Source organism: Archocentrus centrarchus, chromosome 19, assembly GCF_007364275.1.
Source record: "Archocentrus centrarchus isolate MPI-CPG fArcCen1 chromosome 19, fArcCen1, whole genome shotgun sequence".
Lineage (NCBI taxonomy): Eukaryota > Metazoa > Chordata > Actinopteri > Cichliformes > Cichlidae > Archocentrus > Archocentrus centrarchus.
Window position 1 is genome coordinate 12,935,599 of NC_044364.1, and position 124,477 is coordinate 13,060,075.

The 124,477-nt window shown below is 40.1% G+C and overlaps 5 protein-coding genes, 1 long non-coding RNA gene and 4 other non-coding genes across 11 annotated transcripts in view; 3 read left to right on the forward strand and 7 right to left on the reverse strand.

Annotated features, from left to right (window-relative positions):
* LOC115798411 (ras-related protein Rab-5C-like) overlaps nt 1–1,141 on the reverse strand; it is a 20,895-nt gene extending 19,754 nt beyond the window's left edge. Inside the window, exon 1 of the mRNA XM_030755258.1 lies at nt 1,094–1,141. Within this exon, the coding sequence (XP_030611118.1) occupies nt 1,094–1,141 (48 nt within the window). The remainder of the gene's footprint in view (nt 1–1,093) is intronic.
* Nucleotides 1,142–25,432: 24,291 nt separating this feature from the next.
* Nucleotides 25,433–28,560, reverse strand: LOC115798210 (uncharacterized). The gene is made up of 3 exons (XR_004021480.1): nt 28,477–28,560; nt 25,736–25,843; nt 25,433–25,625 (listed from the first exon to the last, which is right to left on the reverse strand). It is a non-coding gene; the product is annotated as an uncharacterized LOC115798210 (long non-coding RNA).
* A 5,849-nt stretch (nt 28,561–34,409) lies between these two features.
* On the reverse strand, nt 34,410–77,721 carry LOC115798205 (potassium voltage-gated channel subfamily H member 4-like). The gene is made up of 16 exons (XM_030754961.1): nt 77,646–77,721; nt 66,794–67,027; nt 63,721–63,852; nt 63,001–63,128; nt 51,633–51,873; nt 49,157–49,314; nt 48,801–49,002; nt 47,944–48,138; nt 46,566–46,765; nt 46,034–46,283; nt 45,719–45,933; nt 41,783–41,821; nt 40,288–40,670; nt 39,500–39,594; nt 36,610–36,686; nt 34,410–35,705 (listed from the first exon to the last, which is right to left on the reverse strand). The coding sequence occupies exons 1-16, from the start codon at nt 77,719–77,721 to the stop codon at nt 34,680–34,682; spliced, it is 3,651 nt and encodes a 1,216-aa protein (XP_030610821.1). The 3' UTR covers nt 34,410–34,679.
* Nucleotides 77,722–82,143: 4,422 nt separating this feature from the next.
* Nucleotides 82,144–87,575, reverse strand: LOC115798207 (GH3 domain-containing protein-like). Its single transcript, XM_030754964.1, has 11 exons — nt 87,359–87,575; nt 86,861–87,139; nt 86,055–86,251; nt 85,776–85,970; nt 85,572–85,691; nt 84,861–85,158; nt 84,421–84,610; nt 83,387–83,458; nt 83,155–83,288; nt 82,949–83,037; nt 82,144–82,848 (listed from the first exon to the last, which is right to left on the reverse strand). Exons 1-11 carry the CDS (start codon nt 87,450–87,452, stop codon nt 82,627–82,629), a joined length of 1,890 nt encoding a protein of 629 aa, XP_030610824.1. The 5' UTR covers nt 87,453–87,575; the 3' UTR covers nt 82,144–82,626.
* A 12,420-nt stretch (nt 87,576–99,995) lies between these two features.
* Nucleotides 99,996–100,067, forward strand: trnaq-uug (transfer RNA glutamine (anticodon UUG)). The gene has a single exon. It is a non-coding gene; the product is annotated as a tRNA-Gln (tRNA).
* A 4,556-nt stretch (nt 100,068–104,623) lies between these two features.
* On the forward strand, nt 104,624–106,493 carry LOC115798412 (butyrophilin-like protein 1). The gene is made up of 5 exons (XM_030755259.1): nt 104,624–104,972; nt 105,226–105,261; nt 105,471–105,755; nt 105,913–106,040; nt 106,452–106,493. The coding sequence occupies exons 1-5, from the start codon at nt 104,624–104,626 to the stop codon at nt 106,491–106,493; spliced, it is 840 nt and encodes a 279-aa protein (XP_030611119.1).
* Nucleotides 106,494–111,061: 4,568 nt separating this feature from the next.
* Nucleotides 111,062–111,133, forward strand: trnaq-uug (transfer RNA glutamine (anticodon UUG)). Its single transcript has one exon. It is a non-coding gene; the product is annotated as a tRNA-Gln (tRNA).
* Nucleotides 111,134–112,946: 1,813 nt separating this feature from the next.
* On the reverse strand, nt 112,947–113,018 carry trnaq-uug (transfer RNA glutamine (anticodon UUG)). The gene has a single exon. It is a non-coding gene; the product is annotated as a tRNA-Gln (tRNA).
* A 2,326-nt stretch (nt 113,019–115,344) lies between these two features.
* trnaq-uug (transfer RNA glutamine (anticodon UUG)) lies at nt 115,345–115,416 on the reverse strand. Its single transcript has one exon. It is a non-coding gene; the product is annotated as a tRNA-Gln (tRNA).
* A 3,185-nt stretch (nt 115,417–118,601) lies between these two features.
* On the reverse strand, nt 118,602–124,454 carry LOC115798209 (uncharacterized). 2 transcript variants are annotated; one of them, XM_030754966.1, is made up of 5 exons: nt 123,778–124,454; nt 122,686–123,669; nt 121,853–122,005; nt 120,971–121,063; nt 118,602–119,687 (listed from the first exon to the last, which is right to left on the reverse strand). In XM_030754966.1, the coding sequence occupies exons 2-5, from the start codon at nt 123,667–123,669 to the stop codon at nt 119,367–119,369; spliced, it is 1,551 nt and encodes a 516-aa protein (XP_030610826.1). In that variant the 5' UTR covers nt 123,778–124,454; the 3' UTR covers nt 118,602–119,366. The 2 variants fall into 2 exon arrangements, with proteins under 2 accessions (XP_030610826.1, XP_030610827.1); XM_030754967.1 differs by having other exon boundaries at nt 122,686–124,454.
* Between the last annotated feature and the right edge of the window lie 23 nt (nt 124,455–124,477).

Genomic DNA, 124,477 nt, shown 5'->3' on the forward strand with positions numbered 1-124,477 from the left:
AGGAAATTGTGAAATCAGAGCTAAGGGTAAAATGAGGAACTCGAAACTGTTGCTGAGAGACGAACAAGAGCAAAGTTAAAAACATGTAGAGACATGTCCTAAAATGGTAAAGAGCCTGAAAGACCCATATGTTAAATAGAAATGGAGTGATGATTAAGTGTGACACCCCAGTTGGATAAAGGCGATGGGGTGATGGTCTGTCATGGTGATGTATGGAAGCTAGGATGTGTCTTAGATGTAGACTATAAAAGATGATGTGCAGAAGCATCAAATGAGAATTGCAGGAGTTTCTTCCCCGGACAAGAACTGCGCTTTAGAGAGGACCGAGCCAAACCCTCTGTGGATTCTAATTTGACTTAGGACAGATCTGCCGGTATTCTCCCTGCTTCTCAGTTGAAGTTGGATGTGACCTTGCTGTTGGATTTCTATCTTTTGGACTTTATACTGAGTCAGAGAAGATTTCTGGATTGCAGCGTGAGGATTATAAAAAGGACAGTTGACAGAAGGACAGAAACGTCTTCCTTTTGGACTTCTCCTTTTTCCCCACTTCACGGAGGCAGCTTTCAACAGACTGGATTTGGGTGTGGTCACTTCGGCCGAGCGGCTCACTCGAAGCCTTTCCTTTCCTAAAAGGATTATTGAACAAAATTGGACATTTCCATCCCCCTTTCTTCAGCAACACAGCTCATAAGTAATTCTTTTCTGATTGAAATTTAATTGTTTTAAGATTAACCATGATTGGTTTAAATTGATTTTGAATTATGAATTTTGAGTTAATTACTGGATTTTAAGGATTAAGAATTGATTTTGATTTATTGCTAATTGCTTGAGCTGAACCTGCATAGTAAAATTTGACTCTAAAAAGTCAGAAGAGCTCTTTTGATAGTTATTTCTCTCCTTACTGGTACACTCAGAGCTAGATGTTAAAGCTAACTTACCTAGAGTTTTACTATCATGAGACTATTTGATCACACTAGTCTACAAATCCACTTAAAACTAATATATGTCCTTAGGGCTTTCTGCCTAGCCTTTAAATTTTAACCCGGCACATAACAAGTGCACGGATCCATAGGGGTAAGCCACCACATCTGACGGGACTGAACTTCGGGTCCAGCTGCAGGACGCCTCCTTGACTGGTCATTCCGAAGAATCAGAGGGAGCAGGGCAGATGTCAGGATTAACGGTGGTAAGAAGCCAGGCGAGTTACCCCGCCACAGCTTTAAGTAGTGCTACATTGAATCATTTGGGGTAATACTCCACTGAAAGTGTAGCCAGGACCCTGTTAAATGGAGAAACTGTCACAACTGAACCTGTGGGATCTAACACTTGGTAATGGTTTTTAGTATTCATTTTGGGGATATGCATAAACTATTCATACATTTTTGTAAAGTTTTCAGTTTGTAAGTACTGATAAGCTTTTTGTTTCATGGGTTTTTACACTGAACAGTTCATTAGGTTATGTGATGTGCAAGTGTTCATGTTCTACAATAATTAGTTGAGTGTACAGTTTGTTACAGTTTGTCTAATGTGCTTATGAAATGTGTTTAAAAGGTAAAATTTTTATATACTGTAGTGTGATTAGTAAATCAAAAGGGTGGAACTGTGATGGAAAATTTTACTTTACCCTCTGTGTTAATGGGGTCACATTCTTTAATTTTATTGTCCTTTTGATTAGTCTTTCTGTCATGATCTGCTGTGGCTGGCAGGAGTGAGGACCTCAAAGCAGACACCAAAGACACGGGAATAAACTCAAAAACACAGCTTTAATGCTGGAGACAGGGATGCGGACACACAAGGAAGCAAACTAAAACTGACTGAAGACCGCAGGACAAGCACAAAAGACAAACACTGACGATAATGACGCGACAGGGACTGCCTGAAACACAGACCATATAAACACACTAGGTAACGAGGGGATAAGGAACACCTGGGAGGGAGACACAGGAAGGAAAGCTAAACACACTACACTAGAAATCAGACAGTACCAAAATAAGACAGGAACTACATGAATGAACAAAACCCAATACAAACTGGAAAACATAACAAGGACTCAATAAAAACAGAAACCAAAAGAACTAAACACAAAATACTGGGCACACAGCCCAGGATTCAATTCAGTTCAATTCAATTTTATTTATATAGCGCCAAATCACAACAAACAGTTGCCTCAAGGCGCTTTGTATTGCGGGTAAAGACCCTACAATAATACAGAGAAAACCCAACAGTCAAAAACCACCCCCTATGAGCAAGCACTTGGCAACAGTGGGAAGGAAAAACTCCCTTTTAACAGGAAGAAACCTCCAGCAGAAGCAGGCTCAGGGAGGGGCAGTCATCTGCCGCGACCGGTTGGGCTGAGGGGAGAGAAAAGACATGCTGTGGAAGAGAGCCAGAGATTAATAACAATTAATGATTAAATGCAGAGTGGAGTATAAACAAAGTAAATAAGGTGAATGAAAAGAAACAGTGCATTATGGGAACCCCCCCAGCAGACTAGGCCTATAGCAGCATAACTAAGGGGTGGTTCAGGGTCACCTGATCCAGCCCTAACTATAAGCTTGATCAAAAAGGAAAGTTTTAAGCCTAATCTTAAAAATAGAGAGGGTGTCTGTCTCCCGAATCCAAGCTGGGAGCTGGTTCCACAGAAGAGGGGCCTGAAAGCGGAAGGCTCTGCCTCCCATTCTACTCTTAAGTATCCTAGGAACCACAAGTAAGCCAGCAGTCTGAGAGCGAAGTGCTCTGTTGGGGTGATATGGTACTATGAGGTCTTTGAGATAAGATGGGGCTTGATTATTCAAGACCTTGTATGTGAGGAGAAGGATTTTAAATTCTATTCTAGATTTAACAGGAAGCCAATGAAGAGAAGCCAATATGGGAGAAATATGCTCTCTCTTTCTAGTCCCTGTCAGTACTCTAGCTGCAGCATTTTGGATCAGCTCAAGGCTTTTCAGGGAGCGTTTAGGACAGCCTGATAATAACGAATTACAATAGTCCACCCTAGAAGTAATAAATGCATGGATTAGCTTTTCAGCATCACTGAGAAAGGATGTTTCTAATTTTAGAAATATTGCGCAAATGCAAAAAAGCGGTCCTACATATTTGTTTAATATGTGCATTGAAGGACATATCCTGGTCAAAAATGACTCCAAGATTTCTCACAGTGTTACTGGAGGCCAAAGTAATGCCATCCAGAGTAAGTATCTGGTTAGACACCATGTTTCTAAGATTTGGGGGGCCGAGAACAAGAATTTCAGTTTTATCTGCATTTAGAAGCAGGAAATTAGAGGTCATCCAGGCCTTAATGTCTTTAAGACATTCTTGCAGTTTAATTAATTGATGTGCGTCATCTGGCTTCATTGATAGGTAAAGCTGAGTATCATCTGCATAACAATGAAAATTGATGCAATGCTTTCTAATAATACTGCCTAAGGGAAGCATGTATAATGTAAATAAAATTGGTCCTAGCACAGAACCCTGTGGAACTCCATAATTAACCTTAGTGTGTGAAGAAGACTCCCCATTTACACAAACAAATTGGAATCTATTAGATACATATGATTCAAACCACTGCAGTGCAGTACCTTTAATACCTATAGTATGCTCTAATCTCTGTAATAAAATGTTATGGTCAACAGTATCAAAAGCTGCACTGAGGTCCAACAGGACAAGCACAGAGATGAGTCCACTGTCAGAGGCTCTAAGAAGATCATTTGTAACCTTCACTAATGCTGTTTCTGTACTGTGATGAATTCTGAAACCTGACTGAAACTCTTCAGATAAACCGTTCCTCTGCAGATGATCAGTTAGCTGTTTTACAACTACTCTTTCAAGAATCTTTGAGAGAAAAGGAAGGTTGGAGATTGGCCTATAATTAGCTAAGACAGCTGGGTCAAGTGATGGCTTTTTAAGTAGAGGTTTAATTACAGCCACCTTGAAGGCCTGTGGTACATAGCCAACTAATAAAGACAGATTGATATTTTTTAAGATTGAAGCATCAATAATTGGAAAGGTTTCTTTGAACAGTCTAGTAGGAATGGGATCTAATAAACATGTTGCTGGTTTGGAGGAAGTAACTATTGAAGTTAACTCCGAAAGATCAACTGGAGCGAAAGAGTCTAAACAAATACCAGCAGTGCTGAAAGCAGCCGAACATGAAGATAAATCTTTGAGATGTTTATGAATAATTTTTTCTCTAATGTCTAAAATTTTATTTGTAAAGAAATCCATGAAGTCACTACTAGTCAAAGTGAAAGGAATACTTGGCTCTACGGAGCTCTGACTCTTTGTCAGCCTGGCTACAGTGCTGAAAAGAAACCTGGGGTTGTTCTTATTTTCTTCAATTAAGGATGAGTAGTAAGATGTCCTAGCTCTACGGAGGGCTTTTTTATAGAGCAACAAACTTTTTCCAGGCTAAATGAGCATCTTCTAATTTAGAGAGATGCCATTCCCTCTCCAGCTTTCGGGTTATCTGCTTTAAGCTGTGCGTTTGCGAATTATACCACGGAGTCAGGCACTTCTGATTTGAGGCTTTCCTTTTCAGAGGAGCCACAGTATCCAAAGTCGTATGCAGTGAGGATGTAAAACTATTGACGAGATAATCAACCTCACTGGGAGCAGAGTTTAGGTAGCTGCTCTGCACTGTGTTGGCACATGGCACTGAAGAGCATAACAATGAAGGAATTAGATCCTTAAACTTAGTTACAGCACTTTCAGAAAGACTTCTACTGTAATAAAACTTAGTCCCTACTGCTGTGTAATTCATTAAAGTAAATGTAAATGTTACTAAGAAATGATCAGACAGGAGGGGCTTTCAGGGAATACTGTTAAGTCTTCAGTTTCTATGCCATATGTCAGGACAAGATCCAGAGTATGATTAAAGTGGTGGGTGGGCTCCTTTATATTTTGAGAGAAGCCAATTGAATCTAACAATAGGTTAAATGCAGTGTTGAGGCTGTCATTTTCAGCATCTGCATGGATGTTAAAATCACCCACTATAATGATTTTATCTGAACTGAGCACTAAATCAGATAAAAAGTCTGAGAAATCAGACAGAAACTCTGAGTAGGGACCAGGTGGACAATAGATAATAACAAATAAAACAGGTTTTTGAGTTTCCCAATTAGGATGGACAAGACTAAGAGTCAGGCTTTCAAAAGAATTAAAACTTTGTCTGGGTCTTTGATTAATTAGTAAACTGGAATTGAAGATTGCGGCTAATCCTCCTCCTCGACCTGTGCTTAGAGCATTCTGACAGTTACTGTGACTCGGAGGTGCTGATTCATTTAAACTAACATATTCATCCTGCTGTAACCAGGTTTCTGTAAGGCAGAATAAATCAATATGTTGATCAATTATTAAATCATTTACTAAAAGGGACTTGGAAGAGAGAGACCTAATATTTAATAATCCACATTTAATTGTTTTATTCTTTGGTGCAGTTGATGAAGCTGTATTATTTATTGTTTTTGAATTTTTATGCTTAAATAGCTTTTTGCTGATTTTTAGCTTTGTTTTTTGGTGGTCTGGGAGCAGGCACCGACTCTGTGGGGATGGGGTTTTGGCAGGAGGAGAGAAGCTGCAGAGAGGCGTGTAAGACTGCAACTCTGCTTCCTGGTCTCAACCCTGGGTAGTCAGGTTTTAGGGTTCATAAATTTGGCCAGATTTCTAGAAATGAGAGCTGCTCCATCCAAAGTGGGATGGATGCCGTCTCTCCTAACAAGACCAGGTTTTCCCCAGAAACTTTGCCAATTATCTGTGAAGCCCACGTCGTTTTTTGGACACCACTCAGACAGCCAGCGATTCAAGGAGAACATGCGGCTAAACATGTCGCTCCTGGTCTGATTGGGGAGGGGCCCAGAGAAAACTACAGAGTCCGACATTGTTTTTGCAAAGTTACACACCGAGTCAATATTAATTTTAGTGACCTCCGATTGGCGTAACCGGGTGTCATTACTGCCAACGAGAATAACGATCTTACCAAATCTACGATTAGCCTTAGCCAGCAGTTTCAAATTTCCATGAATGTCGCCTGCTCTGGCCCCTGGAAGACATTTGACTATGGTCGCCGGTGTCTCTAGCTTCACGTTTCTCAAAACAGAGTCACCAATAACCAGAGTTTGTTCCTCGGCGGGTGTGTCGCAGAGTGGAGAAAAACGGTTAGAGACATGAGAAGTTTGGTAGTGTACCCGGGGCTTCTGCTTAGGACTACGCTTCCTCCTCACAGTCACCCAGCCGGCCTGTTTTCCCTGCTGCTCGGGATCTGCTGGGGGGGAGCTAATGGCGGCTAAGCTACCATGGTCCGCACCCACTACAGGGGCCTGGCTAGATACAGGATTGTCCAGGGTGCGGAGCCGAGTCTCCAATTCAGAAAGCCTGGCCTCCAGAGCTACAAACAGACTACATTTATTACAAGTACCGTTACTGCTAAAGGAGGCTGAGGAGTAACTAAACATGTGACACCCAGAGCAGGAAAGTGCAGGAGAGACAGGAGAAGAAGCCATGCTGCTAGTGAGTCGGCTAAGAGCTAAGCTACTAGCTGCGCTAAGCTAGCGAATTTCTAAAAACAAATAAAGTCAATAATGTGAACACAGATGATTCAGTAAAGAGTGTGCTCTAGATAAAGTAGGTGAAGATTACACTAAAATATATTGTTATCCAGATAGATCGAGCTATACAGATTTAACAGCTAACAAACAGCAAAACACGACTGTGCTCCGGAACAGGAACAGGAAGTGATACAATACCGCAGTGAGAGCCAACACCAAGTGGCAGTGATCATGACACTCTCTTTATGCAGGAACATGTAACTGGGGGAGGATCTCCTCTTCTCTATGGTTGGGTTAAGGAGGGAGAGAAAAGGGGGGGTGTAAAAGAGTATAAGTACATTGTGTTTCTGTGTAAGATTCAGAACTCACTTATTTCTTAGTGTTTGGGTGACTTCTCCTCGTACGAGTAATAAACCATGTAAAGGAATCTTATCTCTCTCATTTGATAAATAAATTTCCATAACAACAGCCATTTAAATACAGATAATCACTTTCTGTCAAATACGGATCACTTTTTGGCACAACACTGGTAGCACCCCCTGCCGCCTCAACATAAAAATGACAACCAGGAAACGAGGGCGATTCAATCGTGTTTAAGGGCAGCGTTTCCTCTACTACATACTGTCCAACCAACTTCCTAAGCTCTCCCCCACTTACTGGTTTTGTACAGAAGTCCAGCTTTTGCTGTTTGGGTGCTGGGGGGCTCCTGGATTAGCCACAGTTCTCTGCTGCAACAAAATTGTAATTGTAATGAGTATGTAGCTATTAAGTTTTGAACACAAAAAAATTAGACAATTTTTGCCTCTCCTAGATTTTTCTTGTCTGTTTTTTATGTAATTATACACTGAGTGTAGAAGATATGGACTGGAAAATATAATGATGCTGTAGAATGAAGTCTTGTCTACGTGTATTTCAAATTTTATCAAGATGGCACAAAAACCTACTGTTTTGTAAAGGTTTTTGTGTGTTGATCTCCAGGCGTAGTCTCACATGTGCCACTTGGAGGTACCAAATGGCACGTGAGCCAGCCTTTGATATACAAACTTCAAATGGCTGTAATTCGTCAATGCTTCAACAGTACAGTCATCAATGAGGGCTCTAATCAAAGATAGAACCCTGAGGAATCCTCTGCTATACACAAATTTATTGATAGTGTGAATTAATTATAATTATAGACATATAAATCAGAGGTTGCCCTAATTTGTAAAAGAAGGAAAATGTTAGGCCTTCATTCACAAAAAAACCCAGTCTATGTTCAGTGATTCCTTCACACACCCAAAATAAATAATTTGTATATTCATCAAAAGTTACAGTAAATGTAAACACTACATATTCACGTAAAATAAAAAAATCACAATCCTCCCAATAGTCCTTCTCTGATACACAACTTTCAACCCCCTCCCAAACAAATACCCCCACCCCCACAAACAAAACAACTTACACAAAGCATAAAGCTTTTTGTAAAACTTTAGACACTTACTGGTCAAAAAAAGCACTGAGCCATTGTCCTCATCCTGTCGTAATAAAACCCCATGAAAGCCTTATTGAGACCTATAACAACCTTCCCTCCCCCAACACTGCTCTTGTAAATTTCCATATGTAAAGCACACACACACACACAATATAAGTGGCGTAACAATAGCATATGGTGATATTTTCTGTGTAATGGTGCATGTCAAGCTCACCATTACATACATATTTACATCTAAACTGCATATAATATGAGGATGAGCTGAGAATAAAAAGTTACACGTTATCATGAATCGCCTTCAGAGTAACAGCTGTTCGTTTGTGGGATTCTGCAATAAAACCGGTCAAATCAGCAACGAAATCCTCTAATAAATAATCCACTCTTGTGAGTCATTTAGTCACTTTGTTGAAGAAATGTAGCCTGTTTTTGATGCATTCTGACAATCCGTTGGTCAGAAAAAGTATTGTAAACACTGTTTATGCATGACGGCGCACACACTCTTACTTCCTGCTCAGTTTCACGCACGGAGGACGCACTGACTACGCACTGACTACGCAGGAAGTTTATGTTCATTTGAAAACACACCCCATAGTGCCATATACCAACGTGTCAGGAATTTTATTGGCTATACATCTGTGGTTTTGGATTTTGGGTCAGAGTTGACTAATCAGAATGACTGGAGAACCTTTGGGGCAGGTCCAGAGAAGTCACATGATGCTGTCTGCTTATTATTGGCTCTGGAAAATCCATTTCATAACGTGATTGGCCAAATGAGGTGTCAATCCAATTCTGAGGGTCTAGTCTGTCATATAAAAGCATCGTATAAGCGGACTGCAGCGTTACTGTGACGCTATGAGGCTTCAAATTTGGAAAGCACTGCAAAAGGCCCACAGGCGGGCTGCTGCCAGTTAACAGGTTAATCAGCCTCTGTTCATCCAGTGTGTTTTGGCCTGTAGGAGACTGCACAGGGAATGCAGTTTAGGTGTTTTGAAAAAGCTTATTGGACTGTTTCTTTCAGCTGGTGCAACAGAGTAGATTCCTTCACTGCCAGATGACGCACATCAATTAGTTAAACTGCAGGAATGTCTTAAAGACATAAAAGCCTGGATGAGCTCTAATTTCCTGCTTCTAAATGCAGATAAAACTGAAACTCGGCCCCACAAATCTTAGAAACATGGTGTCAAACCAGATACTTACTCTGGATGGCATAACTTTGGCCTCCAGTAACACTGTGAGAAATCTTGTAGTCATTTTTGACCAGGATATGTCCTTCAATGCACATATTAAACAAATATGTAGGACCGCTTTTTTGTATTTGCGCAATATTTCTAAAATTAGAAACATCCTTTCTCAGAGTGATGCTGAAAAGCTAATTCATGCATTTATTACTTCTAGGGTGAACTATTTTAATTCATTATTATCAGGCTGTCCTAAAAGCTCCCTGAAAAGTCTTCAGCTGATCCAAAATGCTGCAGCTAGAGTACTGACAGGGACTAGAAAGAGAGAGCATATTTCTCCTGTATTGGCTTCTCTTCATTGGCTCCCTGTTAAATCTAGAATAGAATTTAAAATCCTTCTCCTCACCTACAAGGTCTTGAATAATCAGGCCCATCTTATCTCAAAGACCTTATAGTCCTATATCACTCCAATAGAGCACTTCGCTCTCAGACTGCTGGCTTACTTGTGGTTGCTAGGATACTTAAGAGTAGAATGGGAGGCAGAGCCTTCAGCTTTCAGGCCCCTCTTCTGTGGAACCAGCTTCCAGCTTGGATTCGGGAGACAGACACCCTCTCTATTTTTAAGATTAGGCTTAAAACTTTCCTTTTTGATCAAGCTTATAGTTAGGGCTGGATCAGGTGACCCTGAACCACCCCTTAGTTATGCTGCTATAGGCCTAGTCTGCTGGGGGGGTTCCCATAATGCACTGTTTCTTCTCATTCACCTTATTTACTTTGTTTATACTCCACTCTGCATTTAATCATTAATTGTTATTTATCTCTGGCTCTCTTCCACAGCATGTCTTTTCTCTCCCCTCAGCCCAACCGGTCGCGGCAGATGACTGCCCCTCCCTGAACCTGGTTCTGCTGGAGGTTTCTTCCTGTTAAAAGGGAGTTTTTCTTTCCCCACCATTGCCAAGTGCTTGCTCATAGGGGGTCGTTTTGACTGTTGGGTTTTCTCTGTATTATTGTAGGGTCTTTACCCACAATACAAAGCGCCTTGATGCGACTGTTTGTTGTGATTTGGCGCTATATAAATAAAATTGAATTGAATTGAATTGAAACACATCTTCTCAGACACACCAGGGGGCTGCAAACAGGACTCGAGTGCAAAACCACGATTAGACGATTCATCTGCTGGCTCTGGATCATCTCCCATCTGCTCATGTGATTGTTCACCATCACACCTATCAATTTCCATTAAATCAGCCTCATCAAAATCCTCCTCATCCATGCTGTCATGCTCATCCTCTTCATTGTCATCAGGAAGTGTAGGATCATACTGTAGATGTAAGGAATATTGTCAATTTTGTGTGATAACTTTGGCTGCGTTTTCAATAACACTTGACAAAAAGTCTTTCCCCAATTGCTTGGTCCACTAACAACCATAGAACACGGATGCTGTAAGCCACTATCAAAGCACAAATCTAGTTTAATATCCATACGGTAATGTGGTGTAACCACTGAACATGTTTTATTGTACGCCACTTGCACTCTTTTCACATTAGTATCGTTCTTCACATGAAACCTCTTTATCGCGTGTAATGGTCTCAGAGATGCACACGTGCTGCTCTGCCATCAGCGTAATGACACTGTACCATAGCGACATCGTCAGAGATGAAACAAAACTGACTTACTGCAAAATAAACATGATCTGTGTGGAAAGTGTAGGGTCTGTGATTAACTCACAAGTTGACATGTTGGACCTCAGGCTGAAGCAACCCCAGAGGGAGTTCAATAGAAGTTTGTTGCAACTCCTGATTTTGCAGGGTCTAATCTTATCCCGTCTTATCCCATAATACTGCTGAATGTACATCTGTTTCACATTCTTGGGTTAGTCTGAAGCCTCCTGGTTACACTTCATTCATTTTTTAGGCCCGAGCCTCACGAAGTGATCGGCGAGGAGCCTATTGTATTCGCTCGCGCGAAAAACGAAAAAGGGTCAAAGTCGAGCACGAAGCGCTCGACTTTGACAACGGACCCTCAAACAGGGTAGGTCAGGTCGAACGCTTCTCGAAAACGTACATATGGGGGTGAATGGAGCAGCCCATAATTGAAATCGTTAGCATCATGAGCTAGCTTGCGCGATGAAATTGGGTCAATGACGAGCGCGTTGCGCTCGTCATTGACCATGGACCTCACGACAACGTGGGTCGTGTTGAGACGTTTCCGAAAACGTATATATGAAGGTGACTGGATTGGCGCATTATTGGAATCGTTGGCGACGTTCATTATTCTTATTAGGCCCGAGCCTCCCGAAGGGATCGGCGAGGAGCCTATTGTATTCGCTCGCGCGAAAAAAGAAAAAGGGTCAAAGTCGAGCGCGAAGCGCTCGACTATGACAACGGACCCTCAAACAAGGTAGACCAGGTCGAACGCTTCTCGAAAACGTATATATGGGGGTGAATGGAGCAGCCCATAATTGAAATCGTTAGCATCATCAGCTAGCTTGCGCGACAAAATTGGGTCAATGACGAGCGCGTTGCTCCCTGAACATAAAACCTACAGGTGAAAAAGATGTAATATGTAAGACGTTGCCATGGCAAAGTCCGGAAAATGGCATCTTTTTCGTTGAGTTAGCCAATTCATCCATTTCCAAATTTCACATGTAGCAGCCAAAAAAACGGCTAAAACTGGCACGGCCGGAAAAGCACGGTTCAAATCGGCACCAGCGCTTGGGCGGCGGCCGGCGAGGGCCTATTATCGCCGCTTGCGGCTTTAATTAGGCCCGAGCCGACGAAGTCTCGGCGAGGAGCCTATTGGATTCACTATGCCACATACCCCAAAATGCGTTAAAATCCCCACGGTCGCATGGGACGCGGTCGCCAGTGACCCCCGACCTCATAGGGACTTGGGTCAGGTCGAGACGTTTCCGAAAAGGTATGCGTCGGGGTGACTGGGAAAACGCCTAATTGTTTTTGCTCGAATTCTCCATTATTCTTTATTATTAGGCCCGAGCCGACGAAGTCTCGGCGAGGAGCCTATTGGATTCACTATGCCACATAGCACAAAATGCGTTCAAATCCCCACGGTCGCATGGGACGCGGTCGCCAGTGACCCCTGACCTCATAGGGACGTGGGTCAGGTCGAGACGTTTCCGAAAAGGTATGCGTCGGGGTGACTGGGAAAACGCCTAATTGTTTTTGCTCGAATTCTCCATTATTCTTTATTATTATTAGGCCCGAGCCTCACGAAGTGATCGGCGAGGAGCCTATTGTATTCGCTTGCGCGAAAAACGAAAAAGGCTCAAAGTCGAGCGCGAAGCGCTCGACTTTGACAATGGACCCTCAAACAAGGTAGGTCAGGTCGAACGCTTCTCGAAAACGTATATATGGGGGTGAATGGAACAGGCCATAATTGAAATCGTTAGCATCATCAGCTAGCTTGCGCGACGAAAGTGGGTCAATGACGAGCGCAACGCGCTCGTCATTGACCATGGACCTCACGACAACGTTGGTCGTGTCGAGACGTTTCCGAAAACGTATATATGAAGGTGACTGGAATGGCGCATTATTGGAATCGTTGGCGTTCTCCATTATTAGGCCCGAGCCTCACGAAGTGATCGGCGAGGAGCCTATTGTATTCGCTCGCGCGAAAAACGAAAAAGGGTCAAAGTCGAGCGCGAAGCGCGCGACTTTGACAATGGACCCTCAAACAAGGTAGGTCAGGTCGAACGCTTCTCGAAAACGTATATATGGGGGTGAATGGAACAGGCCATAATTGAAATCGTTAGCATCATGAGCTAGCTTGCGCGATGAAATTGGTCAATGACGAGCGCAACGCGCTCGTCATTGACCATGGACCTCACGACAACGTTGGTCGTGTCGAGACGTTTCCGAAAACGTATATATGAAGGTGACTGGAATGGCGCATTATTGGAATCGTTGGCGTTCTCCATTATTAGGCCCGAGCCTCACGAAGTGATCGGCGAGGAGCCTATTGTATTCGCTCGCGCGAAAAACGAAAAAGGCTCAAAGTCGAGCGCGAAGCGCTCGACTTTGACAATGGACCCTCAAACAAGGTAGGTCAGGTCGAACGCTTCTCGAAAACGTATATATGGGGGTGAATGGAACAGGCCATAATTGAAATCGTTAGCATCATCAGCTAGCTTGCGCGACGAAAGTGGGTCAATGACGAGCGCGTTGCGCTCGTCATTGACCATGGACCTCACGACAACGTTGGTCGTGTCGAGACGTTTCCGAAAACGTATATATGAAGGTGACTGGAATGGCGCATTATTGGAATCGTTGGCGTTCTCCATTATTATTAGGGCCCGAGCACGAACTGTGCGAAGGCCCTATTGTAATTGCTTCGTTTATTATTATTAGGGCCCGAGCACGAACTGTGCGAAGGCCCTATTGTAATTGCTTCGTTTATTATTTTTTTTTTATTATTATTATTCAGGCAAATGAATTGGCTTTTTGGGGGCTTTATCATATTCAAAAACTCATGAAACTTTGCACATGCGTCACACCTGGTGAAAATTTAAGTATTTTAATGGGCTCGGGCAAGGGCGCGCCCAAATGGCTCGCTAGCGCCCCCTAAACTGGAGCCCCACCGCTGTGTTTCATGTACATGAATGAAACTTCATACACATGTATATCATGTCCAGGCGCACAAAAAATCCTCTTGGAGCCATGCCCTAAACCCAACAGGAAGTCCGCCATTTTGAATTAATTATGCAAATTTGGCGATTTGCAGCCCTCACACTTTTTCGAATAACTCAGAGGTTTTAGACCTTATCATCTTCATATTTGGTTTGTCTAACCTACACCCCCAGGGGAATCTAAATCTCGAAAATGGTGAGTTTTTGCCAACGGGGAGGGGTCCTTATGCCCCTTTGAACTTTGATCATTCGCCATGAAATTTTGATTGCCTCTCATTCATACCTACATGATCCAATGTGCATCAAACTTCTCCAGTAGGATGAGGGTGCCCCCCTGAACACATACATATGACAATATTTAATATCAGTCGCAGCGCCACCTAGTGGGAACAGGAAATGTCATATTTTACACTTGGAGGTCCAGCTCCAAGGTGGTTTAGCAGAACCATCTCAAATTTCACCTGGAAAGCCTTAAGAAGTTGGACTTACTGTGTTTTCAAAACTGTGACTTTTTGACAAAAGGGCGTGACCCTTATGGGACGGCAAAGTTCGATGATTCGCCATGAACACAAAAATGGCTGTAACTCAAAGCCAACTTGCCCATTCTGGCTCAAACTTCAGTGGTGTGATAAGCATGCTGCCCTGAACACACTCATATGCATAAAGTCCATAAACGGTAGAGCGCCGCCTAGTGGCAGCTCGGAATATCTTAAAATAGCAAGTTTTTTGAGTAGCCCCGGAGCTACGTTTTATCTACATGTATGAAAATGTACAGGCTCATGTAGCATACTAACACGTACAAAAAAGTCTCTTGGACCCATACCCCAAACCCTACAGGAAGTCGGCCATCTTCAATTGAAAGTGTCAATTTTTGCGATTTCCACGCCTGCTATTTGAACGAACTTGTCCTAGGGCATTTCACCCACTGACACCAAATTGGCTCCAGATCATCTAAACAAGTAGCCCATCAAAAGTTATTCATGGTTTTGTAGAATATTGAACGGTGTTTCCATGGCAACCCTCTGAATTTGGACTTTTTTCAAATTCAAATTCACAGAGATTCTAAACATCAGCCCCTGGGCTGTGCTTTCTCTGTGTATCTGAAAATGTGCCTGCTGATGTAAGATGCTAACATCTACAAAAAAGTCTCTTGGACCGATAGCCGAAACCCAACAGGAAGTCAGCCACGTTCACTTTAAAGTGTCATTTTTGCAGCATTTTTCGCCTTTTTCAGGCCTTTTTGCCTCAACTCCTCCTAGGGCATTTGACCCAGTGAGACCAAAATGGCTCCAGATCATCCACACAAGTAGCCCATCAAAAGATATTCATGGTTTTGTAGAATATTGAACGGTGTTGCCGTAGCAACCCTCTGAATTTGGACTTTTTTTCCATTTCAGGCCCAGATAGGTTCTAAACATCAGCCCCAGGGCAGTGCTTGGTCTGTGTACCTGAAATCGTGCATGCTGAAGTAACATCCTAAGACGTACAAAAAAGTCTCTTGGACCGATAGCCGAAATCCAACAGGAAGCCTGACATGTTCTAATTAAGGTGTCATTTTTGCAGCATTTTTCACATTTTTCAGGCCTGCTATTTGAATCATCTTCTACTACAGCTTTTCATCCAGTCACACCAAAATGGCTCCAGATCATCTACACAAGTAGCCCATCAAAAGATATTCATGGTTTTGTAGAATATTGAACGGTGTTGCCGTAGCAACCCTCTAAATGTGGGATTTTACTCATATACCACAGTGCACCAAATTGTTACATCTCTGACATACATTGTCCGATCTGCCTCAAACTTCACAGGCTTAATGGGAGGGTAAGGGAGACTGGACACACCCCTCTATCAGCTTTGTTTCACACTCATAACGCCACCTAGTGGCAACAGGAAATCAGTAGGACACTGATACTCATCATCCTATGGTCATTACAGTTTCATTGATGGCTGCAGGCATTACATAGAGCATTGTGACATATTAATTAGTGGGCACTCACCGACGCCACCTAGTGGAAGCGGGAGACGATCGACGCGAAGTACGGCTAGCCTGCTGAGCCGTCAGCAGCCGGGTGAGCCCACTACTCTCTCGTCTGCGAGAAACTCAGAGCGCGGCTCGGCTGGAGCGTGCCACGGGTCGACGCGCGGCTTGGCTGGAGCGCGCCACGGGTCGACGCGCGCCGGGTGCGAGGGCCCGCTCATCGCCGCTTGCGGCTTTAATTATTTTTATTATTCAGGCAAATGAATTGGCTTTTTGGGGGCTTTATCATATTCAAAAACTCATGAAACTTTGCACATGCGTCACACCTGGTGAAAATTTAAGTATTTTAACGGGCTCGGGCAAGGGCGCGCCCAAATGGCTCGCTAGCGCCCCCTAAACTGGAGCCCCACCGCTGTGTTTCACATACATGAATGAAACTTCATACACATGTATATCATGTCCAGGCGCACAAAAAATCCTCTTGGAGCCATGCCCTAAACCCAACAGGAAGTCCGCCATTTTGAATTAATTATGCAAATTTGGCGATTTGCAGCCCTCACACTTTTTCTAATAACTCAGAGGTTTTAGACGTTATCATCTTCATATTTGGTTTGTCTAACCTACACCCCCAGGGGAATCTAAATCTCGAAAATGGTGAGTTTTTGCCAAGGGGGAGGGGTCCTTATGCCCCTTTGAACTTTGATCATTCGCCATGAAATTTTGATTGCCTCTCATTCATACCTACATGATCCAATATGCATCAAACTTCTCCAGTAGGATGAGGGTGCCCCCCTGAACACATACATATGACAATATTTAATATCAGTCGCAGCGCCACCTAGTGGGAACAGGAAATGTCATATTTTACACTTGGAGGTCCAGCTCCAAGGTGGTTTAGCAGAACCATGTCAAATTTCACCTGGAAAGCCTTAAGAAGTTGGACTTACTGTGTTTTCAAAACTGTGAGTTTTTGACAAAAGGGCGTGACCCTTATGGGACGGCAAAGTTCGATGATTCGCCATGAACACAAAAATGGCTGTAACTCAAAGCCAACTTGCCCAATCTGGCTCAAACTTCAGTGGTGTGATAAGCATGCTGCCCTGAATACACTGATATGCATAACGTCCATAAACGTTAGAGCGCCGCCTACTGGCAGCTCGGAATATCTTAAAATAGCAAGTTTTTTGAGTAGCCCCGGAGCTACGTTTTATCTACATGTATGAAAATGTACAGGCTCATGTAACATCCTAAGACGTACAAAAAAGTCTCTTGGACCCATACCCCAAACCCTACAGGAAGTCGGCCATCTTCAATTGAAGGTGTCAATTTTTGCCATTTCCACGCCTGCTATTTGAACGAACTTGTCCTAGGGCATTTGACCCAGTGAGACCAAATTTGCTCCACATCATCTAGACAAGGAGCCCATCAAATATTGTGGAAATCTTGACAAAATATTAAACGGTGTTGTCACACCAGGCCATTGAAGTTGGCTTTCATTTTTCTCAATGGCGACCAAAATTGTTTGGGCACGTGTTCGTACATGCTTTGCCCGATCTGCCTGAAAATGTAATCACTCATGTACACAGCCACTCTGAACCCATAACTATGGATTCAAGGCTATACGTAGCTGCAAGAGCGCCCCCTACAGAAGCAAATGAAATTTTGTATAGCATCCACAAACTTAGTTTCTCGGAAATGTATGAAAATGTGTTTCAACATTCTTGACATCATCCTGATCAAAACAGTCTATCAGACCCATGCCCTATTTTGCATGCTGGAGCCGTGACCCCACCCCCAAATATTCCATTGCGTCTATGCCGAGAGCAAAAGATATCTTTTCCTATAAAAGAATTCAACTTTCTACAGACCTTCTGTACACCATCACGATCACAAGACCTCCGAGTGCGGCACGGGTCGACGAGCGCCACGGGTCGACGCGCAGGGAGTGCGAGGGCCCGATATCACCGCTTGCGGTTTTAATTATTATTATTATTTTTCTTTTCCGCAAATGATCGCAAATTTGACCCCCTGAACATTTACGAAAACGCACCAATTTTTGCACAAAATTCAGGACCGGTGAAAAATTTTGTTTTTTAATATCGCCATTAAAAAACTCAAAAAACCAGTGCAACTGCGCCCCCTGTCAAAATCAAAATACATTGCGCCTATGGGAGGCCTTGCCATGTAAAGTTAGCCCAAGAGTCATGAAATTCGGATCAAACGGAGATCTTGTGAAACCCAACAAAAAAATATATTACACCAACTCCGGACAACAAACAGGAAGTCGGCCATCTTGAATTGAAGTTTGTGAAGCGCAGAGTCAGCATTTTTGCACACCTCGTACTTGAATTAACTTGTCCTAGGGCATTAAACCGACTGGCACCAAAATCGCTCAGGAACATCTTCACAAGTTGGGCATCAAAAGATGTGCGAGGTTTTATAGAATATTCAACGGTGTTGGCATGGCAACCGCGTGAATTTGGTCTTCGTTTTTGTCTCTCGCCCCAATTTTGTTTGTGCATTCGTTCGCACAATCTTTGGCCGATCAGCCTCAAAATTTAATAACTTGTTTACTGACCCGGCCTGAACCCACAATTAGGGAATCAAGTTTCTAGGTGCAATAGCGCCCCCTACAGAAGCAAACAAAAGTTTGTATGGAGGTCCACAATTTTAGTTTCACTGAAATGCATGAAAATTTGTGTCAACATTCTTGACGTCATCCTCATCAAAAAAGCCAATCACACCCATGCTCTATTTTGTAACACGTTGCCATGGCGGAGCCCGAAATGCCCCATTTTATTCTAATGGGAAAAAGCCAAAAATCCCCCATATTAAAGTTTCTGCTTACTTTGCCCGAAATACATGAAATTTGGTATACAGATTGCTGATGTCAGCCTGATCAAAAAAGTCAATCACACCTATGTCATATTTTGGACGCTGTTCCCATGACGATGCCAAAACTGCCCCATTTTATCCCTATGGGAAAAAATGTGAAATTTCTGCGATGGAAAAATGACCCTTGCTTTCTCAAAAATGCATACACATGCCTGAAATTTGGTACACGCATTGTCCACATCTCCCTGAACATAAAACCTACAGGTGAAAATACTGTAATGTGTAAGGTGTTGCCATGGCGATGCCCAGAATATGGCATCTTTTTCTTTGAGAAAGTCAATACATCCATTGCACTTTTTCATATGTGGCAGCAAAAAAAAACCCCGCTAAAATAGGCACGGCTGGAAAAGCTGGGTTCAAATCGGCACCAGCACCTGGGCGGCGGCCGGCGAGGGCCTATTATCGCCGCTTGCGGCTTTAATTATTATTATTATTATTTTTCTTTTCCGCAAATGATCGCAAATTTGACCCCCTGAACATTTACGAAAACGCACCAATTTTTGCACAAAATTCAGGACCGGTGAAAAATTTTGTTTTTTAATATCGCCATTAAAAAACTCAAAAAACCAGTGCAACTGCGCCCCCTGTCAAAATCAAAATACATTGCGCCTATGGGAGGCCTTGCCATGTAAAGTTAGCCCAAGAGTCATGAAATTCGGATCAAACGGAGATCTTGTGAAACCCAACAAAAAAATATATTACACCAACTCCGGACAACAAACAGGAAGTCGGCCATCTTGAATTGAAGTTTGTGAAGCGCAGAGTCAGCATTTTTGCACACCTCGTACTTGAATTAACTTGTCCTAGGGCATTAAACCGACTGGCACCAAAATCGCTCAGGAACATCTTCACAAGTTGGGCATCAAAAGATGTGCGAGGTTTTATAGAATATTCAACGGTGTTGGCATGGCAACCGCGTGAATTTGGTCTTCGTTTTTGTCTCTCGCCGCAATTTTGTTTGTGCATTCGTTCGCACAATCTTTGGCCGATCAGCCTCAAAATTTAATAACTTGTTTACTGACCCGGCCTGAACCCACAATTAGGGAATCAAGTTTCTAGGTGCAATAGCGCCCCCTACAGAAGCAAACAAATGTTTGTATAGAGGTCCACAATTTTAGTTTCACTGAAATGCATGAAAATTTGTGTCAACATTCTTGACGTCATCCTCATCAAAAAAGCCAATCACACCCATGCTCTATTTTGTAACACGTTGCCATGGCGGAGCCCGAAATGCCCCATTTTATTCTAATGGGAAAAAGCGAAAAATCCCCCATATTAAAGTTTCTGCTTACTTTGCCCGAAATACATGAAATTTGGTACACAGATTGCTGATGTCAGCCTGATCAAAAAAGTCCATCACACCTATGTCATATTTTGGACGCTGTTCCCATGACGATGCCAAAACTGCCCCATTTTATCCCTATGGGAAAAAATGTGAAATTTCTGCGATGGAAAAATGACCCTTGCTTTCTCAAAAATGCATACAAATGCCTGAAATTTGGTACACGCATTGTCCACATCTCCCTGAACATAAAACCTACAGGTGAAAATACTGTAATGTGTAAGGCGTTGCCATGGCGATGCCCAGAATATGGCATCTTTTTCGTTGAGTTAGACAATTCATGCATTTCAAAATTTCACACGTAGCAGCCAAAAAAACGGCTAAAACTGGCACGGCCGGAAAAGCACGGTTCAAATCGGCACTGGCGCTTGGGCGGCGGCCGGCGAGGGCCTATTATCGCCGCTTGCGGCTTTAATTATTATTATTATTTTTCTTTTCCGCAAATGATCGCAAATTTGACCCCCTGAACATTTACGAAAACGCACCAATTTTTGCACAAAATTCAGGACCGGTGAAAAATTTCGTTTTTTAATATCGCCATTAAAAAACTCAAAAAACCAGTGCAACTGCGCCCCCTGTCAAAATCAAAATACATTGCGCCTATTGGAGGCCTTGCCATGTAAAGTTAGCCCAAGAGTCATGAAATTCGGATCAAACGGAGATCTTGTGAAACCCAACAAAAAAATATATTACACCAACTCCGGACAACAAACAGGAAGTCGGCCATCTTGAATTGAAGTTTGTGAAGCGCAGAGTCAGCATTTTTGCACACCTCGTACTTGAATTAACTTGTCCTAGGGCATTAAACCGACTGGCACCAAAATCGCTCAGGAACATCTTCACAAGTTGGGCATCAAAAGATGTGCGAGGTTTTATAGAATATTCAACGGTGTTGGCATGGCAACCGCGTGAATTTGGTCTTCGTTTTTGTCTCTCGCCGCAATTTTGTTTGTGCATTCGTTCGCACAATCTTTGGCCGATCAGACTCAAAATTTAATAACTTGTTTACTGACCGGGCCTGAACCCACAATTAGGGAATCAAGTTTCTAGGTGCAATAGCGCCCCCTAGAGAAGCAAACAAATGTTTGTATAGAGGTCCACAATTTTAGTTTCACTGAAATGCATGAAAATTTGTGTCAACATTCTTGACGTCATCCTCATCAAAAAAGCCAATCACACCCATGCTCTATTTTGTAACACGTTGCCATGGCGGAGCCCGAAATGCCCCATTTTATTCTAATGGGAAAAAGCCAAAAATCCCCCATATTAAAGTTTCTGCTTACTTTGCCCAAAATACATGAAATTTGGTATACAGATTGCTGATGTCAGCCTGATCAAAAAAGTCAATCACACCTATGTCATATTTTGGACGCTGTTCCCATGACGATGCCAAAACTGCCCCATTTTATCCCTATGGGAAAAAATGTGAAATTTCTGCGATGGAAAAATGACCCTTGCTTTCTCAAAAATGCATACACATGCCTGAAATTTAGTACACGCATTGTCCACATCTCCCTGAACATAAAACCTACAGGTGAAAATACTGTAATGTGTAAGGTGTTGCCATGGCGATGCCCAGAATATGGCATCTTTTTCTTTGAGAAAGTCAATACATCCATTGCAGTTTTTCATATGTGGCAGCAAAAAAACCCCCGCTAAAATAGGCACGGCTGGAAAAGCTGGGTTCAAATCGGCACCAGCACCTGGGCGGCGGCCGGCGAGGGCCTATTATCGCCGCTTGCGGCTTTAATTATTATTATTTTTCTTTTCCGCAAATGATCGCAAATTTGACCCCCTGAACATTTACGAAAACGCACCAATTTTTGCACAAAATTCAGGACCGGTGAAAAATTTTGTTTTTTAATATCGCCATTAAAAAACTCAAAAAACCAGTGCAACTGCGCCCCCTGTCAAAATCAAAATACATTGCGCCTATGGGAGGCCTTGCCATGTAAAGTTAGCCCAAGAGTCATGAAATTCGGATCAAACGGAGATCTTGTGAAACCCAACAAAAAAATATATTACACCAACTCCGGACAACAAACAGGAAGTCGGCCATCTTGAATTGAAGTTTGTGAAGCGCAGAGTCAGCATTTTTGCACACCTCGTACTTGAATTAACTTGTCCTAGGGCATTAAACCGACTGGCACCAAAATCGCTCAGGAACATCTTCACAAGTTGGGCATCAAAAGATGTGCGAGGTTTTATAGAATATTCAACGGTGTTGGCATGGCAACCGCGTGAATTTGGTCTTCGTTTTTGTCTCTCGCCGCAATTTTGTTTGTGCATTCGTTCGCACAATCTTTGGCCGATCAGACTCAAAATTTAATAACTTGTTTACTGACCCGGCCTGAACCCACAATTAGGGAATCAAGTTTCTAGGTGCAATAGCGCCCCCTACAGAAGCAAACAAAAGTTTGTATGGAGGTCCACAATTTTAGTTTCACTGAAATGCATGAAAATTTGTGTCAACATTCTTGACGTCATCCTCATCAAAAAAGCCAATCACACCCATGCTCTATTTTGTAACACGTTGCCATGGCGGAGCCCGAAATGCCCCATTTTATTCTAATGGGAAAAAGCCAAAAATCCCCCATATTAAAGTTTCTGCTTACTTTGCCCGAAATACATGAAATTTGGTATACAGATTGCTGATGTCAGCCTGATCAAAAAAGTCAATCACACCTATGTCATATTTTGGACGCTGTTCCCATGACGATGCCAAAACTGCCCCATTTTATCCCTATGGGAAAAAATGTGAAATTTCTGCGATGGAAAAATGACCCTTGCTTTCTCAAAAATGCATACACATGCCTGAAATTTGGTACACGCATTGTCCACATCTCCCTGAACATAAAACCTACAGGTGAAAATACTGTAATGTGTAAGGCGTTGCCATGGCGATGCCCAGAATATGGCATCTTTTTCTTTGAGAAAGTCAATACATCCATTGCAGTTTTTCATATGTGACAGCAAAAAAAACCCCGCTAAAATAGGCACGGCTGGAAAAGCTGGGTTCAAATCGGCACCAGCACCTGGGCGGCGGCCGGCGAGGGCCTATTATCGCCGCTTGCGGCTTTAATTATTATTATTATTATTTTTCTTTTCCGCAAATGATCGCAAATTTGACCCCCTGAACATTTACGAAAACGCACCAATTTTTGCACAAAATTCAGGACCGGTGAAAAATTTTGTTTTTTAATATCGCCATTAAAAAACTCAAAAAACCAGTGCAACTGCGCCCCCTGTCAAAATCAAAATACATTGCGCCTATGGGAGGCCTTGCCATGTAAAGTTAGCCCAAGAGTCATGAAATTCGGATCAAACGGAGATCTTGTGAAACCCAACAAAAAAATATATTACACCAACTCCGGACAACAAACAGGAAGTCGGTCATCTTGAATTGAAGTTTGTGAAGCGCAGAGTCAGCATTTTTGCACACCTCGTACTTGAATTAACTTGTCCTAGGGCATTAAACCGACTGGCACCAAAATCGCTCAGGAACATCTTCACAAGTTGGGCATCAAAAGATGTGCGAGGTTTTATAGAATATTCAACGGTGTTGGCATGGCAACCGCGTGAATTTGGTCTTCGTTTTTGTCTCTCGCCGCAATTTTGTTTGTGCATTCGTTCGCACAATCTTTGGCCGATCAGCCTCAAAATTTAATAACTTGTTTACTGAACCGGCCTGAACCCACAATTAGGGAATCAAGTTTCTAGGTGCAATAGCGCCCCCTACAGAAGCAAACAAACGTTTGTATGGAGGTCCAGAATTTTAGTTTCATGACATGCATGAAAATTTGTGTCAACATTCTTGACGTCATCCTGATCAAAAAAGCCAATCACACCCATGCTCTATTTTGTAACACGTTGCCATGGCGGAGCCCGAAATGCCCCATTTTATTCTAATGGGAAAAAGCGAAAAATCCCCCATACTAAAGTTTCTGCTTAGTTTGCCCGAAATACATGAAATTTGGTACACAGATTGCTGATGTCAGCCTGATCAAAAAAGTCAATCACACCTATGTCATATTTTGGACGCTGTTCCCATGACGATGCCAAAACTGCCCCATTTTATCCCTATGGGAAAAAATGTGAAATTTCTGCGATGGAAAAATGACCCTTGCTTTCTCAAAAATGCATACAAATGCCTGAAATTTGGTACACGCATTGTCCACATCTCCCTGAACATAAAACCTACAGGTGAAAATACTGTAATGTGTAAAGCATTGCCATGGCGATGCCCAGAATATGGCATCTTTTTCGTTGAGTTAGACAATTCATGCATTTCAAAATTTCACACGTAGCAGCCAAAAAAACGGCTAAAACTGGCACGGCCGGAAAAGCACGGTTCAAATCGGCACCGGCGCTTGGGCGGCGGCCGGCGAGGGCCTATTATCGCCGCTTGCGGCTTTAATTATTATTATTATTATTATTATTATTATTATTATTATTATTATTATTATTATTATCAACACTAGGCTGTTTATTAAGGTATTATTAAGGATTTTTCCTGCAACAGCAAATTATTTTGACAACTTATTTGTGTAGCCCGTGATCATGTAAATTCTACCTATATTTTCAGAGATATTCACATGAAACGTGATTGAAAAAAAAACTTGTCAAACGTGTTACAGTGTAGTGAAAAAGCACTTGCCCCTTCCTTGTTTGTTTCTTTTCTTTTCTTTTCTTTTCTTTTGCACATTTGTCACACTTACATGCTTGAGATCAACAAACTAATTTAAATGTAGACAGTGATAACCCGAGCAAATAAAATATGCAGCTTTTAAATTATGATCTCATTAATTAAAGAAAAAAAATCTATACAAACCTACTTGCCCCTGTGTGGAAAAAGAAAATTCCCCATGAACCTGACAACTGATTGTACCACCCTTGGCAGCAAGAACTGTAATAACGTGTTTGGGATAACTGGCAATGAGTCATTCAGATCGCTGTGGAAGAATTTTTTGGCCCACTCTTCTTTTCAGAATTGTTTTAATTTAGCCACACTGGAAGGTTTTCAAGCATGAACAACCTATTTAAGGTCATGCTTTAGCATTTCAGTGAGATTTAAATCCAGACTTTGACCGGGCCACTCCAAAACAGACTTGTCATCTCCATGCAGAAACAACAATTGGTAAAATGCCACACGGTGGTGCAATCTGAAAGTAAATGAGATTTTGAGAGATTTGGAACACCCTCAAAGATATCACAGTGTTTTTTACAGAAAAATGTAAGTTTATGTCTGGCAGAATTAAAGCTGTATCTACAATAAAGTGTAGTAATGTATTCTACATAATGCCAGACTAACAAAAAATTTGTGCAGATTTTTGATAGTCATCTCAAAAAAAGTGATCATAAAAAAGTGCAAATGTATAACTAGTTGATTTTTATTGTGAAAATGATATTACACAATACATGACAGTAAATTATTTATGCATTGGAAAATGTTGTGCATGATAGCAATTTATCTGTTGCACAGATCAGTCGCGCAGCAAGTGGCAGATGATATACCAGGATGATTCATTATCCTGCAGTCGGGTGAATTCATGCAACCCTGGAAGTATTTGGGAGCTGTGGAAACAAGGAAAAGAAGGTTTTATGATATTATCTGCTTTAACTTATTAAAAAATTCCCTTTTATTTTTTGTCTGTACAGTAAACCAAACGAGTACCTTTACTTACTTCCTGGATAGATGATGACACTGGCGCAGACATTGTTAGATCCAACGCAGGTCTCCACAGAGGTTTGACAGTAGCGCGAACCTCCACAGTTACACTTCAGAGCTTCACCTGGAAGAAGAAATAAATCAGCTTTAATCACTGTAGGCAAGCATTTCCACAGTCACAAATTTAAATAAACTCAATAAACCACAATGACAAAAAAAATATATATATATGTGTGTGTGTGTGTGTGTGTGTAAATTTGCCCTGAACAGTTGGAGAGGCTCCCGAACGCTGCTTGTTTTGTGGACAGACACCCAATATAGAAAATAGTGTGTATATATAAAACTGGCTGCAGGTTTGTCACCCATGATTACCTCACCCAGCGACAGGTGAAGGGAGGGTATGTATTCACCACTGTTTGTTTGACTGTCTGGCTAACTGTTAGTAATATACCTCATAATATTTTTCAACCAAAATTGATTAAACTTTGTGACAATATTCCCTTGGGACCCAAGAACATGTGATTTAATTTTCAAGGTCAAAGGTCACCAAAAAATGTCAAGATTTTAAAAAATTCCCTATTTTTCATGTATTGGAATGAAATTTGGGACTCAGGTGTAAACATTTACGGCTGATAATTCAATGTCTTTTTAAATTTTAAATGAAAATACTCATAATAACGCAAAGTGAACTACAAACTACACAAAAATCACATACACACATAAACAATTCATATCTCTGCAAATGTTTGTTTTTCTTTTTTTCATTTGAGATTTTTGGAGGATGCTATTTGGGTATATAAAATAAATAAAATATATCCAGACTGCATATGCCATAATAGTTCATATGGATCTCATTTCTTAAGAAAAATATATAATCGTATTTTGCAGTTTTTAAAAAACAATAAAAACAATTCTTGTCTTTATGAATTTATGATGGAGTGTGACAACATTGGGTGGTGTCTATTGCAGTGTAGTATTAGCACATAGAACATTTAGGGTAGACAAGGAATTCATTCTGCTGAGTACCATCCTAGTTTCTATATGCATTTATATGAAATATATGTGAAATATATAAATAACCATAGATACAAATAAACATGGATATGAAAACAGTCTCTTTGTCATTGATTTATTTTTGTTTTATTATTTTCTTCATTTAGTCTTTTCAGTATTTCAGAGGGCTGTGGATTAGTTCACCCAGTGCTCTTACATACATCTACTGTCTTCTTTCTTATGTAACAACACTTTGATGCATTTTCCCAATAAATGAATAACAAAAGGATAATAATAACAGTTTAACTATAACACCCTGCTCATGGCTAAAGAGCAACCTTCAACTGACTGAAGAGTTGAATTCACACTGTCATGTCCGAATGCTGTTTGTATGATTTATGAGATGTTTTTGTTGACAAATCACTGACAAACCACTTTTCTTGATGTGCACTTGCATTATGCTAGTGGTAAACCTTTTTTTCTCAGTAGAGTGCATACCACCCTCACCCCAAATTTTCTATGACAATACACAGCACACTTGTAAGAGTCATAGTTTCCAAGTTATGAGGCTTTTCGACAATTTTTAAACAATTCATTGAGTTAACCTGGAAAACCTTGGAGGTTGTGAACCAAATTTTAATGGATTGTTAACTCTTCACCCCTACAAAGTTTTATCAGAATGAATACAAAACTTCTTGAGTTGTCATGTTTACAGACAGAATGAAACGCACACAAACACTACCAAAAACTTAACCAATTTTGGTGGAAATAATAATTAATCAGCAATTTTTAAAAAGTGGATTCAATGGGAATTTTTGTGAAATCTATCAGCATGACAGCATCATCAAAGCATTTTAAAAATTTTCCCTACATAAATCCTGTCCAATCAACCTGATATGACCATCCTCCCAGCAGTGGCTCCATCAGTAGCGTCTTTCTTAGTTTGAGAATTTGAAATAAACTCCTCCTTATGCACTGTGTTGGCCATCTGTGTATGAACCCAGTTAGCTTTCCTGGAACCATTTAACTAACAGCTCAACTTTCCAGAAACTGTCAAGCAGTTATGAAGGAATGTTTTCATTTAAGAAGAAGAAACCAACTCTTTCTCTAGGGAAGAGAAAAGTGATGGGGAAAAAAATAATAATAAGGGATATTAAAGCAAAAGTTGATATACACTGCTCTTTATTATGAAGATACATGACAGCAGACATGTTTATAAGCATTTATCAGTTGCACAGATCAGTCGCGCAGCAAATAGCAGATGATATACCAGGACGATTCATTAATCTGCAGTCAGTTGACTTCACACAACCCTTGAAGTATCTGGGAGCTGTGGAAACAAGGAAAAGAAGGTTGTATGACATCATCTACTCTAACTAATTAAAAATTTCCCCTTTTTTTGTCTATACAGTAAACCAAAGGAGGACCTTTACTTACTAGATCCTGCATAGAAGATGACACTGGCACAGACATTGTTAGATCCAACACAGGTCTCCACGGAGGTTGGACAGTAGCGCAGACCTCCACAGTTACACTTCAGAGCTTCACCTGGAAGAAGAAATAAATCAGCTTTACTTATTGTAGGAAAGCATTTCCACAGCCACAAATTTAAATAAACTCAATAAACCACAATGAAAAATAAAACTAAATTTGCCCTGAACAGGTGGAGAGGCTCCCAAATGCTTCTTACTTTGTGGACAGAAACCCAATATAGAAAATAATGTGTACATATAAAACTGGCTGCAGGTTTGCAGCTTAACTCACTCTGACTGACAACCAGCAAAAGCAAAACAGCAACAATCACAGTCTTCATGTCATCACAATCTCTCGTCTCACTGCACCAATCTGTGTATGAAAAAAGGGAATAAAAATGAGAAGATCAAACTCCATAATCCACATATTGAAGAACAAACATTGCAAACGATCAATGATTAAATGTGTGTCAGTCAGGTTTCCAGCCTCTTTTTATTTGGTCTCATTGGACACTTGACCCAAATCCAGTGTATCCTTAACTAAAAAACATCATCTGGGTTTTAGACACGCAGAGTGACATATGAAGATCAGACAGTGATGCCAGGAAAACACACTGTGACACCACTGAGTCATCAGGAGAATGTGCAAATATTTTTAATTGTGTTGTTTGTAAAACCAACATATGCTGTGCCACTGTGGACATCAACAGGTCTGAGTAATTCAGATGTTTTTTTTTTCCCAATATGAAGACATCTGGAAAGAACAATCTGCCAATTTGAACCAACATTTTAAATAATTTAAAAAACCTAAAGAAACAGGTTAGTAAATTATATGCAACTGTAAAAAAATGATTAAAATCTCTTCAAATATGAAGAGTTTTCTTAGCTTGAAGATTCATTATTGATCTTGTAAACACCAGACTGCAGTCATACAGGACATTTTTGTATCACCGTGTTCCTGAATATTTCCAGTAAGTAAACCTTTAGAGAAGCTGTTTTACAACATAAACAGATGAAGAAAAAAACATTTGTGAAACAAAGTGGAAAATTAACAAAGAAAGTTTAAAAAAAATGTAGAAAAAGCAGTAATGTGGAATTGGGACATTTAAATAAAAAAATTAGGAAACTCACAGTTGTCTCTGGAGCTTTGAAAAAGGACGACTGGACTTCTTTTTGTTTCTTGAAGACGTTTCCCCTCTCAACCGAAAGGCTTCTTCAGTTCTCAAACGGGTTTTAAATACCTGGGTGGAGAGACCCAGGTATTTAAACCCCATTGGGCGTAGTCCCCTGGGGGTGGTTATGACTGTCTATTGTTCATGTGCACAATCACATGCGCCAAGGTGTGAAAGGAGGCGTGGGTCATTACAATCGGTGGTTTCAGATTAAACCTATTTGGGACTTCACTCCATTTTTTCATGTGATCTGTTGAGGTCACTCGAACAAAGTTGTGAATGTGGGTTGAGATGTCTCAGAAGGAAGCTCAGGATCGCTTCTTTTACTCCTCTTTCAATTCATCTAATGGTTTGAAAGAGGAGTAAAAGGAAAGAGGAGTAAAAGAAGCCACCTACGTCCAATGTGAACAACCATCATTGATAAGAGGAGGTGGATTACATTACCAACTTTCCCCCCCGTTTACAGTCCGATCCTGAGCTCCCTTCCCAGACGTCTCAACCCACATTCACACCTTTGTTCGTGCTGGAAAGGAGGGTGCGTCCGTTAGTCGAACCTCGGATTCAGGAGGAACAATGCGGTTTTCGTCCTGGTCGTGGAACGCTGGACCAGCTCTTTATCCTCTCAAGGATATTCGAGTGTGCGTGGGAGTTTGCCCAACCAGTCTACATGTGCTTTGTGGACTTGGAGAAGGCATTCGACCGTGTTCCTCGGGGTGTTCTTTGGGAGGTTCTGCGGGAGTATGGGGTGTCTGGCCCATTGTTGCGGGCCATTCAGTCCTTGTACAACCACAGTGAGAGCTTGGTCCGTATAGCCGGTAATAAGTCGGATTTGTTTCCTGTGGGTGTTGGACTCCGTCAGGGCTGCCCTTTGTCACCGATTCTGTTCATAATTTTTATGGACAGAATTTCTAGGCGTAGCCAGGTGGCGGAAGGCTTCTTCCTTGGTGGCCTCAGAGTCTCATCTCTGCTTTTTGCAGATGATGCGGTTCTGTTGGCTTCATCAGGGGGGGGCCTCCAGCTCGCAGTGGAACGGTTCGCAGCCGAGTGTGAAGCGGCTGGCATGAGAATCAGCACCTCTAAGTCTGAGGCCATGGTCCTCAGCCGGAAAAGGGTGGAGTGCCATCTCCGGCTCAGGAACGAGTTCTTGCCTCAAGTGGAGGAGTTTAAGTATCTCGGGGTCTTGTTCACGAGTGATGGGCGAAGGGAACGGGAGATCGACAGGCGGATCGGGGCTGCTTCTGCAGTGATGCGGACGCTGCACCGGTCCGTCGTGGTGAAGAGGGAGCTTAGCGTAAAAGTGAAGCTCTCGATTTACCGGTCGATCTACGTTCCTACCCTCACCTATGGTCACGAGCTTTGGGTAGTGACCGAAAGAATTAGATCGCGAATACAAGCGGCAGAAATGAGTTTCCTTCGAAGGGTGGCTGGCCTCTCCCTTAGAGATAAGGTGAGGAGTGCGGCCATCCGGGAGGGGCTCAGAGTAGAGCCGCTGCTCCTCCACATCGAAAGGAGCCAGTTGAGGTGGCTCGGGCATCTGATTAGGATGCCTCCTGGCCGCCTCCTGGGTGAGGTGTTCCGGGCATGTCCCACCGGGAAGAGGCCCCGTGGTAGACCCAGGACACGCTGGAGAGATTATGTATCTCGGCTGGCCTGGGAACGCCTTGGGGTCCCTCCGGATGAGCTGGAGGAGGTGGCTGGGGAGAGGGAAGCTTGGGCTTCTCTGCTTAGGCTTCTGCCCCCGCGACCCGGCCCCGGATAAGCGGAAGAAAATGGATGGATGGATGGCATAACACAGAGTCCTGAAAATAACATGCTGTACACGAGCTGTATTGTTGGACATCATACGAACTCCTTATTTTTGCTGTACTGTATATATCACCTCCTACTTTTTGCATTACTGTTTTGGTATACTTCCTATTTTTTTCTGTATGTATTTATGTGAACTACATACACAAACACATATGCACACATTCTATGTTTTTGCAGTTCATTTCCGTTTTATCATTTTCTTTGTTTAGTTGTTTCAGCCTTTAGAGGGTTGCAGATTAGTTCAGCCAGTTTTCTTACACACATCTGTTGCCTTCTTTCTTACATAACAGCACTTCCATGCATTTTCCCAAGAACCCATGACAATAACAAAATAATAAAAAACAGATTCAAAGTGACCTTTTGCTAAATCTATCACCAGGACAGGATCATTAAAGCATTATTTAAAAATTCCCTACATAAATCACATCCATCCAACCTAGTTTTAACTCCACAATTATGTCCTGGTCATCCACCAACCCCCTGCTGTGACTCCACTGGGGGAACATGGTTCTTAGTGTGAGAATTGAAATAAACTCATCCTTATGCACTGTGTTGGCCATCTGTGTATGAAACCCAGTTAGCTTTCCATAAACCATTTAACTAAAAGTTCAATTTGCCAGAAAATGTCAAGTAGTTATGAAGGAAATTTTTCATTTAAGGAAAAAGAATACATGTTTATAAGCATGTATCTGTTGCACAGATCAGTTGTGCAGCAAGTAGCAGATGATACACCAGGCTGATTCATTATCCTGCAGTCAGGTGACTTCATGCAACCCTGGAAGTATCTGGGAGCTGTGGAAACAAGGAAAAGAAGGTTGTATGAAATCCTCTCCTCTAACAAATTACAGTTTTCTCTTTTCTTTTGGTCTGCACAGTAAACCAAATGAGGACCTTTACTTACTAGATCCTGCATAGATGATGACACTGGCGCAGACATTGTTAAAACCAGAGCAGGTCTCCACGGAGGGTGAACAGTGGCACAGACCTCCACAGTTACACTTCAGAGCTTCACCTGGAAGAAGAAATAAATCGTGTGGTAAAGCATTTTCAAAGCCACAATTTTACCTTAAAAAAATCAATACAAAAGCCAAACATGGATGTTGAGAAAACACACACTGACACCACTGACTTACAGGAAGTGCTCAGTACGGTATTGAAGGAATTATGTAATATTCAGATGTTTGTCAACAGATTTTCCTGAACTTTTGCTTTAGAACAACAGTCTGTACAGTCTGTGCCTGTCTTTTGTTAGTATGTTAATACTGAGCCTGTGAACATGAAACAAACTTAAATAAAGGCGTATCACAAATGTTTGTGTTTACTAATGCGTGTGCCATTGAAAAAGTAAAGCAGATGACATAAAACTTACATGAAAATACAGATATGAAGCTTTACTCTGCACTGCTCCAATCAGGAATGAGGACTTTTTTTTTTTTTTTTTTTTGGTAATTTTCTTTCCTGAGAAGTTTCATCACCCTTTCGACAAATACAGTTATAGTACATTCTCTTATATAATCAGATTGAGAGGGAAGTAGAACAAGGATAAACCGGCACTCACCAAAAACCAACTGCATTCAAAGCCACTAATGAGACACACAACAGCTGCAAATCCTCTTCTTAGAAGAAAGCACGCCGATGACTTTGTGTTGTTCTGTACTCTGCTGAAATTTTATTCAACTTGTAGAGAGCTTTCCTTCTAAAAGACACCTTAACACTGTTTTTCCTTTTTAATCCTCCCTTCAAAGTTATCAAGCATGAAGCTATTTCTTTCAGAGCTTAATTGCCGCAGCCCTCTTGTGTCTCATTTTGTTAAACTCAGGGGTGCAAATTTAACTTCATTATTAAGAAATAATCAGACACTGCAAATTTCCATGTTAATAACAACACAAACTAAACAAATACAGAGAGTTTTATCATGTGCAGGTTTTAGTCTTTTTTTTTTTTTGTAAGTATCAGAATATGGCATACTAACTGAACAGGAAAAGTATGGACAAATCTCCAAAAACATTCAAATTTGTAAACAGAATAGTGCCGATGACTACATAAGCCTCTTCTTAGCACATAAAAGTCTTTATACGGATATATGTCTATGAGATTTGGAAATCACAAAAAAACCTGTCAAATAACAGAAAAGTACCCAAGAAAATTCAGAGCTTTGCCTCAGTGAGAAACAATCCAGTTCCTGTCTTTGTTTTTCCTGGTATATAGATTTATTCCTGTGATTAAATAAATCCAGTTTTCAAATTTTCTTTCCAAATGCTAAACTTATGCTGGTCTTCTGACTTATGATGGTTTATTGTAATTAAGTGGCCATGTATAGCATAACATTGCTTATTTCTGTCTCAGAAATATCATTTGGATAAACTGGGATAAGTGTGACACAACAGCAACGGACACAGTTGTACATTTTCTGCATATTTATTTTGTCAGCCAGAGAGAAATCATTCAAAAGGTTCCTGAATACTATGAATATTGTATAAGTATCATAAGTTCATTTTTTCCCCTTGGAGGCATTTATAGCTTGTAAATTAAGATCAGTTTAAATATTTAACGGGACCCACTTTTTTTTTTTTTAAAGCTAAATCTGTTTATTTATGTTTAAATCATGAGCAGCTATGATGTTTTTTATTGTAGATGCTTGAAGCAGATTTATTCTGCTTTTCATTGTTTTGTGCTATTTAATGCTTTAGTGAGGAAAAATAGGAAATTTTGAAGGATTTTTAAAGACTGCATTAAAAGCAGATGCTAGTATAATTCTAACTGAAATCATAAGTAAGTACTGTGTATTGGTTGGTAGAATTTAGATATTAGATACTTATAATCCAAATATTCACAAAAAAGGCTGAACTGAGAAACACATTCAATTTAAAACAATAAACAATCTACGCCGTGTGATGCAAATACTCCTACTTCCTACATGCAAAGTAAAGCATGTCTCATTTTTGTTCCTCTGTGTCTTAAAACAGCAAATCATTCTGACTTGTCTGCCATGTAAACACAGCATCTGTGTACACAATCAACTGGTTGTCATGTAGAATGCTTACACATTAATTTGGAAACCTTTTCCGTAGGAAAAAGAATAAATAACTTTACCATGCAAGGAGGTAACAGGTATTATCAACTGCAAATTGCTCTGAGGATGTTGGAAAAACTATACAATATATATATATATATATATATATATATATATATATATATATATATATATATATATATATATATATATATATATATATATATATACTGGAACGCACTGTCTTAGAGCTTCTTTTTTTTTTTTTTTTAGACACACTTCAGTAAAGCCAAGATAAAGCACAACTGACATGCTTTTGCATAGAAATAGTGTAAATTATGTGAAGTCTGACTAATAAGGGAACCTGGGAAGTAAAATGGGGGAAACAGAGCACACGATGACAAGTTCCAGTCTCAGAAAACACTGTTGTGTGAAGAAGTTGCATCTTAACTTTTTGTTCAGTTCTGCTTTATTCCAGTCTGCCACTGAAATGTGGAAACATTAATCTGTGAGGTCCAGACACCATGACTGCTCGGTGCTCTGAGTCTGGACACCAATGCTGGACCTTCGTGATGATGCACTTTCACTATCCCTGCTTTCCAAAGAGCTCCTGTTTCCCAGTAGGCATTCCAGACTGGTGTGCTCTACCGCAGATGGGTCACCCAGTGGGAGATGGGATTCAAGAACATCAGATTGTAATGATCCTGAATCCACAGAACTGCCAAAAGGCTGGCAAGTTAATGTGGGTGGAGAGGATGGTACAGGGTGGACAGAGGCGTGTGAGTCCTTAATTTGGAAGATTGAGGTGTCCTGGATGAGAGTGTGAGATGGTGAGGTGGACATCAGGACGCACATGGCCTCATTTGAGGCTTTTGATGGGTTGGAGTAAGAAGGGGGTGATGTGTCCAGCAGGCTGTGGGTGGACATACCTGTAGGGGGACTGGACAAAAGGCAAGAGTATTCATCACTATCACTGGGAGGCTGCAGGCACAAAGTGGGCTGGGACTGACTGATGATGGTTGAACTAGCACCAAGGGGTCTGTTGTCTTCATGCCCAGCATGAGATGGAAGGTCTGGACTTCCTCCATGGAAGCCTGGACTGATGCTAAGAAGAGATGGGCTACTCCACAGATGTGTAGTCACGCTCTCAGAGCCATGACACGGGCCAGACTTAGGAGAAGAATTTGCAGATAGGGACGGACAGTAGTTAGCAGGAGGACTACAGGACTGAGGCCGCTGATGGCTCTCTTTTTCACCAGTTGCACTGCAGCTCCAGTGGCCAGCAGCTGGAGCACTTTGGTGGGTGTGGTGGCTCCCAGGATCGTTATGGAGGTGGAAGGTTGAAGCATGATTAAAAGGCATGCCACTGTTGGAGGCTTGGGGCACACTGGACGCCATTTGGACACCGCACGGATGCGAGGGGAAAGGGACACTGAAGTGATGAAAAGATACGTGAGCCTGGAGGATGTGGATCATGTGGTGCAGGCCCTTGGTGAGCTCAGATACTTCCTGGTTTAATGCGCCCATCTGTGTAGAGAGTGCTCAAAGTTTACATGCGACATTTAAAGACTTGCACCATATTCTATTATCACAATGCCCAAATTTGGAAAAAATAAGGGGAAAAATGAGATACCAAATTATAAAGTTCTATCCCTGTCATTCCCTAGCAGAGTGACAAATTCATCAGCTTCTCTCTTTAAAGTTTAATCTCAGACTCATGCCCAGCTATAAATCCTTGATGATCTTCAAAGTAGAACCAAATAGCTGGGTTCCACTTGGAAGAAATGTTCTCTTAAGCAGCAGTGAAATCATGAGGGAAATGAGCAAAGGTAAGTGACCCAAAACTAGCACAAAATGGAGATGGGGGGCCAAAAGGGCCACAAGTAAAGAAAGTTTGTCACCATTTTTTTAGATTGTTGAGTCAGCACTACCAGCTATCCTCTGCATTGCAGAAGTGCCCTGCTGATTAATTAATATTGACTTCAGACAGCACCCATCTGGATACTCCTGCTGCACCTGCTTTCACTCTATTTACATTCAGATTAAGAGTGCAGGGAGAAACTGAGATAGAGGTTGAAATCGAGTCTGCTTCATCTCTATATATTTTCCCTTTAAATACACCAGGCAGGCTGATGTTAGATGAGATGCAATGAATTTATTTCTGTAACAAAAAAAGTTCAGCTTGACTACACTGACTACTTCTATTTCTAGAACCTGAAACATAAACTCAGTTTTTAATATTGACATAAAAGACACAATGGATTTTGTTTATTAATGCTTCCTGTGTGTAATAATCAGTCACAGACAGAATGTATGATAGTGAGAGGGAGTGCACAGAACAAGCTGATTTGTAACTGGGAGTATTCAAAGTCACTGCTACATTATCCCTAATGCCATCAATTTTAATTTGGGTCAAGGGGCTGTAGCTTACCTTAAGGTTGAGTTGATTGATGCTCTGCCTGACCTCCTCCGTCTCCAGGAGCAGAGCGGGATTATTTTGTGTGGAGTCTGGAGAAATGAGGAGATGAAAAATAGGAGGAGTTTTAGCACACTCCCAGGAGGATTTATCATTATTAATATAAAACAAAATTATGATATGTGACTCCAATGTGTACTAAAGGAAGCTATACACTCACATTCATATGAATGGGTGAGTTTGTCCAAACTTTTGACTGGTACTGTATATTTAAGTAAGCATGCATGCTTAAATTTGTGTATAAAGATGACCTAAAAAACATAAATAAATCCCAAACATAGAAAAATACATTTTTGTGAAGGGCAAAAATAAGCAATTGTTTGCATTCAGTATCTGGTGTGACCCTCTGATTTCCAGAAGTAACTGCAATGAGATGCTTCCAGTAGTATTTGATGAGTCCTGCACATCTACATGGAGAAATTTTAGCTTCTCATTCATCCACAAAACAGCTTTCCAACAGTATTCTGATGCAGATAGACAGCCCTGTTGCTTTTCCTTGAAGTCGTTCATACACACCATTGTTCTTTAGTGTTCTCCTGAGGGGGGGGGCTCATAAACATGAACAGCAGCCTTGTTTCTAAGAGAGGACTTTACATCCTTCAAGTGATCTTAGCTACTTGCCCACATGGAGATTATCAGTGCTCTTCAGTTTCCTTTATTTGTACACAGTCTGTCTGACTGACAGGTGGAGTCCATTATCCACAAATGGAATAAACTTGGAACAGTGAAGAACCTTCCCAGGAGTGGCTGATCTACCAAAATTATTCCAAGAGCTCATTGGTGACTCATCCAGGAGGTCGCAAAAGAACCCAGAACAACATCTGAAGGACAGCAGGGCCTCACTCGCCTCAGTTAAGGTCAGCGTTCATGATTCAACAGTAAGAAAGAGTCTGGGCAAAAATGGCATCCATGGGAGAGTTCCAAGGAGAAAACCACTGCTGACCAAAAAAAATGGAAAGGCGTGTCTCACGTTTGCCAAAAACATCTTGATGATCCCCGAGACTTTTGTGAAAATATTTTGTGGACTGACAAGACAAAAGATGAAGTTTTTGGAAGGTTTGAGTCCCGTTACTTCTGGCATAAAACTAGCCCAGTGAAATACTGCCATGCCAAAGAGACCATAAAGAGTCAAACATGGTGGTGGTAGCATGATGGTTTGGGGCTGCTTTGCTGCTTCAGGACATGAATGACTTGCCGTAATTGATGGAACCATGAATTCTGCTCACTACCATAAAATCCTGAAGGAGAATGTCCAGCTATCAGTTTATGCCCTGAAGCTCAAGCGCACTCAGATTAGGCAGCAGGACAAAACACACCAGCAAGTCCATCTCTGAAAGGCTCAGAGGAAAAAAAAAGCAAAATGAAGTTTTGAGGTTTTGGAATGGCCTAGTCAAAGTCTGGACTTAAACTGAGATGCTTTGGTATGACCATATTCATGTTCAAAAACCCTCCAGTGTGGCTGAATTAAAGCAATTCTGCAAAGTCAAGTGGGCCAGAATTCCTCCACAGCGATGTGAAAGACTCATTGCCAGTTTACACAAAAACTTGACTGCAGTTCACGTTCAAGGTTGCACAACAATCTATTAGGTGTAGGGGGCAATTTCTTTTCCACACAGGGCCAGGTAGGTTTGGATAGCTTTTTTTCCCTTAATAAATGGCAAAATGGCATTTTGTATTTACTCGGGTTACCTTTTTCTATTATTAAAATTAGTTTGATGATCTGAAAAATGTGTGACAAATATGCAAAAAACAAAAAACACAGCACTGTGTATTTATAGCCTGGGGAGCATTAGCAATTCTTTCTCTGAAGACCCTAGAGACCTCATTTGTTCATGCCATGACTCACCACCTAAAGTGTGCTTTGAAGATCAGAGTTTAATTGATTTCTTTTTTGTAAATACAAACAGCCCTTGATTGAAAGCACCTCACTTTCACCTACAAATTTCCAACTAATGCTAGGGGTTCATACACTTTCCCCCTCACCAGATATGTAATATTTGCTTATTCTTGCTAAAAAATAAATAAATAAATAAAATTAAAAAGAGAGACCAAATTTTTTTTTTTTCATTTAATTCGTTGGGTCCTCATTTTCTACTTTTAAAGCTCGTAAGAAAATAGGAGGATGTTTTAGGTTATGGTTATACATAAATATAGAAAATTCATAAACTGTATATGCATCCATATACTGGCAGAGTATCTACCTAGCGTAGGTGGGATGTGCCAGTTGTAATAGCAATTTACTGAGGTGTATAGGGAGCTTAACGTGCTGTTCTGCTGGAGTGCATAATGCAACACATACAGTATTTGGGACACCTTTTTAAATTACACAATCTAATACAGCTGCACATTTGATTGGATAGTGTTTATTTTTACCCTGGTTTAGCAGTCTTTGCAGAAAGTGCTTTGGCTTTCTATATGGTCTGATATGATAGCATCTACAAGTCCTAAGATGAGGATAGTAGACAGAAATTAGAGATAGCAAAAGCAGAGCTTAAGTGACAGACAATCCCATGTGAGGTGCAAGACTATGCTACCAAAGCACTTCCTTTAATAAGCAAATTAGCTGAATCTCCACTGAACTGAAGCTGACAGTAATCCTAGGAGGAAAGCATCCATGCGTAGCCACTGAGGTCTGAAGGCCAGAGCCCTGCTTTGACCTTAGTTGTCCTTTAACATGTTCTCTGACTCTGTGGACACCTGGCTGTCATTTCATTCTGCTGTGCTCTCATATTTCCCCTAAAGGAGGCACGCCTGCCTTGTGGTATCCACTGTTTGAACTCTTGAGTTTACCTCCAGCCATCTGGCACCCAGGTGACCCTAGCAGCTCAGGGGTGGTGTGACTTACCTTGGGTGCTGCTTCTCTCTGCACTGGCATTAGGCCCGCTGTGCTCCACGTTGAAATGGAACGTATGCCCGTTGTCTTCAATGCCATCTACAACCCTGGAGAGGGGGGTGAAGAGGAGGGAAACCGGAGTTAATGTAACAGTAGAGCTTTTTCAATTATCACTGGAGCCAGGAGACGACCCAGCGATGTGCCATGAGAGCTGCTGCTGGCAGACGACCATGTGGGTTTCAAAATGAAGAGAAGAGTTCAGTCTGGAGGGGTGGACACCTGAGCGCCGTGAACCAGTGCTTACCCATGTCTAGAACTTACTGGATGACTTAGCGATGCATTATGAATACAGATAGCTGGAGCAGGAGTATAAGGTGGGGTGGTAATGAAATGCAGCGACATCTGTTGCAATATGCAATGCAGATACACTCTATCTGCATTAAGGACATGATGCAGCTTTCCAGTCAGTCCATCACTGCAACACCTTACATACACTTTCAGACATACTATGACTGTATTAAAATGAAGGCAAATATATAAACATTTATTAAATCAGTGTGAAATTGCTTTGAAGTGGACTGTTTGGGCTGAAATCACTGCTTTTAAAAGAAGGAAACACACCAGCATCCTCCTTATGTAACATCAAAACATACATAGCAGTCAGTATCAACATAAACTTTATATTTTAGTTACCGTAGTATATATGGATCTTAAATTGCACTGGACTGTATTACATTAATTTAGCCTTTGGATTTTTGCTTATTTTCAACTTGGGTTCTAAAATTAAATGTGACTAATACCTGGGACTAAGATCTGGTGGCCCAAAACAAGTGACAGTTGGGATGAGCAGCTTTGAAGGCTTTTGCTCAGCTCCTGACTCTCCGTGGGTTGCAGTTGAGGCTGTGGTCTGGGCTGGCACAGGAGTGCTGTGCTCTCTTTTCGATGGCGGCTGAGGGGAGCTCTGTCCGAGGAAGCCACGGCTAAGGTTTGGTGAACGGCAGCGTCGCAGGGCGTTGAACTGCCGTAACTCATCCCCCAAAAGGTTCCCCAGGGAGGTGCGGCGAACAGGGCTGGTGAAGTTGGGCAGCAGGAGGTTGCGGCGGGAGCGTGTAGCTGGAGAGAGGTGGAAGGAATCATCAGGGTCATCACTCTTGGTTTCCACAATAGAAGGAAGTCTGGATTCCTGCACAAAAAGAAAATCCAGTGTTAGTAACTGCACTGTGCATTCTTAAAATAATAAAATGAAAAATTAACGTGATAATAGTTAACTCTGCCAAGGAGGTTTTATGATTGTTTGGTTTGTCTGCTTGTTAGCAGGATCAATAAAAACACCTATTTGGATTTGGATTTGCATTATAATTTTACCAGAGACAGGACTTTGGCTCAACTTAGTTAATTAGTTAACTTTTTGAGTCACTCCACATCTGGATCTGGATCCTTGAAATTTTGTAAGGCTTCTTTACCATAGCAAGATTATAGAGGCTTGTTTTTGCCACTGGAAAAAAAAAATAGGCATCCATGAGTCAAAATTTCAGGTTATTGTCTAGAAATTTTTGAATGAGTCATGTTTCATTCAAACTATCTGTCCCCTTATATGGTTTAAAGCTCCCCATCAGGGCAATCATTTATAATTCACTGTACAGTGAATTATTGATAGTATTTTAATCACATTCATTTAATTATGTCAGGAATTGGCTATGCTATAAACACTTCTGCCAATAGAACTGTATTACACAGTTTTTAAAAACAGAGCAAACACTGTAAATAGTGTTTTAATAACACAGTAATAAAGCAGACTGATGTGTACAGTACATGCTGAGCAAAGTAGCTCATAATGTTTCCAATTAAAGGAGCTATTGACCCAGTTAGTGAGCCAGCTCGGGGGATTGAACTGCTCTTGCTGTTCCACGTGAGTTTCATGTAGGGGAAGTCCTTACACAAGTCCCCCAAAGCACTTACTAGCATTACAGTAAATTCCAGAATAAAATGGGTGGATGAGACCCCACATTTTGATAGGCATGACAACAACTGTGTCAAGGGCCTGCCAGCTGTATATTAGAATTCAATACCAGCTGTTGTATATTTATTATAACTTACAACTTATAACTTCTTATTTATATGTGTGTGTATATATGGTTGCAGGTACAAAATACATTTCACTGTGCATTGTACTGTGTATAACTGTGCATGTGACAAATAAACACTATCTTAATCTTAATCTTAAAGTATGTTAAGGAAAGAAGTCTGAAAACCTTAAACCTGATTAGAAGGACACTGGATTTGCACTGAACTCACATGGGGAAGCCTCGGTGACTTTGAAAATCTTCTGAGGCCCTGCGATGACAAAAAGAAAGGCACAAGAAAGAAAGACATAATACATTTATTTATTCATTCAATCCTCTGTGTATTAAACCCTGAACATTTTAGATTAATCATTGCAATGAAATCCTAAGAAATTAATACATATTCACTCATTACGTTTCTGTGCTTTTCTACAACTCATTTTTGTTAATTACTGCTTCATCCACTGGTGTCGCTAATTAAATGAACTTGGCCAGTGATGCGGCCATTGCCACACGAGTGGAATTACACGCTCAATCTTCTTCCTACACTTGACTGTGCTGGGATTCCTGTGGAAGTTTGTCTTTCTCTGGTGTGTGTGGAGAGAGATTGTTAGCAACTTAACATAATCAACATCTGGGTGGCAAATAAACCTGTGGTAGTGCGAATCATTCCCTCGTGTGCAAAAAATGTGCTTCTGACAACAAGGCTACTGTGACAACACGAGTCACAGTGTGCCATTCTAGCAACATTGTGCCAAGAAGGCTCTTCAATGAGGAAAACCAATGAGGATCTTCCTTAAATTTAATCTTCTGTTGATGCACAATACTGAGGTAAAAAAAAGAAAAAAAAAGAAAACTCACTTCTGAAAGTGGTGCTTATGTGAGAGGCAGAGGGGAAAATGAGTGTGAATCTATTTAAGACAGGGACAAACTCTCCTTCTAAAGAAACTAACCCTGGAGCAACATGGAATGATTAACTAGCCATTGGTTCCAACTGACTTTAAATGAACATCCATATCAATTAACGGAGCTGCAATGCAACAGGTGTCCCACATAGCAAAGTCACAAGTATGCTATCTTGTACAAAAAGACATGCACATGCAAGCAGCAAACTATACCTGACAGTAGACTTATTAAATGTTATATATACTGTATATGTCTGTCAAGTAAGTAGGTAGGGTTTTGCACAGTGGGGCATGTTTCCTTCAAGTTCAGAATACATTTCATTGGAGCTTCTTTACTTCTAAAGTGTAGAAAACCTAAAACTGAATATAAACCAGGTGAATGAATAATGACTGAGCAAATGAACGGCCACGTCTGGTACAACAAGTTGAAATGAAATTGAAGCAGTACACTGTAGAGTAAATTCATCCAGTCAAGTGCGAAGAGAGTTTTCCAGATAACCTAAAGGGAGCTGTCTATGATCCCTCAGAGTGAAAGATTGCACTTACAGAGACATTAATGTAGTCTGAGGGCAGGTCATCTGAGACAGTTGTTGACTCTGCACTCTATACAGTCCAAGTTGGTATTTTTATACTAAGAACTCTGAGCTCATGTCTACTAATGAATATTATTTTTGTACAATGCCATCATTGCTTACCAGCGGGTACCGTTATCAACTTTGTTAAACTGTTGTTGTCAATTTGAGGCTCCAAAGGGAGCCACATCCCCATAACTCGCACCGACCGACTTGTTCTTCACACGCCATGACTACAGACTACTTAACTCTCCCTGTGGCGACATGGTCATTATAGTCCAACAAATTTTGACACTCTGCTGGATCCCCGGTGGTGGAATGACCTTCCCAGTCTGCCCAGGACAACACAGTCATCCCTGATCTTTCAAAGCTCACCTCCCCTAAGAAATAAGCAACACTCCTGGGTCTTAGACCCGAACCACAACAAACCATTCAACCTGACCTTAAACCTGACAACACTGACATATCATTACTTTTATCGTTAATATTTTAAAGTATTTTCAAGAGCAAGTCAGTAGTCTGCATGGAGGTGAAGCAAGATGCAGGCCAGACAAATACTGTAACTGATGAGTTTTAAGTAACCAAGCCAGGGAGAGCTGCAGGTTCATCGTGAGTGACCCTTTCACATTATCACGCTGTCATTCATGTAATAGCAAACTAACAATAATACCAATTTTTAGTGGTATAGTTGCATAATTAGCTGATGATCACAAATTTCTGGGTATCTGATATTTTTAGTTTCTCCACATAAGACACTCAGCTCCAATTGGTTTGCTGAGTAAAAAAGTAAAAAACAAAACAAACAACAACAAAAACTGTTGCATTCTCATCAAAAATCTAGTGAAAAGAATTTCACTGACAGCACAGCAATAAAAGCTGAAATTAAATTATAGAGTTGACAAAAAAAACCAACTAATTTTCCATCTGGCAATCTGCTTTTCCCCATTTACAGAAGATAAAGTAGTCCCTTTTGGATACCTTATATTGTAATAAGCATTCCCACAATCTGTTTCTTTGGCACTGTTTTACTATGACTGACTGATTACTGTGCAGTCAGTATACAGTCCTCCAACTTCACCAGCCCTTCCTGCAGGAATTTCCACCTTAAAAAAACTCACTGTGAGAATGTTGATGATACCAATACAACTGTGAATGTTGTGTGTGTCAGGAGTGTGTATGGCCTGGCAGTCAGGTAGCAAAACAATTCCTTCATCCTTTCAGGGCTGTGGCAGTCCCCTGGCTTTGTGTTTGAGCATAAACCTTGAGCAGATGGCCAGAGAGAAGTGCTAGTACTCAAAATCAGCCATGCTTCAGAGAAGCCTGTTTAAATCAGAAAACATAACTTTACTAATGTTTAATCATGTACACAACATCTATACACTAAACATTCATTCTTAGGTCACAGATATCTTTGTTATAAATGTACAGATTGTGTAAAGGTGTCATTTTCCTCTTTGATATCCCTTCATGGATTAAATCTACCAAACACAATCAGTCTGCTTTGAAGTGCTCATTAATACAATTAAAGTTGTTTTCCCTGAGCCTGACAGAGAAAAAGCCATCCGCTAATTAACACAACCAGCACAGATGTCTATCGTGTTCCAAACTAAACAAATAAACCCAAGAAAAAAAGAAGAAATGATTAAAGCCAATGAGAAAAGCCAGATTCAACAAAGAGGAATGCTTGAAGCAAAAACACAATGCTTGAGACCGCAGGTGAGATTGTGGAAGTCCTTGGAGATCTTTGTCAGTTTTATCAGTCACACATGAAAGACTGAATCTGTTTTGTTTGCATGGTTCAACAAAATAACCAATGAAGCCCATGATTGTGGCTTTTTTCTCAAGTTAAAATAGTTTAATGTTTCAGGTGTGGGTTGTTTTAAACAATTACAGAACAATGTCCAGAAATGATATGGCCCTATTAGATGTTAGATTCAACTCATTGTCATTGCGTGCACAAGGCACACAACGAAATGTTCGTTCCAGATCACTCATCCAGAGATGAACATCTGCGGTCATGCAGCCAGAGACTGGCACTACCGTTAGGCAATGTGGTTTAAGTGTCTTGCCCAAGGACGCAACGCAGCACAGGGACAGGAGCTCGAACTTGCAACCTTCCGGCTACAAGGCGAGCGCCTACCCACTGTGCCACTGTGGATTGGCGCAACACAAGCATTTGCTACATACACTAACCGGACATTTAATTAGGTACAACTAGCTAGAAGCGGGTCCCCCACCCCACTTTGTCTTCAGAACTGCCATAACTCTTTATGGTACAGATTCAACAAGGCCCTGGAAACCTTCCTCAGAGATTTTGGTCCATATTTACATGATAGCATAACATCTATGATGTTAATCTCTCCTTCCACCACATCTCATAATTGTCTATATGAATTTTGGAATTATCCAATTCATGAAAGATTGTTTTCTGAATTTCTACAGGTAATATCCAAAATAAATAAAGACGTCTGGCCATGACATTCATACACCTACTTTCAATGGAAGCAAGTAAAGAAATTTGTTATCATTTTTACATAATGTGCCAAATTATTTCAGCATAATTTTATTATATCTGTTATTTAATTTCAAGATGTGTAATATCTTCTGAAGGCCATTTATTGTTACTGAACTGACTGCGTCTGGACTTTCAGGTGTTCGTTTTTCAGGTTTGTAGGTTTGTGCATAAGGTACCTCATCCTGGCTGCCTTCACGGAGGTTATAGGTGAGGTTGTTGTGGATGTCGGAGGTAAACACGCTGCCATACTCGGGGTACAGTTCCAGCACCTCTTTTAGGCCACGCACACTGATGTACTGAAGATCACAGTAGGTAAGCGCCTTCACATCAGCATTGGTTTTGATCACCTGGTCTGTTCCAGGCAGGTCCGAGCCAATCAAGTCTCCTTTCCCTAAAATCCAAAAGATCATAAATTCCCTGTTACACTTTACTTTAATGTGCAAAAACACAAAAACACGATACTAAAAATGTAATCTGACAACAATACACACCTAATATTGCTAACACCATGCCATCTTTCAGCACCTCTAGAGAGCCAGAGCAGACGAAGTAGTTGGCATGCAGTGCATCACCCTGACGGATGAGGTACTCCCCCGGGACACAGAATGAGGTTTTTATATGAAGAGAAAGTGAGCGCAGGCAGCCGCGACTGGCCCCCTTAAAGACCGGCAGCTGGAGGATGTCCTTATTCAGATGCATGGCGATATCGGCCCGCAGCTCGTCAGGGAAGTCATGCAGGAGCTGGGGATGTGTGACAGATGTAATGAGGTGTGACACTGATTAGTAATTAGGGAATAGACTGTGTTGCCACCAGTCACCCTCTTTTGAATTTCAATGGGCTATCAATTGATGGAGTATAGGCAACCATGTGTTGTGCAAAAAACAATTACAGCTTCAAAGGGGTGGGAATGAATTTTACAGCAGGTTTAATTGTTCACAAAAACAGTGCTGTGAATTTCCTTGAAGGCAGATAACAGCATGTACAAAGATATTACATGACAACAAGAAGAAAGGGACTCCTACCTCGTTGGCATCTATACCATTGTTGACAGACCATGTGGTCTGGAAGTACTCCAGCATGCGCTGTTTAAGCTGCTGGGGCAGACGGTGGACACGGATAAAGTCCTTCAGGTCCTTCATACGTGTATGGTAGAGAGAACGGCGTGAGTACATGCGCTGGATGATGGCGGTCACATTACCAAAGACCAGTGCATGCATCAGTGCTGTAAGAGGGAAGGAAACAAAGGTGTTTATATAAAGGCTGGATATTTTTAAATATGTAACATATTATAATTAAAAATCCTATTTTGAAAGCAGTTTTTTTTTTTTGCTCATTACAATATGAATGAGTTCAATTTTAATAACTGCAATAAAGGCAGTACATTGGCTCAGTGGTTGGTTAGCAGGGCCCTGCATATTCTCCCCATGCCTCTGTGGGTTTCTTCTGGCCAGCATAGTTAATGCTGTGCATCTGCCCCAAGATATTCTTAACTTCTCAAAAGTTTTACTTCCTGGTTAAAAATAAGGTTAATAATGAATAAATATCAAACAAACTACAACAAAAGCATATTTCTATGGTGACTTTTACTGTTCCTTTAATGTATTTTTTTTCAGAAAACACAAAAAATGGAACCAAATATTGAAAATATAATGATTTAGGCAGAAATAAAATTTTAGTTAAAAATGACTTGTTATTTTAGGAAGGTGATGATACAGAGAAATAAAGTACATAGACAACAGTACTAGGCTACCTACTCATTACACTTACAGGTGCTGCTAGGCTGTGGAAATCCATGCCATGAAGCTCCTGACACACAGTTTTTTTTTTGTTTTGTTTTTTTTTTGCTGATGCCAGAGAGGGTTTTGAGCTCTGCAGTTATTAAGTCAACAGAGCATTGGTGACTTTTACAGCGACCCCCCTCTGTAACTCTCCGTGGTCTGCCACCTTTTGGCTGAGCTGCTGTGGTTCCTAACAGTTCCACTTTGCAATAACACCACTTACAGCTGATTGTGGAATATCTAGGAGGGAAGAAATGCTGCAACATGTGTATGTGGCCCATTACTTTTGTCCATAAAGTGTATATTATATGGATCACTGCCCAGTCATTCACAATTACTGGTTTACTTTTGATCCACAAAGTGGCTACAAGTTACAACTTTGCTTTCATCATGGATTTGACGAGCAGTAAAATAAACACTTATTATTTATCTTCTGGTATGTTGCATCAATAATTGCCATCTCAGCTGTTTCTGGGATATGAAGATGACAGCAAGCTGTGTCTTAAAGGCCAGCCAAAGCATTCAACTTGATTCCTGCTGAATTTGTTGTACTTGGATGCCAAACAGAAGCAGTGTTTTGCCAGGATGCCAGAGGGAGAATGTATCCTGGGGTCAGACGTACCGCCGATGAGCATGATGCAGATGGAGAAGATCTTCTCAGCATCAGTGTTGGCACAGACATTGCCAAATCCCACACTGGTCAGGCTGCTGAGGGTAAAGTAGAGGGCAGCGATGTAGGAGCTATGCACTGTCGGGCCGCCCACTGTGCTGTTGATGTAGGGCGTCTCCAGACGTTTGCCCAGCTCATGAAGCCACCCTTGGAAAAGGAGGTAGAACGTTTAGAGATCAATGTAGCAAAATTTTGGTTTTTGTTATTTTCATATAGATGGTAGTGGCAAGATGGGACTGCAATGTGTTATCTAAGAGGAAAATATGTGTATATTTGTACCTGTATGTGGGTGTTTATCTGTGTAATAGAAAGAGATTATGAGCAGTGTCAGGAGCCAGGCATGTTGGTTTGGGACAGGCTAGAATTAGAACTAGTCCTCCAGGGATAAATAGTACTAAGCTTTAATTAGCAGCTGTGACTTCACCTCCCCATCAGAAAAAAATGTACATAAAAAGCATGCATCATTCATTGACGCATCCGTGTGCTGCTAGCTACCAGCCATTTTTTTATAAAAGCTTTTGAGCTGGTCTCAGGCTGTTTATATTAAGAGTGTCAGAGTACGGTCTCACCACTGAGAAGCTAGACACCAGGTAAGTAAGCAATTACTATTTATAGCAGAGTAGGAACAAAACAAATGCCTACTCAGTTTTTGCAGGAGGCAATATTATATTTGATGGGAAAACATGAAAACCAGTTGGAATTCTACTGATCCTTTACAGAAAAAAAGTCTTCTTGTCTCACCCTCACTAGATGAAACATCAAAACCAGATTAACAGATTGCACTTCAGCAAGGCCTCAACTAGACTCACCTATGTCCCAGTTCTCCTTGGTCTCTATTTCTTTGCGTCCAATCATGTACCAGATGCAGGCCATCCAGTGAGCCAGCAAGGCAAACACAGACATTAGCAAGGTCAGCACCATAGCGCTGTACTGGGAGTAGCGGTCAAGCTTCTGAAGCAGACGAAGGAGACGCAGGAGGCGTACCGTCTTAAGCAGGTGGACCAAAGACGTCTGAAGTGGAGAGGCAAACATGGAAGGTGGTGTGACAGAGAAAAGGAGGAAAAGAAAAAGTACAAAGCTGAATATCATAACCTGGACTCAAAACACTCAAACACATGCAAATCTTATCTTTTGTGAAATATAATATAGAGGGTCTGGTACTCACCACTGTGATATTGAATGCGTACAGCAGGTCAAAGGGCAGGGCAGCCACCAGATCCACAAAGAACCAAGTGGTGGCATAGTGAATGCAAATAGAGCGTGGCTCATACACCACCTGGCCTGACTGGCTCACAAAGGTGGTGCGAAAGTTCATGATGATGTCTGAAAATATGCAATTATAAAAAATAAATGTTCCCAACAGAGTGAAAGACAGTTGAATATAAAGTGGTAGGTATTATGATCCTGTAGTCATTCTTATATTTATGAAGACCACAAAGCTCAGCTTTCAGTCCCTCTGGTTGACCTGTATGTGATGCAATTTCAGACCACACTAAAAGTAATGTACTCTTTGTTAATAACATCCTTTTAATCTATATTTCTCAAATAAACACTCACTGCTCATATTATTAGGCACAGAATTGGGAAGAAAAGTGATTTAAGTGACTTTGAATGTGGCATGGTCGTTGGTGCCAGACGGGCTGCTCTGTGTATTTCAGAAACTGCTGATCTGCTGGGATTTTCCCCACACGAGCATCTCCAGGGTTTACAGAGAATGGTGTGAAACAGAATAAATATCCAGTGAGAGGCAGTTCTCTAGGCAAAAATGCTTTGTTGATCTCAGAGATTAGAGGAGAATGCTGATAGGAAGGCAAAAGCAAATTCAAATAACCACGCGTTACAACCAAGGTATGCAGAAGACCATCTCTGAACACACAACACACTGAACTTGGCCACTCCTGTGCCACAACATCCAAATGGCAGGATCAGAATTTGGCATAAACAACATGAAAGCATGGGTCCATCCTGCCTTGCATGAATAGTTCAGGCTTTTGGTGGTGATGTAATGGTGTGGTGGATATTTTCTTGACACATTTTGGGCCCCTTAGCACCAATTGAGCATCCTTTAACTACCACAGCCAATCTGAGCATTGTTGCTGACCATGTCCATCCCTTCATAACCACAGTGTACCCATCCTCTGATGGCTGCTTCCAGCAGGATAACACATCATGGCTCAAATCATCTCAAACTGGTTTCTTAAACATGACAGTGAGTTCACTGTACTCAAACGACCTCCATCCAATAGAGCACCTTTGGGATGTGGTGGAACAAATCTGCAGTAACTGTGTGATGCTATTAGCCAATATGGACAAATATCTCTCTGAGGAATGTTTGCAGCACCTTGTTAAATCTTTGACACAAAGCATTAAGGCAGTTCTGAAGGCAAAAGTCGACCCAACCCAATGCTAGTGAGGTGTACCTAACTGTCCAGTGAGTGTATAACCATGTATGTTTAAAGAAATATGCCCAAGAAGTTAAAACTTAAACAGCTGGGACATTTCATAGTCACTTCACAGTTTGAGGGCATGTGGCTCAGTATGTACGCAAGACATAACCTTGATGTCACCATATGGCAGGCACATTACATGCAAACCTTTGCATGTATAGTTGGAATTAGCAACGCCTCAATTGTCCTCTAAGCTATGATTTTTTTTTTTTTTCATCATTATATGCAAATTTATTTTCATTGAATAATTAGTATTTGTGTACTTTAGAAAGCACAAACATTCAAAAAATATCTAAAAATTAAAAAGATGTTGCAATACACCATCTTCCTGGAATGAGTTAGACTAACATGCCCCTTTTCAGCTTTACTGTGGAATTCATTAATTATTCATTTGGGTAGAAATGGGAAGAAACTAAATAAGTGAGCTTTCAAAAACAAGCAATCTCAAGCCTGTTTGTGCCAAGGTAACGGCTATCTGATAGAATGACTATCTGACATAAACTCCAAACCCGTGTTCAGAGGTGAATGTTGCAAGTCAGCCACCTTAATTTATCCCTTGGGTGCTTTACTGAAGTAAGACGAGTCCCTCAAAGAGACGAAGTACATCCTGAAGGGACTCCTAAACCCAGGTAACCTGAATAAGAGATTCTGGTTTCCATGGTGCCATAGATGGCAAAAAATGGATAGATGTTGGAGTACAATTTTATATCAACATATAAAAAAATGCTTAAAAAGAATTATGAGTAATAAAAATGATGGGTGCAATGATACGTTTTGAATATTGATAAAGGCTCATTTTGGCAAATGAGATGATGAGATTATTTACTGTTGTCAGGGGCCAATATTTATTTGGTGAATAAATATTTAATTTTATTTAAAAAAGCAGAGTGAAGAAGAGTTCAAAGACTTTAAAACATGGGAATTATTTTTCATAAAGGAGATTTCTTATTTTTCCTGGGACAAAGAGAGAGTAAGTAACATTGAAAACTAAAAAAAAAAAAAATCAGTATTAGCATCGACTATTGGCCAAACTGTTATTTTCAATACTGGTATCTGCTTAGAGTTTCACAACTGATAGGTTTCTAAACTACAGCATAAAATTTTTGAGTTGGACACTGATCTGACAAAACTTCATCTGTTTGCACTTGTAAAAAAAACAAAACATCTTTCCCAATTACTTCTTTCAAAACTCACCTATAATAAAAAGCATTTCCACTGCAATGTCACTGACAATAGTGGAGCGTGCAGCTGTAATGGAATCATCATGCGGCGTGAAGCTGACGTTGTAGGGCACGGTGACAGCCACGTAGAAGGTCGCCAGCAGAATGAGCCAGTCCCACAGTGCTTTTGAAACACTGTAGTGCAGCAGAATAAAGCGCGACTTCTGCACTGCTGCCACCTTGTACTCTGGTATCGCAGGCTTGTCCATCATGCTCTGTAAGAGAACAGATAAATAGCGTTTCAATCTTCAAGAACAACCTTTAATATTTCTGCCAACATGGACAATAAGGGAAAAAACAGCCTCTTGAATCTGAAGCTAAAGTTGATAAATAACCAGAGCGCACAAAGCACACTCGAGGAGCTGCATAAATGAATAACTTGATAACCAGATGGTCATGAGGTGGAGTGTTGTGAAAATAAATGATAATCAGATGGACATTGCAGTGCCAAGATTTTTGCAGAAACACACAATATAAATGTCAACACTCTCTCTTGTGCACTGACCGCTGATGAGTCACTGTGGTAGGCAACTCAAGTGAAACAGATATGGTAATGCTGCTGGTTGTCTCTTCTCCTGGAGTCAGTGATAAGCCTTTTAAATGACTAAGCAGTAACAACACAGTGAGTGTCAATAATTTCATACATGGCGTGACTTCAAACCTCCAAATGTCATTTATGTTTTAAGTCTCAGGTGTCCAAGAATGGCGGTAGTTGTGCTATTATGAGGGAACACGGAATACCATTAGATTGACCATGCACTGCAGTTATCTTTTTCATTATGTGAAAATCCAGTTGTGAAAAGTGTTGCCGATGAGATGGGAAGTCATTCAACACATAATGAGACTACAGCTCTCCAAATGGGGCCGTGCGCTTGCCACATAATAGCCTTAACCGTGTTTAGGAGACATGAGGAGAAGCTATTACCTATGACAGCAGTGAGAGGGAAATGGGAAGGAGAGATAAATGAGCAGTAATCCCATCTAAAAACAGTGTGAGCACTTTGGGAGCAGGTGAGTCCAAAAACAAGAAGCTGGTTAATTAAGGCTTAACGTGAGATTTCTTTGTATGGGCCCTGATGCTGCCTGGGTGACTCAGAGGAAAATGACAGACTCTATTTGAGTAATTGGAAGACAATGCACAACCTTTACCTAAATAAAGAGAAACAGCAGAAAGATGACATTTGCAGGAAAAGAAGTCTCTTTCAAGTGTTCCCTTTGAAATCACTTTCAAAAAGGAATTTATTATGTATTAAATGATTGTACAAAACACTGTATTATCACACTATCAGTGGGTTTTCTGGCCCCTGTCTGCATCCTTTTATGTGATCAACAGCTGTGTCCACTCTGATGACAGTTCAAGCAATGTCAGCAAAAGCCTGACTGTTTTTTTCTTTTTCATTTGCCTTACATCACAGAGGTCATGAAGCCCACCGGACCTTTGGTTCTCGAGGCAGGCAGCCGAGCACATCGCAGTGATTAGGAAAGAAAAGCCTAGCACTTGCAGGCATGCATGGGCGTGCATGTCACACAGTTACAGCTGGTCTTCACACGTCATTAACTCAAACTGTAGCCATGGGGCCAACTGTTCCAACTACATTTCCCAGCAGTCTTTGGGCTTAAGAGATACAGTGCAAGCTCACTCTTGAATTGTCCACAAAAATAATTAAACTATTTTCTCCCCATGTCCTCTGTTACAAATTATTACAACAGGGCATTAAAATGTCCAGAGTGCTCATTCTGTTTGGTTCTGATTTTCTGATTTTCCAAGAACTTATTGTGTAAATTCTGGATAACTGCACTTAATGGACTTTGCAATATTCAGTTCAGCAAGTTCAGCAATCAAGGTGTCTCCTACTTAACTGTGTAACAGCAAGAGACTAGAGATAAACATTCACTGGGGAGCCAGGACGACAGGTCAGAGGGGGAGATTTCATCATCCCCACACTCCAAGATTGGGTACCAAGCTCCACTAATTACGACCAGTACTCTGAATACGTTAAGTATTCAGACTAAGACTATGTTAAGTACCCTCTGAAAGTCTACTAGAAGATGCGAATGCAGCACTATGGACAATCCCTACTTTGACCATCACTGAAACCAATCAGTTGATCTATACCACGTCAGCAGTGATCCTTGAGAGGAAAGGCCATAAGGAGCAATACCCTCCATGGAAAAGATGGATAGAGACTAAGATCAAGGCAGCACGGAGGGAAGTTAGCCAGCTCAGAGCCAGCTGGAGACAGAGCAGTACTGGAAGAGCATATGGGAGAAGGATGCAACACCAGTGCTCAGTGGCTAGTGGATCTAAGCGCAGACCACAGCAACCTCCCTGAACAGGCTCCAGTAACAATCACAGTGGCAGACATCCTGGAAAGAGTCTCACATTTGAAGAGCTGGACAGCTCCATGCCCCAACATGATACACACCTACTGGCTTAAGAAGCTAACTGCACTCCACCTGGCAGCACAAATGAACCATCTGCTAGAGGCTAAGACGCACACAGAATGGATGACTGAAGGCCGGTGTTACGGCCCTAGCAGGGCCTGATGTGATTTTTTGACCCACTGGGTGTGGCTTGCTCTCTCCAGCCTTAGGTGCCACCCCTTTTGGTACAGCTGACTCAACGTAACGCCAGACAGTCCTGATCTCCAAAGATCCCCAGAAGGGACCAGTCCCATCCAACTACCAGCCCATAACCTGCCTCAGTACAACATGGAAACTCCTGTCAGGCATCATAGCAGCTAAGATGAGCAGGCACATGGCTCAATACATTAGCGAGGTCCAGAAAGGAATTGGCAGAGAGACCAGGGGAGCAAAACACCAGCTACTGGTAGATAGAGCAGTCACTCGAGACTGCAAGACCAGACTGACCAACCTGTGCACTGCCTGGATTGACTACAAGAAAGCCTATGACTCGATGCCACACACATGGATCCTGGAATGCTTAGAACTATAGAGCCTTCATCAAGAACCCAATGGGGATGTAGAGAACAACACTAGAGGCCAACTTCAAGCCAATCGCACAAGTCACCATGAAGTGCGGGATTTACCAAGAAGATGCTCTGTCTCCACTGCTGTTCTGCACAGGCCTGAATCCCCTCAGCCAGATCATTGACAAGACTGGCTATGGATACTGACTACAAAATGGAGCAAAGATCAGCCACCTCCTGTCCATGGATGATATCAAGCTGTATGCCAGGAGTGAACAAGACATCGATTCACTGATCCACACCACATGGATCTACAGCAATGACACTGGAATGTCATTCGGACTGGAGAAGTGCAGTCGAATGGTAACAAAGAGAGGGAAGGTAGTCAGAACTGAGCAGACTGCACTACCAGAAGGCAAAATTGCAGACAATGAAGACGGCTACAAGCACCTTGGGATCCCACAGGCAAATGGGAACCATGAAGAGGCCGCTAGGAAAGCTGCAACCTCCAAGTGCCTACAGAGAGTAAGACAAATCCTAAAGAGTCAGCTGAATGGGAAGAACAAGATCCGGGCAATCAACACCTACGCCCTGCCAGTTGCCAGATACCCTACTGTGATAATTAGCTGGCCAAAGGAGGAAATAGAAGCCACTGACATCAAGACAAACCCCAAATCCAGCACTGCAAGACTGTACGCTAAGCAAAAGGAAGGAGGCCGAGGACTAGTGAGTGTTAGAACCACTATCCTAGATGAAACAACAAAGATTCATGAATACATCAGGAAGATGGCCACAAAGATGGCTTATTGAGTACCTCAGACAGCAGAAACCCAAGAAAGAAGAGGTACAAGAACAGGAACCATCATGGAAGGACAGGTCTCTACACGGCGTGTACCACCAGCACATAAAAGAAGTGGCTGATATAGATAAATCCTACCGATGGCTGGACAAAGCTGGACTGACAGACAGCACAGAGGCACTAATTATGGGAGCACAGAAACAAGTTTTGTGCACAAGATCAATAGAGGGTGGGGTCTACCACACAAGGCAAAACCCCAGGTGAAGGCTATGCAAACCAACCTGACATAGTGGTGGTGGACAAATTAAGGAAGAAGGCCGTAGTGATAGATGTTGCAATACCAAGTGACAGCAACATCAGGAAGAAGGAACATGAGAAGCTCGATAAATACCAATGGCTCAGAGAAAAGCTAGAAAGGATGTGGAAGGTGATGGTAACAATGGTCCCCATGGTAATCGGGTCACTTGGGGCAGTGACACCCAAACTGGGAGAATGGCTTCAGCAGATTCCAGGAACACATCCGAGATCTCTGTCCAGAAGAGCGCAGTCCTGAGAACAGTTAAGATACCATACTGCACAGAACCCTCAAGCTTTCAGGTCTCTGGTAGAGGAGGGTTAGGGTTAGGGTAAGCTGGAATTTTATATATATATATATATATATATATATATATATATATATATATATATATATATATATATATATATATACCTTACTTATATATATATATAAGTAAGGTATCAGCTTTGTATTTTACATTCAGCTAAAGCAAAATTTGCTTTACAACTTTATTTGCCTCCAGACTGCACTATTTTTCCAATTATGTGAAAAGCAGCCATATCTCTCCCCTGGGAAGTGGATCAGCATGAAATCAAGTCTGAGTTACTTGCCAGTGTGCCTCGGCTTTATTACATGAGCTGATACAGTCAAAACTAGCAGAACAGACAAACACAACAACTATTCAGTTCTTGGAAATGTGCGACTAATAACAGATTTGTAAACTTTGTATTTCAAAATCATAAACCTTTAGGCAGCAAGTTGCCACCTCTGCCTCTGCTTTCTGGCTGTGGTCCCATTTAAAGATCTGGAGTGTGTCTACATGTGTTTGAGCAAAGCTATGGATCCTACTTTTCTTTCTAGCTTGGCAGGCCAATGGGCTACAAATAGAGATCTAGTCAAAATAGATATGGCTACCTTGCTGTGGAGGCAGAGGACACCATTGTTAGCTAACAGATACTAAGATACAGACAGTGAATAAGGAAAAAAAGAAGAAACATTTATTAATAGTCAGCGTGAGGCAGTGGAGGAAGGATATTGATTCTTTACTAAAGAAGAAACATCAATATCACAATAAGTAAGTTTTGCATTCAAAACATGGAAAGTATCAACATGCCTTAAGGATCAAGAGTACAATATGCAGAAATACAGTGCTTTGAACAAAAATCTCAAGCCATCCCTCATTTCTTCATATGTTCCTGGGAAAATCGAAAATAGGTGCATATATAATGCAAATACAGTATACACAGAAAAAAAAAGAAAAAAGTTTGTACAATCCTAATGAGCCTGAAAGTCAATATTTGGTATGGACATCTTTTTTGATCAACACAGCCTGAACTCTCTTAGGCAGCTTTCTTGTCATTTCTTCAAGTAGTTTCATGAATAATTCTCCAGGCTTCTTGAAGGACAATCAAAGCTCTCCTTTGGATGTTGACTGCCTTTTTTTGGTTCTCTATCAAGATGATCCCACACTGCTTCAGTAATGTTGAGTTTGGGTGGAGGCCATGACTGATAGTGTTCCATTGGGTGTTTTTCTATCCAGGTATGCTTTTACTGCATTGACAGAGTTTGGGATCATTGTCATGCTGGAAAATTAAAGCTTCCACCAATCAGATGCTTTCGAGATGGTGGTGGCTCAAAATCTGACAGTAATTTTCTGTGTACATAATTCCATCCTCAGCCTTTTTTCTCCCTTCCTTAAGAATGATTTGTCTCATTAAGCTTTGGTGAACAGTAGATGGATCAACTAAAGGGCCAGATGCATCTTTCAGGTCCTGTGTCAGGTCTTTGCTGGATTTTTTCCTATTTCTTAAGGACGTGGCTTTCAGATTCTGTTCATATGATGTAGATAGTTTTTTAGTTTTTAGGCCTCACACTTCTTCTTTTGTCCTTCACCTGTCCAGTTTACTCAAATTTCTTAAGGACACACTGCACACCATGCCGAGATATGGCATAAGTTTTCAGCCAATAGCACTTTGGGAATCACATTGTTGGTGCAGAAATACTGTTACACTGTGTTATCTTTGGCACTTTCATAGATCCAACTGAAGAACCTGGAAGAAATGATAATTTCATGACAGGCGGCCAGTACTTAAAAATGCAAATTACAATGGATTCTCTCCAAAGTTATCTCTTATGTGTAGACACAACACTGTTTCACCCCTCGAGTTATGTTCCTTTTTTATGCTTGAATGATTCATAGGTCAGTGCTAAGTGGCTTAAAAAACAAATAAAAAAACATTCCACTGAAACAGATCAGGTACGAGGACTGAACTGAAAATGAGTGAAAAAGCAGCCAGTGTCCAAAGAAAAACTTTAAAAAGGCCTTCAGAGATTCTGAAGAACTATTGCTCAAGACCACTTAAAAAAATACAAGATAGTCTGTCTCCTTTGAAGCAAAATACAATGAAAAGGGGAGAACTCAAGACATTTGCCAAGTACTGTATTATCATGAATCATATTATTTGGTTACTTGACCTGTTGGATCATTCTAGTATTGGACTATCTCCCTTCAAGCTGTTGCTAAACTCACAGAAAATGGAAGTGCTTGAGTTAAGTACATGTACTTAAAAAGTAAGTATTAGACATAAAAAAAATTAAAAGCATGACTCAATATGCAAGCTGCACTAGGAAAGGAGTGGGAGAGATAATTCAAGCAGAAGAAAATGGGAGTATATGCAGAAAGACAGCAGGATTCAGAGGGAGGGAGGAAGCCCAAAAGAGATGAGGTTAGAGCATGGGTTAGAGTGACAGATGGAGAGGAACCAAATGCAGAGAATGGTGGTTAAAGCTAAAAAAAGAAGAGGGAGGAGGTTGGGTGATGAATTTGGGTAAGACATAAATAGACAGGCACTGTAATTTCCTTTAAAGTGCAAGTTTATGAATTCAAACTGTTTATGAATCCAATTACGTGGGTAATTTTCCAATAGATACACACAAAAGTAAGCCCCAAATGCTTGCTGCACACATCAGACTCAAGTGGCATTGGTTCCACCTAGTCCATGTAAATTAAGCAAATTAGTACACATAGCAATGTTATGTTGGCTTTTTCATCTGCGACCATTCACATGTAAAATTGTTTTCAGTTTTATCATTTTACCACTTTTTTATGTTGTAGTGAGTTAACTGCCCTTAAACCAAGTAATGTTGCTATGGTTGCTTGAAGTTTCACATCAAAGTCTGCAATAATATAGAGTTCATTTAGTTGTCGGTGGTTTTCTTTTCCTCTTTTGTTTCCTACTTTTTCGTCATATGTACCCATTTCATTGGTATAGCTCACTGTTATATAGCACACCTATTCAAAATTTCAGGAGTTTTAGCTGGCGGTGTGTGTGTGTGTGTGTGTGTGTGTGTGTGTGTGTGTGTGTGTGTGTGTGTGTCATTAATGAATGGTCCTGATCGTTAATTTAAAGTGATAGTTTTCATTATTCGATTTACAGAAAACTGGAGCAGTTTGTACTTATGGTAACACTGGGGTAAAAAACAGTTCACTTGGGCTGTGCACTGGCAAACAGTAAAATAACCGTAAAAACAAAACATAAAACAACATCTAGAATATTCCATCCAATCACTTCTTAGAGTTGAAATGATAGTTAATGTGCAGCACTGTTATGAAATGTCTAAATGCCTACTAAATGGTAGCTACAAAGATGGCTCGCTTCTGTTTGTGAAACCAGTATATCATGAAACAGCTCATGAATTTTTGCTCCCAATACTTACAACATATGCTAAACTGTGCAAATATCAAAATATGAAATTAAATGGACATGCACCAAATGCATGACGTGGGGAAAAGCCTGCTTGTGCATATAAACAAGCAACACATTTCATCCCGTCTGTTGCACATTGTTATTGCTGCTTTGAAAATCATCTCTTTGCAATCTGCTTTGTGTCTTTCTGACACTGGTGATGTCTGCAAGATAGAAGTGACTGAAAGAATCACACAGACACCGTCCAATGAGCTGTCGGAGAAAGACAAAAACAATACCCTAAAGAAATAAAATTTCCCTTTTATGCTAAAAAGCAGATGTTTTCGTTTCGCATCAAAACACACTTGTTGCCTCCATTTTCAAAGACTACATCATCACAGTTTGGTTCAGATATGCTGCTGCTGGAAATTTCTGTTTATGCAATTATTAGTCCCTAAGGTCAAGAATGAATTAAGCAAGAGGACTGTTTTGTTTGTGATTTTATTGTGCACTGAATTCACTAAAAAGTGATTCAAAAGTTTAAAAAAGTAATTCAAAAGCAGCACGTTGGCTATGTTATGGATTTTGATCGTGTTGCTTTTACTAGTCTGCTGATGTGCTACTTTTCATACACCTCTATTTTCCCTTCACTACAATGTGAATTATATATCAGATCATGAGCTATTGATTGTTTCTCTGCAACTATTTTGTCCCTAGCACAGACGTGCTTGGCACAGTGTACGTAAGAAAAGAATAATCTAATCTCACGGGGAATTCATTCAACACTTTAAAATGATTATTCTGGTAGTAGAGGTGTAGTGGGGGGAATAATGGAGGTTTGTAAAAAGTGTGTGCATGTGTGAGAAGGAGAGGAAATGAAACACAGAGATCAGGCTGTGGACTTTATATTAATATTCCTATTTTTTGCATGGGAGAGAAAGAGAAATTGTTTAAAAATACAACCTCAAGCAAGCGAGAGAACTGGCATAAAATCTGAATGTTGACATTATAGACATATGTTCCTCCCGTCCAATGTTTGGATGTTCTTGTGAAAGTGCATGTGTGTACACTTTTAAAAGAGATTTGCGTGTGTGGTCTGTGCACGCACAGTGTCAGTGAGCACTGGCTTCTGTAAGTGGGTGGGAAGCAGAGCGGCAGGAGGCTTGGCAGATGGAGGGAGGTGTAGCGCACTGATTCCCATGAAGGCACCTGCAGGTCAGGTTTGAAAGCAGGAGTGGAGTTTTTGATTCTGGAAGTATTAACAAGATGCAGGTCAGCTGCACACAGCAGAGTATTACGTGCTTTTTCCGACTCCTAGCTTTCAGTAGGGAATTAGTCTGACTTTCAGGCCTTTTTCTTTGTTTTTGTTGATAGTCTATAACGCATCAGATTCGACCACCACCTGGAAAATTCTACTGTGATAAATTATGTGTGATAAAGCACAAAAAGGACATTTTAATGTCAGATTCTCAATATTCTTTTAAAAGCCTTTAACAATCCATGTATTACTGTGGAAGCTCAAAAATCAGTGTCAGGTGAAGGACATTGTATAAAAATGGTAGCGCCACTTTAATAATAATAATGATACTCAATTGTAAAATTTTGCTGAGATACTCAGTTTCCTTTGAGTACTTTGGTTTCAGGCACTTAACAGGTAAATGATCCTTTAAAAACACACACCACCTTGTTTTTTTTTTTTATTATTTCAAATATTCTCTGTCTGAGCGTGTCACAGATGTCTCACAGGTTCACTTAAAAAAATAAAAACCTTCATCCCTGAAACGTTTTTGAATTGCTTTGAGCCCCTTATGATCAAACACATATTTGAAGGACAGACTCAGGCAGTAACCAAAACTCTGCGGGGAATGAGTTGCATTATCTCCAAATGGTGCTCTGTCAGAAAAACTGCTCCTTTTTGGAGCTGAGGGCAAAACAAAAGCTTGTTCTCATGAATACCACAGCGGGAGATAGGCATGACTTTTATTTCCAAGCCTATAAAAACTTTTTTTAAAATTGGTGGTTCTAATACATTTACATTTTTAAAAATCTATAGATCACATTCAAAGTCTAGTTTAGTTAAATGCATGCTGGTAGAGTTGTGTGACGAGCGAGTTACCACAGAGTCTTCTTTTCAACTCAAATGGGGAACAGAATATGCAAAATGAACCTCATTTTATTTTAACCAAGACATGAAAATGGCATCTTTGTGGAAGCTTGCTGCTGCCACTGAGTCAGAGCAGGCAGAGCTAAGTAAAATTTTTGAATTATTATCTCAGTATTTAGGTATTCTACAAGATACCTAATTTGCAATTTAGAGTTATTAAGTCAAAAGTTTGAGATACTAACCCGAATATCAAGGGAGTCTGTATGACTCATTTAATAAAAATTCCAACATTAAAGAATTAAAATAATATTTACAGTCAGTCTGGCTTGAAAAAAAGTTTTTAAAAATCTCCCTATTATACCAACTCTGACTAGGGTGTCCAGGTGTCACTTTTTATCTGGGACTGCACAGCATTTTTATTCCTTGTCCCCCTGTCCCACATTTTGACTGTTTCTACAGGACACGCACTTTTCTAAAGCCTGTGAAGGAAATGCTTTTTATTACAGAAGAAGGCCAGCCTGTCTAATGACATACTCATCAAAGAATGTTACAAGTCACCAAAAAGTCACACACTATGCAGATTTTGCTGAAAATGATAGAAAATACCGCAAAGGAAATGAAGTGGCAGAATTGCTAGAATTAGTTTTTCAGTTTTGCACAGGCGGGAATATATGGTTCCCCAGTCCTCCTGGACTGGCTTTAACTCCTCCGAGACATTTAGCAGATGCATTTATGGTGTGAATTTGAACATCCTACCTCACATCGTTCTCATGTTACAGCCAAAGTTAAGATGCCGTCACCAGCACTAAGGCTATGACAATACCTCAACTTTTTCTTCGAAACAGCCGAGCAAAAAAATGGGCATTCATCATTTTTTCCAGTTTAATAATCAGAAAAACCAATGGCTTCACTCTACTTTGGTTAGAAAGACTGTATTCAGAAATATGTAGTTAAATAAATTTAAAAGTAAGTTTAAAAGAAACACATATAATACGGAAGTATTAGACAGAATGCCCTTAGTTGAGGTTATTTATGGGAACATGCCTCTGACATAATGACCCATACCCCAAAGCTTTGGGAGGTGTTGGCATATTTTTTAAAAAAAAGATGATAATAATGCATCCAGCTTCCTCTATGACCAATAACCCCTCACCAGCAGAGACAGCCATCTTGTGCCTCCAAGCAACCACAGTTTCCACAGCGACCTTGCTGTTTTTCCATTTAAATCCACCAAACAACAGCTTGGATGCAAATAAATAAATAAATAAATAAAAATACTAGAAAAGTAGGATTAAAACAGCACTTAAAATAGCAAAGCCATTAGTTTAATTTTTTACAGCGCTAAACCACACTCTTGAAATCTGGGCCAAGACTTCCCTCATAATGTCCTCATAAAATCTCATCTTTTAAATATCAGCATTAATAATTCAAAATCAGGTGTGAAGGCGCTGCCTGTCTGAGCAACTCCTGTTTATCTTTTTAGAGGCGAAAAACAGAAAAATCCATCAGATCCATCCAAACACGAGTAATAAAGGTATGTACTCACTCCACCCAGGTTAACCTCTCCTTTGCCTCCACTGGAGAACTGGCTGGTCAGCTGGTACAACATGGTGCGTCCACGCTTCCTGGCTTCACTGAAGTGTGAACTGCTCTTCCTCCTGTGGCTCTTGTCCTCTGAAACTGTCACACAGAGTCACATGCCAGTTGGATCACAAGGTTGTAAATTTGTTGGGTGATGGCAATAAAGGAAGAGAATATGGTGCCATCTAATGCAACACCTTTGCTATACTTTTGTTTTTAGATTCTGGCATTTTGTTGTGAAGCACTTTGTGATGTTTATCTTGAAAGGTGCTATACAAATAAAATTGTACTTACTTTTTTACTTTACGTACCTGAAAATTTTCTCTGGTGTAGTTACACAGCTAAGACACAAAAACACAACTGCCACTATCCTAAGACTTTCATCCAAATGCATTATGTTTATTTCCCCTGGCATAATGCTTGGTATTTGTGGCAGACTGTGTTCAGGTTCCACTTGAAGACACATTGGTGCCCGAATCAAGCTCCCAATTGGAAACAACTGTCTGAGTTCAATGAACAACTGCCAGCCGAAACAAAACTGCTGGGTAGGATGTGACAGTGATGAACAAGAACATACAGAGAAAATGAAAGCTAGGGGCCCAAGCATGACCTGCTTGTAAATCATGGATGGTCCTAGTAAGCAAACAAAGGGAGCTATTTTCTGTAAACAAGCCTTTCAACTCACCCTCCTTCTTGCTGTTGTAGTGGCCCTTTTCGTAGGTGTCGGTGATGTCCTTGAATGAGAAGAGGAAGAGAACCATTTCGCCCTTCTCGTTTTTTATGGGCACAATGTCTAACAGACACCAGAAGGCCACACCTGGAGCAGAAGCAGAAATGATCATTTAGTAATGGTTTTCCTTTCACCTCATCTGGAGAATGAAGACAATTCCTCAAAAGACATATCCAGTGTAGTATGAAAAAAGAAGTTTAAATAAAGTGATGCTAAATAAATGTATAAATCCTGTTGGTGCCTCGAAATAGCCTTTATGAAACAATGACACATGACATCTAAAAGCCCTCTATCGCGCCTACACTGAAGAAAGAGATGCAGGATTGAAGAAGTACAACTTCTAGCTGGAGACTTTTGTTTGGAAATGGAGGAAACTTGGAACAGTTGTGAACCTTCCCAGGAGTGGCTGACCTACCAAAATTACCGAGAGCGCACTGATGACTTATCCAGGAAGTTGCAAAAGAACAAAGAATAACTTCTAAAGAACTGCAGGTCTTACCTCAGTTCAGGTCAGTGTTCATGAGACTCTGCAAAAATGGCATCCCGTGTGAGAGTTCCAAGGCAAAAACTACTGCTGACCAAAGCTCAAAGGTGTGTCTAACATTTGCCAAGCAAATCTTGATGATCAAACAAAAAGTTTGAAAAAAAAAGCAGGAAAACATTCTGTGGACTGGCGGGACAAAAGTTTAACTTTTTGGAAGGTTTGAGTCCCGTTACAACTGACATGAAACACATGGTGGTGGCAGAATGATGGTTTGGGGCTGCTTTGCTGCTTCAGGACCTCAACGACTTGATGGAACCATGAATTCTGTTCTCTACCAGTAAATCTGGCAGGAGAATGTCCGGCCATCAGTTCTTGTCCTGCAGCTCAAGCACACTCGGGTTATGCAGTAATCCAAAACACACCAGCAAGTCCATCTCTGAATGACTCAAAAAATAATATGAAGGTTTTGCAGTGGTCCAGTCCCATTGAGATGCTTTGGTGTGACCTCACAGAGGCTGTTCATGTTCAAAAACCCTCCAGTGTGGCTGAATTAAAATTCTGCAATAAAAAGCGGGCCAGAATTCCTCCACAGTGATCTGAAAGACTCACTGCTGGTTATCACAAATGCTCGATGGCAGTTCTCAATGCCAAGGGTGGCACAACCTCTTATTAGGTTTAGGGGCAATTACTTTTTCCCAGAGGGCCAGGCTAGCTTTGGATAGCTTATGTCCCTTAATAAATGAAATCATCATTTAAAAACTGCATTTTTTATTCACTCGGATTATCTTTGACTAATATTAAAATTTGTTTTATGATCTGAAACAAGTGTGACAAATATGCAAAAAAATAAAATAAAATAAATAACAATCAGGAAGAGTGCATGCTGCGGTCACTGAGATTAGTTGAACCTTTGCTTTTTGCTTTTGTCTTTTCTTTGTTGTGTTTGTGTGGCTAGTTCTTATGGGATTTTTTATGTGTTTGTGATCCCTTTTGTGCATTTTTGGTTGTTTTGTGGTCAGTCTTTTTTCTGGTTAATTTGCAGTGGTTCAACTGAACTTCCAATAAGAGACGTTGCAAAGCCAAACCTTTGTTTGGGGGTGTACATTGTTAATGTATCTCCTTAATGACTTAAGTTTCTCAAGCCAAGCCGTGTGATTTCACACATCATGTCAGCTTTTAGCATCACTGAACTGTGGCTGCTTGTCAAGTATGGCATAGCCTTTCTATAAATATGCCTCAGATTAGATCTGGATAGTGATCCATAGGATAAAACACAAAGTGAAAGAGAAAGTCAGAGGTCTGAATATAACAACTCAGAGAGGGAAGGAAGAACACAGATTCAAGACCTCAACAAGAAACCAGAATGCTCATTAGCAAGCTCTGTAGAAACTGTGCTCTGCCACCAAACAGTTGTTTCACATCTTCTTTAGTGTCTCTAGTGTGCTTGTTCATGTGTGAAGCACAGACAGGGAGAAAAAAAAGGAGGAGAAAACAGTGTAGATGGTGGTGTTTTAGTGCAAGGCTGTTGGTATAAATACAACAGGCAGCAAGCCATTTGTGAGTTATTGTGCTTACAAGTTGCACACATTAGAGGACTGTGTGTGTGTGTGTGTGTGTGTGTGTGTGTGTGCGAGTGTGTGTGTGTGTGTGTTGAATTCCTTTAGGGATAGACTTCTTCATATACTGTACCAGTTGTGAACATTTGCCAGTTGAGATTATAGCTTTAAAACTGTATTCTCCTTTTAAGCTGCACAGTCTCTCTTCTATTCTTCCTTTTTTTAATGGCTGTTTTTCATTATTTGTGGTTTATCAAAAATGGCTGAGCCTTTCTGTTATTAGTTTTAGTAGTATTGCCTTACTTTTACTTACTGTACAGTAAGAAAAAAGAAGAAAAAAGATTAGAAGCAGTTGTGTTTCATTAAAGTCCAGATTTGACAATCCAGCTGCATAATAAGAGGTTCAAACACCCTGAGGATGCGGGTTTGAGTCTCTGTCGAATGAACATAATCCTGCGTGCCAATCAGGGAGGCTTAAACACTGTTGTATGTTCTCTCCTAACGTATGACATCATATTCTGAGCCAGAAGGATTAGAGAGAAGTTAGAAGGAAGGAGGTAATTCAAGACACTATGTACAGTACCTTATCCCGCATTAGGAAAGAGTGATTAGCTGTGGAAATAGGGTACGCAACTATACCTCTCCCTCCTCCTTGAACCTCTCACTCTCCCTTAATCTTATTGTTGTGTATTAATTAAAATGAAAATTGAGGAACACCAACTCTCTAAAAAGCACGTAGGGCACTGCTGAACTGCTCTTTTAAATTCTGCATTCATAATCCAACCAGAACATTCAGCTCTCATCTAAAAATAAATGCCCTCTTCATGATGTTGAGGGAAAAAAAACATTTTTTTTTTTTTTTTTCATTTTGATCACACTGCAGTTTGGTCAAACCAGAACAATCTAGTTAAAAATATTGGACCAACTGAGCAAAAAATTTAAATATGTACTGGGATCTATTTTATCTCTACATCCTCTGTGCACCCACCATTCTTCTTGTAAAAGTGGACCTCAGCCTGGTACTCTTCTCTGCTCTCCAGAGCCTTCTCCATTTGCTGGGCCACGTGCTCACTGGTGTTGGCCCCGTACAGGAAGCGGCAGCTGCAGTTCTTCTGCATCACCTCAGTTCTTGTAAAGCCCGTCAGTTCACAGAAGCCATCCGAGCAGTAGACAATGGGATAACCGCGGTGGCCCTGGGCATTACCCAACAGGAAGTTACTGTCTGTGAGGGAAAAATAAGAAGGTAAAGATGTGTGAGAAGTAGAGGCAGATTTTTTTTTTTTTTTTACATGCGTTTTTGAAACTTGAAACTGAGAACTTTTTGATATGAATGTCAGTAATATGCAAGGCTGAGCTCTTTGCATCATTTTTAGCCTGGAATTAAATACATTATCTCTTCTTTGCACCGGGAATCAAAGTCTGGTTAGTTCTTTGAACTTACGTCAAAGCTTTTCAAAGAAAACATGAATCAGACTTTAGCGTAGACCAAATTAATTTCCCCAAGCCTTCATCAGCATATTTCTGAGGTTTGCTGGTGGTTATTAAGACTGGTAAGTGCAGCAGAAAAAAAACCTAACATGATGGGCTGCAGACGGTATGACATAAAAGAGATGACTGGGGTTTATGAGAATCACAAAGGTTAGTGACTGATTTTTCCACTGGGCTGCAAGCTTACTTAATTTGAGGCTATGAACCAAGAAAAGATTCGACCCTTCAATTTTAAAATGGGCTGACTAGCAGAGAGATGCAACAAACTGGAAATGTGCCAGTGGAATATAAACATAAACATGAAATATGACTGGAGAAAGGAAGCAAATGCTTCAAGAATGTCCAATCTAAAGTCACACTCAATTTCACCTTCTTGTAATGTGTTCCTTCACCTGTTTATACTGATGGTAATGCCATGTTTATGGAGCTGCAGATTGGAAAAACAATGTACCTCCATGAAAGATCCAGAAAATCTATGTATCTAAATGTGAAATTAAAATGGTGGAATATTAAGTCTATTGTGCAGGCTTTTACATGTGAATCATATTATGTGGATATTGCCTCTACACTTGATTATTCTGCACCAAAACAGCTCTGCTTTGGTTCTGTTTCATATTATGCCTTCAGCACCACGGACAGCTCTCTTTCTCGCATCTTTTTCTTGCTCTTGTTTAGTTATGTCTGCAGGACATAAAGACACAAAAGTAGTTCTCTGGTCTGGCATCTTATTCCAGCAACTCAAGGCTGCAGCATTCACAGACTCTAAATTTGTTCTGCATACCTAGATATATTAATCTTGGTGATAGCATAGAGTTTGACGTCACATGTTCCCTCAGTTGCTACAAGCATGTGACCTTGCTGCAGTGAGGCTTCTTTGTTTGGCAAACACTGTGGCTATCTGTCTACCAGAATGACTAGTGGGAAGAGTATTGAAATACAATACAATACAAAAACCTTTATATAATATACAGTTCATTTAATTTGGATAATGCTATTTTCAGTCACTGAGCTGATATTGTCACTTTGTTTCCTCATAGGTTTCCTCTGTGGGACACAGACAAACCCATATTTCAGTCTCTTTTGCACAATTCTGCAGCAAAGATGATAAAACAATTATCAGTCTCCAGTTTTCTGTCCTAATAAAAGCTCAGTGAATGTTGAACAACCACCAGCTTACAGATTTGTGACTCCTCACCTACAGGCTTCCAGGCAGTATCTGGTGACTGAAACTATAGTCTAGTAGAAAATGATTGATGCAGACAAAATAAACAGCCTGTAGCTGGAAGTATTAACAGATACTGTAGCTGAACCTGTCAGCACAAAAAGCATGGGCTTGTTGTTGTCCATTCACAGTAGATACAGTATGGATCCCATAAAAGAGATATTTCAAACATTAAAATGTCCTGAAGAATGCTTTTAACATAATCCTTTGACTTAATGGTTGTGAAAAAATATCTCTGGCTTGAGGTCTGTTGTATTGAAAAGGTCATAACATTTATCTACTGTTTTGGCTGCAATAATCCAAGAAGTATTTATACATATTTGCTTGTTAATTCTTTGCACAAGTCACTATTGAGGCCTTGGGAAAACAACAGACATCGCTCTGTTCTCTGCTGCTAAACTGAAAACATCAGACTGCAGACTTTTTGCCCAGAGAGCAAGAGGTAGCACATTGACAGACAGACAGACTGCTCTGAATTCTCACGATTCCACAGAGAGAAAGTCTAAGAAGGAGTATTAAACAGCTGCTACCGCACTTTCCACAATCTAGCACTTTAATTGGCCAGGCTGAACAGAAAGCAGTCCATAGGGGATGTCTTTTCTGAGCGGTGACAACCTTTCTTGGGTGTGCAGCGAGCAGCAACTAAACTGTCACTGTGGAATTATGGAAAGAGACAGGCATTAGGCTGATCCATCAACAGGCAGAGGAAGTTTTATGCCTATCCATGCCATGGCTTGCTGCTGTTCAGCAAGGAGAAACTGTACTATTTCTGTTCCATTGTCTGCTGCAGATCTTTGTGAACATCAACAGTTTCATGTCCAAAGAGTCACAACTGTAATTTTTTTTTTTATGATAGTCTATATATGAAGCTTTTTGTAGGTGAAGTCTCAACTCTGAATACAAAGTGCCCTGAAACTCACATTCACATCTAAAAAGAAAAACTTCACCCTAGAAACAATGGTGGAACAAGATGTGATTGCTGATCCAGCTGGAAAAAAAAGAAACATGGCCTCTTTTTCATGTTCTATAAATTCCTAACACCCTAACTCAGTGAGCCAGCAAGTGTCAGAGAGCAACTGCATTCATCTCTGGTTTATGTAATGTTTACCTAAGAATAGGTATGTCTTTACTCAGCATCCCTAAATCAGTCCTTTAAGTAGGTCAAGGGCAGGGGTAGTCATTAATCACTTTGTAAGGAAACATTAAAACCAGTGGGCTGTGAAGGAAAAAAACTTTTATGCTGTGTTTGGAGGTATGCAAAGTTTTCTGGATGATTCAGACAACTTTTGTTTAAGTTCGGATGTGTAAAACAAAGGTTTTCTTACAATGTTAGCAGTTTGCACTTCCAGTTCTGCTGCTTTGCAGTCAGTGTTTGGGTGTTCGTTATTAGTTATCAGGTAATGAATTAACATAGATGAGGGGTCTTGAACCTGTTAGCCACTGTAGATGGGCAAATTGTCTCAGTTAAGGTGATTGGCAGTGACATAGATACAAAAATATCTAGTTATGGCTTTCAAATTTAAAAAAAAAGAAAAGAAGCTCAGAGGAAAATAGAGAATTTAACAGTGTGTGGACAGATTTGTTTGCTTTCACCACCAACGCTGCTGGCTTCCTGGTACGCTTGATATGCGGCTGGACTTCTGTCAAAATCAAATTGAAACTTTCCTTTTTTCTTTTTTTTTTTACTTACTTTTACTATATTAAAGCTATTAGGCTTCTGATTTGTTTACTGATTATCAAAAGAGGCTCCTTTTAATTTAATTCTGAGGGGGCAGAGCCTTAAATTTATATATTGTGCACACTATTAGCCATTTTTCGCTCCACTTCACAATAGATTCATTTTGTTGATAATTAATACATATAATTCTAATAAGCAAACAGTTTTAGCTGATATTGTTATATAATTTAATAAGTGTGACAAAAACATGGTGTTATTATAATGAAAACGCAAAATTAAAATACTAAATAATCATATATAATCCACTGCAGTGAAGTCAAATGTGGTTAACCATTTCTGTGAGGTTGATAGGCTGTGTCACCTTCATTAAGATAAGTTAAAATAGACTTCATTTAACTCAAAGTTGGGAAAATCTTTTGTTACAGCAGGTGAAAATTAGGTTAAAATTAGGTTGAAATCAACAAACATACAACACAGCTTAAAAAAGGAGGCATTTTAAGGATCAATCATATTTTTGGTTGGGGTAGCCGTACATTGGTGTTTTCCTTTTGTGAGTACATTTACACTTCAAAAATTCAAAGCGTTGTTAATTTGTGAAGAGTAAGAAGACAAATTAAACATGAGATTATAGCCAGCAGTTGATAGCTGAGCTTAACTTAGCATAAAGCCTGAGACTGGAAGTAATATGCTAGACTTTAGACGCCAACAAGCCACTGTTTCCTACAAATGTTCAAAATAAACTGTTTACACCATATGTATGTATACCGTATGTAAAACATACACGATATATTGTATTGTATTTTAGTGAGCTTAAGAGGTGTTGGACAAAACCAGGCTAGCTTTGCTGCTGTGGAGTCCATTTGAGTACAGTGAGCTCATTGTTCAAGAAACCAGTTTGAGATATTTGAGCTTTGTGGCGTGATGATCTTTCTGACATTACTACGAGCTTGTGTGAATTGTGAATCAGTTTCCTGTTCTTAGCAGACAGGAGTGGCCACTGGTATGGTCTCCTGCTGCTGTAGACCATTTGCTTCATTGTTCAAGGTGCTGTGCATTCAGAGATGCTCTTCTGCATACCTTGGTTGTAACAAGGGGTTATTTGAGTTACTGTTGCCGTCTTCTCAGCTAGAAGCAGTCTGACCATTCTCCTTTGACCTCTGACATCAGCAAGGCATTTTCAAACAGAAAATTGCTGCTCATTGGATATTTTCTCTTTTTCAGACCTTTCTTTGTAAATCTTAGAGATGGCTGTGCTGAAAATCTGAAATGCTCAGAACAGCCCGTCTGCCACCAACAACCGTGCCACGTTCAAAGTCACCTCAATCACTTTTTTCTTCTGATGCTTGGTTTGAACTTTTCCAAAATGCTATATTATATATTTAATATATGGATGTGTGTTCAGGATCACAGTGAATCATTTTATATCCTGAACAAAAGTCTTTCGCTTCATTTACATTCACCTTCTACAGTGACATCCTTATTTTTCCATTCGTTTAATAAGCAATCCAGCACCTACATGGACTACAATATAAACAGCCTCTATGCGTGTGTGCGCGCGCGCTTGTGTGTGTGGCTGTGACAATGCCTCAATTCTTAGTCTGTAATCCTCTGAGGGATATTGCTTCCAGTAGCCGCTCAGCTGCTCCGGCTTCCTTAATTACACATCTGTGCTGACGCGCTACAACTGTAATCTGACATGATGACACTACATGCTACTGCTAACATCAAGCAGCCAACCTCATGTCCATATAAGAGTTCTTCTGTGTATAAAAGACAGATGAAGCCCAAGAGGCTTGGCCACTTCCTCAGAAACTAATTACCACTCAGTAGCATGTAATTACTTATTGGGGCAGATGGGTGAGGGCAAAAGGAGGAGTGGACTTGCATGGGAAAAGGTCACCGGTCTGGCAAAGAGGCACGTGGGAAAATCAGTCACTTTGATGTCAGTGACTGATAAAGGCATCAAAAATAGTATTCAGAGTTAGACTTTTTTTAAAAAGTATCTGCACTGTCGTGATCTGACTCCTGTTAAAGGTAAAAAGACTGCAGTTATGTGGCGCCTTTATACCAAGAACAGTGCAAAAGTGCTTTACAAAACCTCACACCCACTCACACCTAAATTCACACACCGATGGAGGTGGAGCTGCAATGTAAGGTGCAGACCTGCACATGAGAAGCAGATTTATTTCGGTGTCTTGCTCAAAAACACCAACATACGTGGAGCAGGCTACCTGGGGACTCAACCACCAACCTGAACAATTACAGCAGAGCCTATTCCAAATTTATAGATCAAACTTTGCCACCTGTTACCACTGACTTAAAAAAAAAAAAAAAAAGAAACTGCAAAGGCTGCAGCCACAAAAGAGTCTCAGCTATCATCTGGCTTCTATCTCCAGTGTGTTGGATTCTGCAGCTGCCTATTAAGACCTGTTCATCAGCTGGGCAACAATAAGCTTCGTAAGGTTCAGTCTGACATTCTTTCCTGGCTCCTCTTTGGTTCTTTAGTTGCCTTTTAATGGAAAAGTGTTTAGGGAGAAAATAAACCCGCTTCTTATCTTTGCCAGCAGCTGCCCTGTGGTTATGCTGCCCCACAGGGCGAGTGCTGCTGTCAGTGTGGAAATGCTGCTGGGGAGGTCGCGTAAAAGAGCTCGGGGAGGTGGAGATGGGTGTAAAGGACAGGCAACTATACTGTAACACACAAAAACACACAGAGCTCAGTTCTTGTGCCAGCGGGATAATGGAAACTCTGGGTTTTTAGCCCGTGTAAGAACAAGCATCTAGACTGCTGGTGTGCAAAATAAAACTACAGCTAGAACTGCAGTTGTAACCTCACCCTGACCTTTGATCCTTCATAATTTCCCTTCAGGGATGAAACAACTATACAAACCAACATAGCGATATTAAAAAATAGATTGTGATGTGGCTTGGTTGTACAAAGCCCTGAGCACAGGCACTCGAATACACACAGGCAGACATCTCCATTTGGGAAACATGGACACCAACATTGCCGTGAGCCAAATACTGTGCTGTGTGTGTCAAAGGTTATTGACCTAACCTGCTCTGACATTTTGCTTACTGTAGAGGGGTTCAGCTGGGTAATTGTCTGAGACCCAGAACTGTTAAATTATAAGCAACTTAAAATTGCTTTCACTTTTATAATTGTTATTCCTAAGGTCAAGCATAGCCAAATCAATATTTATGAACATGAAGAAAAAAAACTCTCAGTGGGGAAATTACTTTGAAACACTCACACATAAAAATGCTGAACATAAAACTGCACAATAGATAATTACAGTGAGATTTTGGGCTTTTAAAATAATGTATTATTTAGTCCATCAGCGCAAACAGATGCACAAAAGCACAATGCAGCGTTTTGCATAGTGGAAATAATTACATGGACATGCTGGAACATAATGATGAAATAACTCTGAGATGCTGCTCTTATTATACATGGCAGTCAAGGCAGGGGCTAACTTGGAGTGGCACATTAAATAAAATTTTTGGACAATGTTTGATTGCAAGGCTGCTCACTCAGCAGTGGAGCTTTCTTTGGTTCTGCTGATCTAAATACATTCTTTACTCAGCCTGATGGTAAGAAACTATTTTACTTCATCATCATTTTAAGGCTGCATCACATAAGACTTGTTAAATATTGCTTGTAAAAATCTGTGGATTTTTTTTTATAGAAAAATTGGTATTCAGTAAACAATGATATGATACTATTAATTTACTTAATATGATAAAAATTGTTTTTATCAGCTTGTAAAAGTAAGACACCTTTTCATACAGAAACCTACAAATAACTTTGCTTGTTTAAATAGTACACTCACCAGCCACGTCATTAATTACGCCTGTTCATCTGATCGTTTGTGCCAGATCAGTCAATCACATGTTGCAACTATACATGGTCAAAGTGACCTGCTGAAGTTCAATCTGAGCATCAGAATGGGGAAGAAAAGTGATTGAAGTGACTTTGAATATTAAAAAAATTGCTGATCTACTCAGATTTTTCCACACAGCCATCTCTAGGGTTTACAAAGAATGGTCTGAAAAAGAGAAAATATCCAGTGAGTGGCAGTTCTATGAGTGAAAATGCCTTTTTAATGCCAGAGGTCAGAGGAAAATGGCCAGACTGCTTTGAGCTGATAGGAAGGCAACAATAACTCAAATAATCACTTAGTACAACCAAAGTATGCAGAAGAGCATCTCTAAATGAACCTTGAAGCTAATGGGCTACAGTAGCAGAAGACCATACCAAGTGCCACTCCAGCAGCTAAAAACAGGAAACTTCGACTGCAGTTTATAAAAGGCTCATCAAAATTGGACAACAGAATATTGGAAAAAAAAAGTTACCTGGTCTGATGAGTCTCAATTTCTGCTGCAACATTTGGATGGCAGGGTCAGAATTTGATGGAAACAACATGAAAACATGAATCCATCCTGGTGTGTATCAATTTTACACTTCTGGCCCCTTAGTACCAACTGAGCATCATTTGAACACCACAGCCTACCTTAATATTGTTGTTGACTATGTCCATCCCTTTCCGTCCACATTGTGCCCATCTTCTGACTTTTTACTTCCAGCAGGATACCGCACCATGCCACAAAGCTCAGATCATCTCAAACTGGTTTCTTGAACATAATAATCAGTTCACTGTACTCAAATAGCCTCCCAGTCACCAGAAATCAATACAAAGAACTCATTTGAGATGTGATGGAACAGGAGATTCACATCATGGATCTGCAGCCGACAAATCTGCAGCAGCTGTGTGATGCTATCACATCAATATTGACCGGAATCTCTGAGGAATGTTTCTAGCAACTTGTTGAATCTGTGCCAATAAGAATTAAAGCAGTTATGAAGGGAAAAGGCAGGCCAACAACATACTATCAAGGTGTACCTAAAGAAGTGGCCGGTGAGTGTATGTTGCTATAAACTGTAAATGTTATAATTGTTAGTCAAGGGTTATGTTTACGAGATGTATATTTTTTTTATGTAAATGCACTTCTTTGACTTTATTTTCTATATTGTACAGTTAGTAAATTAAGTAACCGGCATGGTATTTGATCTACAATATGTTTTCTGTGTGAGTATATGTATATTTTGTGATGATGAGTAGGCTCATCTAAACTGAGACATGCTATTTTTCCATAAGCATGCTCCATGTTTTGTGCCTATGCAGATTCAGTTTCTAATTTAACTGAATCTTGATTAGGAATTTGAATTTTATGCACAAGTGAATATTTCCCAAAAGTGCACAAATAATACCTGGCAGGATATTTTATTGACATTTTTAAAATTATTATTATTAATATTAGCATTAAAATAAGCCTTGAAATGTCATTAAAAATCTTCTCCAGGCGTTTTTAAAGATTCCTAATACTGATTTTCCACAAAAGGTTTTAAACTCTATAAGCTAGTTTTAGTACCACAAATCAGACTATTTTTTTCTGTCTTGAATGCAGCCTTCATGTGTCTAAATTCTAGCCAGTAAAGTTCAAACATCCAAGTGAAGTAACAAGATGCAAAACCCATAAGAAGAAGCACTTTAATGAATGCTGCATGCAGCAGACTGACGGCAGTTGGAGGTGACACCAAAAAAGAGACTGCAGGTGCACGGCCCACAAAGCCACTTGTTTTAAGATGCGCTTTTGTGGAACAAGAGACCAGCTGCTTACAAGTCCTTCATTAGAAAGCAAGCATTTTCTCTTCAGCCGACCATCTTTTTCTCCAAGTCCTAAGTGTTCAAGCATCATCCATGTCAAGTGGCAGGACCCTGTCACCCGGGCAACAGGAAGGAAGCTATTTTGAGCAGTGGGCACTCTGCCACTCCCGTAGGAGCCACAGCCTTATGGCAGTAGTGAGAATAGCTTGGAAATAGCAAAAAAAAGATGCACATCCTGCTGATAGGGAAATGTTTCTATTCATTTTATCTGCTGTTCTAAATGGACATTATACACTCAAAACAGGTACTACAATATAAAAAGGGCAGGTGACAAATTAAAGGAAAACCTGAACACTGGCCTAACAGTAAGGGGATCTGGTGGGTAACTTAACCTATCTTCTTGTATGGTTTGGGTTCACCTAGGGAGAAGGGTCAGATCAATACAAAGTTGTTCTAAGTGATGACCTTTATACCATGATAAAACACTTCTATTCTGTGGCTCTGACCGTCACCAGATCTCAACCCAGCAAATGAGGGAATATTTATCAAATAAGGAAAATCATGTGGAACAGCCTCAGAGACTTAAACTAAAGCCAAGGAATAATGAGGTTGTCCCGAGAGCACGCTGTAGCCCAGCACTTAACTAAGACACAATTTTTCCTTTAATTTGTCACCTCTTTACTGTCATTTGTGTTCTGTTCCGAAGTTTCAGATGTGGGCTCAGCTCTAAGAGCTTCAGGACTGAATTACAACATGTAAACGGGGACGGGTCCTGTGACACTGAAGCACCCTAAAGAGCACTACATGCTTTTAAACATTATTGTCAACGGTGACATATTTAGCTCAAGGGCACAGAACATGGGGGCCTGACCTCCTGATCATCCAGCTGAACTGTGCAGTAGTCACATCATCTAGATTCAGTGTGAATCCGCTCATCTCACAAAACTCTACATTGTATTTTCAGCTCCTTTAGTGCTCAGATACAAGAACAATTCCTGATGGGCACCGTGTAAGTGTGCTTTAAGAAACTGAGAGATATCTCATTAGAATGCCCAGCTTACAAATTGAAGCTATAATTGCATACCCTGCACATCACTTACACAGTAATGTCTCCCATTTCAGTGTGTTTATTTCCCCAAGTGGAACAGAGACCAAGCTCTAAGAATCACTGCGAGCCATCCGTTCAATCCGGCTGCTGCAACTAGCTGAGGGAGGACAGGCTGAATCGACAAGCAAACAAACACAGACATCCCCATGGCCTTTATTTACAATGAGCCACAACCTCCCTTGAGAGGGGCACAAGGTACAAAACAAGAGGCACGAGCCAAGCAGAAATGGCAGTGCTGCCTAATGGCTGCTCTGGCTACTGTGAAGCTAAATGTATAAAACAAATGCGAGCTGTTTTATAAAAGTGAAGGCAAACTTTTTTGCTTCCAGTGGAACCAGCAGCAGATATTGTTTTAGTCAGGAAGTTTATGCTGTTTATGTGATGATGACCCGAGAAAAGCTGTTATAAGTTAAAACAGGGGATGAACAGAAATATGCTTAAATTCAGGCAGTGGGTCTCTCACAGTGAAAACACTGCACAGGGTCTTTATTTCCTTTGATGACAGCTAATAAAATTTCACTAATTTTTAGCTATATTTTGACAGGAAAACCTCACAATTGACTTGAAGAGAGCAAAGTCCAAGTCAGCTACCTAAACCACCAGGTCACAAATTGAAAGTGTAAGAATTTAACAGAGAAAAGTACTAGAGAAGCTCGCAGAAGCTCACAGAATACTTACGTGTGCCATCAAAGCGTGTAGCGATGGTGTCTAGAAAGGTGTTCTGTGGGGCCAGGAGGCCCTTCATCACTGGCATCTTGACCCTGATGTGGGAAGGCCAACTGCTGGCCTGAGGTCACACCATCCCAAAGGCACAGCAGGTAGCTTCCAGAGAGTCTCAGCAGGTGCGGGAGACTTTGAGGGTGACTCTCCAGTGCCAGTCGCAGGGACACACATTTACAGTAAATGCGGCCACCCTTCCTGAAGCAATGCCTCTCTGTAAAACAATAGTGCAGCTTTGGGAGGACTAAAATAGCTCACTCCAACGATGCAGAGGTTCGGAGGCAGTCTCAAAAAGGAGAAATTAAGTGTCACAATCACGAGCAGCTGCTCAGCCAGAGGAAGGGATCAAGCACAACTGACTCTGAGATCCAAAGAGCTTCAAAACAGTGAGCACAGCTGTTGCTTGTCTGCACCTTTCGGTCAGAGAGCCGATCCCAGCAGCAACGTGGAGGAAGTTATCCTCCAAGTCTGCTGCGCTTTCCATTTAAAAGAGGACCACAAATTTGTGCGACGAAAAATAACAGCATGTGTCTACACCTCTTTTCAGTGATGCTCAGTGATGTGTCAGGATGCTGTGGGGGAGTAGTTGCATCTTCTTGAGTGTTCTCCCCTCCTCGCTACTCTCACTCTCCCTCACTCCTGCTCCCATCCGCTCCTGTGATATATCAGCCAATGAGATGCTGGCGTTCTCTGTAGGGACCTGTTTTCATCTGTGGTGGGGATATAGAGAGAGAAAGGGAAGGGAGGGAGAGGTAGAGGAAAGAGGGAGGAAGGGAAGGAGGAGGCTTTTGGAGCGTCTGACAGCACCATCACACCCAGCAGTGGTACTATCAGCACATGGCTTTTGTGGGCATGTCTGCAAACCAAGGAAAGATGGATTACCTGTACATCGGTTAACACAGGCTTTTGTATTCTGTTGGACTGTGTGCTGTATTGTCATAGGAGTCTGGCTAAAGGGAGACTGTCAAAGTATTCTAATTTATTTCTTTCATCCAAGTTCGTGAGAGAAGGAGCCGCAGCCCCGAAACGCGATTCCTAGAGTATTTTTGATTCAGTCTTTAATGTTCTAAATGGGGCTGGTTGCTGTTGCCCTATCACCCCCTGCAGAGTCCTCATGAGAGAGTTAAGACTCTGGGATAAAAGCTGCTAAGAGCGGATTAAAAGGATAAGCCTGGAGATGTTTTTCATGACGACTCGATGTCAAAAACCCCAAAGTTGACTCACGTTGACCCAAGAAAGCAATACAGCTTAGCCAACAAGGGGAAATACCTCTAGGCAGTGAATGTGCTTAACAGGGAGATAAATCATCTCTCTGTGTTCAAAGAATCCTATCAAAATAATCTCATTAAAATTGCAGTAATCAGGGAAAGATGACCCATTGCTATTATTAATGTGATCAATATTAAATGCTGAACCTGGAACCTAATATTAGGGGTTATTTTGGAGGGTGATGTGGCTAATATTATAGGCCTATATTATGGTCTTTTGATAATTATTTTAAAAAATGTATATTCTCCTCTGATTTAGAGAGAAAAAAAGGCAGAAAACTGAGTTGATTTTATTCATTATACGGAGGTTTTCAGCATTAGTCATGTTCTGAGTTTTACTTAACTGTGAAGCACATTTATTGCTGCTTTTTTTGTCCCTGCTGTTTGTATGAGGTGACGAATGAAATCCTACAGTTGTATATTTTTGTCAAGAAGCAAGAGAAAAACCTAGAAGAAATCCTACACAATTATATACAAACATGTTTATACTTTGGAACAATCAGCTCAACACTCCAATTAGCAGCTAAAAGGGCTCAAGAATATATTGTTAGTGCTGTTTTCTGGCTCAAAAGACTCGCAACATACACAATAAACCTGCTAAGATCCCTGCAAAATAAGATAAAAAGAACAAGATCTTCAGTAGATATTTTCTGCACCATCCATCAAATGCATACTCTACACAAACTGGGAGTCAAGTAAACCAAAAAAATGATGAGGAAAGAAATATAATAGAAATTTCTTGTGGGGGCTGGTAATCTTGGAGCGATTTAGCACATTCAGCATCTGTGTGGGTGTTTCCTCTCACCAGAAAATGCATTTTTAATATTCATGGTTAAAAAAAAAAAAAGAAGCACATTGGTTTTAGATCTTGACTAACAGCTCTGAAAGCAGCTGCAGACTTCTGAGAATAGCCACGTCAGTAAAGAGGTAGATCTTGTTGTTATACGCTGTAGGTGGTTATTTTAGGGGATAATTAAACAAAACCACAAACACATCAAATGTTAATTGCTGGGAGCAGAGGTGAGCTGCATTTTCAAAACAAAACAAACAAAAAAAAGGTGGGGAAAAAGACAGTGAAAGTAAAAGGCTTGGAGGCTTTAAGAGAGCATTGTTTCCTCTCTCGGATCCTATTCAAGCCCTGGCAGCCATTCACTGCTTTCTATTTTTAATGACCTCTCATTGTCCCTTCTTCTTGTAGTTCATCCGTCGCTGCTTGTCACTAATAAAGAGGCTAATACATTAAACATGCTCACAATCTTCTCTGCGGTCTAATGTGACAGTGTGATGCACAGATGGTCAGGTGAAATATCATCCTCAACTACATTTCCCATAATTCTCAGTTTTAAGGGGACTGCTTCTAAAATTCTCTTTTTGGATGTGAAACCTGGATGATTCTGCTGACTTAATTATGCACACACTAAAGTCAGAAAATTAATTCTTTAAGAATATTTATAGAACTGACTTTAATTTACCAAACTTGAATGAGAAACCATGACCCTAATCCTGATTTAAATTGCAAGACAGATAAACTCCATGACCAGGGTGATTCACACTTCCCTCAGCATCCCATTGAGAAGTCAGGCCTGCCTTTCTCAAATCTGTCTGTTTACACTGAATTAACTTGTGAGAGAGCAGATGTGCAGTCGCAAGCTCTGAGCGTTTGTGTCTGTAAATCCTCTGGGCATGTGAGGACGGCAGACAGAGGAAGACACAAACCATCTAACTAAACACCAAGAAAAAAAAAAAAAGAAGGCAATCTGGAATGAATAAACAGCAAATGAAAGAAGGAAGTACTTGCCAAGCAATATATTCTAATGTGAAACCACACAATAACACTCTACATATTAAAAAATAAATCATAAAAGCAGATTATCAATAATAAAAGAAACATTTAGGTTCATTCCATTTAGGATTATGCAAATTATTTTTGTAAGTTAAGCTATGCAACTGCTGAATGCACAAAAAAAAAAAAAAACTTTTTTGAATATAAATTAGTCAGCAACTTAAGAAAAAGGCCTAACATCAAATTAGTGCCATATTGCTGTTTGCCAGCTTTCTTAAGGTGAAAGTTAAAATTCAAGTGTGTAACACTTGTGTATATGGTCGTAACATTATGCAGCCAAAATAAAGCGAGAACGATGTCAAATCTCGGCTGAAATGGGGCGTTACTAAAAATATTAGCCCACTTTGTGAATGATTCGACCTGAGAAGCATGCCTTGCAATAACACAGAAGAGCAGTAGCTCTGACCGGGGCTTGTTCAGCTTTCAGACTCCTGTTTTCTTTGAGGTTAAAGACGGCAACTTAAAAAAAAAATCTCACAGAATTAAAAAAGTAACATAGATACATATGCTCTCTCTCTCTCTCGTTTTCATTTGCTACCCCCCATTTTTTTAAACAAAATTTTGATAACTTAGATGCTATTAATTCAGCTGAAGGCACTAACAGTCAGAGATATAACCAAGAATTCACTGTTTCTTTTAGGGCTAACAAGCAGTTAAATGCTGGACCTGTGGGAGACAGCATTAACACCATCTGCTGCTCGGCTATATATTAGACTGGCTCCCTCTAGTGGTGACAACAAAGTCCTGACCCTCATATTGCTCTCTGCTTATGATGAAAATGAAGAGCTGAGCTGTTCAGGTGGTGAGCACTGCAAGCATACCGCTATTGAAGCCTTCATTGCTTTCATAAGGATCATCAGTTACAGTCTAGATTAATGATGCTTACCAGTAATCAGCTCTACTGGTCTGAAGGGTTCACTTCAATCAAAGGGAGCTGAAACTGGGAGCTCACTGAAAGCAAGCTGGCCAAGTCTGCACAGAACCGTCCTTCTTTTAGACAAAAGCCTAAAAAAAAAAACTTCCACCAATAAGCATATGACATCACATCATTAACTAAAGCTAAAAATAGAATAATTATCTTTTCCAGCACATGCTGTGACTGCTGTCTAACAACGCCATTCTAAAGGGACCAAAAAGATGAAACTCAGCCACATGAGAGTGGAGTGTTTTTAGATTTAAATCTTGCCAAATTGTGCTTTAGCTGTCACAGGTAATTTCACTAAACAGGATCATGAGACGGTGCTGCTGCTGTGACATTCAGAAACAGATGGTGTAAATTGAAAGGATATTTTAAAAATAAGTTTCAGAGTTTTACAAGCTTTTAGCAAATCCACATGAAAAGACATTTACTAGATATTATTTTATTTAACTGACTTGAAAAACATTAAAAGGAGTTAAAGTAAGATTTGTTTAGGAATGTCATCTGAGTATGTACAAGGGAGAGAAAGGAAACTCTAGTGAGACAAATTCATAAGTCACACCTCTTTTCCACTGAGGCAGTGGAGATGTGCCTTTTGATAATAAGTCTACATTTAAACATGACTCAGAGATTTTGCGTAGCTCGAGTCAGTCCCAGTCTTTATCTGTGGAAATGCTTGGAAACCTTCTAGATTGGGCAAAAACACCATGTTGGTTAAAAAAAAAAAAAAATCAATACAGTTTATGTTATGATACCCTGGTTGAGTCCTCAGATTTCAGTGAACAAAACTGACGGAACACTTTTTCACTGCACAATTTTCTTTCAAAGGCACACTTCATCAGGTTGGTCATAAATAAACTAAAACTAGAGAAATTCATTCAGCACTCATCACAGAGTCTCTAAGTCATTTCAGGAAACAGTCTTCCCCAAGAGGAATTCAGCGTATTCTTTTCTGCGCAGCACCCGGTGCATTTTGAACGTGTTGGGTGAGGTGCTTGAGTAGGCCATCATCCGCTTACGAAGTTCATTAAACGCACCGTCCGCCACCAACTGCACCCTCATTGGTCCAATGCTGCCTTTGATACGGAAGGATTTGTAGACTGCTGAGTCCTGTTGGAGAGAAATGTCCAACTGGGAAGGAGGAGAGGAGATAGCAAACAGAAAGACAATGTAGAGTGATTTAATGATGAATTGCAAATATGCTGCCTGTTGGTGACCTAATTTGTCTTACCTTATGTCGTTGCTCCTCTGTAAGTCTCCTCACACCTTTCAGCTCTAAAAACACCTGGTAGTGAGGGTCTGAGCCACCAATTGAATCTCCTGCAATGCCGCAATAAATAAAACAAGATATGGCGCGCAAGAATTTAATAGGTACACTATCATATTCAAATTTCTTCTATGAGAATATGAGAAGGTATAAAGAAGACCAAAGGTTACCTAGGATGCCACTCTCAGCACAGCAGTAGTCAACCAGCTGAGCTCCTGGCCACTGAGCAACAGCTTTCTTCAAAGCATCGAGGAACAACGCTTCTGACACTTTCTCTCCACGAACGTTCAGCATCTGACCTCGTCTAGCAGAGCACGGAAGCAAGGAGAAGAAAAAATGTCATGTCATGCCTTATATACACACATAGCGTAATGAAAACTGTATGGCTGTCCAATACAGTACCTGTACTGAAACTCCACGATGGGACACTGGTTGTGAAATCCAACTACTTTTACAATGTCTCCAATGCGATATCTGTAACACAGTAAATATGACGTTCACCTATGCAGCTTTCCAACACATCTAATATCTATTTGTTAGCTGCAATATTAAATTTTAACTGCACTGACAATCATATGGACTCACTGGACAAAGCTGATTATACATTCACCAACAACTTTGTTAGGCGCACCTGTTCAGCTGCTCATTAACACCAATATCTAATGAGCCATTCAGCAACCCAGCGCATAAGGGCATGTAGACATGGTCAAGACAACCTGGTGAAGTTCATACCAAGTGTCAAAATGGGGACGAAAGGTGATTTAATGTGACATGGGTGTTGGTGTCAGATGGGCTGATCTGAGTACTGGGATTTTCCCACAGAACCATATCTGGGGTTTACAGAGGATGGCGCCCACAAAAAGAGAAAATGAGCGGCAGTTCTCTGGCTGAAAATGCCTTGCTGGTGTCAGAGGTCAGAGGAGAATGGCTGCTTCCAGCTGCAGTAACTCAAATAATGACTTGTTGCAGTCAAAGTATGCATAAGAGCATCTCTGAAAGCTCAACACCTTGAACTTTGAAGCAGACAGGCAACAGCAGCAAAAGACCATACCAGCTGCCACTCCTGTCAGCTAAGAACAGGAAACAGAGGCTACAATTCACACAGGCTCACCAAGATTGGACAATTTAAGATTGGAAAAACATTGCCTGGTCTGATGAGTTTCAATTTCTGCTGCAACATTAGAATGGCAGGGTCAGAATTTAGTGTAATAACATGACAGCATGGATATATCCTGCTTTATAACAAAGGTTCAGGCTGATCGTGGTGGTGTAATGGTGGGGGATATTTGTTTGATCTCCATAATAACATCCTTTAAACTCCACAGCCCCATGTATCCTTAAACAAATGTAAAACATTAAAAAGCAGTGTGAGCTGGAACAATCATGAGGACATAAACATACTACTACAGTTTTCTTGTTAGTAGATGAAATCAAACCTGAAAAGTCCAGAAGCATTTGTGACAAGAAGCTCATAGTTTTCTCCCTCCTTCACCTCCTCCATCAACAGAGTGTGAGGTGTCTCCTCATCCAGGCTGCTCTCTGAGATGAACTCGCAGAACATTGAACGAGGGCACAGCAAGTAATGCCTGTTTAACTCCTGAGGCCACAGGTTCACCCCGATTAGACCTGCAGGGGCACGGACAACGAGTGCAAATGCTGACCAAGTCCACATTTGGAAACGCTACAAACGCTTTTAATAGTAACATATTTGGCTATGCCTTGCATATTCTTCCCTGCACTTTTTTGGTTGCAACTGCAGACTATATTTATTCCTGATAACTGGTACAATTTGTAATTAAAATAAAGAATAATAAATCTTAAAAAAAAAAAAATCTTAAAAATGCAAATCTGGTCTACATACATACATGGCTCTTACCTTCAGTGGCAGCATAGAAGGGTGAGTAGAAAGGCACTCCTTTGCAGTAGTTCTCCCTCAACATTTCACCATAGATCTGATTAGAACCCGAGTCCACTGCCAGAACCAGGTGCAGATGAGGCCACAGGCGCTTGGCAATCCCCCTGAAGCTGTCTTGGAAGTGGGCCCGGAGCTGGGCAGCCCTCTGTGGGTCTGGCTTCATTAGCGCTTCAAGCCTGGCCCTTACTTTGGGCTCCAGAGACAGAGCAGTACTGATTTTCCCTCGTTCAATGTCCTCCACAAGTTCCTGCCAACGCTCCTATGGGATCGAGAGCATATTAGGTAGAAACTACTTGCCTAATCCTTTAGTCATTAAACAAATTAACACACCTCTTTTTAATCCCTCAGTGGGAGCTTGACACCTGACTCAGGATTTCATCCTGCCTTACAAGATAATGTCCCAGTGAGAGAGAAGCAAGGCATGTACAAAGTGGCAGTCAAGGACCAACAACGGAGCGCTACTGCTCAGTGAAATTTTGTCTCTTTAAAATGAGACAAGAAATAAAATTACTAATGCATTTTTTAAAAGGACGCATTTTATGATTACCATGTATTATAATTTTTATTTTCACTATTTCCCATTCTGTACTGTTTTTATGTCTCAACTCACATAAAACAGAAAAAACACAACACAGAATAAAAATAACTTTTACACGACATGCATCCATGTACCTGTAGGGCACTGAAGGCATAGAAAACTGTGGAGGCAAAGTTGGACTCCAGTGTTCCCACACTAGGATCTTTCAGAGCAAAAAGAAGATGCAGGTACAGGGTGTCCTTCTCATTGGAAACCTGAAGAAACAGAGGACCTTTTTGCATAAGTACATAAATGAAGAGGTCATACTCAGGCTGACCACTTATCAGACTTGTTGATACCTCGAAGGCAGTTGCTGGAGTTGTATACAGGTTTAGCATATGGTGTGAGGAGGCTGGTGTCGAGGAGTTTGGCCCGATGGGAATGCCAGCCTCAGACTGCCGAAAAGTAGGAGTGTAAAAAAATTTGGTGGTGCGCTGAAGGCTGCTGGTCTCAGGGAATGCCTGCCGCATGGCATCTAAACACACAGTCACTCCCTGATGAACGCACACAACAAGCATTATTAGTAACATCTGCATGCACACTACACAGGTTATATCATCATCAAGCAGTGACTTCACCTGCAGGAAAAACTCAGTGTTGGTGTTCTTGGTGCTGAGCAGCATGGCACTGGATCCTGACGTTCCAGAGGTCATGGCCAGAATCTGTGGCTTCTCAGCAATGATCAGATTCTCTTCGCCAGCTACGATGCGTTTGATTAGGTCTTGATAGTGCTTGTATGTAGTAATAGGGTGACGTGCACGAAATTCATCACTATCTGAAAAATAAACAGATTTTAGTTTTTTGAGTCAAAAATATCATGACAGCTGTCATTTATCTTTCATCATATTAGTTTATTTTAAGCAAAAGTAACATCCTCAGATGATCATGGTGGCTAAGTCTAGAAATAGTCTAGTACTCCTTACATCAATACTAAGGGTGTTGAAACTGTGATGCCAAAATTAATATAGATGTAATGTCAAATCATAAATAATCATGTAATAATCAGCATATGGAGTCAAATTGAAATTAATGCATGAATTATTGTTTCAGTCACTTGTAAACTGAATATGCCTGGGGGACATTTGGTCAAATAAAACAATAAATGTGATGATACAGGTTCAAGAGTTATAAAATTTTATAGACAAAAACCCCCAAAAAACTCAACAAACAATAAAAATAGTTAAAAAAAAATGATAGCTGCAACTCTAATTACATTTGGACAGTAACATTTCAGCCCTATGTCAGCTGGGACGTAGGGCTGAAATTTTTCTTTAATGCGCCACTTTTCTTTTCTTTAATGTGTCACTCCTGGTCTTCCCATGCGTCTACACTAAACAAGCACAAATGTCACCTACTTACTAACGCTATCTACTTCTCTCCTTACCTTTAACTGAGCTGAAGTCGTACTGTCTTCCATAATAAGTGTTTGCGTTTTTACGCAAGCGCTTCAGCAGCGTCTCCTCCTGGACTTCCTTCACCTTGAGTGTGTCGGCTTCAAGTTTCCTTCTCTGCCACCTGCCCAGCCAGCCTACAACTTTCACCGCCACATACTGGCTCAACAGGCTGCTTAAAGTCCGATTTTCACCTTTTATCTTCAAGCTAATGAGCGCCATCCCAGCCAGAGAGCACACACCGACGACGGCGGTCAGAAGGGACGGAACGGCTGAGAAGGAGCCGGGGTTAAAAAAGAAAAAAAAAACAAAAAAAACACAGAAGCGCCAGGTGGAGGCGCTGTTAGTCAGCATTATACCTACATCACCGTTACCTTTTTCATAAACATACAAGACCACACAGTCTGCCGTCAAACTGCACAATACTGTTGCGACATGATGCCGTTTATATCGCCATTTCACAAGCTCATTTTTGTAATTTCACCGCTTACCTGGAGTCTGTCTGCTGATGGCCAGAGCGACCGATAAAACCGCGAAACAAAGCGGCACTGCTGCACGAAACCAGGAGAAAGCCATCTGGAGCATTATATAAGATGTAATGTCCCTGTGGTTTTAATAGCTTATATCTACAAAAAGCGTTTAGACCGCTTTTATATGCCGAAGGAAGAACGTCAACTTTTACTTTCGCAGCTGTCTGTGCTGCTTCCGTGTTTGGGTCAGAGCTCAGCGCTGATTGGTTTGACTAACCCATGGCGTAGTCAATCTGGACAACCCAACTGATTAAAAAAAAAGAAAAATATTTTAAATTTCTTTTCACTAACTATGCATGAATCACTCCCGTTCGCTCTTTCAAACAACAAAACTTTGCTACAAAATCCGTTTTCGCTTATCCGTTTGGCCTGGATGGCAGAGCGGTAGGCTCTGCGACCAGGTCACAGTATCATTGGGAGGCGTTTATTTAACTCTCATTTCTGATAGTAACTATTAAACAAGTAAGGTGTATTCAGTGATGTGTTCTTGGGAAAAAATCCTCGCTGACAAATGTCTTAATGCATATATACAAAAGTTTATTGCAAAGAAACAGACAGTGTCAAAACAGGCGCTTTCCTTTGCGACCTGGGAGAGGGTAAGTCTCTAATCGCCCTAGCTCTCAGACAAAGGGACTTGCAAGAGTTATATAGTGTAGTGTTGGCAACCCCCACATCCTAACTTCCATATATGGTTAAGAAACAAACTTCAGCCTCCTAACCTATAGCTAAACATCTGGACATCTCCTTATATGGCAAGCCAGAGAGGTAGAAGAGGGGGCCTCTTTGTGCATTCCTTCTGGCTTGAGGCCAGAACTTAAAGCTCAGGTTACCCTTCTGCACAATCAATAAAGGCTAAAAGAAAGGGACCATATATGCATACACATAGAAAGTTTAACAGAACAATACAGACACTACATAAAGTATTTTCTGAATAACCAGGTATAGCTTATTTCCTGCATGTATGTGAGGTCATTCCTTTTTTAGAGAGAGCAACAAAAGGTTACACTCTCTCATACCATTCACTCCTAAAGCAGCCCTGACTCAAGGCCATAATCCTAATGGAGAAAACCTATACATAGATGCAGTTTAACACACAATTTAACACACAGATCGATCAGACACTACATATTTCCCCCCTTTGAGACTTCCAAGTAAGTCTCAAAAACAAAGATACTTATTATTATTCCAAATAACAGTTTCTCCCATAGCATGATTTTAACAAAACTCTTTTCTGATTTCCTATGAGGTGTGGGAGCAAAAAACCCCTGCCTGGCAGCTTTCTTTCTTAAATGACCATCTTAACACAATCAAGGCTGGAAAAATTCTCCCACGACCCTGCTGCCCACAGCGATCACCTTTCGTACCCCAGAGGAACTCAAAAAGACAAAGGGAGTGTTAATGATTGTCATATTACCATTTAGCAAATACACAAGAAAGCCTCAGCAAAGAAAATCAAAAAAAAGTGTCCATTAGATCAGCTGGTCGACCCATCGGACCTCTCTTATGGACCTCTCCCTGCCTATCCATTTCTCTCCCTAGAATCGAATAAAAGAATAAAACCTCTGAGGTCCCAGTGTACTTACCAAACGACAGAGACATCATTCTTGAATTAATTTAGCCAAAATGTTGTGCATACATAGAAAACTGTCACAAGTCCAACTATTGTGTTATAGTGTACATACAATGAAACAATATTTTATTATCATGTAAATTCAGCCAAACATTTGAATATCAACTGTAGGTCTCCAGCCACGTTGGCTCCATCATGTGGTGTCCATACTGTGTTGGTTCAAGACATTTCAGTCCATTTTATTGTCCATTTATATGAACCCCTCATCTCAGCGGGTTCCCAACCACCTTTTCTGAAAGAGACAAGAAACACTGAACAGTATCTTTTGTAAAAGCAACAAATAACATTGAAAACATCAAATGTAAAAATTTTATTTTATATTTTTTAGATAAATGTGAAATTTCCTATTTCCCATTTTTTGCATTTCCAATTTATCTTACTTTTCTCTTTTTCCCCCTTGGAAAACATCACACTGTTATAATAAACATCAGTAAAGAAATAAGGAAAATTAATAATATGAGAGTAAATATTTAAGAGTATAATAAGCTAAATATTAAAAGTACAATAAAGAAGATCAAAATGGATATCTCTCCACCACTCCTCCTATCATCACATCTTCCTCCTCATCCATATCAGTTGTTTGTATTAATGGCATCTGAGTTCGATCACTAGGCATAACTATTCCAACCCATCTCAATATCATTGCTTTCGCAAAAGTCAACAGCACTGTGCAAAAACAAAACATCACACATAATGATAGAATGACTGCAATCAAAATTTGCACCAATATTGCGCCCATTGGTCCCAATTTATCCTGCAACCAAGCATTAGCTGACCATCCAGCTCCTTCTGACGGACCAAATGCATCTCTAATATGTCTCAATGCATCAATGACACTAGTGATATTATCTGAACTATCTGGTATTAATGTATAACATGCTTCTCCTGTTAAATTCAAAGTCATGCATAGGCCACCTTGTTTGGCCAGAATATAATCAAGAGCCATATCATGCTTCAACAGTGTCAGTCGGTGACTTCTTTGAGTATTTGACAAAAGTTGAAATCCTTTAATGGTCTCATTTGCGAAACCCTGTAAAGTGTATGTAATGTTATCAATGTGATCTGCTAAAAACACAACACCATACCATGGAAAAATTCCTATACCCCATTTTTCTCCCAAATTTATTCTCCAATGATAAGATTCCAAGTTATGAAATTGAGCAAGTTCTCTTTTTCTTCTATTTCCCCAAATTTCATTGGATTGGTTCTTATTGGGTGCTTCACCCCTCTGCATAGTAAAAACCTCATATGGCAATTTCAAAGTTGCCATATAACAGCATCCTGTCCACCCATATGGCAGAAATATATATGCTTTATCACCACAAACCCACCAGATATCTTTAAAGTTTCCTATAGTTACATTACCTGGCAACAGTTGATGTTTCACACTCACAGTTTTACTCTGTTTTTGAAATGGTATCTTAAAAGTCACTTGAAACATCTCCTGTACATTCTTAGGCCTGTGTGCTGACAAATTTTAACGACACGGTTTTTTAGTACACCATTCATTCTTTCACAAATTCCTTGACTTTGCGGGTAATAAACCGCACCAAAACGCTGTTTTATCCCCAGTTTTTTCAAAATCAGTTTCACTGTCTTATCAACAAACTCCTTCCCGTTATCTGAAGCGATACGATCTGGAAAACCCCATCTGCTAATCACTTCTTTACACAGAAAATTGGCAACCGATTGAGCATCTTTTCGCTTTGTTGGGCAGGCCTCAGGCCATCTTGAAAATCTATCAACCACTACGAGCATGTATCTCTTACCTTCAACTGGTTTTACCATGTCAACAAAGTCTACAACTAGTTCACGCATTGGACCCCTCGGAGTCGGAATGTGACCAGGAAGAACCGTCACCCCCCTTCGAACGTTGTTTTTCAGACAGATGACACATCTGCCTATGACATAGTCAATCTGTTCAAGCAAACATGGTACCCAAAAACCATACTCTTTAATGATCTTTCTCTTGACTTCTCCTCTCGCCACATGAGCTAACCCATGCGCTTCTTGGATCATCAGACCTAAAAGGTCTGGGGGAGCTACTATGAGTCCCTCATGGTTTCTCCAAAGTCCCATAGAATCTTGGGTGACACCTCGATCAAGCCATAGCTGTTTATCAAGGTCAGGAACAGCTTCTTGCATTAAAATCACATCCCTAAGCGTGATTTTGTCTTCTAAATCTACTTCATGAGTGACCAGAAAAACTTCACCCACTTTATTAGCGCCAGTCACCGCTTTTGCAGCTTCATCAGCTGCTTTGTTACCTTGCGTGACCCTTGACATATCCGCTTTATGTGCTGCACACTTAGCTATCGCTATTTCTTTAGGCTTCATCATGGCCTGCAACAATTTAATTATTTGTTCATGGTGACGTATTGGCGAACCATCTGTCTTTCTAAAACCTCTGCTTTTCCATACTGCTCCAAACAAGTGACACACATTATGTGCATAAGCAGAGTCAGTATAAATTGTCACTCGCTTACCTTCTGCAAGCAAACATGCTTCCGTCAGTGCCACAAGTTCAGCAAGTTGTGCTGATGCTGGCTGAGGTATGACTTCAGCCTTTTCAACAACAAAATCTAATCCTTGTGCTTTTACCACTGCGTAGCCAGCACTCAACTTATCACCCACACGATAACAGGACCCATCGGTCCAAAGCTCCAGATCTGTTTCACGCAATGGGAGGGCTTGTAGATCTGACCTTAGCCTAGAATATTTCTCAGCTTCTCGCACGCAATCATGTGGTTCACCGTCTTCTAATGTTGGCAAGCTCTCAGCTGGATTCGTTGTGACGCACCTCATCAAAGTGACGTCTTCTTGCTCCAGCAGCCTGTGATATTCTCGAAGTCTGGGCATAGTCAATGTGTACTTACCATAGTTCAACAAATTTCGAAGGCTATGGTGAGTAAGTATTGTCACTGGATAACCCATCGTGATCGCTGATGCTTTCTCATACATTAGTGAGACTCCCACTAAGGCTCTGTAGCATGGTGGTAGTCCTTGCTCCACTTCTGAATAAGCAGTCGAGTAATAAGAAATCGGCTGAGGATTTGTTCCTGTGCCAGTTGGTTGGCATAGGACTGCACACGCATATTTGCCTCCTGTAGAGGTGGACACATAGAGCAAGAAATTCTTGGAGTAATCTGGAAGCGCCAAAGCTGGAGCTTCTTGCAATCTTTGTTTAATTGTTTCAAAGGCTACAAAGCCATCTGATGTCCAAGAGAGCATAGAGTGAAGCTGAGAGCTTCCAGTGTCCTTTATCATAGCTCTCAATGGTCCTGTCAAACTAGCATAATCCTCAATCCACGCTGAAGAATAGCCAGCAATCCCAAGAAATGTCATCATCTCTCGGACGGTTCTGGGCTTTGGAGCCTTTCGGATTGCTTCCAACTGACTGTGAGAAATACTTCTATGTCCTCTGGTTATTACCTGTCCCAGGTAGACCACTTTCTCCTGGCAGTACTGCAGCTTTTTCTGAGAAACCTTATGTCCTTTCTCTGCCAATATCTGTAACAACTTCATTGAATCCTTGTGACACGTTTCTGCGTCAGGTGAACAGAGCATAATGTCGTCCACATACTGAATGACAGTGCTCTTTAGCACCTGACCAATTCCTTCCAGGTCGTCTTTCAACACTTTATTGAAGATATGAGGGCTGTGCTTAAATCCTTGTGGTAACCGTCTGTAAACAAAATGTTGTCCTCTGAATGTAAATCCAAACAAACTTTGACTTTCAGTACTAAGTGGGACACTGAAAAATGCTCCACACAAGTCCAAGACTGTAAAATGCGTTGCTTCTGGTGGGACTTGAGTCAACAAAGTATGCGGATCTGGAACTTCAGCTGGAAAATCAGCAACCACTTCATTCACTGCTCTCAAATCGTGTACCAAACGATAAGAGTTATCCGGTTTCTTCACTGGTAACAGAGGTGTATTGCTTTGTGGATTCTGTGTTATCTCCAAAACACCTGCTTTCAAAAGTCCCTCAATTTGTGGTTCAATCCCTTGGATTGCCTCTTCTTTCAATGGATATTGACTTTTCCAGGGGAGTTTGACTCCAGGTCTAAGTTCCACTTTTACTGGCTGCGCTGATTTCACATATCCGATGTCAGTACTATGTTGGGACCATAAGCATTCTGGAATTTGTCGTAGCATCTCCTCTTTCAGGAAATGTGAGTCGACTTCAACACTGCAAATAGATTCATAAGTCATTTGTACAGCCTGTGGCTGTCCTTTTCCTTGAGTAAAAATCATGATTTTGATAAATCGACGATCCTCACTCATCCAGATGGCATGGTTTTCTTTAAGTGGAGCAAAACTAGCTCCTTCTGCTTTTTCCATCATTTCTCCAAGGTCCTTCTGCTCGTATTCTTCAGACACCAGCAAAGTTACATGTGGCACACTTTTCTCAACGTTGAATTCTTTCTGCAAAAATTCACTTTTTTCTATCTTCATAGCTGCTCCTTGTGGTCCCAAAATTATGCAATTTGAAGAAAGTTGAACTTGTTCTGGTTGACGACCCAACCATTCTTCTGGATCTGCTTTTGTAGCATCTTTGAAGTACTTAAGTGTACAATGCAATGGGTATTCAGGAAGTCTCGCTTTTGGTATATTTGCCACAATAAATTTTTCCCATAGTCTGACTGGTTCCAGGAAATCGGTGTCAAGATTTCCGATCCAAAATACTAACGAGGCTTCAGTCTCTGTTGTCATTGATAATTGATGAGACACATCTTCTGGCACATCCACCAGACAACCGTCTGGTGTACATTTAATTGTGCAATTTAATTTACACAAAGCATCTCTGCCCAAAAGTGCCACAGGTGTATGTTCTGATACCAGTATGGGCAATGTGGTCTTCAGGTTTTTATAGCAGAGCTCGATTGGCTTAGTAAGAGGAACCAGCTGCTTTACTCCCTCAAATCCGATTGTCCTCACATATTGTCCAGACATAGGAAGATGTGTAGCATCTTCAGGTCGCACACAGGTGAAAGCTGCTCCGCTATCTGCCATCATCTCCAATTGGCGATTATTCACTTCCACCTTTACTGTTGGATCTTTTTCTGGTCCTGATGCTACCAGCTGACACCTCCCACTCGGATTCTCTGGGCATCCCTAAAATCCTAGTTCCGGCCCCCTGAAAGGGTTAACCGTTCCCCTGGATCCTCTTGGTTGGCCTCTGAATCCTCCTCTGAAATTTCCTCTGAAGTTTCCTCCTGAACTGTTGCAGTCTCGAGCCAAATGGCCAAATTGTCCGCAATTGTAGCATCTTTCTGAAGACCGTTGTAAATTTGAGTTAAAACTACCTCCTCTTCCTCTTCCCAGTGTTCCACGTCCTCTGATTCTCCAGGACTGCACTGAATTGAACACTGGTTGGGGGTAGGGTGCAACCGGAACCACCGATGAAAGCTGAAATGGTTGAGGCTCAGCCTGATTGGGCTGCACTTGTATTGCTGGTTGGTTTACTGGAGGCTGACTTTGCATGACAACAGCTTGCTTCTTTTCCTTCCTCTTACTCTCTCCCAGCTGTATCTGATTGAGCTTCCTGAGTGTCTCTTGATCTTGTTCTTTTTGGTCATGTTCTTTTTGCGATATAATTCCACTTGGTGAGCAATGTGATCCGTGTATATTCCTTTCTCCATGCTTCCAAGGCCAACTACTTCTGCCAATTTGCTTCTTACTGGCAAAGGTAGTCCCTTCTGTATCTTGGCTCTCAAAATTGATTGTTCCATTTGGTTCAAATCAGGATCATTTCCAGTAACATTCCTCCAAACTTGAAGAGCTCTCGATACATATGCTCTCGGGTTTTCTTCCTGTCCCAATGGTTCAATAAAGATGTTATCTGGGTGCACATTCGTAGGAAATGTGTCTCTCAGAGCTCTCCACATCCGCCCTCTATTTGCAGCGAAGAGGTCTGCATCATTTGCTGCAGTCGTCACATATTCATTGAGTCCTGCTTTCTGCAGAATCTCCTCCATTGCAGGTATCCCAAGGAGACTTGCCAAAAGTCTCTTCACATCTCCCATAGCTGGTTGTGTTCCTACCATTATCTCTTCCAGCTTTGAGATCCACGGATGAGCACCATCTTGAAGGGTAGGGAGCTTCTCAAGTATGTCCGACATGTCCGTATTCTGCCAGGGCTTATACTCCAATGCCTGTCCCCTTATGATTACTGGACACATCTTTTCAGGCGTTTTTCTCTTCCTTAGACGTAATGTCATTGCTGATCTCTGAGATTCTTCCTTCTGAAGCTCTTTCTTCTGAGCCCTCAGTTCCTTTAATTGATTTGTCAAAGCGGTTTGAGTAGTTGAAATAGTAGCTTTATCCAGGAATGACAAGCACTCATCGATACTTCTTTCAATGTCTCTTAGTGTTCTTTGTCTGTCCTCTTCAATTCTTGTGCTGGATGCTACTGGAAGGAACCTTCTGGAAGAAGAATCTTTACTTTCCCATTCTTCATCACTGTCTCCATTCAAACTCTCCTCAGAAGTGTCGTCTTCTGAGTCTTCTTTCTTCTTCATCTTTCCTCCTTTCTTTTCTGCTTTCATTAATATGCGTCTAATTTGAGGATCATATCCACCCACAGTTCTTTCCAAGTCGTTTCCATCATCACCTTGTTCTCCTTCCATCCTTCTGTTCCTAGTCTTCAAGGTTGCTGTCTTCTTTTTACTTTTAGAACTTGGAGTCAATTTTATAGTGGTCTCAGCTTGTCCCACTTCAATTACTCGATCATTGTCATCCTTAATGTGATAATTGCCATCTTGATTGAGTACTGGTAATTGTGGGTAGACGTCTTCAAACTCCACTTTCTGTTCGTATGGAGGTGGGTTTTGTACTGGAGTCAAGTGTGAAAATGGCAGATTAATTTTTTCCATCAATGTCTCCGTTTGTTTCGTATTTTTCTCAATTTCTTTCAAGCTTTTTTCTCTCTCTTCTCTTGTAGCTTGTACCAGCTTCTGTCCTTCGATGTCAAACAGCTGTAAAATTCCAAGCTCCACTTGTCTCTTCTCTTTTCGTCGTTGTCCTGTTTTTCCCTTCTTTTGATTTAGTTTGTAGGTGGACACAAGCACCTGCATAGTTTTGATCACTTCTGGGTTGAGAGTTCCTGCCTTTGGCCAGGGCTTTTCCAAATCTGGCCAACGCTCATTCCATTTATTCGACACTTTTACGATAAGTGGTTTAATCAAAGGATTACTTTGCTGAACCACTTCAATTGGTGTGATTGTTTGCTTAGTTTTAATGTCTTTCTTAGACATTTTAGCAATTATATTTATTCCCTTATTTAGATTTAAAATCAAAATTTTCTTGAATCTTTGGCTTACTCCCCCTTTTTTTTTTTTTTTTTTTTTTTATTAATAATCTATTTATTTATTTATTCAGTTATGCGATTAATATCATCAACCTTATTTAATGCTAATAATTGTAGCACAATTAGTAAAGATAAGTTTGCCAACACCAGAAGAAACAGCAAGCCTGCTGTTGCGAAAAATTTCACTTGACACGCGGTCTTTTGTGAAACAAATTCGTCAAAATGCTGTATAAATTTGTCAAACCAGTAAACAAATATTATATGAAACACCAAAATACTCAAACACAATACAAGATAAATCAAATTCAAGACCTATGGACTTTTAATAACTAATTCAAACTGTGTTCACTAATATACGGTCAATCTGTGCCAAGTCTGTGCAAAGAATGAAAGCAAATATATTGTATAAAACACCAAACCAAAGTATGTGCCTATATAGTATATAAATGAAGGCAAAATAAGTGTGTTTAAAGAACTTTAGAAAGTGGTGTTTTATCAAAGGAGTTTGATTGACAAGAAAAAACAAACACTGGCCTGTTGCTGAAGTCAGCTTGCAGGGCTATTCAGTCCAGGCACATCTGGATTCACTCAGCTCAGCTCACCCCCCCTTGGTCTCTCTCTCTCTCACTCAAGCAAAAAGAAGGAGAGAAGGGGCAAAGGTTAGTTTGACATTTAACACAGTTCTGCACATCAGATTCTTTCTCCATATAACACTCCATATGACAATAAGGTTTATTTCTTTAATAAGAAAAGTTTATTTCACACTCAAAACACCTCTCACAGCAGTCTGTATGTTTTTGGGGCTCATAGATGGGGCTTTATAACAATCAATTAAAGGACTTCTCTTTCTTTTCCCGCTCTCTCTCTTTTTTTTTTTTTTTTTAAATGCATATATATATATATTTTAATGACAGATAATAAAACTAACAAAAGTCCCCAGGGAAAAAATGGCTATCAAATGTCTCTCTTGTGAAGGCTCATGGATTTTGTCCTTCACAAGGGCTCATGACTTGTAACAATAAGGGCAGCTCATGTATTGTATTCTTTTTATATTCTAAGTAATAACAACATTCAGAAACCTTTATTTCCAATCACCGTCCAGCAGCAATTATCAAAAAGATTCAACAAAAAACATTTCAACACACACACATTCTACGTCAGTCACAAATGCAGGAGACACACACACATACCCACACACACACATACATACAGCTCCTGCTCACTGAACAAAGAAAAGGGAGGGGGGGGCCCTACATACACACAAGATTGGGGTGCTGTCTCACACTCTTACCTAAACATCCCTTCCTTCACATAAACATATGCCAACACACCCAGTTCACACACAAAGCATAAATTCACTAGCACTGACACACACACACACAGAAATTACTGCTCTCCATATGCGCACACATTTCTCCAACTTATCCAACATACACACACATCTGTGCATAGTGTACTGCAGTTACACATACGCACACACAGACATAAAGGACAAACAACATCCCAATTCACATAAACATTTAGACTGACACAAAAGAGCAAGGGAAGTCAGGTGGGGCCTCAACCTCACAAAAAGAAAGAAACCAATTCCACAGACACGTCTCGCTCAACATGAAACAGAAATACACAGATTAGTCGACTTTTTCTTCTCTGCCACTGCCGCTTCTTCTCATCTAGTTCTAGGATACAAATTTATGCTACCTCTTAACCAAGTGCAAATTCAAATAGAAGGTTATATCATACACAACTCGTCAGCAGTGATGAAAACCTTTTCCATAGAACTTTTTGCACTTCCAGTTTTCCTCCCAAACAAAAAAACTGACCTAATTAACCAATTCTAATGTTTAATCAGGATTTAGGCCTGCCTAAAGCAGCTCCATTATAGAAGGCTTAACCCAATTAAGCGGCTATTTCTCTTAACACTTGCATACCTATCATGTATGCTCTTTTCCTTTATTTATCACTTCTCTTATTCTCTATAATCTCTTCCCTGGCCAGGTTACACACTTCTGGATCCACTACTTAATCAAGCTTCAGTTTTCAAGGCATAGCATAAAATAAAACACATGACTGAGACAATCAGAAAATGGGCCCACTAATTGTCAAGCATAGTATTAATTAATGCTGTTTTACCATTACTGATAAGCTGTGCACTCCTCTTTTCACTATATTCATCCCTTCTCTTAAAATTTAGAACGAGGTCACCCCAAAAAACACAAACACTATAAACCCCACACACAGGGCTTTTTCAGTGTGACATTAACAGCTCTGATAGCCGCTCAAACGGGAAACAGCTGGCTCAAAATAAAGGGAGCACACACTCACCCTCTTTACTGGCCTCTGAGCAAAAAGCTGGACCGTCGAGTCGTCAGGCTGCAGTCATCACAAGCTGTCTCAATCCGTGACGCCAAAATTTAAGGTGTATTCAGTGATGTGTTCTTGGGAAAAAATCCTCGCTGACAAATGTCTTAATGCATATATACAAAAGTTTATTGCAAAGAAACAGACAGTGTCAAAACAGGCGCTTTCCTTTGCGACCTGGGAGAGGGTAAGTCTCTAATCGCCCTAGCTCCCAGACAAAGGGACTTGCAAGAGTTATATAGTGTAGTGTTGGCAACCCCCACATCCTAACTTCCATATATGGTTATAAAAACAAACTTCAGCCTCCTAACCTATAGCTAAACATCTGGACATCTCCTTATATGGCAAGCCAGAGAGGTAGAAGAGGGGGCCTCTTTGTGCATTCCTTCTGGCTTGAGGCCAGAACTTAAAGCTCAGGTTACCCTTCTGCACAATCAATAAAGGCTAAAAGAAAGGGACCATATATGCATACACATAGAAAGTTTAACAGAACAATACAGACACTACATAAAGTATTTTCTGAATAACCAGGTATAGCTTATTTCCTGCATGTATGTGAGGTCATTCCTTTTTTAGAGAGAGCAACAAAAGGTTACACTCTCTCATACCATTCACTCCTAAAGCAGCCCTGACTCAAGGCCATAATCCTAATGGAGAAAACCTATACATAGATGCAGTTTAACACACAATTTAACACACAGATCGATCAGACACTACACAAGCATAAGCAGGTGTTCCTGTTTCTGCGTGCTTTGTTGTAGCAAAGTTCACTGCAGAGCAATGATGCCAACCGAATATTACTTATTTCACTGTCGGGCAGAAGAGAGTTCAAGACAGCCAGGCCTTCTTTATGTTAGCTGCTCAGACAAACTTACAGTACAACTCCAGTCGGAGATAACGGGCATCACGACGGTGCTTGTCAACTTTCTCTGTTAAGAAGAACTTTCTGCTTCAGTCATAGGACTGTTCCTTTGCACCAAATGATCCCAATAAGTTTATGAGCAAAATGATGAATAAAAATCTCAAAAGAAGATTAAAAAAATGTAACAGTAAAAGGCAACACTGTTGCAAATAAGACAAGAAATTAATGCTACAGAGTGATAAAATAAAGATTTTACCTCCAGTTAATTGTTTTAATGCTGCTGTTTATTTCTAAAGAGATGACTGCTCATGAAACGTTACACTGGGTGCAATTAAACATAAAGGAGCTTGCTTTAATTTATCGTCAGAAGGTAAAAATAAGTTTACTGAGTATGTATTCTTGATGATAAATGCTGTTAAACCAGTATAGGAGTGGTCTCATGGTGTAATGGTTAGCACTCTGGACTTTGAATCCAGCGATCTGAGTTCAAATCTCGGTGAGACCTGGACTTTTAAGATATGTACGTCCATATACAACGAGATTAAGGACTTGTTCTTTACAGTTCTGAAATGTATCTGTTCTCTAATGATCCATGACTGTAATGCCATAGCAACCTCTTGCTCAGCTTACCCAAGCAGTGGATTTTATGAGATTGCAAGATATATGTCAGGATGGCCAAGAAGTCTAAGACATTGTGTTCAAGTCACGAGGGTTCAATCACACCTGACATCAGTGTTCTGTCATAGAATCTGATCTAAGTAGCACTGTAACACCACAAATCCGGTCCATACATGGTACTTATGAGAACTTTTGTATGTGATGTGCTTGTATAAAAAAAAAAAAAACATATGTCTCTAGTAAAACAGAGCTCTATTGCTTTGAGCCTTTTATTTTGCATTATCACACTATGCAGCTTTAATCAAAGTAACAACGAATAGCAAAACACCTAACTGTAAGTAAAACTGTGTGTTATTGTCACAACCAAGTACTTAAACAAAAAATGACTCCTGTATTTGCTTTACTGTTGTATGGATCAAATTAGTGACTTCAGCAACAGACATGAGTGTTATTTTGGAACACACTGAGACTGAAACAGAACTACCTGTTTAAAATGGTTGTGTCACGTGACTTCTTAAATAAATAAAAAGTTGAATAAAAAATGTCCTTAAATAATCCGATCTGCTTTTTAAACTGGTTTTAAATGTGTTTTCAAACATAATGAATGAAATATGCTTCATTCTTCAAGTCCAGGAGTCACCACAGTGGCTGCATTAGAAAGAAGTGATGCAATCTTACCCTGCTCTCTCAGCACCAAGAAGAACCTTGTACAAAAGCTTTTTGATTGGAGGAAAAAGGCACCAAATAAACAGGAGGTGTTCATGTATGATGAAGTCCGTCATTATAATAATGTCCTTCAAGATCAAGATGAGCAATTAAGAGGACGAATGTCACATTTTCCAGAAGATCTGGAGTTTGGTAACACCTCTATCATCACCAGAAGTGTGAGGATGGCTGACAGCGGCAACTACACCTGTGATTTCCCTCATCTGCAGCCAGAACCACAAACAGGCCCTGTAACAGGCTGGTGACCTGTCCAGGGTGTACCTTGCCTCTCATCCTATGACAGCTGAGATAGGTTATGTCTATCTTACACTGTGACACATGCATTTTCAGAGGTATATAAATATCATTAATATGATAAATACAATGCCGGACTTTGAATCTAATGGTCTGAGTTGATCTCTCAGCTGGACCTGATTTTATAAGGTCAAGTAGTATTTGCATCTTCTATAAGTTGAACATCTTGTTCTTTGTGTGCATACCATAAATCAGAAAATGACCAGCTCTCAGACAATCCATGACAGCCTCATATAGTTAGTCCCAATAACTTGTTCAAACAATTAATTTCACAAAATTGTCACTGTGACAGATCTGCCAGGATGGCAGAGTTGTCTAAAGCACTAAGAGGTACACAGAAGTTATTACAGCTGAAATACAAATTTTCCATCACAAGTTTCAGTTCTCACCATTATTTAGGTATCAGCATGATAATGACCTGCGTCATGACCTTGAACACAGCTTACATTACTATTGTTTTTCTCATCTTTGTGCACTCAGTCTTTGTACAAGAAAATTACAGTTACATGGCCCCACAGATACACAAAGGTTATTTGAGTTGAAAGACAAATTTCCCACTACACCACCTACTCAAATCAGATTGTTATCAGGTGATTAGGATGATGATGATGAGGATGATGAAGAAATGGTGATTTTAAAAAATTTGCTCAAAAAAAATGAAAGGAATGCTTTTTAATCAGAGTATAGCATCGTCAATTAAACTTGACAATGGTATATTGATCTGATCAGTTCAGTAGTGGAGGGGGTTGTTAATCAGTATCAGCTGCTTTGGTGTTTGTGAAATTAACAACAGGTGCGCTAGAGGGGCAACAATGAGACAACCCCCAAAACAGGAATATTTTACAGGTGGAGGCACTGACATTTTTTCCCTCCTCATCTGTTCTGTTTTTTTCACTAGTTTTGTATTTATCTAGGTTAGCATGAGGTGATATCTGGACCATGCAGAGGTTGCATAGGTTGTCCAATTCCTCCAGGATGGCACATCAATATGTGCCATTGACAGAAGGTTTGTTGTGTCTCTCAGCACAGTCTCATAAGCATGGAGGAGATTCCAGGAGGCAGGCAATTATTCTAGGAGAGCTGGGCAGGGCCATAGAAGGTCCCTAACCTATCACCAGGACTGGTATCTGCTCCTTTGGAGAAACAGGATGAGCACTGCCAGAGCCCTACAAAATGACCTCCAGCAGGCCAGTAGTGTGAATGTCTCTGACCAAACAATCAGAAACAGACTTCATGAGGGCGGCCCGAGGGCCAGATGTCCTCTAATGAGTGCTGTGCTCACTGCCTGGCACCGTGGAGTCCCATTGGCATTTACCATAGAATACTAGAACTGGCAGGTCCACCACTGGTGCCCTGTCTGGAGAGGCATGTTATTCTACACTGTATATCATGACTGGTCTGGTGGTGGGTTAGTGATGGTCTGGGAATGCATATCCATGAAGGGATGCACAGACCTCTATAGGCAACAACACCCTGACCGCAATTAGATATTGGGATGAAATTTTAAGGCCCATCATCAGAACCTGCGCTGGTGCACTGGGTTCTTCCTGGTGCACAACAATACCCAGCCTCATGTGGTGAGAGTATGCGGGCAGTTCCTGGAGGATGAAGGAATTGATACCATTAACTGGCCCCCACTTTCACCTGACCTGAATCCACTAGAACACCTCTGGGACATTATGTTTAGTCCATCCGTGCCACCAGGTTGCACCTCAGACTCCCCAGAAGTTCAGTGATGCTCTGGTCCAGATCTGGGAGGAGATCCCCCAGGACACCATTCATTATCTCATTAGGAGATTTTCGGGGTGTCTTTGAATTCAGCCCTCTGTTGATTGATCATTTTAATTTCCATGACAACTTGCAGAAGGAGAAACCATTATTTGAAATTAACAAAACTAAATAACAATAAGAAAAACTATGTGATGTGTAGTGATGCCACTTCTGACACTGAGGCTTCGAAACACGCTTTAAAGTTGAGAGGTTACTTATTGTGAAGCAGTGGGTCGGAGCTTGTGTCAGTAGACATCACTGATGACGTTTGGTACTTCATTTCTTCAGTCAGACTGAATCAGGTATCAACTTCTGCTGCTCCTGGGAAAATTTTATTTTCATAAAACCAAATGGACAGACTCTGAACCAAATATTAATCGCTTCGGTCAAGGACTTCTGCAATATAGCACAACAATTAAAGAACTGGAGAATAAAAAAGGCAATTGAAACCAATCATATTCTGAACAAATTTTATGTTAATTAGTAACTTTCTAATATATTTAATTTGCATATTGTATATTGTTATTGTGCTATGGTTTTTATATTCCTCTCATTTTTTTCTTTTATGTAACCCTGGCATTAAGATGTTCTGTATATACTTGTTAATTGTTAATAAAGTTTGAAAAAAAAAAAGACTAAATCAAGTGACTGGTTCAAATTCACTCTGAAACGGGATATTCAGTGTATTTAAGATGACCGAAACTCCGTTTCATATCTTGAAATGGAGATGTGTGTTACTAAAAGATGGTTTGTGTGAATTTTGGACTTTCAATAATAGAGCCTGGCAATGTTTCTACACCGCCAGTGGCATTTATCTACTGCCTCTGAGCTCCATCAGACCATCCCCCTTCACTCAGCCAGGCTCTGCATGTCTCTACAAAAGGTGCTCTCCCTGACGTTACAGGATGTGGTTTTCAGTATTTGATGCAAGCTCTCTGTATCAGAGTGATGAGAAAGTTCTGAGGGGGAGGAACCCCCATTTTGATGGGGGTTTCTTACGTAGTCTTCAGCTGACGGGCAGATCTCTCCCTGTTTTTTTCTGACTTGCAGCGCACAGCACAAGATGAACAGCCTTTACAGTTTGAGTCCTGAAATGAAGCTGATAACTACGAAGATTTTATTTTCATGCCTCTTTTTTCTGAATATATCTGCAATAACACAAGGACATGTAACCTGTAAGTAGACTAATGACACTAAACATTTGTTAGCAGCATTATTATGAACTGACAATGAATGTAAGAGACGAGTTATTTAGTCTACATTTAAAGGATAGCACTGTTGGAGAATGCATTTGCTTTCGGGGGAGGGGAGAAAATGTGTTTTATCTCTCAAAGCAGTTTTTTGTTTCAAAAAACGTGTTAAAGTAGTTCAGAGAAATTGTAATGACTGATTCTTAATTTGGTTTATCTTTTAAGGAAACACTTGCATGAAACACACAGTAGATTGTATGTTGGCCAAATTGCTGACTTCAGGTGCAGACACATGAAGTGAAATTTTGGAACACACTGAGAATCTAATAAAACTACTTGCTAAAAATGGTTGGGTCATGTGACTTCTTAAATAAATAAAAAGTTAAATAAAAAATGTCAGTAAATAATTCTACCTGCTTTGCAACATGGTTTAAAATTTGTTTTCAAACATAATGAATGAAATATGCTTCATTCTTCAGTCGTTGCTGTGGCTGCATTAGAAGGAAGTGATACAGTCTTACCCTGCGCCCTCAGCACCAAGCAGAACCTTGTGCAAATGCTCTTTGACTGGAGGAAAAAGGCACCAAATAAGCAGGAAGTGTTCATGTATGATGAAGGCTGTCATTATAATAATGGCCTTCAAGGTCAAGACAAGCTGTTTAGAGGGCGAGTCTCACATTTTCCAGAAGAACTGGAGTCTGGTAACGCCTCAATCATCATCAGAAATGTGAGGATGGCTGACAGTGGCGAATACACTTGTGATTTCCCACGTTTGCAGCCAGAACAAACATTCATCATTAAACTTGTTGTTGGTGAGTTCTTTTTGAAAGCAAGCTGGAAAAAGACATTTAAAGACCACAGCTGGAATCACTTGTTTGCTACCAAGTGATTAAAACAACAACAAAGACAAAAAACTAAATCTATACGACATATAGAATTTTTTCCCAAAATATTTTTTATCGCACTGACTTTTAGATAAAATGGTCAAGTATAAATATTTTAAGTCTTACTGATACAAATGTTTAAATTCATGATGTGAAAATTTGTGTATTGTTTGCTTTTCAGAATGTGTCCTTAAAGACCGATCAGAAGAAAAATCAGGTGAGTGGTGATGTCGCTGAGGCCTGCACATCATATCTGTGTGAGCTGGAACTCGGTTGACCTCAGTGTTTGAACGCCACTTTAAATTTATATTTCTCACTACTTTTCTCTCTTAAATACTCATATTCTCGTCTTCAGTCTTGTAACAGAACAACACGACATTATTCCGTTTCTTCTGCTCCAACTGTATCTTTATGTTTTAATTACAGGGGCAGCTCCAAAGCCGTACACCTGGATTCTGAATACCACAGAGGACAGAGCACTGCTGAAGTGTGAGGTTCCAGGTGCTTCTCCAAAGCCTAAAGTTGAGTGGCAGGACAGCGATGGAAACATCCTTCCTGCTGAAGAGCCACAGGTGTCATACAGAGGAGACCGCTGCTACATCACCCTCCTCACTAATGTGACCAAGATGAAGACCAACCTCCTCCACTGTGTAGCCACACAGGAGGAGCTCTGTCATGTGACTCATGGTGAGATCTATGTGCATTATCATGGTAAGATTTATTTACTGGTGTTTTTTCTGAGCAAATAACTATAATTGATTTATTTTTAGACACTGTTTAATCGCAGTTGTGTGTAGTCTGTGGTCAGTGTGGTGTATGTGGCATCCAGCTACAGTCCTGTATTAACTTTTTGTTTAACGTGTTTCAGAGAAAACGGGTGAGTTCAAGTCCTGTTCTGGAGTTGGTGTGTTTATATGGGGATGGGTTTCTGGAGTTCTGACTGTTGCTGCACCTCTGGCTCTATTTGTAGCTGCAAAACACATCAGGAAAAGAGGCGTGAGTTACTCATATGTTTCTAACTTGATGGCTTGGGCTAAAAGGACTTTAATGTATACAGAAGGATCGATCAAATGTGGAACGAGATTTGATTTTAAGAAAATAATCAGTAGAGTCAATTATACTGAGTCATTTGTCCAGCTAACAGGTGAAATGTGACTTGCTTAATTTCATTTTGAAACATGGAGTCATGTACATGCTGTAGATGTTGATTAATGAGCTCACAGCTCATAGCTGTGACTGCCCACTGGGTTCACTGTTAACAGTAAAGTCTTAAGAATCAAAGAGCTTCATTTGCTGTGCAGTAGCTTTAAGTTAGATGCTGGTAATAACCTTTTTTTTTAGAGCACCATTTTTCATATGTATGTGTTAGTGTGTATTATAACACTGACTTCTTTTCTTTTTCTGCAGCTTCTCAGAGAAAACAGAGATGATCCTTCTAAGGATCCTTGAACCGGTGACACAGAGCTGCCACTAAAATTAGAAATTGTTTAGCGTCATTATGAAGGTGTGTGCACACGTGGGGAAATGGAGTCTGTATCTCTGTTTCAAGGTCCGTCTCATTTTTTTTTACCTCTGTGCTGTTTTTCCATCTTTTACACTGATGTCTGTGAAGAGTCAAATTTGAACTCCACTCCACTGTTGTAAAGAAAATTAGAAAACCAAAAAATTAAACTGTAGTGAGTTACTATAAGATATTTCAGATCATATTGATCATATCACTTTCGAGTGTTTAACTCCAAAATCTCAGGGACTCAAAGCACAAACTACAACTGCAACTCTGAGAAATCAGGAGACTTGTTGTACCAACAGATTGACCACATAACGGCTGCTATTTTGTTTTCTTTTAAAAGTGCACTATCAGTGGTTAATAAAGTGATGACGGGCACCTGACGTCACTCTATGGTTTGACTGAAGGTGATGCTGCAAAAGAAATAGATTATTCTTTAAGAGATGTTAGAGATTGTTCTGAACATCAGTGCAGCAGACAGTCTTTCAGTCATTCAAGGGAAACAGACTTTACCTCACTATGAAAGGTTTTAAAAGGTGGAGTTAAAATCAGCTGCTTTCATGACTTAAAATATGACTAAGATTCACAGTGTGTGAGCCAAAACCAAGAAGGCTTCCTGAAAAACTTGACTGTATTTTATCTTGAATGTGTACTTAATGAAATTCACTTTTTCTTCCTGCTGTTAAAATAATTTCTTTGGATGAACAAACTGTTACTGTCTTTTTATTCAGAGTCAGCTGAAGCGGTGCCTTTCATAGTTGTGCTCGTATTGCTAAAAAGTATTGCTGTTTTTGTGTGTATCTCTCTTTTTTTTCTAATAATTATGCTGGTTTTAATAAACATGAAAGAAATGTTATCTTCTTATTAGTGTTCCGTTCATTTCTATCAGGTCAAAATACATGATTTTATTTCTCATTTTTGATCTTATTCACAGTTTTTAACCATGTTAACTATAATGATGGCTGATGTAACAGCACTGAAGCTCTTGTGGTACTTTCTAAAGGATTGGGTAATGTGTATAAACTGCATTGTTTATATAAATGTGCTTTCTCAAGGAATGATCATAAAAAGAGGAGTCTGAGGTAAAGAGTTATTGTCTCTGGTTGTGTTCCTAACACTGGATTAGGAGAGGTATTTTTGATGACTGAACAAAGAAAAAAAAAGATTTGAACGATCGTGTACAAATTCCAGAATCCGAGCTTTTAAATAAATTCCCAATCAGACATTCCCAAATGTTAGAGTGACACAGCTAATTTTGAAATGTGAAAATTTCCTGCAGCTGACCCAAACCTTTAAGTACAACTCTGATCATCACAACAGTCTCAGATGAAAAATTTCTTTCTTTGTTTTTTCACTGATTAATTTTGATCTTCTGATGATTTACGTGTTGAAGCTGATTCTGTGTTATGTTCAAGTCAGAAAACATTCACACTCAGCCACATGCTGCCCTCTACTGTCTACAGTGAACTTAGTGGCTCACATTCTCAGCTAAAGATGGTCCTCCAACCTCAGTCTGATCTGATGCTGGTTTCTAAACAGCTTCACTGGTTCTACTCATTTTAGAGGTAATAATGAGGGAGGTGGGCACTCTGACATCCTGCTGATTATGTGCCACTTCAGAGGGATTCAGGGTCCTTTGGGTTTTTATAAAATGTAAGAGATGCCAAAATGTATTTAGCACATCATCTCGTAATAATAATATTTTGTTTATTTATTTTCAGCTTAAAAATTATGAAGTGTTTTAAAGCACTAAAATTTGAAATGTTAAAAATCCCTTATGGTTGGGGAAAAATGTGTAATAAGATCGAATGATGTTCATGCCTTCTACAGGAGGTTGAGGATCTAGGTCCTTGTATGTGCCCCACCCACTGGAAAATGATCAGTTCTCTAAGGATCCATGGCCACACATTGATTCCAGTAGTCAGTTCAGTCAAACAATTACTTTCATGAATCTGCTGTGGGTAATGTCAGGACGACCAAGTGGCATAAAGTTGTTGCATTCAGATTGTAGTCTCTCCTAGAGGGTTGGGGTCAAATCCCACCTCTGACAGCAGTGATTTTCTCCATGTAACAGTAAACAGCTATGAGGCTAGTTTACTGTGAGACCTACCACTAAAATAACAGTTTCAAAAGTTCCACTAGTGAGTGACCTGTATGTGCCAAGTTTGTGGACAAAAAGACAACTGTCAGGGTATGCTTTATGGAACTAAAAATTAAAGTTGTGATTGTGCCCGTTCACCAAATAATCATTAAACTTTGCTAAACACTCATGAGATCGGTAAACCATGAAAACCACCATAAACAAATTCTAACAAAATCCACCAGAGTGCCGAGATTACAGCTCGAAAGTTAGGAATTGGTTTTTGGGTTAAAGTTAGAGTTAAGTTAGGGTTAGTGTAAGGATTTGACAATCAGTTTTAAAGTTACTGTCCTGGGAATTCATTGTTAATGATGGTCATCACAAAGATGACAATATGAATAATGTCTGTGTGTTTTCATATCATAAAATGATCATATCACGCAGTAACCAGTAAGAATGTAGCCAGCAACCAATCAGGATGCTTAGCTTGCCTCAGTAATTAAGGATTTTCAGTTTGACGCTGCTGTTCATAAGGTTATCATGGACTGTTTGATACATTGTCACTTGTTGAACCCAGATACTGGACTTTTAGACAGAGTTGGACTGATGCTGATTACCATGCGTTCATCGAACCAGTAACTTCACCTTTCATGTATTTTATTATTAGTTGATTAAGCTGGGAGTAACGTTCCAGCCAGCTTGCTAATCCTTAGATTAGCAGGCCAAACTTCAGTTCGTCTGTTCTGTCCTAATTTACATTAATTCACTATTTTATAAACAGTAAGTAGCAGCAATTCATGAGATTCAGCTGGTTTCTCAGTTCTCAGTTTTTTAATGAAATGTTTGGACAAGTTGTCACATAATCATAGGTCACTAGTCAAGTTTTTGGTAATAATGATAATATTAATATTGATAATTAGGCCAGAGCCGACGAAGTTGGCTGACGAAGGAGCCTATTGCAATCACTATGCAACATACCCCAGAATGCACAAAAAACCCCACTGTCGCATGGGACGCAGTCGCAGGTGACCCCTGACCTCATATGGACGTGGGTCAGGTGAAAAGGTACTGCAATTGGACTTGTTTGGAAGACAAGGATCTTTTAAAAGCACTTGCCAGCGGTTTCGTTTCAGCGACGGTTGTCAGGAGTCTTGCAAAGTTTTGCAACATTAACTGTACAACAGAAAATAAATAAATACTTTATTTGTTGATGTAGAATTATGTAGAATTTGTCAATAATACATTTCTTTATGTGTAGTGAGGTATTTTAATAGTATTTTATTGCTACTTTTGCTAAAACATTAGTTCTAAAAATGCCACCATTCATCATTGTCACTTAATACTAAATCGAAAGCTATATTTGTCATATATTTTTTAACAGTTTTTCAGCCAGGAAGGAGTGCAGCAAGAGGTTGTCAGAGTGGCGTGTTTTAATCTGGTGTAGTTTGTCTTGTTAGAGACTAACGGAAGTTTTATTTTATTTTATTCTATCTTTCGAGTTGGAGAGGTTGGTGGAGGAACATCCAAAGAAGCAGTTCAATGCTGCTATAAATTTGGACAGTGCTTTAATATTAAGGGTGTATGGTATGACGATATACTTATGAAAGAATCAAAGCACTTCGTGTCACAGGCAAAATCACTGATACATTATTTATGATGAACAGTGTTTACCATAGTTTTTGAGTCCTATAAGAACATAAATGATAATTTATAGTAGAACAAAAATAAAGAAGAACTAATAAGGTAAGTGACTTTGAAAAATAATGAAGCTCCAAACTTTGAAATAACCTTTTTCACCATCCATTTATCCAAGGTGAGACTTTTGGGTATTGACTGTTGATTAATGTTCAATAAGACTAAAAAAAGATTATTATTATTATTTATTAAAGAAAAATTTCCATTGTGAAATTACATTCTGCAACAAGCAGTGACAAAACTGACAAACTGAGAACAGCTGAGAAACTTCCACCAGATACTTTTCATCAGTCATTGATATTTACCATTTATAAAACACCAGTGATGATGATGATGATGATGATAATGATGGATGATGATTTGGGCCTTTTTAAATCAAAATTCTGGATAACAAGCTCATGAAAACTGCCCAACTGCTGCTTAGGTTCCAGTCTCTTCCTGAGACGTGGGTTCAAATCCCTCTCCTCACAAGCAGCTTCTTTAAGTTAATGAGATTTAGCTAACCAGTTAATGAAGTGCAGTACATAAGAAACACATGTATCCTAACATGTCAAAAAATCTGTTATGGAAAAATTGTTTCAATCTTTTAAATATATCAGTGTCTCCTACACAGAAGTCAAGGAGGAGTGTCCCAGTAATTCTGAAAAACATGATCTGCAGGGTGCAACCTGCTAGTATAAGATCGTCAACATTATCATTAATCTATTCTGATGGTAATGTGCTATGTCTCTGACTGGTTCCATGGTGTAATGGTTAGCACTCTGGACTTTGAATCCAGTGATCTGAGTTCAAATCTCAGTGGAACCAAAGTTTGTGCTTTAAATCTATATTCTACTCATCATTGCACTCACAGTGTATGTCCATCTACCAGTGTGGCAATCACAGCAAGTTATGTTTCCAAGTAATGATCCCCAAAACCATCTCGTGCAAATTTACTAAGTTTATATTATATTTACAGCATGTTTCAAGTGTATTGTCAAATCTCTGCTGGTGGAATATGTTTTATATGTTCAAGTTGGTAAGCAAAAACCACTGAATGAAATGCAAACTGTCGCATTCACTTTGATATGCAACGTATTTACAGGTGCTGGTCATAAAATTAGAATATCATGAGAAAGTTGATTTTTTTTTCAGTAATTCCATTCAAAAAGTGAAACTTGTGTATTATATTCATTCATTACACACAGAATGATATATTTCAAATGTTTGTTTCTTTTAATTTTGATGATTAGAACTGACAACTAATGAAAACCCCAAATTCAGTATCTCAGAAAGTTAGAATATTACTTAAGACCAATACAAAAAAATGATTTTTAGAAATGTTGGCCAACTGAAAAGTACAAGCATGTACAGCACTCAGTGCTTAGTTGAGGCTCCTTTTGGCTGGATTATAGCAGCAATGTAATCCAGCAAACTCTGGATGGCATTACTTTGGCCTCCAGTAACACTGTGAGAAATCTTGGAGTCATTTTTGACCAGGATATGTCCTTCAGTGCACATATTAAACAAATATGTAGGACCACTTTTTTGCATTTGCGCAATATTTCTAAAATTAGAAACATCCTTTCTCAGAGTGATGCTGAAAAGCTAATTCATGCATTTATTACTTCTAGGGTGGACTATTGTAATTCATTATTATCAGGCTGTCCTAAAAGCTCCCTGAAAAGCCTTCAGCTGATCCAAAATGCTGCAGCTAGAGTACTGACAGGGACTAGAAAGAGAGAGCAGATTTCTCCCGTATTGGCTTCTCTTCATTGGCTCCCTGTTAAATCTAGAATAGAATTTAAAATTCTTCTCCTCACATACAAGGTCTTGAATAATCAGGCACCATCTTATCTCAAAGACCTCATAGTACCATATCACCCCAACAGAGCACTTCCCTCTCAGACTGCTGGCTTACTTGTGGTTCCTAGGATACTTAAGAGTAGAATGGGAGGCAGAGCCTTCAGCTTTCAGGTGCCTCTTCTGTGGAACCAGCTTCCAGCTTGGATTCGGGAGACAGACACCCTCTCTATTTTTAAGATTAGGCTTAAAACTTTCCTTTATGATAAAGCTTATAGTTAGGGCTGGATCAGGTGACCCTGAACCATCCCTTAGTTATGCTGCTATAGGCCTAGTCTGCTGGGGGGTTCACATAATGCACTGTTTCTTCTCATTCACCTTATTTACTTTGTTTATACTCCACTCTGCATTTAATCATTAATTGATATTAATCTCTGGCTCTCTTCCACAGCATGTCTTTCTCTCCCCTCAGCCCAACCGGTCGCGGCAGATGACTGCCCCTCCCTGAGCCTGGTTCTGCTGGAGGTTTCTTCCTGTTAAAAGGGAGTTTTTCCTTCCCACTGTCGCCAAGTGCTGCTCATAGGGGGTCGTTTTGACTGTTGGGTTTTCTCTGTATTATTGTAGGGTCTTTACCCACAATACAAAGTGCCTTGAGGCGACAGTTTGTTGTGATTTGGCGCTATATAAATAAAATAGAATTGAATCAATGCAGCATAGCATGAAATCAAACACTCTGTGGTACTGCTCAGGTGTTATGAGAGCCCAGGTTGCCTTCAGCTCTTCCAAATTGTTGGGTCTGGCATATCGCATCTTCCTCTTCACAATATAGCATGAGCTTTGGTTCCACTGAGATTCGAACTCAGATCACTGGGTTCAAAGTCCAGAGTGCTAACCATTACACCATGGAACCACACAGACATGCCACCATTATCAGATTCATCAGATTAGATTAATGCTAATTAATTATTTAATTAATTAATGATTGTACAAGTAGGTTGCACCCTGCAGATTGTGGTGTTCAGAATTACTGGGACACTCCTCCTTGATTTCTGTGTAGGAGACACTGATATGTTTAAAAGATGGAAATAATTTTCCCATAAGAGTTTTTATTACATGTTAGGATACATGTGTTTGTTATGCACTGCACTTCATTAACTTGTGCATATTAGTCAAATCACATTAACTTAAAGAAGCTGCTTGTGAGGAGAGGGATTTGAACCCATGTCTCGGGAAGAGACTGGAACCTGAGGAACAGTTGGGCAGTTTTCATGAGCTTGTTATCCAGAATTTTGATTTAAAAAGGCCCAAATCATAATTCAGCATCATCATCATCACTGGTGCTTTTCCAGCAATTCTGGAGTGAACTCTCAAAGTCTGGAATAGGAATTGAACCCACACTTCGAGGGGTTTAACCTTGTCTTGTTACATTTTGATTATCACTATGTTAGTGCGCATCATGGATGTTCCACTTTTCAGTCAACCTCTTATATATAACATATAAAAATGGGATGAGGACTGTTCTCCCTTTCCTACTTATAAGAAAAGTAAACACCATCAAGCACTACAGGGCATAGGCCTGCTTGAGATTGAATTGATCGTATATAGTGTCCGTCTTAATACTGATACAAAATACATTCATGACTGTGTCACTGGAAGATGAGCACTCACCACGCAGCAAGCATAAAGATCAGGACTGTAGGTCACAATTTTAGAGCATGCACTGCCACAAATGCAGGTTCCATTATGAACTCAGATCACTGGATTCAAAGGCCAGAGTGTTAACTGTTTAACCATGGAACCACCTTTCATGTACATGTACTTGCTTCACTCAAGAAACTACATAGAACATTATCATGGCAGCCCAAATAACATAAGGAAGTTTTTCCAAAGCATGGCTCAGTGGTAAAAGAGGCAGGGTGCTACACTGGCCCACCTGCAGTCCAGATCTGTCATTTCAAAGTTAACACTGACACCAACACACACTGAAATTTTGCTTTCTCATTATTCATATACAAACTAAGAGCCATCTGCTCATAAATAGACTGCAAGTATTTCAAACACTACACCAACAATCCTTATTCTGTTTGAATGTTTTCACACAAACATTTCTCAACCTCATCAATTGTAGGTCCCACTGAGACTTGAACTCAGATTCCTGGAGTCAAAGGACAGAGTGCTGCCCATTACACCATAGGACCCCTCCATTGTGTTTGAAAATGGCTTGTTCTTGATGATTTTGCATGTGGCCTGAAGATGACACTAAGTTAGTATTGGTGTCCACTGTGTGCTGGCATGATTTGGTGTCTAGGTCCATGATAGTTCAGCAAAAAAAAAAAAGTTCATTATTCTTGGTTAGGGTTTTCATTGGATTTATAAATGTTACTGCAAGCAGACCATCCAAAAACTACAAATCATAAAGACTCTCAGATTTACTGTGAAACACATCTCCTAGATTTCCATTGTAGGATGCACTGATATTTATGCATCTCCTAATAACACTTGCTGTATGCAAACCTTTTATTTGTACATAAGGCATTACTGCTTGTGGATTTTATCAGCATTGTACATGTGGTCTATTTCACAATTAACTATTATAACTACTTGGGTTTACAAGTATGAAGTTCAAGAATTCAGGAGTGTGATTGAAAGGAAAACTGCAACCTGAGCACAATACCTTCTCAGCCATCCTGCCCAGTCACTGGTTCAATTTCATGAAATTAGCTGTCTGAATAAACTGACTATTGAGATTCAAAGGGGAGCTTGTGGGGCTGCCACACTGGTTGTTAGGAAACTGGTATTTTACCATGTGTGGGGTGAATGCAAGCAATTAGAAATTACTGTGGTAGACACTAGCACACTGTAACAGTCGTAATTGTGGTGTCTCTTTACGACAGTCTAAGCTTTTCGTTAATGATGTCACCAGTGTGCGCCCACCGCTCCTCTGTAGAGAGCGCGGGAGAAACGTTTGGCAGACGGACATTTGACTTGAGGTGGACCTCTAATTTTCTTTCCTTAAATCTTTGTATTGTCACGGGTTGTATGAGCACTGCTCGTTTTCATGTATAATAATGCAGCAGCCGTTCAACCGGGCTTTACAAGGTTGATGAAGAATACATCTATTAAAGGATAACACTGTGGAATTCCCAGTACCAGTGTGGTTGTGCATTTTTGGCTGCCTGATAAGTACGTCTGCAGCCTCCTCTTCACCACTGAACACAACACCTAAAAAAAAAAAAAGGTCCCACTGAGATTTGAACTCAGACCACTGGAGTCAAAGTTCAGAGCGCTAACCATTACACCATGGGACCTGTTTGTGCAACAAAGCTCTGAAATGTTAAACTGGATCCATACATTAAAGGCTATTGTTTCATAGCCTAGTAAAGGAGACATGGAAATGTCAATAATTTGAAATGAATTTTATTGATTTGATAGACAGTTTTACTGTGTTTTTGTTGTTCATCTAGTAGCTGACTTCGGATTAGTATCAAGCCAAACAATATTTATATATTAAATGAATTGTATATCAAAGTGAATGCATTTAGTAACTTTTTTGGTCATCATTACTTGGAAGCATAACTTGCTGTGACTGTCACACGGACATCATGTTTTTCAGAATTACTAGGACACTCCTCCTTGATTTCTGTGTCGGAGACACTGATATATTCAAAAGATGGAAACAGCTTTTCTGTAAGAGCTTTTATTACATGTTAGGATACATGTGATTTTTATGCACTGGACCTGATGGGGTAAATGCAAGAGATAGAAGTTCAATTTCAACTGAAAGGAAGATGTCACTGAGCTTTGAATTCAGATCAATGGATTCAAATTCCAGAGTTCTAAACATTACACCATGGGACCTCTGCTGTGTGTTACAGCTCTGAAATGTTAAACTGGATCTATTTATACATTAAAGGCTAGTGTCTCATAGCCTAATTACGGAGACATGGAAATGTCATTAGTTTGCCGCATTCCAAATTGAAATAAATTTTATTAATTTAATAGAAAGTTTTGGTGTGTTTCTATGTTGCACCTGAAACATGCTGTAAATAAAAGCAACATTGTTTTGAACATCTTTACAACAACAGATGGAAGTATGACTGTCACACTGTTGAATGGACATACTGTTGGATATTTTTATCACTCTGATATTGGTATTTTACTATATCATTTATTAGTACCTATATTATTCACACACACTGAATTAATGGTCACATTATATATTATTTGTCACCTATATTGTCACTCACACAATGGAACACTGCATGCTTTAGGTGAGTGGAAAGGACTGAGGCCTGCTCAGCCCAGGGCCTTGGGTTTTTTCCACTAGTAGAACTGCACTCATTCATATTTAGAGGCTCACCTTTGTACACAGTGCATTTTTGACACTGTATTGCCAGTGTGAAGGTCAAGTAGCTGGGAGTTGTGTGTCCCGAAAGGGGGTTTGAAGTCCCACCTGAGCTGATTTAATAATGTAAGGGAGTACTAAGATAAGACCACCCTAAAAGTGTTTCTAGTAATGTGAAAATATGGATAGAAGGGCGGGGGAGTGCTCCGGTGGGAGGTATTTTCACGTGGGAAAGTTGCTTGTTTTGACAGCCCCCAGAGAACAGTCATGGAGCCACTGCATGAGGATCGAACTAGTATGGTTCATAGTGGATTGGGAGCATCCTTCTATGCCCACTGACCCTGATAACAGCAGGGGGAGGTGTGAGTTTGGGCAATAAAAGGCAGTGGTAAAGTTAGGAGGGAGGCTCTTTTTGCTCTTTCTCTATCACCTTTGCAGCTGCTCCAAGGCACTCACTCCCGGGAGGACTTTTTGCTTTCTTGTACTCTTTTAAACTCTGGACTTCTACTTCTTCTTTCACCCCATTTTACTCACTTTTCTCTCTCACTACTTTCTTCCACTCTTTTGTACTTTACTTCTCCCTTCTTACTTTTTAACTTCACTCACTAACGGTCCTTTCCTCTCTTTCTACTCTTTTTGTTCCTGCATCTTTCTCTGTCTCTGTGTGTGTGTATTTCTCAGTCTTAACTATGTTACTGTCTGTGTTTTGGTGTTTGTCTGTGTTTTGTGTAACTAAGATGCCTAATAAACAGCCTGCACCGGAACCTGCTCATCCCAGTGATTTACTGGAAACTTTGGATTTAATGGGGTTTGAATTTTCGGCCAAAAGGAACATGGAGACCCTTAAAAATGTTACCAACAATACACTGTGAGGGCCATGATGTTTACAGCATGAGCGTTGGTTCCACTAAGATTTGAACTCAGATAGCTGGATTGGATTCAAAGTCTAGAGTGTGTTTGGGATTATTTTTTACTCATTGAATAAAGGACAAATGTTTAAAATTAAACTCCAGCAAGTTAATTAATACACAGTGGATCAACCAAATAATAAACAATTAAATAATACATTAGACAGAGAGCAATAGATAGAAAGTGCTGACTAACTTTTCTGTCTCAGTGCATCTTATCTTGGAGGTTCAGCCACAAGTGATTTCCGATGTTTCTATGTGCTTTTATGTATAATGTCTTTGCTTATATTGGTGAATAGGGTGCAGTTAGTATGATTTATGAAGGGCTTATATATAAAATTAAGAAATTACCTGTTTTTCAAGTACATTTATGACTCATTATTATACATTATAATAAATCCAGTCCTCTTTGGTCACTTAAAATATCTTTATAGAGTGTAATGTTATATTTGTTGGGTTTTCTGCTGCCCTCTTGGCCAGATTTCACTTTAATAAGACATTTTTAAGATAAATTACAGTTTTTACCCTGATAAATAAAGACTATATAAAAGTCACTGCCAAAAACTGATTGCAGCTTCTACACTCTTAACCCAAATTAGTTGAGTTTACTAGAAAATCGCGTGGAAACTCGTTGCCTTAAACCATTCTAGTTTTTACACAAAGATGAAACTAAATATGTTTAGTAGTCTTTACTAAAATTGATTACCTCATATAAATTTCTTCCCATTTATGTGAGCTAATCAATTTTAGTAAATACTACTAAACATGTTTGATACATTGTACTAAGGTTCTAAGTTAACACAACTAAACATGTTTAGTAGTCTTAACTAAAATTGATTACCTCATATAAATTTCTTCCTATTTATGTGAGCTAATCAATTTTAGTAAATACTACTGAACATGTTTGATACATTGCACTAAGGTTCTAAGTTAACACAACTAAACATGTTTAGTTTCATCTTTGTGTAAAAACTAGAATGGTTTAAGGCAACGAGTTTCCACGCGATTTTCTAGTAAACTCAACTAATTTGGATTAAGAGTGAAAATTACTTTTAAGCTAAACTGTAAAGCAAATAAGCAATTTAACATTTAAAGCTATTTATATTTTGTTAATATAATTAATAACATTTCCTCTTACCCTCTTCCTATTACCCTTTTTATGTTCAAGTTGTATTGAATGTAACACTAAATTGTAAAGAGAATAAATCAAATACATTTCAACATTCCAATATTTTATTTTTTGCAGAATACTTACGCAAAAGACAATTTTAACTGTAGTTTGTCATGTTTTTCAGAAGTATAAAAAAGTATCAAAACAGTAGCCATTCAAAAAAAAGTTTGCCATACAAAAGGCAAGTAAAAATAGGCATATGTGCTTGAACTCAATTCTAACATGTTTAGAGAAGGAATACAAATGCAGCAGCATTCAACAAAAATATTTGCATCCTTTTGAAAAAACTGGACACCTTAAAATAGGACACAATCTCCAACTTGGAAAATGAACAGATCAACTATGTTTAAGGGAAGATTTTGCATGTTTTATGTAAATGTACAGTCTGTGTTGTTAGTAAATGTAATCAACTGAAGCAATAAATTCCTGTGCTGCTATTGACTGAAAAAACCTGTAAAATAAGCAGTAATGTTGCTGTTGAGGAAGAATTACATTATTTTGAATTTACTGCTTCAAATGACTACATTTACCATCAACACAAACTGGACGTTTACATGAAAAGTGCTGAATTTTCCTTTAACTGTATCAACTAAATATTACTATGGAGCCCTGAGCATACACTTCTAAATCCTGTTTTTTAGAGTACAAGTGGCTGGACACTGATGTCTCTTATAACACTGTAAGCTGAACATTACAAACTTTCTTAAGAAATAAAAGTTGTGGCAGTACTGCTGCACTGAACTGCATTAGATAAGAGCAACTTTATCAACTCCATCTGCATTGAGTATATTTTCAACCCCCTGACTGTTCACTGACAACACACAAGACATTTCGTTACATCGCAAGCTGGTTTTTCAATGTTTGTAACTTTGGTTTTAGTTCAACGTGGCCCAGCTCAAGAAATACCTGTTGGATGAACTGGAACGTGAACTTCATAGAAATGGGGTAACTGAGATGCATTGCATATGCAAGTCCAAAGAGAAGACACATAGCTTTTGGCAGGTCTTGAATGTTGTCCATCACCACTTCTCCCTCAATGACAATTTTTAGTGAGGCTGGACTGAGATGCAGGGAGGATGAGGGCACAGCACCTTCAGGTTCAACAAGGAGGATCCCAATGTCAATGTTGCGGAAAGAGTCATCATCATCTGAGTCCTTTATAAATGACAAGAGCACAACAGTGATATTTCAGTGACCATCAATAATTGATAAAAAAAAATAACTTCCACAATCAAATTGAAATTTCTGTCATATCTGTTTTATCATGCTATGCAGCCCTAGTTTCCTAGTGTAAATGTTGAATGAGTTGGAGCTCCACAAAAGAACATCTATCCAGCATCTTCATGTGCTAGTGCTAAGTGGAACAATACCTTATCCTTTGAATTGTTTAAAACTATGCTCACAAGTTTTCTTCAATCACTGGAACTGCCATCTGTTTTCCCACGCCTGTCTGTCTATGCCCAAATCCTGACATTAACCCAACACAGCATAGCATAAGAAATAAATTAATATAAATATATAAAAAAAAAAAAAAAAAAAACTATCCCTTTAAAGTGGGTTGCATGAGGTGCTTACAGATGGTCAGCATACTTACCTACAGTAGATGGTGGTCAGCCTTTCCCCACTTTGGAGAAGCAGCAGGTGGATCAGTGTAGGTAGATAAGCAATGTACTGCTGCAACTTGTATTTTTAGATAAGTCAAAAAATTTATATCAGTTTTAGTGGACGCATACTATTTTCAGCATCTCAAACTGCTGTCCAACGGACCTATCTGACTAGAAAATTAAGTTACAGCACTCTCTTCATGCCAACCAAATGCCATAGGAAAAATTAGTAATTTTACCTCACAGAACACAAGAGTTGTTAGTCTAGCATGTCCTTGATCCTTAAATGTGTGCTACTGTGTGATTTTAGTGAATCCAAACCAATCAAATAATAACACAATCGAACAGACTGAGGCAGCAGTAGAAGAGCCGTTCCTCTGTTCAGCAAAGTAAACAGATTTTGTCTATGAAGTTTGGCAGGAGAAATCTATATACAACTTATATAAAAGTAATTTTATGTCAGAAGTCTGACTGACAGTAAGGTAATGCAGTGAAAATATTCTGTGTATAGTGTACATTTCACTGATCTAGATTTTTTAGGTGGCTAAAATAATGTTGTTATAAACACTGATCACAGCAGTATATTGCTTAGTTTCCTACACCAGTACCTCTGCTGCTTCTCCAAACCGGGGCCGTGTCAAATGGCACTTAATTCAAGTAATACACTGACTTTGGATAAATAGGTCATACAACACAGCTGCAAAACATTATTGCAAAGTAAATATTAAAGAATTTAAAGTATTTCAAAGACCCATGAGAACCGTGTATAAGAGTGAAAATTCAAGATTGAGTTGTTATTGTTCCTTTAGGTAGTCTTTAAGTAAAATTACTTACAAAGGCTGGTTTGTAGAAGTCTGTGGGGTTGTCACCAAGGATAACAGGAAGTCCTCTGAGCACCAGTGTTCGAATATCAGTTGGCTCTGCAGTCTTTTGGGCAGTAAAATGACAAAAATAAGCAAGTAACTAAGCACAATTGATTGTATCAAAAAATATAAAGTCCCCACATCTTCTTAAGCATCGTTATTACGAATGTACAATATATCGGCATTAACATCGGTATCAGCCAATATTAGTCATTTGTTAACATGTGAGTATTGGTCCGATAAACAAAACTGGGCCAATATTAACAACCCATATCTATTTCCATCTTCTTGTCATTTGATTCCGGACGGGCAGGGGAGGAGGTTGGTCATGTGGTATTTGTTTGGTCATGTGACAGCAATGCAGCGCAAGATTGTGAGGAGTTCATCTGAAGCAGAGAATCAATGTCAGCTGTGGGATTGTTTTGTTTTTTCCAAGGTGTCGAAAGGGTAGTGAAATATATATATTGTATACATTATCAGTTATCTGCCATAACAGCAATATTAATATCGGGTATCGATATCATCCCACATTTTAATATCAGTGCATCCCTAATGGTAATCAAGGACTTTTGAAGGCACATTCCCTAAAATTTAAGAAATACATGGCTCATGGTTAATTAACCCACTGAGACAGTAACACCCTTAACACTGAGAAGAACTAGCAGGTTTTACTGAAGTTCTCTGAAAGTTTAAGTGAAGTTCAGAAACTCAGCCTTGTTTTTCCATCCCTAAATTCAAAATCTTTTAATCATTTCAACAATCTATGTGAAGCATGAAAATAAATACAGTTGGACTTAAAGCCAAGTCATTACATGAGCTGTTGCACACAATGCAAGTGATTAATAGGACCAACCTTTGTTTGTTGGGAAAGCTGTGTCAACATTTGGCCAATGTTCCCTCTCTTGGATCGAAAAATCTCGATAAGACGAGGACTGTGCCGATCAATGCTCTCATAGAATTCCTGTTTGAGATTCTTGCCAACAATCCTGTTGAACTCCATGCATACCTGCAAAATACAGAAAATGCTCCAATATTACATCTTTACAGCTAATAACTGAAGGTGGAAGCACCAGAGTGAGGACAGCAATAAAAATTGCACAGGTGTGGACATGGTCAGCTGTAAAACACAAAGCCCCCTTCAACTCACTCACTTAACACTTTAAATTTGGGGATATTTCAGTTATTCTAGTCAAACTTCTTTAACAAAAACTTTGTACCGCACACAACACAGGAGTTGCTTTTCTACTGCCCTGATTGTTTGTAGTATTGTGTTACTTTTGTGTAGCAGACCATTGCTACATATAAACAGACTATTAATATTTTGTGTCAAATTATATATTTTTGTTGGCAAGTAACCTTTTAATAAGCAGGATAGCGTACCGTGAATAGGGAATTAATAGATGATAAACCTCTTCAGAATAATCTGAAATCAGAGTTCTGCATCAGGGTGTTGATTTCACAATAACGACCAACTCAATATACAATATTCCTTACCAAAAAAGATAAAGGCAGCTGTAGATAGCAACTACCATGTCCTGCATGGTAAAATTTCTTTTTTTTTTGCTGACAGTGGGAATGGCTAACAGATAAATATTTTTAGGTTTTATAAAGGCAGTTTCCTAAGAGAAACACAGACACATATTTAAAAAAAAAAGTTCTCATTATTTTATTCATGAATGAACTAACCTGATCTTCTGTGAAAAGAGCAGGCCAACGTTCCACCATCTCACATACGGCAGGTTCTGACTCCACCACCTCTTTTCTTCTCAATGCAAACGTCAGATCCATCTTCTCTTTTACAAGCTGTCCATTTGGTGTTCTCTTCTGCATTTCATTAACCAAGTCTTTGCGGGCACCCTCAAGGGCTACCTGATTAAATCCGTCTGGAAAGTTGGGTAAGAAGTTGATCTCGCCTTTCTTTGCCTTCTTGATGTTCTTGTTGGCTGGTTCTCCTTCAGTTGAATGCCCTCCTCGTTTCCCTGCATTTACTGCTACATCAAGGCACCCTGATCTTCTGCGCTTTGTTCTGTAATTAGCCATTTTAAATTTTAGACTATTTTTCCAGCCGCTACAGCGACTGGTTGAGCCTCGCTCCTGGAGAGAGGGGTGCTTGCTTATGAGGGCTTGTGCAACACTTTCGAACTGAGCATTATTTGGGTATGCTGTGTAACTATACATGCTCTCTGCCAATCTTTCAAGAATCTCATGTTTCAGCTCTTTTGTTACTTTCAGGTGCGTACCATCACGAAGAAACTGAAGATCTGCTTGCCTAAGTCTATATGCTACATCAACAGAAAAATCTGGGATATCAAAACAATCTGGCCACTGTTTCTGTCGCTCCTGCGAGGATGTAGAGAGGATCTCTGTATCTGCTACACTGGGTGTGCCACTCAAAATTTCTTCAGATGTTGAGACAGATACCAACTCAAGTAGAGGGATGACCTTGACTGTTGGTTTTTCAGGAAGATCTTCGATATCTGTCAGATTGCACACTTCATAATTGAATTCAGGATCTTGGTACTGGAGACTGAAGTTGAAATTAAGTCCCAGTGATTCTTTAAGCTTGCCTATCAAATCCTCCACTGTAGTAGGTCTTGTATTCAGAACAACCTTTCTTATATCTGTCTCTGTGAAAATTACTCTCAAGGTCATCTTCTGGTGTGCTGCCATCTTGGAAATAAAAAAAATAGCTTATTAGAAATATATACACAAAGACATAGATATTCAGTTTAACATATGGCTTATCAAAAAAGATACAAAATTACCAATTAGGCTTACATTTAGACTCTATCCAGAGCAATGCTAGTACTGACAACACTTGTGGTTTCTCAACACAGAATATAGCGAGTGAGTGTCACTGCTGAATTTTCTCCAAATCTGTATGCTGACAGAGGGAAAACATCATTCAGCTCTTTTAGTTCCACCACACACAAAGAGGGATTTGCGCTGCCACAGAGTTCAAATGATCTGAAATGTTCATGGTACCATGCCGTCATTGTATTGCACACAAACAAGATCTCTGTGTTTATTGCCACAATCTGCTTGATCTGTTTGAAATTTGGGAGGCCTGAACATGAACCGACAGAGAGTATCATATCAGCACAATATCTAATTCCATCTACAGAGACTGATGATGCAACCAGAACCTTTGTAAGCTGGGGTACTCTCTTGCAGAAAACTTGTTGGACATTCTCGGGGAAAGATGTGATCAGTGCTGTGGTAACTTTGTCCAGCTCAACTGAGGGCTTGAAAAACGAACTTGTGTCCAAACAGTAAGCCATCATTTTCTGATGCTTTACAGCCAGTGTAAGTGCCACATGTCTGAAGTTGTGTGCATTACGAATGACCCGCTTGAAGAATTTATGTTTTCCCTCGAAACGCATTGTCCAGACATCTGACAGTGGGCCAAATGCCTTAATCATCTCAGGATAATGCTCAATGAAGTGGTGTTTTGGACGCAATTTGAAATTTGGGAATG

Excerpts from the sequence above, each read along its gene's own strand:
- LOC115798205 (XM_030754961.1), bottom strand. The coding sequence starts at position 77,721 with ATGCCAGTGATGAAGGGCCTCCTGGCCCCACAGAACACCTTTCTAGAC. Across the intron at positions 51,874-63,000 it reads GAGAGGTTAACCTGGGTGGA|AGCATGATGGACAAGCCTGC; the intron begins GTGAGTACATAC and ends GTTCTCTTACAG. Across the intron at positions 40,671-41,782 it reads AGTCACCGAGGCTTCCCCAT|GAATCCAGACTTCCTTCTAT; the intron begins GTGAGTTCAGTG and ends CTTTTTGTGCAG.
- LOC115798207 (XM_030754964.1), bottom strand. The coding sequence starts at position 87,452 with ATGCTCCAGATGGCTTTCTCCTGGTTTCGTGCAGCAGTGCCGCTTTGT. Across the intron at positions 84,611-84,860 it reads CTTCTATGCTGCCACTGAAG|GTCTAATCGGGGTGAACCTG; the intron begins GTAAGAGCCATG and ends GTGCCCCTGCAG. Across the intron at positions 83,459-84,420 it reads AATGCTTCTGGACTTTTCAG|ATATCGCATTGGAGACATTG; the intron begins GTTTGATTTCAT and ends ACTGTGTTACAG.
- LOC115798209 (XM_030754966.1), bottom strand. The coding sequence starts at position 123,669 with ATGGCAGCACACCAGAAGATGACCTTGAGAGTAATTTTCACAGAGACA. Across the intron at positions 122,006-122,685 it reads CTCTTTTCACAGAAGATCAG|GTATGCATGGAGTTCAACAG; the intron begins GTTAGTTCATTC and ends TGTATTTTGCAG. Across the intron at positions 119,688-120,970 it reads ACTTCTACAAACCAGCCTTT|GACTCAGATGATGATGACTC; the intron begins GTAAGTAATTTT and ends TCATTTATAAAG.
- LOC115798412 (XM_030755259.1), top strand. The coding sequence starts at position 104,624 with ATGCTTCATTCTTCAGTCGTTGCTGTGGCTGCATTAGAAGGAAGTGAT. Across the intron at positions 104,973-105,225 it reads CATCATTAAACTTGTTGTTG|AATGTGTCCTTAAAGACCGA; the intron begins GTGAGTTCTTTT and ends TTTGCTTTTCAG. Across the intron at positions 106,041-106,451 it reads AACACATCAGGAAAAGAGGC|CTTCTCAGAGAAAACAGAGA; the intron begins GTGAGTTACTCA and ends CTTTTTCTGCAG.